At 44.5% G+C, this 144,179-nt stretch overlaps 3 protein-coding genes across 3 annotated transcripts; 2 read left to right on the top strand and 1 right to left on the bottom strand.

The window, feature by feature from the left end:
• Positions 1–2,548: 2,548 nt before the first annotated feature.
• Positions 2,549–14,028, bottom strand: RPS2 (ribosomal protein S2). The gene is made up of 8 exons (XM_082260554.1): positions 14,009–14,028; positions 9,372–9,509; positions 9,202–9,291; positions 6,892–6,999; positions 6,148–6,321; positions 5,679–5,838; positions 3,053–3,144; positions 2,549–2,673 (listed from the first exon to the last, which is right to left on the bottom strand). Exons 2-8 carry the CDS (start codon positions 9,504–9,506, stop codon positions 2,590–2,592), a joined length of 843 nt encoding a protein of 280 aa, XP_082116680.1. The 5' UTR covers positions 9,507–9,509; positions 14,009–14,028; the 3' UTR covers positions 2,549–2,589.
• Positions 14,029–24,473: 10,445 nt separating this feature from the next.
• Positions 24,474–41,981, top strand: RNF151 (ring finger protein 151; the record flags this gene model as incomplete). Its single annotated transcript, XM_082262213.1, has 4 exons — positions 24,474–24,521; positions 30,734–30,879; positions 39,938–40,034; positions 41,449–41,981. 4 exons carry the CDS (start codon positions 24,474–24,476, stop codon positions 41,839–41,841), a joined length of 684 nt encoding a protein of 227 aa, XP_082118339.1. The 3' UTR covers positions 41,842–41,981.
• Positions 41,982–50,560: 8,579 nt separating this feature from the next.
• TBL3 (transducin beta like 3) lies at positions 50,561–95,206 on the top strand. The gene is made up of 22 exons (XM_082261837.1): positions 50,561–50,690; positions 53,574–53,625; positions 53,748–53,843; positions 54,875–54,922; positions 58,768–58,909; positions 60,654–60,738; positions 61,390–61,560; positions 65,578–65,653; positions 67,350–67,446; positions 68,950–69,158; positions 72,108–72,249; positions 73,228–73,286; positions 76,168–76,274; positions 77,166–77,316; positions 78,758–78,988; positions 83,501–83,571; positions 84,063–84,219; positions 87,778–87,836; positions 87,924–88,027; positions 89,445–89,516; positions 91,358–91,516; positions 94,721–95,206. Exons 1-22 carry the CDS (start codon positions 50,659–50,661, stop codon positions 94,876–94,878), a joined length of 2,478 nt encoding a protein of 825 aa, XP_082117963.1. The 5' UTR covers positions 50,561–50,658; the 3' UTR covers positions 94,879–95,206.
• The last annotated feature ends 48,973 nt before the right edge of the window (positions 95,207–144,179 follow it).

The following is a 144,179-nucleotide window of genomic DNA, read 5'->3' on the forward strand; positions in this document are numbered from 1 at the left end:
AGTTTTCTTCCATCCAGTTTTTGGTAATGTCACTGTTGTGCCATATTTTCTCCATAATAACTGTCTTCCATGGTATATCCAATGCCTTGGACATTCTTTTGTACCCTTCTACTGACTGATACCTTTTAATAGTGAGATCCCTCTGACGCTTTGGAAGCTCTCAGCGGACCATGGCTTTTGCTGTAGAATGTGACTAAGAAAAGAAAGACCTACTAGAACAGATGAACCTTATTTGGGGCTAATCAGCACTTGATGGTAGATGTGTACTGACTCCTATTTAACATGAGTTTATTGGGATTGCCTAAATCATAACTCCACTTTTGTTGAAGAAAAAAAAAACATTCCCCTCTGGGTGATCTATGTACATTACAAGGATTTTAACAAACTTTGTTGCAGATTCCTTCCTTTTATTATGAAGTAATCATTGTTTGTTCCTCTGTGCTGAGAGAATCAAATGGGAGTGATTTCATAATTATGTGGCAGCTAGAGCTCTGAGGAAATCTTCTGGGCCTGCATCCCTTTAAGCGTGTTCCTATTGGGAGTATCTTACCAAAAATGACATATTTGTTGCAGGGGATGCCAGAAATCTGACTTGTATCATAGGGTCCTTTCACACGAACAATCCACCTGTCAGTTTTTTAGGCATACATGATCGGATCCTCTATGCATCCCTATGGGGCAGCGGAGACATGTCCGCTGACATCCGCATCCAATCATGTCTGTGAAATCCACACGGATGGAAACCCTATTTTCCATCTGTCCAGGGGATCAGATGAGAGCGGACATCATCTGATTCCTCCATAAAGATGCATGGGGCTCTGACACCTCCCTCTCCGCACACAGAGCGGAGAGGGAGATGTCACCTGCCTGCTCAGCAGGGATCTGGGTTTACAATCCCCTGCTGACCAGCACAGATCCGCCTACAGAAGCGGACTGTGTGAAAGAAGCCTTAGGCAGACTTCTAGGAAAATTGGTGAGCCAATCACAAGCAGGAAATGTTTCTGGGGTGTGGTCAGTATACATTCTGTGTACAGAACAGCTCCAGGTAGCCATATTGCATTGCTTTTTCAGAAACAGCTGCAGACTAAAAAGGAAAGGTCATTTTTAAGACCATTCAATTACAATAGGATTTGTGTAACAATTGTGTACACTATATTGTTTTTTTCTTTATTTGCTGACTTTTCTTCCCCCCATGAAAGCGGAGTTAACCTGTAATTCACAGCTACATTGCCAGTTATAAGAGGGTGTGCACATTTTTTTTTTATACCCCCCCCCCCCCCAGTGATTTTTTTAACATTATACTTGCCTCCTATCTAATTGTTTTGCACAGAGCAGCCCTGATTCTCCTCTTCTGGCTTCTCCCACTTTCAGAGTTTCCCTATGGCAAGCTGCAAAGTATAGTGCGCTCCTATAGCAGGGTAAAAAAACCTTCTGCCTTTAGAACCAACTCACTTTGCTGTCCCATGAGGCATTGCTCCTCACATTCACAAGTTCTCGGGCACTTACAGCTCAGTACACCATCCATACATGTCAATATGTATGCTGCACAGCGACATGTATGGAGACAGTGTGCTGCATTGTGTATTCTGACATGTATGGACGGTGTACTGAGCTGTATGTGTGCTGCACTGTGTATACTGACATGTATGGACGGTGTACTGAGCTGCACTGTGTATACTGACATGTATGGATGGTGTACTGAGCTGTATGTGTGCTGCACTGTGTATACTGACATGTATGGACGGTGTAATGAGCTGTATGTGTGCATCACTTTATTTCCTGATATGTAAACAAATAATGCATTCTGTATGCTGGCCAACTAATCAATTATGAAAATAGTTAACTATTTTCATAATCAATTGTTTCGGCCCTAGTTACATCCAGAAGCCACTGAAAGCTGTCACTTGTAAACACAGGATTCTGTGTGTTACAAATAACAGCTGGGAGAGAGCCACGGTGGTGAAACTGTCATTTGCCATGTTTCAGCTGCAAGACTGGATGGGAGAGTCAAGGCCCAGTGGGCCAGACTGTGCCCATAGGCTTCGTATTTGACATGCTCTAGAATAGAGCCGAGTACCACCAGTGGGTTAAGAAACTGACAGATTTGGGGGGGGGGGGACACCCCTTAGCAGAATACACTTATCAGGACTCAGTGTGCAAGCACCAATTGGATGCTGGTTTTCCAGCATGTCCATTCAACAAGTCCAAAAAGTCAGCCGGGTTCCTTTTAAACCAGCAGATTTCAGGCACTGTACCCAGCTTAACCACAACAAAGATGGCAACTCCCAGCAGTGTACAGCCTTTAGGCTATCTATACAAGAGGCTTCTACAGGTAAACTAGTATAACAAATCTTATAGGAAGATTTGAAATTAAAGTCTGGCGACTGGGTCTCTTAAGGCTAGGGGACGTAGACCGCTAGGGGATGTGTATGCATATTTTAATACAGCCAGCAAAGTCATCAGCTCTGAAACTCCACGGTGGGATGGGGGGTGCAAGTGGGTAGGCACGCAGCAGAACCCTGAATAATAAAAAGTCCACACAACTCTGAAAGGTGAAAGCCTTGGTCTTTAATATCTTTGACAGAATATTTAGGAGGTGGCAGGAACAGCAGCAGCCTGGGTCCTCTGTACAGACACTCTGGTGTGAGTCTTTGCAAGATGGTCAGTGTACTCCTAGAGAAGGAAGAAACCGATGAGTGCACAATTCATTCCACTATACAACCTAGGTGGTGAGCGACACTTCGCATTCATTTCAGTAAATCACATGCATAATCTATAATGACAGCATATGAAAGCTACCATTGCTAGCCACCTGAAAATTCAGGATGACTTCCTAGCTTCTACACCAACACAGATCTACAGCTATGCAACCCAGAAAAATCAGACCTCCTCTGCATACACACTGTTTTGCAGCCAAGCAAATAGTTTTCAGATGTCAGAAATGGCAGTCGCCGCACACAGGTGTGTTTAAGGAGAGCTACATAGTTTTGAATAATGCTTCACCTTAAATAGGCAAACGGGAACCTGTGAACTCAACAGACACACAATTTACCTGGTATGGGGACTTGACGAAGATGGTTTCCTTCCAGAGATCAGGAGTCAGATAGCTGTAAGTCTTTGAGATGGCATCAAAGGTGGCTTTAGCTGCATTGTGTGGAGAGAAAAAAAAAATGTTCATTTGTAGTATAGATATACAGATCTTACAGAGCAAACCAGCCCCAAATATTAACCAGTCTATGGTGTAAACAAAGGAAATGTCATTTTTCCAACAGGCAAATTACCACAAGCAAAAAAACATCTCTTTAAATACTTTCTGGCCTTGCTATAACCAAGAGTCAAACAATTCTGGGAGGGTGGCCATGGATGTCCTCCCAGAACTCCACCTCCTGCATGCCCCTTGGGGCACATATAAAGTGCACTGTGACAGCTCTGTCCACAGCAGATCACGGTAAAGGGAGAATCACAGCAGCCCTTTACCATGCACGATCAGCTGTAGCAAGTCACAGACTCGTCAGTTATTGGCATTCCAATGCCTTTAACCAGCAAACCTATCAGCACATTTACACTGATAATCAGGGCACGGATCGTCCACGCCAAAAAATTACTGTTCTGCAAAATTGAACAGAAACTAAGAAAGATTCTCAAAATTTTCAGCCTTGTTTAGCAAAAAATAAACCCCAGTGGTGATTAAATACCAGCAAAAGAAAGCTCCATTGGTCTCAAAAATGATCATTTCCTATGGGTACAGTGTTGCATGACCGCACAATAGTCAAAGTGCGACAGCACTGAAAACTGGCCTGGGCAGGAAGGGGGTGAAATTGCCTGCTATTGCAGTGGTTAAAGCAGAACCTCAACAAAGGTGGTAGATGCTGACATAAGGTATACAGTAAGGTATACAGTAAAATCTGTACAGACAAGAGTAAAGGAAGTTGTAAAGCGCTGCGTAAACTGTCAGCTCTATATAATAATGCAAAGCTTAACACTGCATTAGAGTTTTTAAAAGCCTAAACTCCATGTATAATGTTGGGTGGCAAGATCTAATCTTATTCCCTAAAGTTTCGATAACTGGATTTTTTATCTTCCTGTAATTCTGACGTCTATTACACATTTACTGGTCCCCAACTAGGAAAGAGCGTCTGTGCCACCGAAGTTTGGGAAAGACTGCCATTTTTACAAAACCCTTTAAAGATTTTTTTTTTTGTATCTTGCCTTCACTGTGATATTGTATAGTAGATATGGGTGTTTTTTTTTAATAGGTAGCTCACTGACGAAAGTTAAATGGAGCCTCAGTTCCCCACACCATCTACATGAGGTACTAGTTCTCCTGAACAGAAACTGGGACCAACAGGAATGGCTCAAAGAGCTCCTGGGGGAAAAAAAAATATATAAAAAATTTGCAAAACACAGTCTTGCTCAAAAAAAAAAAAATCCAATTTCTTAGAAAAATTTGCCTTCTCTGTACATTTACACCCCGGCTCCATTCTACGCATGCAGGGTACAATGTAGCTTCTTCCTGCCCAATCACTGAAGGGGATCACCGCAGGACCCTTAAAGCAGATCTCCATGTTGTTTTAGGTCACCCTAGTTTGTTTGGACCAAGCTGATCCAAACAAACTATTGGCTTCACCAAGTGCTGCAGTGTTTCCAAGTACTATATATGGACAGCCTGCACAGTAAACAGTGCTGGGTTCCAGCTGTGACTTCCCATCTCAAACCTGAACAAAAAAACAGTGAGCAGCACTCAGCCATTCATAGGCAGCTTTGTATTCTGAATACAAAGCTTCCTCTGATTGGCTGAGTAAGATGAACATGCTGACATCACACAGACTCAGCCAGAGGAAGCTTCTTATTCATTCACAAACAAAGCTGCCTATGAATGGCTGAGCACCTCTCAGCTACTTTTGTTCCAGGTGTGAGACAGGAACACAGCACTGTGGGAACAGAGACATTCAACACTCCTGCAGCAATATTCTGGATTTTTCCTTGTCTCTGAATCTCACAGACGAGCTGTGCAGTACCCTGGGTTCCTGTTCACAACTTGAGTCGGTCACTCCTCTACAGCAGCTTTTTTTGGCTTTACTGATCCGGTGTACTGTAGGTAGCTGAACTTGCATGCAATACCATAGAGTGCTTAGAGACACTGCAACACTTAGGCCCCTTTCACATTTATGCGACGCGATTTTACCGTGATTTTGAAAGCAATGGCTATGGCTCAAAACGCAATCAAATCGTGGAAAAGTAGTGCAGGAACTACTTTGAAGTCGGTGCGACTTCAAAACGCACTGATATGAATGGGGCTCATTGAAAATGGAACTCATTGAAAATGGAAAACGACTTGTCATGCGATTTTGCGGTCCAAAATCGCGGGACAAGTCGCACTTGTGTGAAAGGGGCCTTAGTGAAGAAAATAGTTGGTTTGGACCAGCTTGGTCCAAACTACTTAAGTGACGTGAAACATGGACACCAGCTTTAAGTAGCAGTAACCATGGCAAAAGGCAAAACAGTGACAGGTTCTTGGACCAATCACTGAAGGAGGTAGATGTGCAAGAATGCACCGCACAATTGTACTTTTTATAGGTCAGGGGCTCACCCACACCAACAAAAATGTTGTTTGGCTTAAAAGACTGTCTTTGTGACCAAAAATGTATTTATCCCAAAAGCACAAGCAGATTACTTACCAAAGTTGCCCAGAGTGGCTGTGCAGCCCCTAGCTGAGGTGTAGCAATCATCAATACCAGCCATCATCAGCAGCTTCTTGGGGACAGGAGCTGAGACAATGCCAGTACCTCTGGGAGCCGGGATCAGACGTACCAGTACAGAACCACAACGACCAGTTACCTGCAGAAAGATGCAAGTCATATTTGTAGGTTATTGAGTGATTACATACTTGAAGGACTAAACTAAGTGATCACTATACTACACATTATAATCACTTTGCACTAGCACTTTAGACACCACTAACAAATCACCGTTATTCATGTTGAGCTTCAATAGAGGAACAGATAGACCACTTAGAGGACAACCTGCCGTGCATTCAAAGTTCATTTGCTGTGTCTCTCTTAAAAAGCCAATTACACAACTCCGAAACGTGTAACTGAGCAGAGCTGAGAGACCATCATTGGACAAAATTGAAACATGGAACATTACCTTGCAAGGCACAGTGTGTGGCTTGCCGATCTTGTTACCCCAGTAGCCTCTGCGGACAGGTACGATGGACAGTTTAGCCAGAATGATGGCACCACGGATAGCAGTGGCAACTTCCTTGGAGCATTTCACACCCAGACCAACATGGCCGTTGTAGTCTCCAATGGCCACAAAAGCCTAAAAAAATAAATCAAAATAAAATTTCTCTCATCTGCAATTCATGTGCTTCCAAATACTTCAGCAAATTGTATTCCAGCTAAATTTTGATCTAAAGCCAAACCTTCACCAGGGACAATAAATGCATTGTGTAAGCACCAGTTTGCTTCTACAAGTCAGACTGGGAGCTCAACTTCTTTACACCATGCATGTGCTGTAGAAAGACCAATGTGTCTAGTTCTAGTAAAGTGTAGTGATAATTGCTACAGGAGATAACTGCTTTATTTTATTTTTATTATTTTAAAGGATTTATGTCATGCAAATAGTTTGCACGGCACCTTACAATATAAAGGAGACAGTTCAATTACAATACAGAAGGAACAGGAGTGCCCTGCTCATGGAGCTTACAGTCTAAAGCGACATTTTCCTCATTCTTCAAGTTTGGATAATCACACTAACCGGTCTCAACTAGCACCAGCTCCATGAAGGAAAGCGGACCAAAGCCTGCACTGGAAAAGCAGCCCTAATGTGGCTGGAGGCTACCAACAATTCCCTACTAAATGCACTGCAGCTGAGGAGCATCAAACCCACCTTGAACCTTGTCCGCTGTCCGGCACGGGTCTGTTTCTGCACAGGCATGATCTTCAAGACCTCATCTTTTAGAGAGGAGCCCAGGAAGAAGTCGATGATCTCAGACTCCTACAGAAGGAAAGAATCTTTAGACCCAAAAAGAAAAAAATTGGACTATTTTCCACCAGATCTAAAGACGTGTCTAATTTTAGGTAAAACCGGTTACAAGATTTCACGCTTCCTGAAATAGCCTCAATACTTTTCAAACTCCCTAGAATCAATGTCGGATTACCAACCAGATCATCATGTAGTGTCAAAACTGATTTTAAATGGTCTCCCATGTCATTATTTCAAAGCAAGTCTGTTAAAAACAGAGTTTTTCATTTTTTTGTTTATTAAAAGTCAGCAGCTACAAGTAGTGTAGCTGCTGACTTTAAAGTTACTCACCTGTCCCGCAATCCAGTGGTGCACACCGTGCACTCATCCCCAGCCGTTTTTTTACCCTGTCTCCATTGGCAGCGCTGGCATCTTCTCTATGGGCACCCGGTGGTAACGCTTACAGCTTCATAGCCGGGTTCCCACTGCGCATGTGACTTGTCCTGAAGTGTTCTGGGACCTGTCATGTGTCCCAGAGGACTTTGGGAAGTAGAACTTTCACTTCCGATTCCGATCACCTAAGAGCCCATTCACACTGCCGCGACTTGTCAGGCTACTTGTCAGCCTGACAAGTCGCGCTCCCTCGAGGTCCATTGACTGCTACAGGACCCGTTCTAATAGGAGCGACACAAGTCGCTCCGACTTAAGAAAAAGGGTCCTGTACTACTTTGGGGCGACCTGGGAGCGACTTGCATAGACGTCCATTATGTGAAGTCCCTGCAAGTCGCAGTGCACGCAACTTCACAGGTCACCCACCGAAGTCGTGTCGCCTCAGTGTGAACCGGCTCTAAGGCAACGGGAACAGAATTGGGAGTGGGTACCCGTCAAAGATCAGGTACCTGCTCCCCCTCCTCCCCAAGAGCTCAGTTTCACAAACAAGAGCAAGGGAGGAGGCCTTAAAGCGGAACTTCCCTTTTGGGTGAAGCTCTGCTTTAACTAGTAGGAAAGTGGAAAAAGGAGACCCAGCAATGGAAGCTCCCATTGTTCCCCTCCCCCTTGTCCCCATGTAACAGTTCCCAGGCCCATTGACTATGCACTTCAGAGAGTACTGTGAGCAGCTAGCAGGATGGAGGCCAGTAGAAGCCATGTCTAATGTCCTCCTCCATACTTTAAAGTACTTGGTTCTAGAGGATGGTAGACAATGTGCTATGGGGTGTGGAAGCAACTGGGCAGCTGTACAGTTGTCCAATCACTTTCATATTTACACACAATACATCATTGAGTGCGCGTTACCTAAACTGGAGTGCAAAATCTGGTGGAGTTCTGCATAAAAACCAATCAACTTCCAGGTTTTATTGTCAAGCTTAGTTGAACAAGCTGACGTTAGAAGCTGATTGGCTTCCATGTACAGCTACACCAGATTCCGCAAACTCCAGCTTTGGTAAATCAACCCCAGGTTAAATTTCCCTACACTGTACAGTAGTATTGCACAGAACAGCCGCGGACCTCCTTATCTTGAGTCCCCCGTGGGTTCTCTCTGCTGCTCCTTTTCCTATGAGAGAACACCTGGAGGCGCACTCCCAAGCCAGGCTGTGCGCATCTATAGCACAGCTCAGCCCTGCCCCCACTCACTCCAAGATTTGATTGACAGAGGCAGGAGACAATGGCTTCTGCTGCTGCCTCTAAGCAGAGAAAAGGCAGCCGCTGCAGATGGGCACAGCGCTGGATCGAGATAGGCCAACAATACAAATACTTTGTGACACTTCTTGCCTTAAAGCGATATTAAAAAGGTAGTTCTTTTTTAAAAAGAAAACATGTTACATCTGTTCTGTGAAGTGGTTTTGCAGAGCAGCCCCAATCCTCTTCTCCGGTCCCCCACTGGTCCTGCAGGCCCCTCCCTTCTGCCCCCAAGCAAGCAGCTTGCAATGAGGGCTCCCGAGTCCATTCACATACAACTGCAGCTCAGCCCCACCCCCTTTAATTGGCTCACTGGCTGTGAGTGACAGCAGCCAATGGCTCCTCCTGCAGTCTCAGCCAATGAGGGAGAGTCCCTGGAAAGCCGAGGCTCTCGGTTACATTGCTGGATCATGATGGGGCTCAGGTATCAGGGGTGCCACACAGAGGTGGTTGACCTTCATGCACAGAATGCATAAAGGTAAAAATCATTGAGCCTCTAGAACCACTTTAATGCAGGGAATGTCTTCACAACCACTTCAATTAAACTAGAACATTTACCTTAATAGGCAGGGAGAAGAGGTAGATCTCCTCCAGGGACTTGATCTTCATGTCTTTGACCAGGCGGCCGAGTTTGGTGACGGGAACCCACTGCACAACACAAGGACAGTTAAGATACAGTAATTAATGCCCCCCCAGAAAAAGCCAACCATTACCAGATCGCTACTCACTTCCTTGTCGTCGGCTTTTCCGCGGGCTCCACGTCCTCTTCCGCGTCCCCTACCTCTTCCACGTCCGCGACCCCGGCCTCCACTGCCGAAGCCCCCCCGGAAACCTCCCCTGTTACCACCGGCGTCGTCCGCCATTTGCTGCAATAAAAGACAATGCCAAGAGATTATTGCCTAGATTAGCCAAAACCCTCCCAATCATTTGCTGCACATCTTTTTGGTAGAGCAAGGAATGGTTAGACCATGTGAGAGTCTATAATGGGGAGATTCCTCGTTATGGGATTACATTTTGTAGATTGAGGAAGGGTTCCAAATTCTGACTCTGTGCTGGGGACACCCTCTCACCGTGTGTTTTCTGTACTGGTGTCACACGGACAGAAGCTAAGTCTCCCCATTTGAGGGTGTCCCAAACAAGTTCTTAACCACTTGCCGACCGCCGCAAGTACATATACTGCGGCGGCCAGCCCCTCACAGGCAAAGTGACGTATGGGTACGTCACTAGCCTGTGAGGCTCTGGGGAGCGAGCGCGCACCGCCGGAGGCGCGCTCCCGCACCCCCCCCGCGTGTGTGCCCGGCGGACCGGATGTCCGCCAGGCACGCACGATCGTCCGTGACAGCGGGAGAAAAAGTCAGGCGGCTAATGTAAACAAAGCCGCCTGTCATTCTCCCCTGTGTAGAAACAGTGATCATACGGTTCTACTATGTAGGACCGTTGATCACTGTTCCTACACCTCAAGCCACAGCCAATCACAGTTAGAATTACGCCCCTAGGGACACACACCACCCCTCCCTCTCAAAAAGAGAACCCCTTCACTGCCAGTGTATTTTTACAGTAACTGCATATGTATAGCACTGATTACTGCAGTAATGTCACTGGTAACCCCAAAAGTGTCAAAAATGTCAGTCAAGGGTCCGATCTGTCCGCTGCAATTTCGCAGTCCCGCAAAAATCGCAGATCGCCGCCATTACGCGTTTAAAAAAAAAAAATGACAAAAATCTTTCCCCTTTGTTAGTAAACGCGATAACTTTTGCGCAAACCAATCAAAATACGTTTTTTGTGATTTTTTTTAACCAAACATATGTAGCATAAAACAAATTGCCCGAAAATGTTAAAATTTTTTTGATTTTTACATTTTCTTTTTTGGGGAATTTCATATAAAAAAATGTGAAAAATATTGTTATTTTTGCAAAATTGTCGCTCTTTTGTTTATAGTGCATGATCAAAAAAAAAAAAAAAAAAAACGCACAGGTGATCAAATACCACCAAAAGAAAGCTCTGTTTGTAGGAAAAAAGGAAGTCAAATTCGTTTAGGTACAGCGTCGCACGACCGCGCAATTGTCCGTTAAAGTCACGAAAGCCGAAGCGCAAAATACCCCCTGGTCAGGAAGGGGGTAAAATCTTCCGGGGCTTTAGTGGTTAAAGGGGACCTTCCATCATTGGCCATTTTCTCTTTTCCCGCCTTCCTCTGTTACACATCGCCAAAGTATTTGCATGTTTGACATGTATACAGTTAAGCCCCGGTTCACACTTGTGCGGGGTTCGCATGTAATATCGGAGCGCACTGCTCCAACATTACATGCGATCGGCTGTGCGGTGCGGTCCAAACACGCACAGGACCCTTTTTTCTAGCCGCATCAGGATCGGATCGCACAGCGGTTCACACTTGTGCGATCCGATCCTGTGCGAGCTGCACGATCGCACTGCGATATGCGATCAAACTGGGGGTGTCGTTAAGATTACATTGACACCCCCAGCGTATCGCATATGGCAGTGTGAACTGCCGGGGTGCGTGTGCGATGCGGGAACAGGCTGCGAATTCGCAGCCTTCCCGCATCGCATATATGTGAACCGAGCCTTAATATGGCTGCTAAACCCTCCCCCCCCCCCCCCCCCCATCCAATTTAAGACATGGCATGTTTGGTATCCATTTACTCTACAATACCATATTACACAAAAATATGGTATTACTATATATTGAGTTTACGGTAAAATGTATTTTATTACATTTTTTCCCTAAAAATACAGATTTGATAATCAGCTGCACAATTATCGTGCAGCATATAAAATTTAAAAAAATTGCAACAGCCACCATTTTATTCTCTACAGTTTTTGCTTACCAAAATCAATGTTCTGGGGGTTTGCTACGTTCACATGTGGGCGTAGCAGATCGCGGGCAGAATCACTGCGATTCCGCCCGCGATCCGGAAATCATTGCAAATCGCGGGGAGCCTGTGCGTTGCCCGTGATTTGCAATGGCACCCCAAACGCTGTGCGATGTAGCCCCGATTTCCACCTGCCGAATCGCGGTAACATGGTGCAAACAAAATCGCGGGACGCATGACGCCCCAAAAAAGGTACAAGAGCTTCTTTGGGGCATCATGCATCCCGTGATTTTGTTTGCGTGATGTTACCGCGATTCAGCAGGCAGAAATCGCGGCAACATTGCACAGCGTTTGGGGTGCCATTGCAAATCACGGGCAACGCACAGGCGTCCCGCGATTTGCAATGATTTCCGGATCGCGGGCAGAATCGCGGTGATTCTGCCCTGATCCACTACGCCCACATGTGAACGTAGCCTTAAAGTAATTTTGTAGCCTAAAATGCGGATTTGTGTATAGGTTTAGGAAAAAAAATAAGTCAATTGCCATTGAGCCAAAGTAGCAAAAAAACCCCCAAAAAAACAAACGCTACTTTGCTAACCATAACAAGACAGTGTAATGGCTTTTCCACTGCAAGTACCGGCTCGGCCCTGCTTGGTCCGGTTTGCTTTTCCACTGTTGGTACCGCATGGTACGGTGTTGGAACGGTTCGGTATGGTTTGCTTTTCCACTAAAGTAGTACTAAAGTTAAGTGGGTGGGACAACAACGATTCTCTGACCAATCAGTGGCTAGTAGTGACTGCATGCAAAGGATTGTGGGATATGGTAACGGGTATGGTACCTCATGGAACCACAATCGAGGTGGTACTGTTTTAGAGAGCCGTACCGTTCGGTTCCATGCAGTGGAAAAGCGCCGCCGTACCGTACCGCACCGTTCCTACACCGTACCATGCGCTACCAGCAGTGGAAAAGCACAAAAGCGAGCCGAACCGTTCGGTTCCATGCAGTGGGAAAGCGCCATAAGTGTCGGGTCACACTTATGCGATGCGGGAAGGCTGTGAATTCGCAGCCTGTTCCCACATCGCAAACGCACCCCTGGCAGTTCACACTGCCATATGCGATACGCAGGGGGTGTCAATTAAATGTCGACACCCCCAGTTTGATCGCATATGCAGTTCGCACAGGATCGGATCGCACAGTGGTTCCGATCCTGATGCGGCTGAAAAAAAAAAGGGTCCTGTGCGTCTTTTGTGCGGGTGCAGTGCGAATTTCAGCCATACAAAGTATATGCTGAATTCGCGCCGCACAGCCGATCGCATGTAATGGAGCAGTGCGCTCCGATATTACATGCGATCGCCGCACACGCTATAGTGTGAACCGGCACTTAGGGTGGCCATCCATACACTGTGCGATAATGTGACCAATGCCTGAAATGACAAAACTAGAGATGCATTGAAATTTGGCCAAAATGGTATTAACGGCATTTTGCCGATAAAGGCGCCAAAAACACGCGATTTTGCCACGCTTATGTGTTTGCGATAGGTCATACGACTCCAAGCCTCCAAGCCGCATCAAAAATGTAACACGGGTGCTGTGATGCGTTCTTGCTGCGTTTTCAATGCATTTCAATGGGAAGTTGCGTTTCTGGTGTGGTCATTTCAACAAGATTTTTGACGCCACAACAGAAGCGCAGCAGACCGGTGTGAACGCCTGCATAGAATTTAAAGGGATGCATTTTTCTTGCACCAGAGGTGCCGATAATTTCATATTCATTTACATGCATTAAAAAATTCAAGATCATACAATTACATAAAAATATATATTTAAATAATAATTCTCGGTTTTCAGCCAAATGAATCTTGAATTTTCATTCGGTGCACCTCTAGACTAAAAGATCATTCTAATCATCGATCGCACAAGACAAACAGCGCAGGCGACTAATAGTTCTGACCGACCCGTGCTGATTGGTTGTGGTGGGGGAGGGTGAATAAAATGGAGGTTTTTCCACCCTTGTGGCACACAACAGATCTGCATGCAAAGGTGCAAAACCTCCCCTGATTGGCTCTTTACAAAGGATTTCATTCCCGCCTCAACCAATGAGGCTCAGCAGCACCATTTTCATCTCACGCCATCGTTCTGTGTGATTGGTCAGTTCTGACCCCCATTGGGTATAGGGAGTGGATGGGGGATGGTGGGTTAATAGGTGGACTGGCCATTTAATAATCCATCCAATCAGCACACACCTAACTAGGCCCTTCTCCTGGCTGGCAGTGAATAGTAGATGGTACAATCAGATCGGGCGATGAGCAGCCATGTCTGTACATTCCTATCCCCTCCATAGGACAGACGGAGCTCGGGCTCCTTCTCTCTCCCCTCCAACAAGTCATCCCTTCACCCGCTATGGCAAATACAGCCGCCATTCCTTCCCTCTGCCTCTCATCCACCAACACAACCCTCCGGCTGCCTTCCCAGCCGGCCACACTCCGCGGATGGCCCCCGATTCCTCCCCGGCCCTCCCTCCACCGGCCGCCATCACTTACGTGATTTCAATGGTATAGAAGGCCGAAAAAGGGCGGAAGAGGATTCATATACCCAGCCAAACCTCGCGAGAGTACGAATCAGGCGGGGCGAGGAGGCGGTAGACCAATAAGGAATTGAAAGTTGAGAGCGAGCGGGGTTAAGGAGGGTTACAACCAATGGGGGTGTAGGGGGTGCGCGAGCCCGGGCTCCTTGGCTATATAAGAAGGTGACTCGGGCGCGCGCGTTCTTTTTCTAATTCTTTCTAGACGGAGGTGAGCCAAGATGGGGGAGGAGTATGAATGAGGAGTGTGTATGGGTGTCTGTAATGGCTGTGGATGGGGGGGGGGCGCCCTTGTTACATGAGCCTGCTGGGAATTGGGGGGGACCCTTGTTACATGAGCCTGCTGGGAATTGGGGGGGACCCTTGTTACATGAGCCTGCTGGGAATTGGGGGGGACCCTTGTTACATGAGCCTGCTGGGAATTGGGGGGGACCCTTGTTACATGAGCCTGCTGGGAATTGGGGGGGACCCTTGTTACATGAGCCTGCTGGGAATTGGGGGGGACCCTTGTTACATGAGCCTGCTGGGAATTGGGGGGACCCTTGTTACATGAGCCTGCTGGGAATTGGGGGGACCCTTGTTACGTGAGCCTGCTGGGAATCGGGGGGACCCTTGTTACATGAGCCTGCTGGGAATTGGGGGGGACCCTTGTTACATGAGCCTGCTGGGAATTGGGGGGGACCCTTGTTACATGAGCCTGCTGGGAATTGGGGGGGACCCTTGTTACATGAGCCTGCTGGGAATTGGGGGGACCCTTGTTACATGAGCCTGCTGGGAATTGGGGGGACCCTTGTTACGTGAGCCTGCTGGGAATCGGGGGGACCCTTGTTACATGAGCCTGCTGGGAATTGGGGGGGACCCTTGTTACATGAGCCTGCTGGGAATTGGGGGACCCTTGTTACATGAGCCTGCTGGGAATTGGGGGACCCTTGTTACACGAGCCTGCTGGGAATAGGGGGACCCATGTTACACGAGCCTGCTGGGAATTGGGGGGACCCTTGTTACACGAGCTTGCTGGGAATTGGGGGGACCCTTGTTACATGAGCCTGCTGGGAATTGGGGGACCCTTGTTACATGAGCCTGCTGGGAATTGGGGGGGACCCTTGTTACATGAGCCTGCTGGGAATTGGGGGGGACCCTTGTTACATGAGCCTGCTGGGAATTGGGGGGGACCCTTGTTACATGAGCCTGCTGGGAATTGGGGGGGACCCTTGTTACATGAGCCTGCTGGGAATTGGGGCACCCTTGTTACATGAGCCTGCTGGGAATTGGGGGGGACCCTTGTTACATGAGCCTGCTGGGAATTGGGGGGGACCCTTGTTACATGAGCCTGCTGGGAATTGGGGGACCCTTGTTACATGAGCCTGCTGGGAATTGGGGGACCCTTGTTACACGAGCCTGCTGGGAATAGGGGGACCCTTGTTACACGAGCCTGCTGGGAATTGGGGGGACCCTTGTTACACGAGCTTGCTGGGAATTGGGGGGACCCTTGTTACATGAGCCTGCTGGGAATTGGGGGACCCTTGTTACATGAGCCTGCTGGGAATTGGGGGACCCTTGTTACACGAGCCTGCTGGGAATAGGGGGACCCTTGTTACATGAGCCTGCTGGGAATTGGGGGGGACCCTTGTTACATGAGCCTGCTGGGAATTGGGGGGGACCCTTGTTACATGAGCCTGCTGGGAATTGGGGGGGACCCTTGTTACATGAGCCTGCTGGGAATTGGGGGACCCTTGTTACATGAGCCTGCTGGGAATTGGGGGACCCTTGTTACACGAGCCTGCTGGGAATAGGGGGACCCTTGTTACACGAGCCTGCTGGGAATTGGGGGGACCCTTGTTACACGAGCTTGCTGGGAATTGGGGGGACCCTTGTTACATGAGCCTGCTGGGAATTGGGGGACCCTTGTTACACGAGCTTGCTGGGAATCGGGGGGACCCTTGTTACATGAGCCTGCTGGAAATTGGGGGGACCCTTGTTACATGATCTTGCTGGGAATTGGGGCGCCCTTGTTACATGAGCCTGCTGGAAATTGGGGGGACCCTTGTTACATGAGCCTGCTGGGAATAGGGGGACCCTTGTTACATGAGCCTGCTGGGAATCGGGGACCCTTGTTACATGAGCCTGCTGGGAATCGGGGGGACCCTTGTTACACGAGCTTGCTGGGAATAGGGGGACCCTTGTTACACGAGCCTGCTGGGAATTGGGGGGACCCTTGTTACATGAGCCTGCTGGGAATCGGGGACCCTTGTTACATGAGCCTGCTGGGAATCGGGGACCCTTGTTACATGAGCCTGCTGGGAATGGGGGACCCTTGTTACGTGAGCCTGCTGGGAATTGGGGGACCCTTGTTACGTGAGCCTGCTGGGAATTGGGGGGACCCTTGTTACATGAGCCTGCTGGGAATGGGGGACCCTTGTTACATGAGCCTGCTGGGAATGGGGGACCCTTGTTACATGAGCCTGCTGGGAAGGTAGGCCCATGCTGTGTAGTATTAGGACTTCTCCATACTGGCAGCGTTGGCTGTGATATCCTGGGGGGAGGGGTGTGCCTCCCTGCTGGTGATTGGGCCCTATTCACACTTCATGTTGCTATAGGGCTGCACTACACATGTGAAATGTGCCAAAGAAGCGCCTTCTGGAATTTCTTTGGGGGGAGGGGTGTGACCGGTGTCATGCGATTCTTGTTTGATTTTGCTGTATGATTATTGTGGATGTCATGTATTGGATTGCTTTGTATGTGTTCTTTCTCTCTGAGCACGCCTAGTCTTGCTCTTAAGATTTTTTTCTGTCTAAATCTGTACTAATGAGACGAAAATCGGACGTTGTTTTGACGGACGACAAAAATTATATAGCCTGCACATCAGGATTTTGTCAGCCGAAAAGTCTGAGCTGGCTGTCGAATGCACCATACTAACAATCTGAAGATCGGCAGATCGGTCGTCGGACGAATTTTCCCTTCAGATTTTCATATGGTGTGTACGGCCTTTAGGCTTATCATAGGCAAGTTACAGGGGAAGCTTTACTTCCTCTTTAACCACTTACCAACCCTCCCAATTCTGACGCTTCTCACATACATGTAAAAATTAACATTTTTTGCTAGAAAATTACTTAAACCCCCAAACATTCTATATTCTTTTTAGCCGAGGTCGTAGAGAATAAAGTTATGGGTTTTGCAATTTTCCGTTGCACAGCGGTTATTTAAACGCACTTTATTTTTGGAAACCGATCCACTTAAGTGAATTTTATCGGAGACCAGCACACTATAATACCTCATTTTTTGGTAAAATGTATAAGATGTTATGCCATAAATAGCTACCAAACCGGTCAGCCTTTAACCTGTAGCTGACCACGCTATAGCCCCAATGACGGTTACGGTGCCAGCGTGCTTTGTCATCGCCTAGTCCTCAGGTCTCTGCTGATCACAGATCGGGGGGGGGGGGGGATTCTATTCATTTTTTGATCAGCTGGCTGATAGAAAAAAAAATAAAAAATCTGTAGCCAGCTTTATGGTGTCTCCACTGGAGAAACATTGGGGACACCTTTTGGGACAGCAGAACTGACAATCTGAAGAGAGGGTACGGTTAGGCTGGGTACACACTAGTAACATTCTCTACCAAAAATTTGTAAGATATCTAAGAACATTCAAAAGTATTTTGCTTTTAACTTTGGAATTTGGAATTAATTGACTTTACCAAACCTAAACCGTTTACTGTTAGAAATTCATAGTCGAGAAATTTTTCATTCTGATCATTCACATTTTCACGTCACTGAACGTAATGTTGATTTGACCCCACTAATAATTTGAAAATGGAAGGTTCTGGGAACTATTAGAGCTCTTTCACACAGTCCGCTCCGTTGGGCGGACTCCGTTTATCTCAGCGGGGGATCGATCCACCGATCCCCCGCTGAGCAGGAGAATGACAGCTGTTCTCTGCACTGTGTGTGGAGACACAGCTGTCAGAGCCCCATACATCCGGTCCGTTCCCATCCGATCCGCTGGACAGATGGAAAATAGGGTTTCCATCCGTCCAGATTTGACGGATCGGATCGGGTGTCAGCGGACATGTCTCCTCTGACATCCGATGCCCCATAGAGATGCATGGGGGGACCGCTCAGATCCACCAAAAAAACTGCAGGCGCATCTGAACGGTCCGCCTGTGTGAAAGGGGCCTTATATACCCAGCTTTAGATGGACTAGCAGATTTAGATTTCTATGTAACTTGCTAATTGAAGCTGCACTCCAGCTTACTCTCTTTAAAGTGAAACTTCACTCCCCCTATTAACATTGGCTGTTTGTAATCCTTATATTGCTAGCATTAGTAAATAGGAAAGTCTATCATATGTACTTAAACTTTTTTTTTTTTTTTTTTTACACGTTTCCGTTTCTGCAGTTACTTCCTGGTTTCTTGCCTAGGCAAATTATGTCCTATTCCAAGGAGTGGCGGAGGTTTTCTTAGCTAAGCACGCTCCCTGCTTGCATGCCTGAGCTAAGGGCGAATGGATTCCAGGAAGTGAATGCTACATGAATCATCTGCCCTTTAAAGAAGTTGTAAAGTCAGGTTTTTTTATCCTAATGCGTTTTTTGCATTAAGATAAAAAGCCTTCTGTGTGCAGCAGCCCCCCTACTGCTTACCTGAGCCCCCTCTCGATCCAGCAATGTCCACGACTGTCTCAGGTGTCTGGATCTCCCCTCCACATTGGCTAATGGGCCATACACACTATAAGATTTTCTGAAGACTTTTTCCTTTAGACTTCCCAAAACCAGATAATATGAGGTCAAACCTAAACACTTTCAATTTGTATGCAGTCTGTCAGGCCCTTGCACTACATAGAAAAGGTAAATCTGAAGGAAATCTAACCACAAAAGTTGGATAGTGTGTATCCAGCTTAAAGCGGAGTTCCACCCTGGATTTTTTTTTTTTTTTAATACCCCCGGGACAGTCAGGGCTAGTGCATTCCACAATGGCTAGCCTCTGATCTGTCCCGGGTTGCACTTACCTGTTAGGACAAATACTTACCTTGCAAACGTCTTGTCCAGCGCTGCCATCTCAGATGTGGGCAGCTTGAAGCCAGCGCGTCCTCTTCGGCGTCTTCTTCCGCCTTCTTTGGTCCCACGATGCTCTGCGCCGGCCCCAACGTCACTTCCGGGTCGCGCGCGTCATCCCTCTACAGCTTCTGGGCATGCCCAGAAGCTGTTTAGAAGGGGATGACGCGCGCGACCCGGAACTGACGTCGGGGCCGGTGCAGGCGCAATGATTCCTGGGAGCGATGACGTTCAGCTCCCAGGAATCATTGCAGAGCCAGGAAGTGACGACGGGCCGCGGCCGAGGAAGGAGGAAGAAGGAAGTAAGGTAAGTATATTTTCTTCGCTACGAGGTAAGTAAAAAAAAAAAAAATATGCGATTATCCATTTCTTTTTCAGGTGACCCGGAGCGAGAAGATGGAGGTAAGTATAAAAATAGGGTGGAACTCCACTTTAAGACACAGCAAAGGCGCCATTGGCTCCCGCGGCTGTCAATCAGCTAATGAGGAGAGGGGGTGGGGACGAACAGCAGCTCCATGTCTGAATGGTTACACAGAGCTGTGCCTTGGCTCGGGTGCCCCCATAGCAAGCTGGTTGCTGTGGGGACACTCAAAGAGAGGGAGGGGCCAGGGGAACCGAAGATGTACCTGAGAAAAGGCGGATCCAGGCTGCTCTGTGCAAAACCAACTGCACAGAGGTGGGAAGTATAACATGTTCCTTTTATTGAAAAAAACAAGACTTTACAATCACTTTTTAGATGGCCACTGCCAGAAAATGTTTTTTTTTTTAAATGATTTCTCAACAAAAAAGCATGGAGACATGGATTAGGGGAGTTTTCTTTAAATATTAGAAATTAAATAGTGTTTTTGGTTTGCAGTGCTCAGATGCAGTGACGATCTGCTTTAAAGAGGTTGTAAACTCGTATAATGTTTTTTTTTTTTTTTTACACCCTGCAAAAGAAAGACATAATGAGCTAGTATGCATCGCATATTAGCTCATTATGCAATACTTACCTCAGAACGAGCCCCCGCCGTGCCGCTCACTCACCTCTATGACGGGCGACATGTCTAGTCGCCCGTCTTCCGGGATCGCGGCATCCGGCCATCTGATTGGCCGGAGCCGCGGTGACGTCACTCCCGCGCACGCGCGCGGGAGCCGACAGTCACGGCACGGGGCTCTGAAGGAACGGCACGATCGGCCGTTCCTTCAGAGCGCATGCGCCAGTGACGTCACTGGCGACATGTAAGGTAAATATCTCCTAAACGGTACATGTTTAGGAGATATTTACAGTACCTATAGGTAAGCCTTATCATAGGCTTACCTATAGGTACAAGTTGTAGAGGAGGGTTTACTTCCTCTTTAAGCAGTTACAGAAAGTTTTTTTTTTTGTGCTGAATGTTTTATTTCAACACATCCGGTGTGAATGAGTGCGACTTGCCTGAAGTGATTGAGACTAAACAAGTAGATGTGACGTGTGTTTGGGGGGAAGTTGTCTGTTTTGTTTTATATTGGATAAAATACAGGGGAATGGTTTAATCGTGGCATGGAGGGAAATTGCCATTGGTCTATCCTGTAGCCAATTGGTAAGATCACTGTGCCTATATAAATATTGGAGTATCAAAGCTCATTACCCATAACCTTGTGTGTGCATAATGAGACCCGTACTCCAACATATCAGCATGCCCCCCCATGGTTTTATTGCAGTCTGTGCCCCCATAGGGAAGTGTCATTCATTTGGTATTTGTCCTGGTAACTCTTATCCCCAAGAGTGAAAGAATCCTAAATTTGTGGATTTCATCAGAAAAGGAATAAAGTTAAAGGGTAAATCTCCCCAATAGGGCCCAGATGGCAAAAAGTTGTAACCCTCCCTTTACGCAAATGAAAAAAAAAAACATTTTGCCTTTAGTTCTGCATTAAATGTGAGCCTGGGGGTGGCTTGGCTTGAAAAATTCAAGGACTGAGTTGTACAGAGCTTATTGTAAAGTGTTGATCATAAAATATTTGCATTGTCCTTACAGTTAATTTCTTGTTTTAGGTCCTACACTGTGATCCAGACGTCTGGAAGAGGATGATGTGGAATAGTATGCAGACATGGTCAAGAAGCTCAGTTCTTTTTGAGCAAATATCAGCATGGGGAAGACACACGATCTAAGGGACTTCGACAGTAGAAGGATTGTTGGTGCGAGATGTTTGCAGCATTACTAAAACTTAGCTCCTGGGGTTCTTACACAGCAGTCTCTGGGGTTTACAGAGTGATTTCAGAAACAATAATACCTCCAGTAAGCGGCAGTTCTGTATCCCCTGGTTAATGAGGCGTGAGGACAATGCCCAGTCTTAAGGCTAACAGGAAGTGCAAACTGCCCAGATAACCCCCCTTAAAGTGGTTGTAAACCCACCTTTATAATTTGTACCTATAGGTAAGCCTATAATAAGACTTACCTATAGGTACTGTAAATATCTCCTAAACTTGCACTGTTTAGGAGATATTTACATTCAATGCAGCCGGAGACGTCATCGGCGCATGCGCTCTGAAGAAATGGCTGCCTGCGCCGTTTCTTCAGAGCCCTGTGCCGTGACTGAAGGCTCCTGTGCACTTGTGCGGGAGTGACGTCACACGGCTCTGGCCAGTAATACAGCCAGAGTCCGCAGATCTGAAAGGAAGATGGGCGCGGTCACCAGTGGGAACAACGCGGGCTTCGTTTGCAGGTGTCATATGTGCTAGTATGCAATGCATACCAGCACATTATGCATTTACTTTGCAGGGAAGAAAAAAAAATGGAAGACTTTACTTTCCTCTTAAAGAGGAAGTAAAGTCACTAAAAAAAAAAAGAGAGAGAAAAAAGGCCCTGTAAAGAGAAAGGCATAATAGCTCATTAATGAAGTACTTACCTTAAAACGGCCAGCCGTCCTGCTTCCGGGTTTGCGTCTTCCGGCCATCTGATTGGCTGGAGGCGCGATTACATCACTCCCGCGCATGCGCACGGGAGCCACCGTTCACGGCATAGGACTCTGAAGGAACGGCACGGGTGGCCGTTCCTTCAGAGCGCATGCGCCGATGACATCATCGGCAGTATGCACTGTAAATATCTCCTAAACGGTGCAAGTTTAGGAGATATTTATAGCACCTATAGGTAAGCCTTAATATAGGCATACCCATAGGTAAAAGTTTGTGAAGTGGGTTTATAACCTCTTTAAAAGGATAAGATTTGAGAGACTGATAACTTATCAACTGACAGACCTCAGACTAACCAGGCCTTCAGAATTATGCCAGAATCTGAATGTTTGGGTATTCAGGCACATTAACCACAAGCAGTCGGTTTCCAGTTCAGCAGCTCAGAGGGACTGAGGTTTGTATGACTAAAGCTTGGGGACTAATCCCTGCCTCTAATGTTTCCCTTTTGGACACTGAAGTTGCTCATCGGCCTAATAGGCCAAAAGTTGCAGAACTGACCAACTTATGGGCACTTGCAACATTTAGCTTTGATGTGCAATTTATACTTAGATTTACTATTCTAATACAGGGCATGCAAAATATTTGGTCTTGTAGTGAAGTCTGAGGACTGCTGTGGGACTAGTAGTAGGTTGCCCCTGAGACTAAGGTAGCCTCTATTAAAGGATTCTCTGGCATTCATGCAAGACTTTTTACCCCTGTACTCTGGGGTTGGGGGTTAGATTCACTTGATTGGATGACTAAACTGTAGAGAATACTGGAAAGTGATGACTTATTCCACTTACCAGTTGGGTGGTTATTATAGCCCTCAGATGTTAGCCAAGACTCCAAAGGATGCATGCCTTGGGTGCTGGGATGAACAAACTCCTGTTTACATGGTGTGAGTGAAGACTTTATGGACTGGCCAGTCAAGGTGGCTGAAGGGTGCTGAACCCAGAAAAGGGGGAAGATGTTGGCAATGATGGTCATTGCTAGTAAGGGTAAATTCAATGGGCATTAGTTCAGCTTGAAGATGACTTCCAATATAAAAGGCCCTTAAAGCGAGTCTTTACCACATCTGAGCACCACAAACTATTTGATGAATTTTTAATATTTAAAGCAAATTCCCCAGTCCATCCATGTCTGTTTTATTTTGTTAAGAAATGACTTTGGAAAACACCCCCTAGCATTTCTGGCCGTGGCCATTTTGAGTAAGGGCAGATGATTCATGCAGCATTTAGTTTTTGAAATCCATCTGCCCTTAGCAGAGGCATGCAGGAAGGAAGGTGTGCTAAGCTGAGATAACTTCTCCCCTCCTGAAGACTCCTGGGATGTAGGATATAATTTGACTAGGAAATAACTGAAGAAATGTAAAATTAAAAGTTTAAATCAAATATATACTTTCCTATCTATTTACTAATGCTAGCAGCATGAGGATTACAAATGATGTTGATAAGGGAGAGTGAAGTTCCACTTTAATCTAAAATGAGCAGCCCTTACTATAGGATGGCAGGAGTGATGCTGTTTAGGTTTTAAAGGCATTGCTTTCTCTGGTAACCAGTTTCTCCATAAGGCTGATACAGGGTATCACCTTGGATGGGCTCATTTGGATAATAACTGAAGGTCTTAAATGCCGGTTCACACTATTGCGATGCAGGAACGCTGCGAATATACAGCGTGTTCCTGCATCGCATTCGCAGCACAGGCAGTTCACACTGCCATATGCGAATCACTGGGGGTGTCAATTCAAAGTTAACGACACCCCCAGATCAGCTCGCATATCGCAGTGTGAACTGACAGTTCGCACATGATTCGGATCGCACTGGTGTGAACCACCATGCGATCCGATTCTGCTGCAGACCAAAAAAAAGGGTCCTGTGCATGTTTAATGCGATTCAGATGCAAATTCAGCCATACAATCTGTATGGCTGAATTTGCACCGCACAGACATCGCATGTGATTTTAGGAGCAGTGCGCTCCGAATTAAATGCGATGTCTGTGATCGCACAAATGTGAACCGGGACTAAATCACTGTACAGATCTCTGGGTGAAGTAGGAAGGTATGGGGTGGAGTTGCACCTTAGGGCTTTCATTCTGATAATTTTGTTTTGTAAATTGCCTTTTATGATTTTCAATATTTCGGTTTTAAATGTAAAGTCCTTGATCACTTTTGTTTTCTTTTGCAATTTCAATAAAGTTCTATCAAAGTAGTTCCGTTGTCTCCTTTGCACTGACTGCACTGTAAGAGTAATTCATGGCACTGAGCCATCTGGAAACAATCGTTCACCTGGTGCTGAGCTGACTGCCCACAGTCCAGTGTGTTTGGCTCCATAACAATACACTGCCATATAGCCAATAAGCAGGCTGGCCTGAGCTCCGGCAGTTGTGGAATAGCTGCTGACCAGCTGGAATAGTGTGGAATGGGAGCTGTCAGGGGTTGGTGGTCAGTCTGCACATGATCTGTAATGACATGGATCTAGAAAGAGCAGAGCAGCAGATGGCTGTAGAAGAGGCAATGGTGAGTTAGTCTGTGGGATCTGTTCATTTCTCTTACTTGTACAACTTATTTATGTTTAGAGCTGTAAAACCTTAAAGCAGAGCAATAGTCTCCTAAGCAATTTTTTGATAAAAGCGCACCTGGGATTCCTAGTACTTGTACTATATTATTTGGATATTAGTATAACTGTCATACTTGTAAATCTGTAATCTCTTGATCTGGGAAGCCGGCAGTGGCCATCAAGGATAATGGGCATCTGAAGCCCGCTCCTGTGTATTCCTGGGATTCCGTGCAGCTGGCTACCCAGCATGCACCTCCCACCTGCGCAGTGAAGCTAATTTTATTTTTATTACAAAGAAATCAATGTATTGCCATTTATTATTACATTCAGGATGGGCATGGCAGTGATTGGACTTTCAAAAAACAGGTGGAACTCCGCTTTAGGTGGTGGTAGCTTATACATATCAGTAACTAAATCTAAATGGCAGTTTTTAAATGTTTACTCTAACTTACAATGCCAGAGTTGCTAAGAACTGAAACGCCTGCTATATGTGACAGCGGCTGCCACTCCAACATCTGAAAATGCTAGCTGCCTGGCTGTTAATTCTGACCCCCTCTTAGGCTCCGTTCACACCTGAGTGTTCGGATCCAGAATTTCGGTGGAACGCTTGGAATGCCACGATTTCCTGATGTCACCCCAAAAGCTGGGTTGTTTTACTGCGATTGTCGAAATGAGTGTCAAAATGTGCTAAAATTGCAACACCAAACGCTCCTGGCTTTGTGGCAAGATTTGGTACATGAGCTTCTTTGGAGCGGAGGGAGGCCCATTCAAATGAATGGTGGTGTTCCAAAAATGCGCTGGAGCAGCTATTGCTGATCTATGTTTAGGTGTGAATAGAGCTTGGATACACACTATACAACTTTTGTTGTTAAATTTCCTTTAGATTTACTTTCAACTATGTAGTGGAAGAGCCTGTCTGATTGCATACAAATTAAGTGTTTAGATTTGACCTAATATTATATGGTTTTGGTAAATCTAAAGGACAAAATCTGAAGACAATTGTATAGTGTGTATGGCCTATTAGTGAACACTTGAGTCACAGGCCCAGTTTCTAGCCTTAAGGCCCCTTTCACACATATGGTCCATTCAGTTCAGTCACGTCAAAATATATCTGGTTTTCTGTCAGTTTTTTCGTCCGTTTTACATCCACTACCAGTGCAAAAATTGATGAAAAACGGACCGTTTGTCCGTTTACATCCGTTTTTCGTCCCATCCGTTTTTTTGATGGATGAAAAATAGGACATTCATCCGTTAAAAAAAACGGACATTGACAGAAGCGGATGAAAACGGATGATCATCCGTTGTCATCCATTTTTACATAGAGATGCATTGATGTCCGTTTTTCATCCGTCAACGGATGGATGAAAAAAGGGACAAACGAACCGTATGTGTGAAAGGGGCGAAGGCTAGCCATACATTGTACAATTTTCTTGAAATTTACCTTCAACTATGTAGTACAAAGGCCTACCTAATTGGATACAAGTGAAAGTGTTTAGTTTTGACCTCATATTATGTGGTTTGTGGTAAATCTTACAGAAAATTGAACATGTATGACTGTTCCTGATTTGCATATTCAGGTCAAAGCTTCAGTATGATACAAGTGGTTCAGCTGGGTGTTGAATATTTTCACTGGGACTCAAATGGTAGAGCCGCAGTAGGCAGCCTTGGTACCCTAGCTGTTAAACTACAAGTCCCATGAGGCATTGCAAGACTTAGAGCTGCAGGCATGATTGGATTTGTGCTGAGGTTGCCTACTACTAGATTCCTCTGGAAAGCAGATATAGTGGAGCTTCACCCTCCGATAACCCCTTTCTTTTTGGAGTGGGATAAGTTCCTGTTCCTCATATTCACAAAATCAGCGTGGAGTGCTCATTTAATATGCTGTGGGATTGCTCGCACCCAATGGTGATTTGAATGTCGCATTTGTTTTGAATGGCACTCAGGTGCGCACACCCGTGCTGCAGTGCATCACATCACATTGCTCAATGTGTGCTTCAAGGGTGAATCTTTTTTTTTTTAAAGAGTGAGCTGGAAGGCTGCCTTCATGTAATATGCCTCAATGTACACAAAAGTGCCTTGGCACACTTGTGTGAGGAGCCTTTTACCATCTGCCAACTGGGCCAATTCTGACACTTCTCACATACATGTAAAAATCTACATTTTTTGCTAGAAAATTACCCCCAAAACATATATTTCTCTTTTGTTCATTGACAGAGCCTCAGCTGCACAGAATGAATGGACAGGAGGAGCTCTGTAAAGAGCTTCCCGTTCATTCACAAACATAGTAAATACAATGTACTATGCTAAAGTTATAAATGAGCAGAATTGGTGATCAGTACCGTATTTATTAAAGTATAACTAAATTCTTAACTTTTTTAGTTTTGTATAGAGTGCAGAGAGATTACAATGCCTTTAATTTTTTTTGGTGTCTGTGCCTCAGTGAGATTCACCCTCTATTCATCTGGTTTACCATTCTCATTAAAAGTAAAAGAAAAAAAATCCCACATTTTGGGTGTCCCCAGAAAAAAAAAGAGGGAAAATCTTTCAACGGGGACCCTAGTTTTGGTGACCTGGGGCTTCCCAATAAATTCCCTTAACCACTTAAGCCCCGGAGGATTTGGCTGCTAAAGGACCAGGGTTTTTTTTGCGATTTTTTACTGCGTGACTTTAACGGACAATTGCGCGGTCGTGCGACGCTGTACCTAAACGAATTTGACGTCCTTTTTTTCCCACAAACAGAGCTTTCTTTTGGTGGTATTTGATCACCTGTGCGATTTTTTGATCACGCGCTATAAACAAAAAAAGAGCGTAAATTTTGCAAAAATAACAATATTTTTCACATTTTTTTATATGAAATTCCCCAAAAAAAAAAGTAAAAATCAAAATTTTTTAACATTTTTCGGCCAATTTGTTTTATGCTACCTATGTTTGGTAAAAAAAATCGCAAAAAGCGTATTTTGATTGGTTTGCGCAAAAGTTATCGCGTTTACTAACAAAGAGAAAGATTTTTGTCATTTTTGGTGTTTTTTTTTTAACGCATAATGGCGGCGATCTGCGATTTTTTTTTCGGTACTGCGACATTGCGGCGGACAGATCGGACCCTTGACTGACATTTTTGACACTTTTGGGGTTACCAGTGACATTACTGCAGTAATCAGTGCTATACATATGCACTGTTACTGCAAAAATGACACTGGCAGGGAAGGGGTTAACTTTATTGGACAGGGAGGGGTTAAGTGTGTCCTAGGGGCGTGCTTTCTACTGTGTAGGGACATGGCTATTGGTGTAAAAGCAAAGATCAACCGTTCTACATAGTAGAACGGTCAGATCTTCACTTTTACACAGGGAGAACTGACAGGCAGCTTGTTTACACAAGCTGCTCTGTCTTTCTCCCTTCACAGGAGCGATCGTAGTGTGGCCGGCGGACATCGAGTCCGCCGGTCACACGCACTGACTTGCCTGTGAACGAGCCGCGGCGGGCGCGCGCCTCGGCGGGCGCGCGCCCGCCCGCGATAGGCTCGCAAGTCAGTGACAGGCGAGTGACGTACCGATACGTCACTCTGCCTGGCCGGGGCTGACCGCCGCAGTATATAGTCGTGCGGCGGTCGGCAACCGGTTAATATCTATGTATTTCCTCTCACTTCCTGTTGTCTATGGCCTTGGTCCTCAACCCTGGTCCTCAGGGCCCACTAACAGGCCAGGTTTGCAAGATAACTGAAATACATCCCAGGTGATATAATTTGCTGCTCAGTGATTGCAGTATTCTAGTCTGCATCTCCCCAAGGTAATACTTAAAATCTGGCCTGTTAGTGGGCCCTGAGGACCGGAGTTGAGGACTACTGGTCTATGGGACAGGGAGTGAAGGGAAATCTACTCAATGGGACACAGATGGTGAAAAAAAAAAAAAAATCTGATAGGGGTTTTAATCCTCCCTTGCGCTATCCAAAATTAAAAAAAAAAAAAGTTTCTCTATCGTTCATTGACGGACGCAGTTCTCTGATCCATATCAGTAGGGTTATACTTCCCCCTACAAGAGTAGGACACGAGGCAGGAAAAAAGTTCTGGCTACGCCTATGGGCAGTCCCGGAGGGTACACCCTCTCACATTCCTGCATAGGATGTCAGTTTTAGTCTGCCTAGTCAGGAGTAAAGACCTAGTTCCTTGCTGGGATCTTTGGTCCTGGCATAAAAGTATTTGCTGTGAAGGCGGGTGGGAGTGCCTGGAGGCATTCTTTTTATGGGAGGAGCCCTTCCCTTCTCCCCAGGCAGCTTCCTGGCTTACTTCCTCTCATTGAGCCACCGCTGAGAACCTCCTAACTTGATTGCTTGTATGGGGACAGTGAGTCATAAGGGTAGTCTCTCTGTGGGGATGCATTAGCACGTGCCTGACCTCCGGGGGGGGGGGGCGCTGTGGGCCCGCTTCCTTTCAAAAAGAAAATGTAGTTTTTTGCAAATTTTTCTGGCGGGTTCCGCAGGTTCAGTATGGAACCTGCAGGCCATGTGTCCCCACCTGACCCCCTCATGGCCGCAGGGCCTTCTGGATCTTCACTGCCCATCAATGCATTTTTTCGGCGGTTCGGTTAGGGTCTGTTTGTACACAGGTGAGGGCACTGGGGGAGCAGGGGTCAGAGCTGATGCATCTACATGGAGAGATGAAGAGTCTAGCTGTCGTGGGGGAAGGGCTAAGAGGTGGCTGCAGAAATAATCTGTAAGAGAAGGGTGCAGATGTGAGCTATGAATGGGGGGGGGCAGAAGTGTCCTCTGTGCATAGCAAACCTCTGAACTCTGCACTCTATGCCTAACATCCTCATGTATTGTTATGTAGTCCTGCTCCCAGTGCTCTGTGTCTCTGTATTCTGCAGTCCTGTGCCCAGCGCTCTGTATATTATGTAGTCCTGTTCCCAGGGCTCTGTGTATTATGTAGTCCTGTGCCCAGCGCTCTGTATATTATGTAGTCCTGTTCCCAGGGCTCTGTGTATCATGTAGTTCTGTGCCCAGCACTGTGTATTATGTAGTCCTTTGCCCAGCGCTCTATGTATTATGTAATCCTGAACCCAGTGCTCTGTGTATTATGTAGTCCTTTGCCCAGCGCTCTATGTATTATGTAACCCTGAACCCAGCGCTCTGTGTATTATGTAGTCCTGTGCCCAGCACTCTGTATATTATGTAGTCCTGTTCCCAGGGCTCTGTGTATTATGTAGTCCTGTTCCCAGGGCTCTGTGTATTATGTAGTCCTTTGCCCAGGGCTCTGTGTATTATGTAATCCTGAAGCCAGCGCTCTGTGTATTATGTAGTCCTGTGCCCAGTGCTCTGTGTATTATGTAGTCCTGTGCCCAGCGCTCTATGTATTATGTAATCCTGAACCCAGTGCTCTGTGTATTATGTAGTCCTGTACCCAGCGCTCTGTGTATTGTGTAGTCCTGAACCCAGCGCTCTGTGTATTGTGTAGTCCTGAACCCAGCGCTCTGTGTATTATGTAGTCCTGTGCCCAGTGCTCTGTGTATTATGTAGTCTTGTGCCCAGCGCTCTATGTATTATGTAATCCTGAACCCAGTGCTCTGTGTATTATGTAGTCCTGTACCCAGCGCTCTGTGTATTGTGTAGTCCTGAACCCAGCGCTCTGTGTATTGTGTAGTCCTGAACCCAGCGCTCTGTGTATTATGTAGTCCTGTGCCCAGTGCTCTGTGTATTATGTAGTCTTGTGCCCAGCGCTCTATGTATTATGTAATCCTGAACCCAGTGCTCTGTGTATTATGTAGTCCTGTACCCAGCGCTCTGTGTATTATGTAGTCCTGTACCCAGCGCTCTGTGTATTGTGTAGTCCTGAACCCAGCGCTCTGTGTATTGTGTAGTCCTGTACCCAGCGCTCTGTGTATTATGTAGTCCTGTGCCCAGTGCTCTGTGAATTGTGTAGTCCTGTGCCCAGTGCTCTGTGTATTGTGCAGTCCTGTGCCCAGCGCTCTGTGTATTGTGCAGTCCTGTGCCATTTGCAAATAAAAAAAAAATATGTCCCCAGATTTAATTTTAAAAATCTGGTCACCTTATCCTGACCTTAACTTTAACTCTGAAGAATGTCCACATTCTTTCAGTCATATAGTGAACATGAATTGGCTGAATTTCTTTTCATTTGCAATTGTAAAGTCATGTACCTAAAGACTTCAATGTGTTTTTAGGGTGGTGGATACGATTTAGAAATCTTTGCTGACAATCCAGACGATGATCTCCTCTGCTCAATATGCCATGGAGTGCTGCGGTGTCCGGTCATGGTGTCCTGTGGTCACATCTTCTGCAGGAAATGTATCTTACAATGGCTGAAGAGGTAAGCTGTTTATTGATCTCGTGCTTCAAGTTCTTCACACACGTCTGCCCTCTGCAGAGCCCGGAAAATGATTCCACTCTTTCCTAGGTCATCTGCTAGCTCATAGAGGACACAATACTCAGATTGGTGGTGAGAGGCAAAAAAAGAAGCCGTACAGCTGAGCCAAGAAAAAACAGTGCCACGTTTCTGACTATGCAGTGGTCAGAATCCTTTTGGAAGATCAAACTACTTCCATATACACTATATTACCAAAAGTATTGGGACACCTGCCTTTACATACACATGAACTTTAATGGCATCCCAGTCATAGTCCGTAGGATTCAATATTGAGTTGGCCCACCCTAGAACAGCTTCAACTCTTCTGGGAAGGCTGTCCACAAGGTTTAGGAGTGTGTCTATGGGAATGTTTGACCATTCTTCCAGAAGCACATTTGTAAAGGTCAGGAACTGATGTAGCTCGCAGTCTCTGCTCTAATTCATCCCAAAGGTCTTCTATTGGGTTGAGGTCAGGACTCTGTGCGCAGGCCAGTCAAGTTCCTCCACCCCAAACTCACTCATCCATGTCTTTATGGACCTTGCTTTGTGCACTGGTGTGCAGTCATGTTGGAACAGGAAGGGCCATCCCCAAACTCTTCCCACAAAGTTGGGAGCCAAAAATTGTCCAAAATGTCTTGGTATGCTGACGGCTTAGGAGTTCCCTTCACTTTAACTAAGGGGCCAAGCCCGACCACTGAAAAAAAAAAAATCCCCCCTCCACCAAATGATTTGGACCAGTGCACAAAGCAAGGTCCATAAAGACATGGATGAGCGAGTTTGGGGTGGAGGATCTTGACTGGCCTGGTCCTGACCTCAACCCGACAGAACACCTTTGGGTTGAATTAAAGCGGAAACTGTGAGCCAGGGCTTCTCTCCAACATCAGTTCCTGACCTCACAAATGCGCTTCTGGAAGAATGGTCAAACATTCCCATAGACACACTCCTAAACCTTGTGGACAGCCTTCCCAGAGGAGTTGAAGCTGTTATAGCTGCAAAGAGTGGGCCAACTAAAACTTGAAGCCTACGGACTATGCAGGGCCGGTGCTAGACTATTTTACGCCCTAGGCAAGACCAGCTACTTGCGCCCCCCCCAAAAAAGAAAAAAAAGGAAGGGGTTAAAAACTCCTCTATGTCATACCCAGTGACCCTGATCTGATGCTTCCTCCATGTTATGATCTCATACCTAGTGACCCCCATATTCCTCCATGTCACACCCGGGGATCCTGATGTCCCTCCATGTCACACACAGGGACCCTGATGTTTTTCCATGTCACACCCTGGTACCCCAATATTCCTCCATGTCATGCTGTGATACCCACTGACCCCAATGTTCCTCCATGTCACACCCAGGGACCCACACCGCACTGCGCAAGACACCTGGCATCTTCCACTGCCCCTTCTTCCTCCCCCACGGCCGCCCCTCCCCTCAGCTCACAAGGATCATTCATGATGGAGAGAGAGTGCCGACTCATGGCTGCGCCCCTAGGTGGCAATGCGCCCTAGGCGGCTGCCTAGTTTGCCTAGTGGAAGCACCGGCCCTGGGACTATGACTGGGATGCCATTAAAGTTCATGTGCATGTAAAGGCAGGCGTCCCAATACTTTTGGTAATATAGTTATGTAATTTATCTTCAACCAAAAAGTGCAGTTCCGTTTGTTTGCATGCTCCCTCTCCACTGCCATATTTGGCACTTTTTAGGGGGGAGCGGGTTCCTGAGCAGGAGGTAAGGAAAAAGCAGTGATTAGCTGTACACAGGGGGTCATGACCATTGGAGAGCAGGCTGAAAACTGGCCAAAATGGGAGAAGGATGTTCTTTTATGCTTAGCGTGGTCAGTTTGAAATAGGAAAGCAGGGAGACTAACAGGAACACCAGGGGAGCAATACAAAGAACAGGACTCTTTTTGACACAAGTACATGAGACAACAGACACATATCAGAAATGAAATGCTGAGGTCACAGACACTTTAAATACATAACACAAAGGGATAAAATTCTACAAATCCTGTTGATATGTTGTTTTCAACAGGAAAATCACATGGGAACATCTCCCTGTGCAATATGAAGAGCATGGTATTTTTTTCTAAGAGGGGAGAAAAAAGTCCTTTCTCTTTTGTTCATTGACGGACACAGCTCCTTATCTTCTTGACCATTTGGTTATACTGCCCCCTACAGGAGTAGGACACTAGGCAGGAAAAAGCTTGACTACGCCTGTGGGGCAGTCCCAGGGGGTATACTCCTGCTCTCAGCTATAGGCACTCAGTTTTTTTCTGCCTAGTCAGGAGTAAGGACCCAGTTCCTTGCTGGGATCTCTGGTCCTGGCAATTTTTTTCCCTTTAAATGGAACTTTTTTCCTATCTTTGTTATTTTGTTCCTGTGAGAATCTACAATCAACTGCCGAACTGGGCGGCAAACTGGATAATCTAGATCTAGAGGGTCCCCCCAGTCTGGCCAGCAAGTGTGCGAAGACCTCAGCTCCGTGCCATAGCCCCACTGGACAGGGGCTGGTCTGCGAGTTAAACATCCCGCGAGGGCGCATACGACTCTCCTCCTGGCCGACAGCCCCCCCCCCATTCCGATGGAGCGGTGGAGCTGGCCCTGTGGTGCCGCCAGCATGGTGGGAGTGTCCTTAGCAGTGTTACACACTTTTTTTGTGTGGGTCCCCCCTCTTCACTAATGGAGTCTCTGGCACATTTCCCCACCTGATCCCTTCGCAGAGACTGCCGGGCCCTCCGGGTCCCAACAATTCCTGACTGCACTGACGTCGGTCCTGGAGTCCTTGGTGTCCAAGGTGGATTTGGTCCTAGAAAAACAGGCTAGCAAAAAGCGTCCCCCGCCTTCACCTGCTCCATCTGGCTCATCAGATCCTGGATCTGATTTGGCCGCTGCGGATGCAAGTTAGCCTTCTGGGTCTGTGTCCACACACCCTGCATGCTCAAATAGTGAGTATGATTCCTCTGCTCCTTCAGCCGCGCATGAAAAGGCGCTGGTGGATGCACTGATTGTGTCAGTGCGTGAAACTTTAAAGATGGAGGATGCAGCTGATGCTGCGTTGGACACGCCGGTCCCTTTTGGCACCCACAGGTCCTCCAAGGCGGCGAGAGTGTTCCCTTTTCCCGCTTACTTTGATAAAAATTGTCTCTAAACAGTGCGGTTGTCCAAAACTCACTTTTGCGGTCCCTAAGCGTTTTGCGATGCGGTGTCCTTATGGGGATTCCCTGCTTAAAAAGTGGACGGTCCCACCTGTAGTGCACTTGCCGGTTTCCAGGTTAAATAAAGCCACCTTAATTCCGGTTGAGGAGTCCCCTGCCCTTAAAGATCAGGCTGATAGGAGGTCGAATGTTCACTGCAGCTGGTTCGGTACCTAGGCCAGTATTTACTATTGCCCTGATGTCGCAAACTCTGACCGAGTGGGCTAAACTTTTACGCCGGGACCTGGAGGGGGAACAGCTTCCCTCTGCCTTTGTGGAGCTGGCGGATCAGTTAGTCCAGGGGCTACAGTATGTCTGTGATGCCTCTTTGGATGCGGCTCCTTTGATTTCTAGACTGTCTGTCTCAGCAGGGGTCCTTTGGCGTATTATCTGGCTAAAATGCTGGTCTGCAGACCAGACTTCTAAGAAGGCCTTATCTGATCTCCCATTTGTGGGGGATCGCATGTTTGGAGCTTCTTTGAATGACATCATTAAGGGCCTCACAGGGGTCAGAGTACTCTCCTTCCGCAGGCTTCAAAGGGCAAGAAGCCCGTGGTAGACGGGGGCCATTCTTCTCGGCTCATAAGAGCCCTTTTTGTCCCTCAGGGTCTCAAGACATGGGATCTAAGCCCCTTAGGGCTTCCACCGGAGGCTCCAAGAGGAACTGGTCTGGCAAGAAACGACCGGGCTCTTCAAGACCTGCGGACAAGGCTTCCTCTGCATGAAGGGGCACCCTCACTCATATCTGGGGTGGGGGTACATCTTCGCTGGTTTCCGGATCTGTGGACCTCCCTGGTACAGGACAAGTGGTTCCACAATGTCATTGAGTCCAGGTACAAGATCGATTTTCAGGCTTATCCTCCCTAAAGGTTCTTCCCTTCCAACCTGCGCTTGTGCTAAGATCGCTTACGGAGTCTCTTTGGGGCAGTGCAAGAATTGTTACTTCAAGGGGTGATTGTCCCAGCTCTGACTTTGGACAGTTTTCAGGGGTTTTACTCAAACCTGTTTACAGTTCCAAAAAGGAAGGCAAGGTACGTCCAAATCTGGACCTTAAAGTACTAAACTGCCTTGTGCGGATACAGAAGTTCTGAATGAAGTCCACTTACATGGTAGTGGCGTCCCTACATCAGGGGGATTTTCTTGCTTCTATCGACATCAAGGACTCCTACCTTCACATTCCAATATGTGCCAGTCAGCAGCACTTCCTCTGCTTTGCCGTGGACGAGGAGCATTATCAGTTTGTGACGTTACCCTTTGGTCTCGCCTCCAGTCCTTGGGCCTTCACAAAAGTGTTAGCCCTGGTACTAGCATTGTTGCGTCAGTGGGGGATCGCGGTACAGGGGTACCTAGATGATCTTCTGTGAGCGGAATCTCTGACTGCTTTGATGGACAACTTGGAGATTACTCTGCGAACTCTGAGGGAGTTCGGTTGGATTCTGAACTTTCAGAAGTCTGCTCTGGTTCCGTCCACACGACTGGACTATCTGGGTCTGACTCCAGACTCGGCCTCAACCAGAGTGTTTCTTCCTCTGGAAAAACTCCAGAAATTGCAGGAGGCAATTCAGCTTCTGTTGTCCAGCAGAAGGTAATCTCTCCGGGCTTGCATGTGGGTGCTGGGCCTGATGGTGTCTACCTTCGAGGGGGTTTCGTTTGCACAGTTCCATACAAGATCTCTGCAAAAAGAGATCCTGGTAAAATGGGACAAGAATTCTTAGTCTCTAGACAATCTGATCTTGTTGAGCCGGGGTACGAGAGGGTCCCTGATCTTATGGCTTTGTTCTCCGGCACTTCGACAGGGAATATCCTTTCTGGACGGTTGCCACCACGGATGCCAGTCTGTCCGGGTGGGGAGGCGTCCTCGGCACAGATTGTGATCAGGGGGTCTGGACTCCCTTCCAGAGTCCAGACTGCCGATCAGTGCCCCGGTGGCTCCAGAAGTAGCCGGTATTCTAAGGTGGGTTCCAGCCCTCTCTTATGTACATATTCCAGGGGTGGAAAACTGGCAGGTTATCTGTCGACAGGGGTTGGACCAGGGGGAATGGTCGCTTCATCTGGAGGTGTTTCATCAGTTGTGACTCCGGTGGGGTACTTCCGAGATTGACCTGTCGGCCTCTCGTCTCAACATAAGGGTACAGAGGTTTGTGGCACGGTCTCGGGATCCTCTAGCCGATGCCACAGATGCCTTAGTGGCCCCTTGGAGTCAGTATCGTCTGATTTACGCCTTCCCCCACCTCTGAATTGTCTGCCCAAACTCCTGTGCAGGATCGAGGCGGAAGGGATTCCGGTCATTCTGGTGGCTCCAGACTGGCCTTGCGGGTCTTGGTACGCCGATCTGGTACAGCTGGTCGCCGATGCTCCTTGGAGACTTCCTCTCAGGGCCAATCTTCCATCCTGCTTTACAGTCGCTGGCTTTAAAGGCTTGGCTGTTGAAAGCCAGGTGCTGAAGGATAGAGGTTTGTCTGAATCAGTGAATCCTGCGCTGTTAAAGGCTATAAAATCTACCTCTAGGAAGATCATCTACCTTTGTACTTGGAAGACGTACATTGCGTGGTGTGAGTCTCTTGGGGTTCACCGTTGCTCCTTTTCGGTGGCTTAGATATTGGCTTTCCTCCAACGGGGGGTTGAGCAGCACCTGGCCCTGAGTACCATCAAGGGCCAGGTTTCGGCCTTAACAGTTTTCTTTCAATGTCCATTGGCCACACATTCCTTGGTGTGTACCTTTCTCCATGGAGTTCGACACTTGGCTCCTCCAGTGCGGTCTCCGTTGCTGCCATGGGACCTCAATTTGGTGCTGTCAGTACTTCATAAACTCCTTTTGAAAGTCTTAGGGGGGTTCCCCTGCTTACGTTGTCCCAGAACGTAGCCTTTTTGATGGCTATTACTTCTGCACGCAGGGTGTTGGAGCTGGCGGCGTTGTCTTGTCCACCTTACCTGGTGGTTCACAGAGATAAGGTTGTTCTTCGTCCCTGCCCGTCGTTCCTTCCAAAGGTCGTCTCTGATTTCCATTTGAATGAAGACATTGTGTTGCCTTCCCTATGTCCCAGGCCTAAACATCCTAAGTAAATTTCCTTGCATTCCCGGGATGTGGTTCGGGCAATCAGAGTTTTTTGGGAAGTCAGATTTACTATTTGTACTCACAGATGGACCTCCAAAAGGGTTGGCTGCTTCTGCTGCAACCATTTCCCGATGGATCAGACAGTGATTCAGGCCTATTCAATTAAAGGTCCTCCTTTCCCTGTTAAGGGGCACGCTACTCGGGCATTTAGTGCTTCCTGGGCCTACCGTCATCAGGAGTCAGTGATGCAGGTTTGCAAGGCAGCCACCTGGTCGTCTGTGCACACTTTCACAAAGTTTTATAAGTTGGATGTGTTAGCGTCTGCGGATGCTACTTTTGACGGCAAGGTTTTGCAGGCTGCTGTTTAGATGACCTGGTCCTCTTTGAGGGTGTATTGTTTTTTTTTTTTTTTCAGGTGAGCTCCATTTGTTTATGGTTAAGCTCCATGCTACCTGGTTGGCTACGGTTTAGCCTTGGGATTTTTTTTTTCTTGCTGTTCCAGTCCCTCATGTTTGACACTGCTTTGGGATGTCCCAATGCTCAAGAAGAATAGGAGCTGTGTCTGTCAATTAACAAAATAGAAAATGGGATTTTTGACTTACTGTAAAATTAATTTCGCTGATGTTCATTGAGGAACACAGCACCCACACCACTGTGGAGTTGGCTTTCTTCTGACACTGCTTGTAACAAAACTGAGTGCCTATAGCTGAGCTTGGGAGTATACCCCCTGGGACTGCCCATAGGCATATTCAAGTTTTTTCCTGCCTAGTGTCCTACTCCTGTAGGGGGCAGTATAACCCAATGGTCAAAAGATAAGGAGCTGTATCCGTCAATGAACATCAGAGAAATGGATTTTACGGTAAGTCGAAAATCCCAATATTATTGCATGCAAAGTGTAAGACTACATTCACACGGACGATTTGCCACAGTGCGAACAGCAATAACAACAATCTACTGATTTGTAGCAGTTTTTGACAGGTGTGAGCGGCAACTTGCGCCCACCCAACTTGTACACTCCAATGACATTTTGTCGGTGGCCACAGCTATTTGTGGCTGTTCACACAGGCGGAAATTACCCTGCAATGATTGCTGCCAAATGCACTTTGTGTGGCAAAATGCCTGTGCGAATGATGTGTGATAAAGATGTGTTTTATACAAATTGTGTGATATCTGTGATCCTCCTCCTTCCATTGGCCTTGAAAGCCCCATCCTTTTCTCTTTTTTGGAATTATTTATAGTCAGGGGTATGGGCCAAATATCACGGTAATTTACTATCTATTTTTAATCCAACTTCAATATTAATTTTTATTCCAAGTTTAATTAAAGATTCAAACCTCTTTACCTATAATCGTGTAAGAAGATTTGTGATTAATTTTTCCTTGGTTGTTTTTTTTCCTCTCCATAAAAATGCTGCTTCTTGCCCTCACACTGCTGTGCTTTATTTTTAATTTATTATTACAGGGTCTTATATAGCGCTTTCAATTTATGCAGCGCTTTACACATATATATTGTACATTCACATCAGTCTCTGCCCTCAAGGAGCTTACAATCTAAGGTTCCTAACTCACATTCATACATACACATACTAGGGCAACTTTAGACAGAAGCTAATAAACCTACCAGCATGTCTTTGGAGTGTGGGAGGAAAGCAGAGTAAGCAGAGGAAACCCATGCAGGCACAGGGGGAACATGCAAACTCTAGGCAAGTATTGCCGTGGTTGGGATATGAACCGATGATCCTAGTGCTGCTAGGTGGAAGGTCTAGCCACTGTGCTGCCCATGATGGCAGAATTTAGTAACAACCACGCTCCACAGTACAAGTGTCTCCTAATGCAGAAAAGGAGAAGGGGCCTGTTAAACCAGTTCTGAAAAAGAGAGCAGATTACAGAGTGCGCTGGATCTTTCTCTGGTGCCTACTAGGCAGCACATTTATATTTATTGCACAACTGCTGTAACAGGAAAATGCAGGTTGACAGTACAATGTCTATACTGTATTTCCGTGACTTCAGTAGAACTATAGGCAAAACTTTTTTTTTTTTTTTTTTCATTTTGGATAAAGCAGGTAAGGGTTATTACCCTTGTCAGATTTTTTTTCGTCATCTGTGTCCCATTGCAGAAATTTCCCTTCACTTCCTGTCCCATAGCCAAACAGGAAGTGAGAGGAAATCCCTGCAAATGACAGGAATTCCTTGGGGACCCCCAGATCATCAGAACTAGTGTCTCCATTGGAAGATTTCCACTCTATTACTTTTCTGAGGACAACCCAAAATCTGGGTTTTCTTTTACTTTCACTTTCGCAATTTTAAACCGTAACATGTTGGGTATCTATTTACTCGGCGTGACATCATCTTTCACAATATACAAAAAAAATGGGCTAACTTTACTGTTTAGTATTTTTTAAATGCAGTGAGATGTGACTTTTCACATTTTTTCCAAAAAAATGGCGTTTTAAAGACCGCTGCGCAAATACCGCGTGACAAAAAATTTTGCAATGACCGACATTTTATTCTCCAGAGTCTTTGCTAAAAAATATATATATATAATGTTTGGGGTTTCTAAGTAGTTTTCTAGGAAAAAATACTGGTTTTAACTTGTGAACAAAAAGTGTCCGAAATAGGGCTGGGGCTTAAGTGGGTAATGAGCCACGTTTAAAGGAGAACTCCAGGAAAAGCTCATTCAGTCTTGACTATACAGAGTGTTAGGCAATTATGTGTCTGCTTTCTGCTTCTCTCCTGCTGTTTGGTGGCATCTTGCAAAACTCTGGTCTTTTCTAATTCCAGGCAGCAGACCTGTCCCTGCTGTAGAACAGAGGTGAAGGGCAAATTATTTGTGCAGATGCACAAGCTAAAGAAGAGAATCAATCGCCTGCAAGTCAAGGTAAGGCCGTAGTCTGACCAATCACTTCTGTGCATCGTCCGGGTTTACACTTCCTGTGCCCTTCAGCAGGACAACTGTCTTGTGTTACCCCATCCTACTCCATATTCTACTCACCTGGCTGGACTTAAAGCAGAAATTTACCCATTACAACTTGATAAAAAATTATGTTCCTTAACCAGGAACATGAATTCCACATTAAAGCGGAGCTCTACCCAAAAGGGGAAGTTCCACTTGGAGCTTTTGGGGAGGAGGGGGTACCTGATTTTGACAGGCTCCCACTCCTTCCCCCCTCCCTCCTGAAGTCTTCTGGGACACATGGCAGGTCCCAGAAGACTTCCGGACCAGTCACAGAGCGCAGCACTGCTCGCGCATGCGCAGTGGGCAACCAGCTGTGAAGCCACAAGCTGAAGATGCCAAAGAGGAAGGGCACAGGGAGATCACGACAGGGGTGAGCACACAACTGGATTGTGGGACAGGTGAGTGGCTGTTTTTTTAAAAGTCAGCAGCTACAGATGCCTTTACATGCATATGAACTTTAATGGCATCCCAGTCTTAGTCCATAGGGTTCAATATTGAGTTGGCCCAACCTTTGCAGCTATAACAGCTTCAACTCTTCTGGGAAGGCTGTCCACAAGATTTGGAGTGTGTCTATGGGAAAGTTTGACCATTCTTCCAGAAGCGCATTTGTGAGGTCAGGCACCGATGTTGGACAAGAAGGCTTGGCTCGCAGTCTCTGCCCAAAGGTATTCTATCGGGTTTAAGACAGGACTCTGTGCAGGCCAGTCAAGTTCCTCCACCCCAAACTCATCAAACCATGTCTTTATAAACCTTGCTTTGTGCACTTGTGCTCAGTCATGTTGGAACAGGAAGGGGTCATCCCCAAACTGTTCCCACAAAGTTGGGAGCATGAAATTGTCCAAAATGGCATGATGACGCCTTAAGAGTTCCCTTCACTGGAACTAAGGGGCCAAGCCCAACCCCTGAAAAACAACCCCCCACCATAATCCCCCCTCCACCAAATGATTTGGACCAGCGCACAAAGCAAGGTCCATAAAGACATGGATGCGTGAGTTTGTGGTGGAGGAACTTGACTGGCCTGCACAGATTCTTGACCTCAACCCAATAGAACCCCTATGGGATGAATTAGAGCGGAGACTGCAAGCCAGGCCTTCTTGTTCAAAATCAGTGCCTGACCTCACAAATGCGCTTCTGGAAGAAGGGTCAAACATTCCCATAGAAACACTCCTAAACCTTGTGGACAGCCTTCCTAGAAGAGTTGAAGCTGTTATAGCTGTAATGTTCATGTGCGTGTAAGGGCAGGTGTCCCAATACTTTTGACAATATAGTGTATGTGTGTGTATATATATATATATATGTGCGTGTGTTTCATTTGTTTTTTCTTTTTTATTAATAGTGCCCTAATGAAGCACAAGGATGTCCTGCCATCTTTCCTCTGTTGCGGACTGAAGAGCATGCCGAGAGTTGCGCCTTTGGGCTGCTTTGTTGCTCCAACGAGGGCTGCCCCGCTGAGGTCCTGCGGAAGGACATTTGCGAGCACAGCCAGTCCTGCCAGTTTTGGCGCGATGTGTGTCACATGGGCTGTGGAACCTTGCTGACGCCTGAAAACCGAGATGAGCATAACTGCTACATGGAGCTGAAGGAGATGTACAACAAACAGCTGCACAAGCTGCGCCAGAAAGCCAGACGGATAGAGAGTCTGACGTCCCAGATGAGCCGACAGATACAGCTGCTCAGCGAGGGGCTGGAGGGAGCACAAGCTGCCACCTCTACACAAGAACCACAATAGACCAGGCTGGCCTGGCTACACAGAGTAGATATGTTGCCGGTGACAGAATGTCTAAAACTTACATTATCCTACTGAGTTGAACTCTTAGTGCCCGGAACAGAGATATTTTACTACTACCAATAATGCAAATTGCAACAGTAATCCTGCCACTAGTACAGGTGCATCTTATAAAATTAGAATATCTTCAAAAATTTAATTTATTTCAGTGATTCAATGTGATATATTTGAGTGATATATTTCAAGCATTTCTTTCTTTTAATTTTGATGATTATGACTTATAACTAGTGACAACCCAAAATTCAGTATCTCAGAAAATAGGAATATTACATAGGACTTATAAAAAAAAAGGATTTTTGATAAAGAAATGTTGGCTTACTGAAAAGTATGTCCATGTACAGTATAGTATGCACTCAATACTTGGTCGGGCTCCCTTTGCATGAATTACTCCATCAATGCGGTGTGGCATGGAGGCGATCAGCCTGTGGCACTGATGAGGTGTTCGTGGACAAACACCAGCAGATGACGTGGCTCCCCAAATCATCACAGACTGTGGAAACTTCACACTGGACCCCATGCAACTTGGATTCTGTGCCTCTCCACTACTCCTCCACACTCTGGGACCTTGATTTCCAAATGAAATGCAACATTTTCCACAGTCAGTGATGATTTTGGGGAGCCGTGTCATCTGCTGGTGTTGGTCCACTGTGTTTTATCAAGTCCAAAGTCAGCGCAGTCCTCTACCAGGAAATTCTAGAGCACTTCATGCTTCCCTCTGCTGACCAGCTTTATGGAGATGCTGATTTCATTTTCCAGCAGGACTTGGCACCTGCCCACACTGCCAAAAGTACCAATACCTGGTCACATGATCATGGTATCACTTTGCTTGATTGGCCAGCAAACTCACCCAACTTAAACCCCATAGAGAATCTGTGGGGTATTGTCAAGAGGAAGATGAGAGACACCAGACCCAATAATGCAGAGGAGCTGAAGGCTGCTATCAAAGCAACCTGGGCTTCCATAACACCTCAGCAGTGCCACCGGCTGATCGCCTCCATGTCATGCTGTATTGATGCAGTCATTCATGCAAAAGGAGCCCCAACCAAGTATTGAGTGCATATTATACTGTACATGGACATACTTTTAGGTAAGCCAACATTTCTGTATTAAAGCAGAGTTCCACCCTGGGACATTTTTTTTAATAAAAATACCCCCGGGACAGTCAGGGTTAGTACATTCCACAATGGCTAGCCTCTGATCTGTCCCCCGGGTCGCACTTACCTGCAAGAAGAAATACTTACCTTGAAAATGTATTGTCCAGCGCTGCCATCTCAGGTGTGGGCAGCTTGAAGCCAGCGCGATCCTCTTCTGTGTCCTCTTCCGTCTTCTTCGGTCCCACGATGCACTGCACCGATCCCGCTGTCACTTCCGGTGCCGCAGCGTCATCCCTGCACAGCTTCTGGGCATGCCCAGAAGCTGTTTAGCAAGGTATGACGGCGCCTGCACCGAAACTGACATCGGGGCCGGTGCAGGCGCATTGACTCCTGGGAGAAATGATGTTCAGCTCCCAGGAATCATTACAAAGCCAGGAAGTGAAGAATCGCCATGGCCGCCGAGGGGAGGAAGAGGAAGTAAGGTAAGTATATTTTCTTCTAAACCAGGTAAGTAAAAAAAAAAAAAAAAAAATTGCGATTATCCATTTGTTTTTCAGGTGACCCGGTGCGAGAAGATGGAGGTAAGTATAATTTTAGGGTGGAACTCCGCTTTAAATACCCCTTTTTTTTATTGGTCTTATGTAATATTCTAATTTTCTGAGATACTGAATTTTGGGTTTTCACTAGCTGTAAGCCATAATCATCAAAATGAAAAGAAAGAAATGCTTGAAATATAGATGTGTGTGGGTAACGCATCTATATAAAATACGAGTTTCACTTTTTGAATTGAATTACTGAAATAAAATAACTTTTTGATAATATTCTAATTTTATGAGATGCACCCGTAGAGTTGATGTCAAAACAGTCTGATATGGCCCTTAAAGAGAACCTGTTGCTTTGTCCATTCAAAACAAAATATTACGTTTTATTGAAAGGCCACCCATTTATGGATACTTTACTTATATGGACCCCCTAGGTCTTCATTGGGGCCCTGAATCTAATCACTGTGTATGTTCTTTGTTGGTCTGAGTCAGAGCTTACACAGAGTAATGACCTTCTCTCCTCCCTCATGTGATACTGTTGGGGTCTGGCAATTGGCATCTTCAAGCCAAGTTCTGCATCCGGGTAGTAAGAGGAGAAGGTTACGTGTTCCCCCATGCCCAGAAGTATAGGTATTACCAAGCAATAGTGGGGCGGTAGGGCAGCACTGGGAAAATAACTTCTCAGTGGTGTTGGGGTCCTGTCAATGGAACATGTCACTTTACCAAGAATGGGCAAAGACATGCCAGGCGCATGGAATCTTATTGCTAAATCTCAATTCAGATTTAATATAAAGTGCTGTAATCACACGACCAGTTCTAGTGTTGTAAAAAGATGAAACCAGCAACGTCAGCACCCCTAAAAAATGCACTGTAAATGCATGTTAATGCACACGTGGAATTGCATGAAAAATGCAGTTTCTGGTCTGAATTAGGCTCTTTATTTTGGATCCATTTGGTGAGTTTTTTGTATTGCATGTGTTTGCTTACTGCATTGACATGCATTTCATTGTGTGTTGACGCACATATTTGCATTTGGAGTGGATAAGGTTTAACAGAAAATGACGGAGACGTGGTAATACCTGTTGTCTATGCTTCAAAATGCATGTACCACCACTAAACCCCTATGGGCCACCCTACGCACTAAAATGCAGAAACAAACAGACACAATTCTTATTATAGAGAAGTTAGACACATGCGTTTTCAGCACATTACAGGGTAAATGGGAAATTAACCATCAAGAGATCTGAGCAGGGCACAAAATAATAAGCTGGTTGGTATAAACAAAACCTCTACCTATTTTATTTTAATCTTGCTTTACTACATTAGCCCCCGAGTTATTAAAGCTGAATTTCAGGTATGCATGTTTTTGCATCATTACATTGGTCCAGCTTGAAGCAATGTAAGTACCGGTTTCCCCCAGAAATAAGACCTACCCCGAAAATAAGACCTAACGTGATTTTCTAGGAAGGCTGCAATATAAGCCCTACCCCGAAAAGAAGCCCTAGTTGAATCATGTAATCTGCGCTGTAAAATGATTATATAATGTCTAGTGTGTGTCTTTATGTAACATTATTCTGGAAAATACCTTTTTTACAGCGCCACTGGGCGCTCACATGACCCGCCAGAGCTCTGCTCCTGTCCTCCCGCTGACGTCAGTGGCCCCTCCCTCTGCAGTGCTCAGAGCGGGGCTAACATCAGCGGGGATCTCGGCCCCTCCCTCTGCAATACTCGGAGCAGGGAAGAAGACTCCGGCGAGTCACGTGAGCGCCCAGCGTCACTGTAAATAAGATATTTTCCAAAATAATGATGCACAAAGACACACACTGGACATTATATAATCTTTCCACAGAGCAAATTACATGATTTTACAAGGACTTTACCTAGGGTTTATGTTTGAGATTACAGGACTTTTATAATGCTGACTCCTGAGCTGGCAGAGAGGGAGGGGGAGAGGGGAGAGAAGACAGGGGACACAGGAACTTTTTTACATACTGTTATTACATACAGTATTATGTACATACCGTAAATAATTAAGACACCTTCTGATAAATAAGCCCTAATGTGTTTTTTGTAGCCAAAATTAATATAAGACCCGGTCTTATTTTCAGGGAAACACGGTATGTATGCGCCATACCTCTGGGATCCCCATAAAAGCTGGAAATCACTGTAGTAGGCAAATGCAAATGTTCGGTGACTGGAGGAGGTGGAGAGGCGCGTGGTGACATCACAATCTCCACCTGGTCCAACCAGATAAAACGTAAAATTAATTGAGGTAATGCAAAATGTTCTCTGGATGGTGCCCGTGCTGAGTAAGTGACCCTCTATGTTCAGTAAGTACAAATATAAAGATACATGTACCTCCAGGGGTGTAAATAAACACTGACCACTTATTTTATAAACAATTTTTCATGTCTTTAGTTAAAGTATTACACAATGTTTTTAAAACAAACCTCTTTTAAGATAAAATGCCACACTGGTTGTCCAGGATAATATTGTCCTGGTCTTGTAATCCGATTTTTTGTAACTAACGCGTTTCGCAGGCTGACCTGCTTCATCAGGGCCTCAGGTCTTGTTAGGGACTGTAATAATGTACAAAAAAAAATCATAAATGAAGCAATCAATATTTGACAGTAAATCTTGTACGTTATTTCCAGTCTCAAAAACACTTTCGCAACTAATAGAATTTTTCAAGATATTGTTTGTAAAGTTCACAAGAAGGGGTGAGGGTCAGGTATAATTCATTAATTATACAATATATTTAACTTTAATTATTGTGTGTTCGATTTAAAGTGTTTTGGAGACTGGACATAACAAACGTGATTTGCTGTCCAATGATTGCTTCATTTATGATTTTTCTTTGTACCTTATTACAGTATTTAACAAGATCTGAGACCCTGAGGAAGCAGGTCAGCCCGCGAAACACGTTGGCTACAAGAAATCGAATCAGAAGACCCGGACAATATTATCCTGGACAACCAGTGTGACATTTTGTTTTTAAAACAAACCTCTTTTAAGATATTGTGTAACACTTTGAATAAAGACATGCAAAATTGTTTTTAAAACAGGTGGCCAGTGTTTATTACACCCCTGAAGGTACATATAAAGTCCCAAACAATTATGTATCTTTATATTGGTTCTTTGAGGGATGGCACCTCCTGAGGGTAAGAATTGATTCTTACTCTACCCCCACACACGACATTATGTTCAGTAAGCAGCATAGCAGCTGCTCACCATGGAACCTAAAAGCTAGTGGAGATCACTGGACAAGTGGTGCAAAGCACAGTGATATCAAGGGAATCCCATACATATGGCACATACATTCTTACATGCTAACATAAAGAAGAAGAAATATCCATACCCGGAATTTGGCTTCAATAACATCTGGTATGCAAGAAAGCTGATGTTTATGGCAGCCAATCAGGTTCTAGCATTCATAGCGCAGGATAGCGAGTGACAGCAGGCATTCGATCAGCTACTGTTTCCTCCAGTACTTGTAGGGCTCATTCACATCAGAAGGTAGCGATATCTCTACCCACTGAGGGCTGCACTATTGAACAACTCAGTAGAAGTTGAAGTTATTTTTTATTACTTTTTAATACAGAATCCTGTGTACTGTGCTGAGATGTAAGCCTTGTTTGGAGTGCAGAAAGAAGAAAAGGCAAAAATATTATTAAATATTTTATCATACAGAATGAAAAGCATTACCTTTGTGAGAAACTATGGTGCAGCATGAGCATTTGTAATAAAAATATCCATCATCCTCATTGCATTCCGTCTGCTTAATTGTTCAGTTTATGCCTAATAAATTAATGTATAAATGGAGTCCACACATACACTGAACATGGTGTGTCCTCTCCATGATCTGCTGCACGGGGGGCACCACCAACAAATCCCTATACTTAGGTCTCATGTACTGAGAGGGGGGCATGCCATTGCAGGATTCCTTCTGAAAATACCAACTGCCTGTCTGTCTCTGATAACAATACTTTCTGAGCCACTGATGTGGAATAAGCATGTCACAACTAAAGTCAAAGCCTGGTGGGTTAGTGATCAGTAAAGTTCTAAAGCCATTGGATCAGAATGACAGCCAAGCAAGCAGCATTTTCAAAAGGAAAGGCTAGCAATGGCAGCTCACACCGCAATTGGACTGATGCCTCGTACACACATGCAGATTGTCGGCCGAACGATCGGCCGTCTTTTGTCCAGGGCTGTCGTGTCTGTTGAAAACTGCAAAAGACTGCACACGAATATTGTCGGCCAACAACAGCCGACTGCAGAAGTGATGTCATGTGTTGTTTAACTTTCCTTGTCTTTTTTCTTTTCTGAGCATGCCCAGTCTTGCAAATCTGCTGTCTGTCGGCCGAAATCTGTACTGACTGGCGAACAATCGGCCGTTCTGGTATCGGCATACAAAAATTTTAATGCTTGCACAACAGATTCTGTTTGGCCGAAAGTGCGCTGTCGGCTGTCGGAAGCATCATACTAACAAGCCTACAATCGGCCGATCGGATTCGGCCGACAATCTGCACGTGTGTACGGGGCATGAGAGCTGGAGAATTTGGAAGCCAAATCAACACCTGAAACTCAATGTTGTGTTTCTCAAAGCATTATTGGACCATTTTTGCAGTGTAGCAGGGTTCATTATCCTGCTGAAAAAGTTTACTGCCATCAAGAAATATTATTTCAATGAAGGGGTGTACTTGGTCAGCAACAATGTTTAGGTAGGTGGTCCAGTAACATCCATATGAATGTCAGGAGCCAAGGTTTCCCAGCAGAACATTACCCAAAGCATCGCACTGCCTCCGCCGGCTTGTCTTCTGCCCATACTGCATCCTGCTGTCATCTCTTCCCCGGGTCACCGACACACACCCAGCCATCCACATGATGTGACAGAACATGTAATTCATCAGACCAGGCCACCTTCTTCCATGGCTCAGTGGTCCAGTTCTGATGCTCACGTACCCATTGTAGATGCTTTTGGCTGTGGACACGGGTCAGCATGGACACCCTGACCCCTCTGCGGCTACGCAGCCCCATACACAACAAACTGCGATGTCCATTTTTTCCTGATTTTAGCATCAACTTCAGGGACAACATGTTTACTTAATGTCCATTATATCTCACTGACTTTCAGGTGTCATTAGGACTAGATAATTCATGTTATTCTCTTAACCACTTGCCGACAGCTTACTGTATATTAACGTTGGCAGAGTGGCACCTACAGGCAGAATCACTTTAATAAACATCATCTGCCTGGGAGGAGCTAGGGGGCGAGCGTGCGCCGCCGCCGGTGCGCCCCCCCCCCCCCCCCCCGATCGTCAGCAGTGAAGCTGGCGCGTGTGTCAGGCGGCTGAGCGGCTCTGATTGCTGCCTGACACTCTTGTTCTCTCCCCGCTGAGAGAAAAGGACGGACGGCTGATGTAAACACAGCCATCCGTCCTCCCTGCAATGATCACAGAGCTCATATAATCCTTCTATATAGGATCACATGTCTCTATGATCATTTCAAAAGCCCCCCCCCCCCCCAGTTAGAATCACTCCCTAGGCTTACATTTAACCCCTTGATCACCAACAGTATTAACCTCTTCCCTGCCAGTGTCATTATTACAGTTAGGGCTCTTTCACACGGTCCACCTCCGTAGGCGGATCCGTGCTGCTCAGCGAGGATCGATCCGCGATCCCCGCTGAGCCGGCGGATGACAGCTCCGTCTCCGCTTGCAGTGCGGAGAGGGAGGTGTCTCAGCCCCCGCTGCTCTCTATGGGGAATCGGATGAGAGCGGACCGCCTGTCCGCTCTCATCCGATCCCATCCCCAGGACGGATGGAAAATAGGATTTCCATCCGTCCAGGTTTCACGGACAGGATCGGATGCAGATGGCAGCGGGTGTCCGCTGACATCCGCTGCTCCATAGGGCTGAATGGGGCATCCGATCAGATCCGCCTAAAAAACTGACAGGCGAATCTGATCGGACCGCCCGTGTGAAAGAGCCCTAACAGTGCATATATATAGCATTGATTACTGTAGTAATGTCACTGGCCCCCCCAAAAATGTCAAGTCAGGGGTCCTATCTGTCCGCCGCAATGTCGCAGTCCCGCAAAAAAATCGCAGATCGCCGCCATTACTATTAAAAAAAAAAACAATAAAAATGACATAAATCTTTCCCATAGTTAGTAAACGCAATAACTTTTGCTCAAACCAATCAAAATACACTTATTGCGATTTCTTTTACCAAAAATATGTAGCAGAAAACAAATTGGCCTAAAATGTTAAAAAATTTTAATTTTTAAATTTTCTTTTTTTGGGAATGTCACATAGCAGGATGTGAAAAATATTGTTTTTTTTTTTTTTTTTCAAAATTGTCGCTCTTTTTTTTTTTTTATAGCGCAAAAAAATAAAAATCGCAGAGGTGATCAAATACCACCAAAAGAAAGCTCTATTTGTGGGGAAAAAAGGACGTTGATTTTATTTAGGTACAGCGTCGCATGACCGTGCAATTGTCCATTAAAGTAAAGCAGTGCCGAATTGCAAATAGGGCCTGGTCATTAAGGGGGTAAAATCTTCCGGTCCAGAAGTGGTTAAGCTGTCAGTGGACATAAAGTTATGGCTGATCAGTGTGTGTCAGGAAAGCTGAGGTTTGGAAGGTATTGAATATTCTATTTGTTGATGCCTCCATTACACCATACAGATGTGATTCTACGCTAACATATTCCAGGAAACCAAATGTAAGTTATATATTGAATAACTGTTCCTTTAGTCCATTTCAGACTAAATATATCACAAAAAAACACGTTTTCTCAAATAATTATAAGTTTTACAACTCTGGGCGGGTGTAGCAAAACGGTGTGCCTCCACGCGACTGTATACCTCACGCGCATGCGCAGTTTGCGAGCTTCCCGTTTCGCTATCACTAGGTGTTGAGGGTGTAGCAATATGGCGCCTCCACTGCTCTCATCCCAGAGTGACCCCTGCTGGTGTAGCAAGATGGTGTCACAAAGTCGTCACAAACATGACATAGAATAGCAGCGCCGGAAGTCCTGTGCTGCTGTATGGAAGCCATGTGTGTTGCTGGTCGCATGTACCGGGAGTGAATGAGGCAGAGCCCGGAGAGACGGGGGTAGAAGAATATGGAGACCCCCACTGTACAGTTTAAGAGCAAGTAAGAAAATCTGAGAGGGACTTACCTGTACTGCACCTAAAATACCGCTAGAGGGCCCAATATTCTTTTGACAGGATGGGAGAACAGTACATTGGCTGTACGCTGGGTAGGATGCACCTGGCCGTACATGCTGGTTACGCTGCACCTGGCCGTACATGCTGGTTACGCTGCACCTGGCCGTACGCTGGTTACGCTGCACCTGGCCGCACGCTGGGTACGCTGCACCTGGCCGCACGCTGGGTACGCTGCACCTGGCCGCACGCTGGGTACGCTGCACCTGGCTGCACGCTAGTTACGTTGCACCTGGCTGCACGCTAGTTACGTTGCACCTGGGCGCACGCTGGGTAGGCTGCACCTGGCCGCATGCTGGGTAGGCTGCACCTGGCCGCACGCTGGGTAGGCTGCACCTGAACGCACGCTGGGTAGGCTGCACCTGAACGCACGCTGGTTACGCTGCAGCTGGCCGTACGCTGGTTACGCTGCAGCTGGCCGTACACGCTGGGCACGCTGCGCCTGGCCGTACACGCTGGGCACGCTGCTCCTGGCCGTACACGCTGGGCACGCTGCTCCTGGCCGTACACGCTGGGCACGCTGCGCCTGGCCCGTACTCGCTGGGCACGCTGCGCCTGGCCTGTACTCGCTGGGCACGCTGCGCCTGGCCCGTACTCGCTGGGCACGCTGCGCCTGGCCCGTACAAGCTGGTTACGCTGCACCTGACCACACGCTGGTTACGCTGCACCTGACCACACGCTGGTTACGCTGCACCTGACCACACGCTGGTTACGCTGCTCCTGGCCGTACACGCTGGGCACGCTGCTCCTGGCCGTACATGCTGGGCACGCTGCTCCTGGCTGGGCACGCTGCACCTGGCCGTACTCGCTGGGCACGCTGCGCCTGGCCCGTACAAGCTGGGCACGCTGCGCCTGGCCCGTACAAGCTGGGCACGCTGCGCCTGGCCCGTACAAGCTGGGCACGCTGCGCCTGACCGTACGCTGGTTACGCTGCACCTGGCCGTACACGCTGGGCACGCTGCTCCTGGCCGTACACGCTGGGCACGCTGCTCCTGGCTGGGCACGCTGCACCTGGCCGTACACGCTGGGCACGCTGCGCCTGGCCGTACATGCTGTGCATTGGGAATGATGTAATAAACAAAAACCCCACAGGGGGTACATCGCTGTTCAAGCAATTAATAAATACAGTGTCAAGAACATATAAACAAAAATGGTATCATAATGTCCAACACAATAAAGTGCTCAGTGCTTCTACTATTCCCAAATAAAAATGTATGACGTATTTTCTGTCTGCTTTTCTTCCATAACAACAATTGCTCAATGTCCACAATGCACAGCAGTGCCAATTTCCTCTGAAGAAATGCTGTCATACTTTTCTATTGTAACAGCTGGAGCTGTGCATGTGAGATGGAGTGGGATCCAGTAACTGAAGGGTGTTGTGTGTTTACTAATGCAGGGGAGAAAGAGCCGGGATCTATGGAGGAGAGAGAGCGCAGCCAAAAGCCGATACACAGACGCAGCCGGCAATATCAGCTCATTACACACTCCAGAGCTGAAGGGGGGGGGGGTTGGGTTGGACAGAATCAGCACTCGATATACACTGAGCTGTCAAAGTGATAAAAAACATCGGCAACATGTTTCTGGACTCCTGGCCCCTTTCTCCAGCTTCTCCATCTCACATGCAGAACTTCAGCTTCAACAGAAATATGTGACAACATTTCTTCAGAGGAAATTGGCATTGCTGCGTATTGTGGGCATGGAACAATTCTTAAAAATTGTTATCACATTTTTTTGTATAACTAGTGTAGAACTAACTATATAACTGTATAACTAGTGTAGAACTAATTGCTAGCAGCTTTATACCATTAAGCGCTGACACCATTTTGTTTTCATATCGATCTATTCTTGTTATGGCAGAATAGCAGACAGAAGATACATCACACATTATTATGTGGAAACCACGCACTTTATTTCTTTGGACTGCACTATATCATTTAGTTGGACATTATGATTCAATTTTTGTTTATATGTTGTTGACACTGTATTTATTAATCGCTTCAACAGCTCTTCATCCCCTGTGGGGGTTTTGTTTATTTAGTCTTTCAAGGTGCTGGTGGCCCCCATGTGGCAGCAGCTGGGTTTATTTGTTGTAGTTTTCAAGTAGCACAGGATTTAATTGGGAATGGTGTACCTGGCTGTACATACCAGGCAATGGGAATGTTGTACCAGGCAGTACATGTTGGGTTTTGGGAATGATGTACCTGGCAGTACATGTTTGGTACTGGGAATGATGTACCTGGCAGTACATGCTGGCTATTGGGAATGATGTACCTGGCAGTACATGGTGGGTATTGGGAATGATGTACCTGGCAGTACATGCTGGCTATTGGGAATGATGTACCTGGCAGTACATGCTGGCTATTGGGAATGATGCACCTGGCAGTACATGGTGGCTATTGGGAATGATGTACCTGGCAGTAAATGCTGGCTATTGGGAATGATGTACCTGGCAGTACATGCTGGCTATTGGGAATGATGCACCTGGCAGTACATGCTGGCTATTGGGAATGATGCACCTGGCAGTACATGCTGGCTATTGGCAATGATGCACCTGGCAGTACATGCTGGCTATAGGGAATGATGCACCTGGCAGTACATGCTGGCTATTGGGAATGATGTACCTGGCAGTACATGCTGGCTATTGGGAATGATGTACCTGGCAGTACATGGTGGCTATTGGGAATGATGTACCTGGCAGTACATGCTGGCTATTGGGAATTATGTCTTTTTTTCCTCCTAGGGGCATTGCTCCCTTCACACAGCTATAAGAAAGAATTGTGCATTTTTTGATCAATGCGTTTCCTTTTTTCAGTTATGCAGTGGAGAGAAAGATTGAAGCTTTTTACAAAGGTGGAAGAGTCCAGGTAATGAGTCCGTCTGTTTCTCTGTGCTGGGACATTCAGTTTTGAGCTTTGTGCTGTTCTGAGTTTACTGGGTGTTTAGCTGACACATTTTTTTTTTCTCTTCTTGTCTTTTTTCTTTCCAGATCAATAAAGACGGGACTCACCTGTTTTGTACTTGTGGAAATAAAGTTAATATTCTAGAAATTGCTACAGGTGTTATTGTACGCTCTATAGAACAGGTAATGCATGGGAATAATCACAATGCTGGGGAAGGGACCTATCTGTAGTGCATTACAGCAGGAAAGAAAGGTCAGGTCACTAACCTGGCTGTGCTGTGTGAATATCAGAACTGGCTGGAGAGATGTGAGCGCACTCCCAGCACAAACAAGTGGCACCGGCTGTATACCTGTATGTGGCACCGGCTGTATACCTGTATGTGGCACCTTGGTGTTAAAGCCCACCACCATGCTGCCATGTATATGTGTATTTGGAGTGGTGTATTGATGGCGTTAGAAGTTGCGGTAAACAGAGCTTTGGTGTTTGATTTTGATTTTGTCACAACTGTATCAATGATGAGTCACTGGGACAACAAGGTGAGATGTGGGCTACTTCCCTACACTGAAGAACTGTCACAGAAACCTCCAGGCAATATTTTCAATGTTTAGAATCTACAAACTAAAGTACCACACTAAAATTTTAGAGTTCAAAAAGTGGGTTTTATTCCAAACTTATATTCTATTAATGAGCCAACGCGTTTCAGGGGCCACACATCTCCCCCCTTCATCAGGGCATTGAGAACGCTGATAAGGAGTCTAAGTGATGATACGTACTGTGAATCTACAGAAGACTTGGTAACATAGAACAGCTGGTTGGGGCTATCAATCCGCTGCCAAATGTGACCGAATCCACTGTAGATTCACAGTACTTATTTATAATTGCTCAGAACCCTTATCACCATTCCCAAAGCCGTGATGAAGGGAGAGTTGTGTGGCCCCAGAAACGCGTTGGCTCATTCGTGCGATATAGGTTTGGAATAAAATCCCACATTTTAAACTCCAAAATTTTCGTGTGATGCTTCGATTTTTAGATTCTAAACATGTATATGCATACAGCTGGCATTAGGGGTTAAAAAAAAATAAAAAAAAAAATATATATATATATATATATATATATATATATATATATATATATATATATATATATATACACACACACACAAAATAATATATATATTTTCTTTGAATAGTGACCATGTATTTCTCTTTCTCAGGATGATCAGGAGGATATCACATGCTTTGCACTTAGCCCAGATGACGAGGTAGGTGTTTTGCTCTAGGAAGTCACCAGATCCACAAGTCTAAAGTGTACCTGTTGTGTATTATTGACTGATTAGTGTGAACAGTGCGGTTCTGTCTCCTAGATACATGGCAAGGCCGTGGACAAATAGATGGCTTGAGCGGCCTCTAAGAATCCTTGTAGCTACAGTGGATATAAACAATTTACACAAGCCTGGAAAAATGTCAGGTTTCTGTGATGTGATGTAAAAAAAGGAGACAAAGATAAATCCTTTTTAGAACTTTTTCCACCTTTTAAGGTGACCGATAAACTGTACAACTCAATTAAAAAACAAACTGATTATCTTTTGGGGGGGTAGTAAAAAACTAAAATAATGCGGTTGCATAATTGTGCACACCCTCTTAGAACTGGGGATGTAGCTGTGTTCAGAATTAAGCAATCACATTCAAACTCATGTTAAATAGAAGTCATTACTATCATTTAAAGTGCCTCTGATTAACCCCAAATAAAGGTTTAGCTGTTCTAGTAGGTCTTTCCTGACATTTTCTTAGTTGCATCCTACAGCAAAAGCCATGATCCTCAGTGAGCTTATAAAGCTTTAGAGGGTTCTCATTGTTAAAAGGTATCAGTCAGGAGCAAGGTACAGAAGAATGTCCAGGGCATTAGATATACCGTGGAACACAGTGACGACAGTCATTATCAAGTGGAGAAAATATGGCATAACAGTGTCATTACCCAGAACTGGACTTCCTTCCAAAATTGATGAAAAGACGAGAAGAAAACTGGTCAGAGAGGCTGCCAAGAGGCCTACAGCAACATTAAAGGAGCTGCAGGAAGATCTGGCAAGTACTGGCTGTGTGGTACATGTGACAACAATCTCCTGTATTCTTCATATGTCTGGGCTATGGGGTAATGGGGGAAAAACATCCAAGCCTGGATACATTTTACAAAAACACATCTAAAATCTTTGGCCATAATTCCAAAAGATATGTTTGCTGCAAAAACTACACTGCACATCACCAAAAGCACACCATACCCACAGTGAAGCATGGTGGTGGCAGCATCATGCTTTGGGGCGTTTTTTTTTCAGCTGGAACAGGGGCCTTAGTCAAGGTAGAGGGAATTATGAACAGTTCCCAATACCAGTCAATATTGGCACAAAACCTTCAGGCTTCTGCTAGAAATCTGAACATGAAGAGGAACTTCATCTTTCAGCATGACAACAACCCAAATCATACATCCAAATCCAAAAAGGAATGGCTTCACCAGAAGAAGATTAAAGTGGAGTTCCACCCTAAAGTGGAACTCCCACTTTAAGTTCTCCTGACCCCCTCCTATGCCACATTTGGCGTATCATATTTTTGGGGCGGAACGGGTACCTAGATCCGCTCCCACTTGCACTCAGGCCACCTAGGCAGCTCGAGCAGAAGTTCTCCTCTCCCCCTCTCTCCCTGCAATCTTCTGGGACATGTCAGAGGTCCCAGAAGATTGCCTGGCCATTCACAACGTGCAGCACGACTGCAAGCTGTCACAGCCGGGTGCCCACACTAGTGATTCAGGCGCCACCTTGAGGAGAGGGAGGGGGGCGATGCTTCAGGCGGCCGCATCACTGGATCGTGGGACAGGTGAGTGTTTTAGCAGTTACACTTTTTGGAAAGGCCCAGCTAGAGCCCAGATCTGAATCCGATTCAAAATCTGCGGGGTGATCTGAAGCGGGCTGTGCACAGGAGATGTCCTTACAATCTTGACAGATTTGGAGTGTTTTTGCAACAAAGAGTGGGCAAATATTGCCAAGTCAAAATGTGCCATGCTGATAGACTCATACCTAAAAAGACTGAAGGCTGTAAAAAAATAAATCAAAAGGTGCTTTAAAAAAGTATTAGTTTAAGGGTGTGCACATTTATGCAACCATATTATTTTATTTTTACTTTCCTCCATCTAAAATATTTCAGTTTTGTTGTTCAACTGAGTTGTAGAGTTTATAGGTCACATTAAAGGTGGAAAAAGTTCTGATATGATTTATCTTTGTCTCATTTTTAACATCACAGAAACCTGACATTTTAACAGGGGTGTGTAGAGTTTTTATATGCACTGTATATATGTCTAAATTATATTTCTGGACAATAGCTGTATGGGAAAAATAACATTACCGCTTCTAAATCTACTGAGGAAGTGTACAGTATATAAACACTGCAGGCAAAATGTATCTAAAACCAAACATTTAAGTCCCCATTCACACTAGCGCGACTTGTCAGGCGACTTGGTCGCCTGACAAGTCACGGTGGGTCGCCTGCCATTGATTAGCACAGGACCCGTTCTAATAGTCGCTCCGACTTAGAAAAAGGGTCCTGTACTACTTTGGGGCGACCAGGAGGCGACCTGCATTGACTTCAATGATATGAAGTCCGTGCTTTCGCGCCGAGGTCGCCCCAACAAGTAACGTCGCCCCTGTGTGAACGGGGTCTAAACCAAATACTCTATACAAGAGGTCTCCAAACTTTCTAAACAAAGGGCCGGTTTATTGTCCTTCCGACTTTAAGGGGGCAGGGCTGTGGCCAGTGGAAATGGAAATTTTCCTGGCATACAGTATGTGGGAGTAAACATCACTACATGTGGTGTCAGTGGGAGGAATAGTGCCTCATTATTGGTATCATTGGGAGGAATAGTGCCCCATCATTGGTATCATTTGGGAGGAATAGTGCCTCATCATTGGTATCATTGGGAGGAATAGTGCCCCATCGTTGGTATCATTTGGGAGGAATAGTGCCCCATCCTTGGTATCATTTGGGAGGAATAGTGCCCCATCCTTGGTATCATTGGGAGGAATAGTGCCCCATCATTGGTATCATTGGGAGGAATAGTGCCCCATCGTTGGTATCATTTGGGAGGAATAGTGCCCCATCCTTGGTATCATTGGGAGGAATAGTGCCCCATCCTTGGTGTCAGTTGGCAGAATAGTGTCTTGTATCAGTGGGAGAATTGGTGCTCCAAGGGCCAGATAAAGGCAAGAAAAGGGCCGCATGTGGCCCCCAGGCCCCAGCTTGGAGACCACTGCTCTATTTTATTGCGAATGTTCCAGTAATGACCAAAAAGTTACATTTTTTTTTTTTTTTAATATGTTATGCTTTCAGTTAAATCCATAGCAGCAAGGTGTATTTACAGATACACACCTTCTGTCCTGGGGTGACAACTTTTATTTCAGCTTATATGTTGTCACTATTTTCTGTGCAAAATGAGTGCTTTGGTAAGTTCTGGCCTTACTATAGCCACATGATAAGCCTCAGTGTTTTATTATGGTAGCTTTTTAGATCATTAGCGCACTGTGAAAGCATCCCCCCCCCCCCAAAGATGAAAGTATCAGTGCAAATTAAGTACATTGCTGTGGATGCCATATTCCATGCAACAGGCTGTCTCAAAGCTTTTTGCAGACCTCTGGGAAGGTCAGGGAGCCATTTACAGAAGCAGAAAAATGAGAGAAGAGGAGAAGTGAAGTGTAATAGAATACAACCAGACCCTGACCACTCCTTCATTGTGCATCTTTTTTAATTTTAAAATGTGTCTTTTCAGTGCTAAATCTGTTGCAGACCTTTGCATATCTGTCTCAGTTGGTTGCCCAGGATTTCGTGCTCTGGGGTCACAAACACACAACAATACTTTAGTAAATGAGAGGCTGCCTATATTGCATCAAATTTGTTGCTAATATGTTTAATAAATTCACCCCATTGTGTCAGCTGTTAACAAAATGTATCCTTCATTTAAGAATAAATGCAATTATATACACTTCTTAATTCTGCAAAGGTTACAAGGATGATTTCCCCTCTGCCCTTCTTCATCTTCCACTCATCGGTGGCTTTTTTTTTTCTGCAGATCTTGGTGACAGGCAGCCGTGCCTTGCTTCTAAAGCAGTGGTGTTGGGAAGATGGCACCTGCTCCCGCACCTGGAAGGCTATTCATACGGCACCAGTGGCTAGTATGACCTTTGACCCCACATCCACTTTGCTGGTTACAGGTGAGTTCTTTGCTTTTTCTTATCATGTTCCCCTGATGCTCATATTCTCTTTTGGGAGTCCAGTACATCCAGGTACGGAGGAACATGTGACCTCCTCCCAGGAAACTTTGCTTGGCCCTGAGCGGCCAATCTCTACTTCCTAAAACTGTCACCACACAGTTAGGATAAAGACCATTAACAGTGCAGAACTTGATCCCTAAGCAGTATGTGAAAAGCACTGTTTATGGCTACTCAATAGCTGTGACCGTGTTAGAACCAGAAAGAAATTAGGATTTATCTATGGTCCCATCATTGGCATATCATAGCAGCATAGATCAGAATAGGGAACAGAAAAAAGCCCCACAGGGGGTTTTGATTATTGGATTTTAAGCTGGCCATAAACTGTTTGAATCTCGGCTGGTTCAGCGGGGACCAGCTAAGATTCAAACCATGTGTGAGCAGGCTGAATGTACCCAAGTTGATCAGTCGATCATGATTATGCTAGCTGCTATTATAGCTGCTAGCAGTAATCACTGTGTTCTTCCTGTGGGGATAGCTCCACCTTCCTGGAGAAAACAATGGCTCCACGGAAGGAACTCTCCCATCAACACTGACTGTGTTATTGGGGGAATCAAGTGATTTTCTTTCCTGCAACCCGTGGTTGCAAGAAAGAAAATCATTCTATTTATGACTGGCTTTACCTTATAATTTAGCTGTGATCATTCAGTTTTGCAGGTAAGCATAGACACAGCACTCCACTCATTGACTGCAAATCTGATAGCAGAATGGGCACAGGCAAGGAATTATTCAGGAGTATGTGATAGAGTGGTCCTTCGATCCTATGTGGCCTTCTGTAAAAAAGTGACTGAAAATTTGGTAGCCACCAGTCAATGGATTTTTTCCTTTCATTTGTTGACCTCTTCAAAGGTAGAAACCAGTTGGTTGGGTAAACACAGAGACTTTCAAGTAGTTGGGATCAGTAATATCATTAGATTACTTGCAGAAAAAACATTTAAGTCTGGGGTTTCTAAATCTGTAAATGATATTGTAACGACACCCCGGGTATGAAAGGGGTTACAGTCATTTAGGACATTTCATTCCAGAACACAAAGGCAGCTACCGGACACTCCACTCAGCCGAACAAGAAACCCATACGAATAATCCCCCCCCCCCCCCAAAGTACGAGACGAGGCTCTGTTTTGAGGGTCAAGCAGGAATCAGACAGTTTATTGAAAAGGAATACACGCTTTATATACACGTTAGAAGTAATGCAGTCACTACATGAACAATGACCCAAATCCAGCCCCCAACATCACACAATGGTTACATAACGAGCCCCCAATACACATTACTCTGAGTATCAATACATCCCTTAGCAGACAACAGAAGAGTTCATTAGCACACTTAACAATAGGTGAATGGAAAGCCACCTCAGACAAGAATATCACAATTTACTTATCCAGATAAAAGCAACATCGTTAGACAGTTGGTCTCAACATTAAACTTCCTGGAATGCCCATATTAGGAGTTGTACTTCCTGGTCATAGACCTCACAATGTACAGGGAATAAAATCTTCATATTTCAAGAGAGACCTCATTCCTGAATATCACTGTCCCATTTGGAGCAATCCAAACCATATCCCCAGTGTCCCCCCAGTTTCCTGGTCACCCCGCGCCCAAAGTGACTCCCGTCACAGATATTTTCGATTTTAGGATTCCTTTTACTGATGTCTGAAGAGTTCATATTTTGTCTTTGTACCTACAGGAGGATGTGACAGCACCATCAAGATTTGGGATGTCCTCAAGCAGTATTGCACCCATAACTTGAAGGGGTCATCTGGAGTTGTCCAGTAGGTTTTTTTTTTTTTTTTGAGGTTGTGGAAAAATGTACCTCCGGAAACAGACAAAATTAGTTTTTCTTTAGACACATTGGGGAAAAGAGTCTCTTGATGTGCTGGGGCTTTATTTTAAGAAGCACATGGCAGTCCTGATTTTCATAATTTATAGATAGTTTAGTAAATCACTCTTATAACTGTTTTGCTTGAAACTTGTCAATCTCTACCTAAACATGGTGGCCTGTCTTGTTAATGGCTGGTTTTCTACCTAAAATCAAAAAACTGAATGTTCAGATCATCTTTGCAAGAGTTAGTAGAACTGATGTATACATTTTCAGATTATCTTTTAATCTAAAAAAATATAATGCAAAAAAATATTAAAAAAGCACTGCACTAACTGATTAAAATCACCAAAAGCTGCTAGCACTACAATTTCCAGTATTTTTCCTTCAGCACGTTTGGAAAATTTGCACTTATTTTTTTATTTTTTTACACTTTAACGCTGCGGACTGGTTTATGATTTTTTTTTTCTTCACCACTATATGCACATGCATAATATATTTATACAGATTTTTAGCACTGCACTTATATATTCTATCTTTTAATTTAGTAAATTATGTTTTGATATTGCTCCTGATTGCATGTCCTGCCCTCTTGTTCTTGCAGTTTGGTCCAATTCCATCCTGACATTTCCCGGTTGCAGCTATTCTCCTCTAGCATGGATTATAAGATCCGCATCTGGGATCTAAAATCCAGCAAGTGTGTGTCTATACTGGAGGCCCACTACAGCGCTGTCACCTCCCTCTGCTTCTTCCCTGATGGGGACACCATGATCAGGTAAGATACTTCCAATTGTACTTTTATTGTCAGACCTTATGATTATTTAAAGTGTTACTAAACCCAGGAGCCTGCATTCACTATATCTTGCCTCCCACAGTACACAGAAAATGAAAATTCAATTAATTTAGTAAATATAAACGGCTGAATATCTTTTCTCATTAGCAGTCTTGTGACTTCTATCAATGTCTGGTTAGAGCTTGTAGGAGGAGTTTTCATTCTATTCTTACTGTCCTTTGAGGCTGCATGACCCCTGACCCTCTGTCTGGACAGTGCAGATTGGCCCTGTGCCGATCACATGCATTCTCCCAAGAAAAAAATAAAAATCTAGCTGTGCACACCAAACTGAGCATGTGCAGAGTGCCCACATGGCCCTGTTCTATCAGCAGATGAATTGGGGGCTGTGGAAAAAGGGGAAGATCAGAGAAGGCAGAATCAAACAGCCTTTTTACACAATGCAAAGGATTAACCCCTTAGGTTTCACAGTAAGTAAAACACGCATTCTTCACTTCATATACAGACTGATTTTCATGTTCTGGGTTTAGTAACACTTTAGAGTCCTTTCCCACTGAGGTGTTTAAAAAGTGCACTTCAAACTCGGAGCATTTTTTTCTGCGCTTTTCAGGCGTTATCGGGGCCCTTTTTTATAGACGCGTGACTCAAAAGCTGCTTCAAGAACCATTTTGAGGCGCTTCCTATTCATTTCAATGAAGAGGGGTGTTTTTGAGGCGCTTTTTCTTAGTGCTCCAAAGATGCTGCATGATTTCTTTCACCGCACCACCCAAGTGTGAAAGCATTCATTGATTTCCAGAGTAGGTTTTCTTGAGCTTTTCAGGCGCTTTTTTTTTTTTTTTTAACACCAAAGCACCTCAGTGTGAGAGGGCTCTTAATGACTAACTTCAGCTTCTTTAAATTTTTTTAAAGTCAGTACCTCAAAATCAGGTACTTAGACCAATAAAAATAAACCATAGACCACCTGTGGTAGTCCCCTACCCTTACCTTTTGAGGAGGTTAAATGTGGAATACAGGGCATCCTCCTCAACGAAAAGCTTACTGTGATTTTGGAGGACAAGCATGTTACATTTCTTGCCGTCTAGCAGCCCAGGCTCGATTACCAACCAGTCTCCCTTTTTACTATGCTGTTGCTCTACTTGTGATCCGAGAACTTATTCTTGTAGCCCCCCCCCCCCCCATTTTGTCCTTTCTTTTGGGAACAAAGCCTGTTGTCCCCCATGGCAAGGTCCCTCCCCTCTCCCCCCCCCCCCAGTCCTTTCTCTCTTGACTCTAGGGGTTCCTTCCCCACTCCCCCTCTTGCTTGAGGGTCACTATTTCTCCCCCCTTTTTTCTACTGCTAACTTTAAGCCACTGGGCCCCTTCCCCCTGTTAAAAAAAAAAACAACTGGTAGTCAACTGTATACCTTGCCTGTTTGGTCGACCACAATGGTACATTGCTGTAGGTTTTTCTACGGTATATGTCTGCCTTAATTTTCTGATGATCAGGTCTCTCCTATATTCTCCTTTTTTAAAAGTAGTACATGCTTATTATTATTATTATATATATATATATATATATATATATATATATATATATATAATTTTTTTTTTTTTTTTGTTTACTATCTGTTTTAGAATGAACAGAACAAAAAAGTATAAAAATGGGTTACAGTGTGCAATATTTGAACAGTACATCATTTGTACAAAATTTTTCTCTTACGGGAACAAAACTTAACGATTTTCGTTTAATGTGTAAGGTGTTATGTTTTTCGTACGATTTTTGTACAAGAAAAATCAGAAAAGAAAGCCTGGGCATGATCCGAAACAATAAACAACAAAGAAAGCCTTTGTCGTATGAGAATTTTCGTACGAATTTTCGTTCATTGGTTCCGATTTGCTGTAAACAAAGAGGAAAATCGGACGTTAGTGTGTACCCCACTTAAGACCAGGAAAAACGTTTGTGCAGAGAGTCCCAAATGTCCATGGTGAAGATGGTAAGAAGTGAAGTCATGGGAGCCATTGCTTTTGAGGTGCAGGGTATCCATGGAATATTTGACAAATCAGCCCCAGTTAGAGTAGATTCAAGTTGTACCCAAAGTTTAGCATTGCCCGCACATTTCCAATCAAATATCCTAGAAAGTGCTAACACGCTCATTTGTTTTGAAATATTCTTATTCACCCCTGCGTGGGTGTGTTATGTCTGACTTTTGACCATCCATTGACTTCATGGGTATGCTATGTGTATGGTTTCACTCATGTACGTGTCACATTGTTTTCCTTCCAATAACATTTTTGGTCAAGAGAAATCAGGTACTTACGTGCCTGGGTTCCAGCGCTGTTTTCCGGTAGCTGGTTTTCCTTACTGCTGTAGGACCCTGGTGAGGCCATATTGATTGCAGGAGTTGGCTGTGGCTTCCATAGGAACCACAGCTGGCTTCTGAGCTTGCGTAGTGCTTTGTGAATGATCCTGCAGCCTCCTGGGACTTGTGACATGTCCAAGAAGGCTGCAGGAGGGGGCGGGGAAATGGATGTCATGCTCACCTAGACTAGGATTGCAGAAGTTGAAGCGAGTACTGATTAAAGAAAAAAAACCTGCAACTCCGTTACAGACTGGGGGGAGGGAGTGAACCAGCAGGCTTCACTTTTTGAGTGAAGTTCGTTTTTTAAGTACCAAGAACAATACTGGAAAAAATAGGGGGTGGTTTTGGCTTCCCTCTACTTAAATTATTAATATGTATTCTCTTGTCTGTTCCTATAAAAAGCTCTGATAATATTAATGGTGATGATATAATAACAATATTGTCTATAAAAATAAATACTATTCTCCGTGCCGGTTCACACTGTTCCAACTTGTCAGACGACTTGGTTGCCTGACAAGTAGGGGTCCATGCTGTGCAATGGGACCGTTCTAATAGGAGCGACTCAGAAAAAGGTTCCTGCACCCTTTTTTTGCAAAGTCGGAGCGACTTGCATTGACTTCAAGTTATGTGAAGTCTTTGCAAGCCGCGCCGAAGTCGCGGTGCACGGGCGACAGCATTAGTCACCCGAAGACGGGTCGGATCAGTGTGAACCGACACTCAAGGAAGCAAAGGTTTTGTTTTTTTTACAAAAAAAAGTAGAACACTAACTTAAAATCTAAGGATAGTAATGCAGAGAATGTAAAACCAAAGAGCAGAGATGATGCATTACGCAAGTCTTTCCTCAGGGTTCTGTATGTTGGCTGGGCTCCATGAGAAAGGGGGGGCTTTCATCGTTGGCCCTCACATTTTAAAGCACTCACAGACATAACCCACACAAACACCCTCTGCCCGCCCCTGTAGTCCTCTGTCCAGTAAGCTACGATCTGTATGGTATTACCCCGAACATCCTCCAGGAAGTAAGTTGCTGTCTTCCACAAGGGGCAGTGTTATTCTGTGAAGAACTGCCTTGACCCCAGGTCAACATTCCAGTCCACATTTGGTCCCTTTGTTCTGGTTGAAAGCAAGACAATTTAGACACTGTAATCTTCACATTACCAGGAGGTCTGAGCTCATGCTCTCTTATTCTCATACCCCACCACACCACAAGGGGGTATGCATGAATCCTCTCCCAGATGAAGACCTGATATGCACCCTTCTGCTATACACACCCTGCTGAGTAATCTTGCTCTGCTGGCTACCCCCAGGCGTATCCAGATGGCTTAGGTATAACCCAGTTTTAACAGTCCAGAAATATCTGATATTAAAATTATGTTGCGCTTTCCAACAAATACTGTGTGGTAAACTGGAGCAACTGATCAGCAGCAACCATATAAAAAAAACTAATTGAGTGCGTACAGTGGTGTTTGGATGAAACTGGATGATTTTTGCCAAATATTACAAAGGTTTTTTCTTTAAGTATTCATATAAAACTGTTGTAGAGGAATGTAATTGAAAGTGTATGAAAGCCCTTACAATGAACATCTTTTAACTCCTCCATGATGCTTCATAACTAAGCAGAGGTCATTCATCTGTAATCTGTAATTTTGATTTTTTTTTTTTTCAGTTCTGGAAGAGATAAAATTTGTACGGTGTGGGATCTAGAGACCAAAACCTCGAAAAGGACAGTGGCCGTATATGAGGTAAGTCAGGCTTGTATACATTTAGTGCTGGCAACTGGTACAGAGGGCATAAGCTGTTGTTGAATATTCTGGAAGGTATCAAGGAGTTTTATTTCCTTAGCATTGGATATTGTTTGTCACAAAAACATTTCTTGTATTCGATATATGATAAATAGGTAGTTAGGGTCTCTTCCCTTAGGGACCGTACCCTGGCAAAAGGCACTGGCACTCTTGTTAACCTTCAAAGTAGAGTGCAGGAGCATTGATATTAGGAAAGGTGGTGACTGGATAAGAATTGCAATATTTTATGTTATATAAGCGAAGGTATCTCTAGCATTGTGTGCACATCTAACAGGATGTCAGAGAATCTTTCTTAGATTTATCTCCACTTGGAGAGGTTTCTATGTTTGGAGATGACTTTATTTAAAAAAATAATTTATACTGCCAGACTTGTAATTATGTCAGTAGCGCTCAAAAGAAACTGCTGACAAGGTGAAAGGTTATAGTAGTTTGTTTTTTGTTTGTTTGGATGTATTTTAATGGCTTGGGTGCTTTAGTTATAAAGACTAAACTTTTTTTTTTTACCATAAGCGGAACTATAATTCTGCAGTTGTTCACTGTGAACAGGCGTGTTTTTTTCATTGCAGAAGAGACATGCAATGTTACTTTTGCAATAAAATACACCTACCTACCTGTTCGTAGCATCCTCTGCCATATAAACTAAGCCCCACATGCGCAGCTCAGCTTACAGTGGCAAGACCGATCCCTGTGTGCTGAAATGATGGCCTCATGCACATGTGCTTATGTAATAAGAAAGGACAGGCGCCACTCAGTAATGCAACCACGATTTATTAAACAACAACATAGCACACTTACATGTGGGTAATGTATGGGCTTCTCCTGTTATTCTCTCAACCCCGTGGCACATGTAAGTGTGCTATGTTGTTGTTTAATAAATCTTGGTTGCATTACTGATTGGCGCCTGTCCTTTCTTATTACATATGTGCCAGCGGGATTCCGGCTTCTGCCTGCTCACAGTGCTGCCTTCAGGAACCAACATCGGATTTTGCCACATTAGGATCAACATCCCTCCATTCCAACTACAGTTCAGTGCGGGTCCTATCCATCGGCACAAGCGCCCAACACATCACTTGTCTCCTGCACATGTGCTGGAGTAACATCATCCCGTGCAAACCAATAAAGATGGCTGATAACTGGCAGAAGAAGATGCTGGCGAGGTACAGGGACTGTCCGAGGAAAGGTGAGTATTAATCTTGTTCCTTCCACTTTGATGCATTCTCTGCATAACGGAAAAAGCCCCACTATGCTACTGCGCCAGCTCTACTATAGGCTCCTGCTGCCTACAGTTAATCCCACTGTGTGTCTATAGACACACACTGCTGATAAGCCACACCTGCAGTGTGGCTTTTAACAGCGTTGTGTTTCTATAGGTGCACACAGCCTGGTTCAGGACCCAGTGGGAGCCTGCACGCATGGTTGCTTCCATAGCACCTGACTTGCTACAGAAGGCCCCCCCTAAGAATAGCAAACAGCCCCAGTGGGGACTGCTAGAAGAGAAGGCAAGGGACCTTCAAGTGCAATATTTTTGTACACAGCAGGTAAGTATAACATCTTTAAAAAAAGAAAAATTGCCTTTTTGTTCATCTTTTTTCTTTTACATTTATTGCAAAGAAAATGTATATGTTGTGTTTTCCAGAGTGTGGAGGTGGTATTGCTTCTTCCAGATTCCTCAGATGTGATTGGCAGAGAAGATAATGCAGAGTCCCCCCTCTTTGTTACAGCGGGCAGTAAAGGTGAGCTGCACTACTAAACAAGAAACACAGCATATATGGGTAGGGAGCAAATGGGATTTCGTCCACATATACAACTAAAGATGTTACATAGAAAATGACATATGTTGATGAGGTCATTTACACTGTGGTGATCACATATATACCGCTTTCTCTTTGCCACTTATACAGGTTCTCTTTAAAGCCTAATTTGTAGTTGTAGGTAAAGTATGTAAACGTGTAGAGAAAAGCTACATTGGGAATACCTTATTATTTTAGGATGATTCCCAGCAGCAGCCTAAACATCCCTCCCCTGATAGTCAGCTACAGAAAGTACCGCTGCTCTTTGTGTAAATGCAGCGGTGACACACCCCCTGTGAGTCAGACCTATAGCTCTGCATTTAGCAGAACTCATGGTCCCAACTGATTTGCACAGCTCTAGTTCTAACATGGGTGGGGGTATGTTGGACCGATGTAGAGAGACCATTGATTCCACCCAGAGAGCAACAGTCCTCTGCAGCTGAATGTCAGAGGAGTGGACTGCTGCAGGGACGATATTAAAGAACTAGGAACAGTAAGAAATGTATAATTCTTTTTTCTCTTGCATGTTCATTTTAACAGTTTTTACGAAGGAGCTAAGAATCTGTACTCTATAAACTGTGTGATTATTAACTTCAATTATCTATTCATGTGAAAAGCAAATTCTTGTTTGCTTTAAATATTGGATCATGGGCATACGAAATAATTAAACCGGAATTTACACATGGCTGAATAATTGATGTATAAAATTCACACGTTAGTATGCAAAGGCTAACTCCTTTAGTAAATCCACCACGATGCATCTTCATACTTTAAAGCAAAATATGATCTTACACATTCAATATCTATCCACCTCCATCCCTATATAGATAGATAGATAGATAGATATAGATATATCTCTCTCTCTCTCTCTCTCTCTCTCTCTCTCTCTCTCTCTCTCTCTCTCTCTCTATCTCTCTATATATATATATATATATAACAATAGTTTTGGGACTTTAAATGAGGTCATTAAATTATTAAATATCACAAGGGATATAAGATGCAATCTTATTGTACATTCCTTGATTATTGATGATGCATAAAAATACAAATATAATGCATATGTACAGAGAACTGACATATGACAATTCATATGTTGTTACACTTCATAATAATAAATAATAAATAATTATTATTTTTTATGAATTGTAACAACATATGAATTGTCATATGTCAGTTCTCTGTACATATGCATTATATTTGTATTTTTATGCATCATCAATAATCAAGGAATGTACAATAAGATTGCATCTTATATCCCTTGTGATATTTAATAATTTAATGACCTCATTTAAAGTCCCAAAACTATTGTTTTTTGTTATCTTCATACTATACCTAAAAGCCTCACTTGGACTTACTTAGGCACAATTAACATTTGTAGACATTCCCTATAACACAGCAGATCTTCACTTCCAATCACCTTCAATGTCACCCATTGTTCAATGACAGGTATCTTGCGGGTGTGGGATGCGACCACTTCTAGGTGTGTGTACAGTCAGAGCTTGCCTCACACCAGCAAGAAAGTGTCAGAGGAAGAAGGGGATGAGCACAGCCTGATTCATTGCCTGCTTCTGCCCAATCAGAGGGAGGTTGTCACTGTCACAGCGGAACACAATATCCTCATTTATGATCTTCAGGACCTCCAGCTAAAGAAACAGGTACAGTCATCTCCTTTTATAGCAGGAATAGTTCATCAATGTCTTCTTATAAATAGACATTTTTTAGCAAGGTTTTAAAGAACTTCACAAAATGCTATTTTTAATCATATATCTTTAGAAGCTAACTTTTATTATCTTAATCCTCCTCAAATAAATTATAATATATTCCAGTTTACTTAAAGTGCTCACCTTTTCATAAAAAATGAGAAAAAACTAACACCATACACCTCTCCTCCTTGTCACACTCCCTGCAACGCTTATCTTCATGGATGATTAGCTTTCACAGGCCACGCAGGGGTCTGATTATTTGAAGGCGGCAGTCGTCTTCTGGGATGGATCGGAGTGATTCTGATTGGTCACATGCTGGCACGGGACCACTTGAACTATTCAGATTTGCTCTAATCCATCCCAACATCCCTAAGGTAAGAAGACCGCTGCTTTCAAATCCCCGACCCCTGCACAAGCTCAACAGTGAAAGGTAATTGTTTATGGAGGTAAGTGCAGCGGGGAATGAGGAGGGTATACAGTGTTCATCTTCATTTTTTTTTTTTTTTTTTTAAAAAGGTGTGAACTTACACTTTAGATTTGTGGCTGCTTTCGTTTTCATTTTTTTTTTTTTTTTAATTCCATGTAGTGATGCTGTCATTAACACACTGGGGCTTGATTTACTAAAGGCAAAAATACTGAGCATTGCAAGTGCTGTTGCTCTAGAGCTTAGTAAATGCAAAGAATACCCAAACACATGCAAGGGAAAAAAAAAAAAAAACAGCATTTTTGCTTGCACATGATTGGTGATAGAAATCAGCAGAGTCCCCTTTTTCCAGAGAGTCCCCTCGAATCTAGAGCAACTACACTTGCAGTGCACAGTATGTTTGTCTTTAATAAATCAACCTCACTGCCTGTCCTAGGATGACAATGCTCACTCACTGTATTGTATCTCTGGAGCAGTGTTTTCATTGTAGGATGGGACTACAGAACACCTCTCCCTCATCTCTTCGCTATAGAATAGGGGGAAGTTGTTTTTTGTTGCTGGCAACTTGCTGTGCACTCTGCATGTGCTGACTGTTATCACTTTGCATTGTTCCAGGTTTTTTCTTTGCTTCAGATACACTTTTTACCTGCCCTTCTCTTCCAGAGAAAAATTTTATTGTTGGACTACAGTGGATTTTTCCGGGTCAGCTTTGGGTGCACACTTGCAGTTTTACCAGGCTTTCTGTGTTTATTTTCTGGCTCCCTTAGGCTGCATTCACACTTGAGCGTAGTGTTTTACCGCGATTTTTACCGCAATTTTTACAGCAATTTTCAGGCGTTTTTTTTCAGGCGTTTTTGGAGGCAGGCAATGACATCTATCAAAAACGCTGGTAATCAGCCCAAAAAGAAGCTCATGTACTTTTTTCAGCTACAGGCGTTTTGCAAAACACTCATATGTGAACAGGGGCCATTTAAATGAATGGGGTTTTACTTGTTGGGCGTTTTGGAACATTTTTTTTTAGCGTTTTTGGAGCTGTAAAACACTCAAAAATGCCCAGGTGTGAATGGAGCCTTAGTGTCTTCTACTTTCTTGAATTTAGACTCATCTCCGGCCCACCTTCTACACCGAACTGTTCTGTTATTAAACCCTCTTATAGCCATTGACATACACTATATTCCGAAAAGTATTGGGACGCCTGCCTTTACACGCACATGAACTTTAATGGCATCCCAGTCTTAGTCCATAGGGTTCAATAATGAGTTGGCCCACCTTTTGCAGCTATAACAGCTTCAACTCTTCTGGGAAGGCTGTCCACAAGGTTTAGGAGTGTGTCTATGTGAATGTTTGACTATCCTTTTAGAAGTGCATTTGTGAGGTCAGGCACTGATGTTGAACGAGAAGGCCTGACTCGCTGTCTCCACTCTAATTCATCCCAAAGATGTTGAGGTCATGACTCTGTGCAGGCCAGTCTTTATGGACCTTGCTTTGTGTACTGGTCCAAATCATTTGGTGGAGGGGGGATTATGGTGTGGGTTTTTCTTTTTTATACAGGAGCTGGGCTTTTGCCCCTTAGTTCCAGTGAAGGGAACTCTTGAGGCGTCAGCATACAAAGACGTTAGGACACTTTCATGCTCCCAACTTTGTGGGAACAGTTTGGGGATGGCCCCTTCCTGCTCCAACATCACTGCGCACAGTGCACAAAGCAAGGTCCATAAAGACATGGATGAGCGAGTTTGGGCTGGAGGAAATTGACTGGCCTGCACAGAGTCCTGACTTCAACCCGATAGAATACCTTTGGGATGAATTAGAGTTGAGACTGCGAGCCAGGCCTTCTCATCCACATCAGTGCCTGACCTCACAAATGTGCTTCTGGAAGAATGGTGAAACATTCCCATAGACACACTCCTAAACCTTGTGGACAGCCTTCCCAGAAGAGTTGAAGCTGTTATAGCTGCAAAGGGTGGGACAACTCAATATTGAACCCTACGGGCTGAGATTGGGATGCCATAAAAGTTAATGTGCGTAATAAAGGCAGGCGTCCCAATACTTTTGTAATATAATACTAGATGTAGTGTTGGATTGCTGCTGTGATTAACCCCTAGGGGTGAGAACTGGAAACTTTGTGCAATATTTAGATATTACATTAACAGCGCATATCTTGGAGCAAGGTGGTATACCGGGTGTCAATACCAACACACCTGGTATCACCAATCTACACACTATTCAATCTAGCAATTTTTCCTATACCACCTTGCTCCAGGATATGCTGTTGATATTGCACAAAGTTTCCACTTTTGTAATATAGTTCATATTATGACGAAGGCCCTCTAGGGCTGAAACATGTCAACTTTCTCTGTGCATTGTCCTCCCCTGTTGTCTTGATGGATTTAAAATGCAGAAATAATTTTGTACCTACAAGGTATACCGTGTTGCTGACCACCTTTATTTATATTCTAAATTAACCTGTTCTAATCCAGTTTGCAGGCTACAATGATGAAGTCCTGGATGTGAAATTCCTGGGCCCATCTGATTCTCATGTCGTGGTCGCTACAAACAGCCCCCAAATTAAAGTGTTTGAACTGGCAACATCCAACTGCCAAATCCTGTATGGCCACACAGGTAAGAGCTGGTATTTTTCTGGAAGATTTACTATGCATTAGGAAATGTGCATTTTTACTTGAATCTTAGTTTCCTGTTTCTTGTATATCCTAATAAATATTCAGCAGTGTTTGAAGCACCCAAACCATTAAAGAGATGCTGTCACCTGACAATTCATTTTACAACAATCTTCCCATAATATTATGTGTGCATTGAAGATATTATAGGGATGTTCTTTATCTGTAAAAAGCCTCCCTTATGTAGGCCTATAAGAGTCCTAAGACTGCTGCTGGCCGCTGTCATCTTGGATGTGATGTCAGCAGCCTCGGAGCAGTCACCCAAATATCTCACTTTATTCCCCTTTACACCGCCCCTGGCAGCTACATGAAAGTTTATATGAGGCTGGAGAAGACTAGCTGGGCCAGCATGGACAGTGATTAGACACTCTCAGAAGAGGCGAGGGCTGTACTAAGGATTTGACTCTTTCTGGAGTAGTCAAGTTTGCTACCAAGTTCCGAGGCACAATTGTTCAAGGGACAGAAAAACACTGTAAGTAAGCATTTGAAATACTTTCTTTACCTGCAAACTAAAAGCCCCGCTTTTAAAAATTGTGAACAGGCAAGCTCTTTATTGTAGAAGAGACATGCAATGTCTCTTCTGCAATACAAGAAACCTACTTGCCTGCTCGCAGTCTGCTTTGGAATGTCAGCTCAGCACCTGTGTGCCGAGGTGACTGCACTCTTCCATGATGTCCAGTGAAGACTTCCACAATCCGGCACCTGACGGAAGCCAGGTAGAAGGTGCTGACGCTGCGAGAGACTTTAGACCATTGAACAATAGGTAAGTATCACAGAGTTTAGCTCCACTTTAAGTTGGTGATTGGGTCCCTTGAAATTACAGCAGGAGAGTACATTACGAATACAGCTGCAAAAATAGTGCATTAAATATTGTATATTTTAAGGTTTGCTTATTACACTCATTGATGATTATGTTTTCTAGAAACTGTTCTGGCAATTGACGTGTTTAAAAAAGGGCTCCTGTTTGTTAGCTGTGCAAAGGTAAGGTCCCAAAACTCAGTAGGAATTACAGACAATATTGTGTATAATTTTGATTGTAAAGGGAATATGCAAATAATGAGGTCTGATAATAATACTGCTAGCTTTAAAGAGGACCTGTACTGTGGAAGCTGTGCCCAAAACAAAGAGTAAAGGGCTAGTCACCAGAATTGTATGTAGGCTCCCTGCAGCTAATCTTTTCCCCAATGCTGACTTAGCATGTCTCGTTCTGAGCCAGGTCTCTGTGAAGTAGCAGCAATCTTGGCAGAGGCAGAGCTTTGCTTCCTCATGTCAGAGCTGCCCCCTTGATGATTGGTGGGGTAATGATCTAGAAGTAGCAGGAGTGGTGGAAAATACATAGATCCACAGAATGATGGAAGAAAAGAGATCCTTGCACTGCACATCCTGAGGTACAGCTTTCCTGTCCAGCAAGGGGACAAGTGGGCCGCGCAGTAGTGGCATCAATAGATCTCACTTCGAATCTAGAACTCAGGGGGAGCAGTGCTTTAGATCAGTGTTTCTCAACTCCGGTCCTCAGGGCACACTAACAGGCCAGGTTTGCAAGAAAACTGAAATACATCACAGGTGATCTCATTTTCTGCTCAATGATTGCAGTATTCAAGTCTGCATCTCCCCAAGGTAATACCTAAAATCTGGCATGTTAGTGTGCCCCGAGGACCGGAGTTGAGAAACACTGCTTTAGATGATCTCACACTGCAGATATACAGCAATGAGGCTGAAGAATCAAAAGTTCATTGCAAGTTTTAGCAAAGTCAAACCTTTTTAGACTTTTGGATGCATGAACGTTGCAAGTCAGTGACTCGCTAGGAAATGAAAACAGGATCTGAATGAAAGCCCCAGCGATGGCAGCTCCTATATCACCCTCCTTACAGGTTTACATTAGTATGCAGCTCTATAGGAGTGGTGATTTCTTGCAGAAGGAACTGCTTTATAGGGTTAATTTAGTTTGTTCCACCTTCAGGTCTTCTCCATTGTTTTAGCACATAGTGCTTGGGAGAAGACTAGTTTTTTCCTTCCTATGCAGAATAGTCCTTTGGAATTAGAACTGGTTTCTCACCAAGGAGAAAATATGTGGCAGTTAATCTATGTTTTGGTTTTGGTTGGACATTAAGGAAGTTTTATTTAAATTTTTTCAGTTGTAGGCGGTAGTGTCTTTTGACTGTACCAGTCGATCAGGTTGCCTATCATATGCTGGTGATAACAGCTGGGGACAGCACACAGTTTTCTTTGTTCTTTTTTTAAAATAAAGTGGTTGTAAACCCTCACATATAGCCAGGGAAGTGACTGGTCTCATGTGATATACAGAGATGAAACAAAGCCTCCTACATCAATTGTACCTGTTTATCTACAGCAGTCTTTCCCCTACATTCATTCAAAGTGCAGAATTTACACAGGATCTCTCATACCTGAAAAGTAGGGGGCGGAAAGCTGAAGTTAGATCAGTTAGGAGAGCTCTGAGATCTGATTAGAGGGAAGGGACACCCCGCCCCTTCACACAGGAACAGAGCTGAGGCTGTCAATCTCCTGGCGCTCCCTCCCCTGTCACCATTTTTTTTTTAATTCCTTTATTTAATAAGACGTTGCAATACAAACAGAGTTAAGGCACATCGGGTAAAAATGAAACAGTGCAATCTGACAACAGCATCATAAACATCGTTTCGTCAAAGGTTACAGTAGCTGTAGGGTGAACATGGTCAACTGGACCAGAAAGGTGAGGCAAACCCCTCCCGGATGTGCATAGTAACTGACATATCAAATTAAACAAAGATTGGCGGGTTTGGGGACAAGTAAACAACCTCAGTTATACAAAACTTGTGATTGTCGGGTACCAAGGTAGTACCGACAGAAAGGCTCCTGTACAGAACAGGAGCAAGAAACCACGACTCCTAACAATGGAGTCAGTCAGGGAATGAACAAGCAGTTCAGATATAAGCTACAGAAGACCCCAGACTTGGGGAGAAAGTGTGGCTACATACAGAGGGGAGAGTAGGGGGAAGGTGGCAGGAACCACAGGGTGAAGAGGAGAAAAGCACAAGAGGGAAGGGAGGGAGGAAGCTGAAGGGGCTGGCGAGACCATGTCCCCAGGCCCATACCCCCCCAGCCCTAGCCGGAGACAGAGAGCTCTTGCAGGTAGGCGTCTGTACAGGTGAAGTAGTCCCACGGTCCCCATTTGTCCCGAAAAGCCTGTTCCCGATTATACAGAGTAGCCGACAAGTCCTCCATGTCCTGAAGCTCCTTCACCTTCGAAAACCATAAAGACCTCGTGGGTGCATCAGGCGATCTCCCCCTGTCACCATTTTTTTCTTGGTGTCAGGAAAACTTGTCAGAAGTGATTCATGCTTATTCCAGAGAAAGGAGGCAGCAGACAGAAGTGACACTTAGTGCTCTGGAATGAGACAACGGTCCACACTATAGAGGGATATGCGTTATTCATATTTCATGTCTGAGGTTTACAACCACTTTAAGTCCCCTAATAAAAAAAATAAAACTCTTCTTGAGGAAAACCTGTGCCATAGTGGTCATCATTAAAGTTCTCTCTTCCTGATAATGATTAGTTGCTTGCTGTCGTGCTGATTTCTTCAATACTTCCTAAGTCCCTGGGCTGGAACAAGTATGCTTTTACTTTGCCATGACTTCACCTAATGTCTCAGAAAGCGCTAAAGTCAAAGAAGTAGGCATGACTGTCAAACAATTGGAATTTTTAGAAGTCGCTCAGTAATTTAGGTCCGTCTTTTACTTCCTGCTCTTACAGAGAACTTTAAAGCTACAGTTATTGTTTAGAGATATCGAGCAATAAGTGTAAAGTAAAGATTTGGAGCAACACCAGTTTTTATATTTCCTATCGCTGCTTCCTTTAATTTAGGACAAAACTGTCAGAGTTTGGAAGATGGCAAAGTCTAATGGAAAGGTGACTTGTGTAGCCATGGGTGGAGGTCATGCTAACGGTGTTGGAGCAATCTCCTGTTCAAGGTAGGAATCAACAGTCTGTGAATTTTCTATATCAAATACTCCCAGTGGGGTTATGTAAGGGAGAGTAGACAGGATTGGGAAAGCATGGACTCAATACCCTCTGTTCTCATAGATAAAACACATCATATGCCCTAGACAAAAGAAACTATAAGTGGACTGTGTGGTCACAAAGAACCAAGATGAGTGGGTAGTCGAGTACTAAACCATGGGTGCTCCACCTGTGGCCCTCCAGCTGTCACAGAACTACAAGTCTCATCATGCCTCTGCCTGGGAGTCGTACTGTAACTGCCAGCCTTGCAATGCCTCATGGGACTTGTAGTTCCGCAATAGCTGGACGGTAATGGGTTGGCACCCATGTCCTGGACAAATACCGTTTGCAGCACCTAGGTGGACACTGCAGCCTTTAGACCTGGAGGGGGCGCTTCCTCTAGAATGCACACAAATGGAGGAAAAGGACAGCCAGAAGGGCCACCATAGTGTTGTAGCTAAAAGTAACAATTTATTGAATGTAAATAAGTTGCAGTCTCAGAAGTAGAGAGAGGCAGGGCAGGATAGTAAAGCGCCACAACACTGTGCTCAGCAGCCAAGGGTGGAGGAGAGCCGGCATCTGACACAGCCAGGGAGATGGTGGCGGGTGCTGGGTATAGCTGTGCTAAGTCTGAGAGACATCCATCCAATCAGAGGGCAGCAGCGATGACAGGAGACGCCTATTTATGTCCACTAATACAGGAGGTGTATTACTGGCCAGAGCCCCAGGTGATAACAGAGGCAAAAAAGCCAAAAAAATAAAACTAATGCAGCCACCACATCTCATTGGTACGCTGCAATATATAACATTTTTGGTTTTGGGTTCATACCGCTTTAACGCACCTATTTCTTCTATTTTATCAGATTGAAGGAGTCCTTTATAGTGAGTGGAAGTCAGGATCTAACCTTAAAGATATGGAAGCTCCCAGAATCCATTATGTCCAAGCAAGTTAAAGGCCAGTTACCTGGGATGCAAAGCTTACATGCAGCTTGTACGGAGAAGGCACATGATAAGGTGAGATGTCTGTATGGTTTGGGGATTTTTTTTTATACATATTCAGAAATAAATTGTGACTTTATTAAATTTTATTAAACGCATTGGACATAATTTACTAACACTGGAGAGTGCAAAATATGTTGCAGCTGTGCATAGTAGCCAATCAGCTTCTAAATGCATGTTGTTCAGTTAAGTTTTGACAAAAAAGAAAATGGAAGCTGATTGGTTTCTAAGCAGAGCAGCACCATAGTTTGCACTCTCCAGTTGTAGTAAATCTATCCCTTTGTTTATTTTCTTGCTGCATATGTAGATGGGGAAAGCCATTTATACTCATTATAAATGCAGGCTGTGCAGTTTGGTTGGTGCTGCACATTGTCTGTGCTTTATCCCTGCTTTGATCAGTTTTCTCAGTCGGCTCCAGCAGAAACGACTTATCCTCAAACTGATTTAAATCCTGACTCCGGCCTCTGGGTCTTAACCCCATCCCCCTTTTCCCCTCCCAAATCAACCTGCCCTAGAGCACCTGATGGTATTTTATGCGGTTACTTTTTTTTTTTTTTTTTGAAAATTAAATGCATACATTTATCTGATGTCTTCAGTTGAGTCCTGTGACAAAGCAGGGTCATCTTCCTCTTCCCTCTTTGTGAGGGATCCTCATTGATGCAAACATCAGATGTGAGATGATTACAGCCACACACACCTACACAGGTTGAACTGGATGGACTATTGTCTTTATTCAACCTCACCTACTATGTAAATAGTGCTGATGTGGTGAAGTTGGTGCCTCTCTGTGCATTATTACACTGGAAGTGCAGGATGCTGTGGTGACGCCTACTTAAGGCTGGTCCTTGATGCCCTGCTGCACCCACAGTATGTCCTCTGGGCTGAATGACACAGGAAGGGTGAGGATTTCTAGTGCTAGAATTTAAGTACTGCATGACACATCACTGAGCAGGAGTTGAATGCTGCAGCCTGCACTGTATTTATTTTAAAACACCTAGGGGCTTTTAGTTGAAGAAAAAAAATTACCTGGAGTTGGGTTTAAACTCTGGCATCAGGAAAGATGACAAATGCACCGATATTGAGTTAGGGAACATCTACAAGGTGTATATGACATTGCATAGTAACATAACATAGCTCAGCAAGCATGGGCAATTTACAAAATGAAAAACGCAGTTCAATACAGTCTGATATGCTGCTTCCATAGATCATCAGTATAACTAGAGACATTGCAGTGTGACTTATAACCAGCAGGTGGCGCAGTGTATTGAACTTCCAGCGATGGTTCCACATAATACTGACCAGATGTAGGAGGAGGTACCCATTTTATTTCGAGGTTAGAAGCAGATGGGGAAATCCATTTATACTGGAATTAAATATTTGAGATTGTTCCTGGGTAAATGTTATATTGCGTGCATAATAAAAAATAAAAGTATTCATTTTTGTTCCATCTTCGCAGGATATTAACAGCATTGCTGTATCTCCCAATGACAAGCTGGTTGTCTCCGGCTCTCAAGACAAAACAGCCAAGCTGTGGTCAGCAGCAGACCTGTCCTTAGTGGGTGTCTTCAGAGGACACAAGAGGGGCATCTGGTGTGTTCAGTTTTCGCCAGCAGACCAAGTTGTAGCCACAGCATCTGCAGACGGATCCCTGAAACTGTGGGGGCTGCAAGACTTCAGTTGTTTGAAGGTGATGATGATTTGTTTATGGATACTGTGCAGATAAAGGAAGGTGGGGGGCTCAGGGGCTCACCCTTCTCTCCTTCTAGTGTTTAATCACAAAATGTTATTGTGCCTATTGATAATTTCCCTGAACATAAGTGCCCAGAGGTGTCTGCTGCCTACCTTAAAGGTTATGCTCACCTTTTGGAACATGTTATTTAGGGTGGAACATGTAACATGGTCCAGCAGCTGCATCCATCCCCCCAAACATCAAATAATTACCGCAATATCTGTGTGCCTAACTACCCACTCTCAGAACCCACCAGTTCTTAAAAATGTGCTTTTATTTAAACTGCATTAAAGGGTTCCACAAATAGCAATAAAAATAAAAGTACAGTAGGTCCCCTTCTTACGAACGTGTTCCATTCTGGGAGCACGTTTGTAACTCTGCTTTGTTCGTAAGTCCAACAAAGTGAGGTTTATAATGCCTTTCACACAAATAATGCATAAAAGAACAAACAAACACAAAAAATACTATAAAGAAAACATTTTTAATCTTACAGTACCCTGAAATGTACTGTATAACAGCTGGCATACAGGTGCTTGCATGGAGTAAACAGTTAAGAAGAGTTACTGACTGGAGGAGAAAGGGGAGGTGGGAGATGGAGGAGTTGAAGGATCATTCGAAATAGGACAAGATGCTATTTCACTCATGCCTGATGTTGATGGCACAGGTTCTGGTTCCTTGTTGGATTCAATTCTATCTACCCTATTAAAAAAAAAATGGTCCAGTGATGTCTGGGTAGTAGCTCTTTTTTTCTCATCATAGATGACACTGTAACACTGGATGGCATTCTGAACCGCTGCTGCAGCCTTTGTGTACCGTTCTACTTTTGGGTCCAGTGCCTCCTCAAATAAAGAAAATCCCCTTGCCATTTCCTTTGTCCTAAATCTCTTTGGCTCTTCAGTTATTTCTTCCTCTTGGCTCTCTTCATCCTTTTGGTGGGCCTCCAATTCCATCAAGTCTTCCTTTGTAAGATCCTTGTGTTGCACAGCAAGGAGTTCAGTGAAGTCATCCTTTTTTACAGATCTAGCTCCAGCTTCTCGCTGAAGGTCACTAATGCCTCGTTTCCACTGAGCGGAATAGTTCGGGTCAGTACAGTTTGGAAGGGTTAGAATGGTCCTGCCTATTCAGGTAAGCATTTCCACTGCAAGTGGGACCGCCAGGGGCCATGCAGGGTTCACACCAAACGTGGTGTTTGTTTTGTGCTTTCGTTTGACGTGAGCATTGACGTTTTCCTGTCCACCAATCAGTGGAATGTATCGTGTGACGCCAGTAGCTCCGCCCTAACCGTACCGTACCATTTCCTATGGCCTTACATCTGAAGGAGGACCAGGAATGGTGCGGTTTGGTTCGGTTGTATGGGCCACTTTCATAATGGAAACACTCAAAATAGCGTACCATACCGAACTGACCCGAACCGATCGGCTCAGTGGAAACGAGGCATTAAGTTGCCAAAGACCTCTTTGGACTCCTCACCCACCTCAAATCAAGGAACATCCTAAACTGCGGGCAAAGGGTCTTCCAAACCCCATTCATATTGACAGTTGTAATCTCACACCAAGCAAAGTCCATGTTTTTTTTATGGCCTTGTGGATGTTATAGTCCTTTCAAAATTGTCACAAGGTTGTTTCTGATTCATCAGTCTCCTTTACTGCCTGATGAAAATTGTGACTTAAATAATATTTCTTGAATATTGCAATAACTCCCTGGTCCATAGATTGGATAAGTGCCGTAGTATTCGGTGGCAGATGCACTATGAAGTTGGGATGAAAGTCATCCATGAATAGGGGTGGCCCGTAGCATTGTCAAACAGCAAAAGAATGTTAAATGGGACATCTTTCTCCAATTAGTATTTCTCTATCACTAGGATAAAGTGCTGGAAAAACCAGTAACCCACAGTGGCGACTCTAGGAACAATATATAAGGGGGAGGGAGGGCACATAAGATACCACAGTCAAAACTGGAGGGGGGGGGGGGAATACGGGAGTAATGCAGTATGCAATGATACCTTTTTATTGTGCTAACCTAACACTTAAAAGACAAGCTTTCAAGAGTTTTCCTTTCTTCCACAGGTATTGCTTCAGACCTGAGAAAGAGGAAAACTCTTAAAAGCTTTTCTTTATAGTTTAAAGCAATTTCAGAAAACAGTTTATGCAGTAATAACCCCTAGTATTGGTGCCAGTTTACGCAGTAATAACCCCTAGTATTGGTGCCAGTTTATGCAGTAATAGCCCCTAGTATTGGTGCCATTTTTTTCTGCAGTAATAGCCCCTAGTATTGGTGCCACTTTACGCGGTAATAACCCCTAGTATTGGTGCAAATTTATGCAGTAATAGCTCCTAGTATTTGTGCAAGTTTATGCAGTAATACCCCTTAGTATTGGTGCCAGTTTATGCAGTAATAGCCCCCAGTATTGGTGCCAGTTTACGCAGTAATAGCCCCCAGTATTGGTGCCAGTTTACGCAGTAATAGCCCCCAGTATTGGTGCCAGTTTACGCAGTAATAGCCCCTAGTTTTGGTACCAGTTTACGCAGTAATAGTCCCTAGTATTGGTGCCAGTTTACGCAGTAATAACCCCTAGTTTTGGTGCAGTTTACGCAGTAATAAAGCCTAATATTGGTGCCAGTGTGTGCAGTAATAAAGCCTAGTATTGATGCCAGTTTAGGCAGTAATAAAGCCTAATATTGGTGCTAGGTTTTGCAGTAATAAAGCCCAATATTGGTGCCAGTTTACGCAGTAATAACCCCTAGTATTGGTGCAGTTTACGCAGTAATAAAGCCTAGTATTGATGCCATGCTCTAAGTGCGGAGGAGGTAGGGAAGAAGAGTGAGACCTGCCAAACACAGTGATAAGTGTTAAGGCCAGCCGCGACAGTCTTCACACTTGTATCAACTTCATGGGAGATATTTGATTTCCCCGCGGGCCTCCTGATGCGATACAATACAGTGCACCTGTCCATGCGGGACTCCTTCCCTCCGCCACACACCGTGGCAAAACTAAGGGGGAGTGCTGCTACAGCGCACCTCTTAATCTGGGACTCATACCCAGCAGGGATGCCCAACCTTTTGAGGAGCGAGGGCCACTTTAGTGACTTGGTAATCGGTTGCGGGCCACAATGAGCGGAGCGGGCAGATGACAGATCCGTGTCCACTCAGCATATGCAGAGCAGACATGGACACAGCTCGCTTTGCTCTATGGGCTCTCCGATCCGATCCCCCCAGACAGAAGAGGACAGATCCCTTCTTGTTTTTTTTAAGTGGATAGGAGCTTCCTATGAATATGTCTTATTGGAGGAAACGCGTCAGCAACGTCGCTATTGCCATCAGTTTCTGTATTTACTGCATATGTCTACTGGATGCTTGTAAGTGTGTCTTTGACTTTTTATGAATAAAAGTTTTTAAGCAGTTTTACACTGTCGGCTTTGTCTGGCCTGTTCCTCCATGTATTACTGTGAGAGACCTGCGAGTTCCTTTATGAGACGCTCTGGCCACCTCTTCATAACATCGGGTGTTTGGAAATTACAGCAATTACCAGCTTGTATGGCCCATGTACTATAAAGTATTTTTGGGTCCATACCCTCCGGTGAGCGCATTCACTGTCTCTTTCGGTGTGTGGGGATTCCTATCGCGGTTTACCATCACCTATGAGTTTGGATGTACACGCTTTTATTTTTATTTTCACTTGGGACTTCATGAACTTTTCATTCCACTTATATGTGTATATGCATTTGTTCATTTATGTAGCGCTGCACTTTATTTTATATTTTGTGTTAGAGTAGGAGAGAGGTGAAGCCGACATTAAATGATACATACGCTGTAGAGCACCGTAATAGTTCATTGATTTCTTCCTGTCAGTGTATCTGCCTGCCCATATGGGATCATGTATGGGTACACAGATATACTGACCGATCTGAAGGAGACCTGCAGATCGCTGGATCAATGCTTTACAGGCTCCAAAAGAGAAAAATAATACATGCAATTTTGTTACCTGCAAAAAAAATGTGCATTTAATATTTTTTCTAAAAGGTGAACTTGTCCTTGTAATCTACATGTAATATCTCTCCTTCATTGTGTTTGGCTGGTTAGTGGGCATGGAGGGAGGTAGGGGGCTGTAATTTACCACTGTGTATACACCCACATGTGTGATTATATAGTCACATGGGCTGCTCAGATGTGATAGGGAGGAAATGCTCAGCATAGAAACACACTGATAACTGAGCATGTGTAGAGCTGCCAACACTGCTCTGCGAAATCCCTAACTGCAGTGGGGATATAAACTGAAGGAGGGGATAGAGAGCAGCAGGATCAACCAGATTTTTGCAGAATACAGAAAAAAAATCTCATGATGACTGTGTGAGTATGAACAGCATGTTATACACCATTTATTGATAGTTTTTAATGATTTGGGTTTAATGGCACTTTAATAGTTCAGATATTACATATACATTTCTGACTTTGTGTTTTTCATTGTTTTCAGACATTTGAAGGTCATGATGCCTCAGTGCTGAAGGTTATGTTTGTGAGTCGTGGCACACAGCTGGTTACAAGGTAAATGTCAGATTCTCCCTTCTTGAGCGATGATTGCTTTTCCCAAATATAGCATAAGGATGCAACACGACCTGAAGCAGATTTGTTGGTTTTACGTAGACTGGGTCTTTGATTACTTGGAAGCACCAGCATAGCCCTTAGAGGCTCAGCTGGGCTTTTCAGCAAGTAAGTTATCGCTATTCCTCTATGTAAAATAAACTGAGGTGCACATGATGCAGAATTTCTGTGGATTCTCTATAGGAATATATCGAGAATGTTTACTTTTTTTTTTTTTTTAGTTCAGTGACAGCAGCAGCTTGGCTGAAAAGTCATCTTCAACCTGTCACAGCTGTGCTGGCCACAGGGGTCCTAAACATTCACAGAAATTGTTAGCGAAACCATCCCTTCCTTCACTGAAGTCAAAACTGAGAATTTTTTTGTGCGAAATTGCCTTTTAAAGAGAATCTGTGTCTTTGCCCATACTAATGGCATTACTTTGTTCCTGTCCTCAGTGGCTCCGATGGCCTGTTGAAGCTCTGGACCATTAAGACAAATGAGTGTGTCAAGACATTGGATTCCCACGAGGACAAAGTGTGGGGACTGCACAGCAGCAAACTGGACAACGCCCTAGTGACTGGATCAGCAGACTCGAGCATTGTTCTTTGGAAGGTGGGAGAGTTGACAGATTGTGTTACTGATTATGTATTGGATGTATGCAAGGGTTATTAAAGTCCAACTGAACATTCAGCCTAAATCATTCACAGGAGGTTTGTAAAGTCTTACTGTTTGCTTTCTTTAGAAAGCAGTCACAGCCTGAAAAAAAAAGCCTGTCCCCTGCCAGCATGTGTGTTCTTCCACACAGACCCTTACTCTGTGTGAAAGAACTAGTGTCTCTGCAGAGGTCCAGTGCACCTTCTATGGGTCAGCGTTAAAGCACTGCAATCAGCAGGAAGCATGAGCTTTGGTAATTGCAGCTCTGACTCTGCAGGGAGTGTGTAAAGAAATCTCCTCTTAAAAACAAAAGAAAAATGGCATATTGGCATATTTTATATATATATATATATATATATATATATATATATATATATATATATATACTTTAAGCTCATGGACAATAGTGACGGGTCCATCAGTTTGTGCAAATATCAGTTTACTCTAATTTGGCGGACCCCTTGTAGACATATCCTACTTTGTAAAAAGCCCTAGTGTCATGTGAACAATGAAAATAACCTGTTGTGGCCGGCAGCCGAGGCACATGGAAGCTTGCTGACTGAGCTCCAATACAACAGAACCCCCTGAGCGACTCCCAGTGCAACTACATAAGCCTTGAGACCTCAGATGAGCTCCAAAAGTGGTGGGGACCCAAATACTATGACCGGGAAACAGAAATCCAGGGAGCCTCCTATGAAACTGGGTGATTTTAATAGCCCAGCAGGGAGACACAGGATCCAAGATGGAGCTGGCTCCTCACAGCACAACACAGTGCCCCAAGCAGCTAACACAGGAGAAAATGAGGAGAATCACAGTGAGCTACAGATTTCAAAAGAAACTCCCAGCCAAGCTGAAGTTATGAGCCCGGTAAAGCAAAGGAGAAGAATATCCTCTACTGAGGGTAATGTAAATAATCCTGTAAATGATTACAATTGTATACTTGAAAATAACCCTTATGATAAAAAAACTGAATGCTATACCCACATCAGGGCAGCCTATTCTGGATTCCACAATTAAAGATATGATGATGCCATCAAGAGGTGATATGATAAATTTCATGCATAAATCCAAAATGGAAATAGATGCAATTCGAGGGGGGGACACTTGACCCCCCCCCCTTGCGGATGCTCTTGCGCATAGACTCCCTAAACCTGCTCACATCCTTGAAAAACTTCAGAGAGATGTAATTGCCAGAATACATTACTACATCATAAAAGATCAACTAATGCCGACACTCACCTCTGCCAGACTCCTATGCGGGAATCATCCTATACTCTGACCTATTACAAGCTACAATTCTAGCTTGCAAAAATCTGAATTCCATCACCAAAATCCTCAGGATTTCCAGCAAAGATACTAGTGGATTACAATGGCTCCTCATACTCCATTTCTTCCTTAGAACAAGGTTTGGAAATTCTACGCTCATGGAAACTTCTGCCCAATAATGATGAAACCCTCCCGGATAAAAGCATACCTGGAAAAATTCCTCAGCAATGGCACACGAGTCATGGGTAAATTCCTATACCCTAATCAGGAAAATCCCTTCTGAATATATTACTATGCCGAGGCAACACAATGGAATTATATAGGAATATTCACTGTTTCTCAGGATTCATTTACTCTGGGATTCTGAAGTTTGGACTTTCACCTGTTACCCTTCCTTCTAACCCCTGATAAATAGTACAAAGTTATTGTACACTGGAGGTCCTATGCAACTGCTTATTTCTTATTCTTTTTTTGGTTAAACCAGTTTTATGTTTAACTTTTCTTTTTGAGCAAATACGAGGAGATAGCTGCCCTCTAATGGAGAAAACGTATTATTACATCATAAGTCTCAATACAGTAACAAGAAGACATTGTTTTACAGCAAGTACCGTACATACACCAGCAACATGACTCTTAAACTACTATCATTAAATGTTAAAGGTCTGAACCGCCCATACAAGAGGAAAACACTTTGTTCTGAAGCCCTAAAACTCGGCAGTGACATTATTTGCATTCAAGAAACCCACTTTGCAAAAGTTAACCCACCAAAATTCAGTCACCCAAAATTTCCTTCAATTTTTGCCTCTAACAATTGAAAAAAGAAGCAGGGAGTTATTGTAATTAAAGACACCGTATCATTTCAACTAATAGAACAAAAAAAAAAGGGCAATTAAGGAAGATATATCATTCTTGTTGCATCTATTGACAACACAGCCTACACAATCATTAATATGTACGCTCCCAACAAAAACCCTCATCAATTTCTTCGGAAGATCATAACGAAAACTAAGGAAATCCAGAAGGGACACCTCATCTTATGTGGGGACTTTAACGCACCACCGGATCCTATTATGGATACTTCCAAGAATGGTCACTCATCTCGGACTGGATTAAACACCATCTTCTCCACAGAAGATCTTTATGATCCCTGGAGATGCCTCCATACTACAGAAAGGGACTATACATTTTTCTCGCACGTTCACAAATCTTATTCTAGAATCAATTATTTCATCAGACAATTCTCTACTCCAAAAAATTGTAAATACATAATATGGTCTGATCAAGTGCCCAATCACAACTGAAATCAATATTAGTAGAAAATTAGAAGTAGATCTAAAACAAGAATTCTCCTGGAGTCAATGGCAGAAGGCTATACAGATTGCAAGTAAAGCTTCCTCTTGCATTGAACACTGGGACAAAACCCAGAAGATTATAAGTAGATGGTACTTAGCACCTTACAGGCTATCTAAAATATACCCTTCCACTTCACCCTTATGCTGGAGATGCTCCATACCTTATGGAGCTGCAGAAACTTGCATAGTTTTTGGAAATCCGTATCCTTCTTTTATAGCTTCTAGTATGGGTAACTTAACTAAACTTACTCCTGATATGGCATTACTGGGTATAAATCTTGACATCTATCCCTTAGCATTTAGGACAATCATGGCCCATATACTAATAGCGGCCAGATTAACCATAACCAGTCTATGGAAATCCTCTGAATCACCAAACCTCTCGACCGTAATTTCTAGATTAAATACAAGCACAATACGAACTAATGTTAGTGTAGAAAAATGATTCAACTAATATCTTTAAAAAATAAATGGCTTCAGTGGCTGTCCCAACCTAGAGCTTCTAATTATTTAAAAAAAAAAAAAATGTAACCTTTAACTGTTACCCCAACCCTTTTATACCTAGGTATCTCAATTCAGATTTTGATCTAACTCATTTTCCCTAACGTTTCTAACAATGTTCCTTGTTGTACATTTTATTATTTTGGTTATGGCCTGCTTACAGTCTGATCCCTTCTGGGGTAAGCGGGTTATGACCAAGAAGTACCATACCTATAACTGTTCCCTTCCTTTATTTTATTTTGTTATTACTTTACTTGCTTGACTGCCCCTTTACATTATATCTTAAGTATTGACTTAACTTGATTTTCCTCTGTATTGTTACGCATTATACTTTAATAAAAATGTTTTGTTTAAAAAAATAAATAAAAATGAAAACAACCTGTTAATTTATTCGCAGGATGTCACAGAGACGGAGCTGGCTGAAGAAGTAGCCAAAAAGGAGGATGAGATCTTAAAGTAAGTGCGCTCCTGACTTTAATGGCATCTTTCAGACTTCTTCCTAATTACTCATATTGTAGCATGCCCTCTGTTTCTCTTCTGCAGAAAGCAAGAGCTGTCAAACCTTTTACATGAGAAGAGGTTCCTGAAGGCCCTGGGGTTGGCCATTACCCTGGACCAGCCGCACACCGCCCTGATCGTTATAAAAGGTGAGCCGCCAGGGAAGTTTTGAACTTAGTATAACTTTTGGAAAGAGGAATACAGTATTTGAAAGCATCTTCATTTCTTTTTAAAAATGTTACCCTTGTAGATTTACCGGTCTCCTCTTGACCAGTAAAGATGTCAATTCATACAATATTCAGGTTTTGATGCTATTATCCATTCATTGTTGGGACCTTTTTATGTAATTCTGTGCTGGGCCAGGCAGCCAGAGTTCAGCATCTCACAGGCTATTTTTCTTCAAAAATATGGGGTCCCTATATTACATTACCACTTGAACGGATATACAGCAGACTTTTTTTTTAAACTGAAGAGAAAAAAAATGGGACCGAGGTGCAGCTTTCTTTGATTCCAGTGTATTGGAGAAGGATGGGCCCCACTGAGCTGGACACTGACCTCTGCAATACTTACTACTGACCCCAGGACTACTGTCCTCTGCATGCTGTGACCAATGCAGTCTGCATTACTACTGACCCCTGCACTCTGCATTAGGTACTACAGGCCCCTGCACGCTGTGACCCCTGTACTCTGCATTACTGCTGACCCCTGCAATCTGCGCTACATACTACTGTCCTCTGCACGCTGTGACCCCTGCAGTCTGCATTACTACTGACCCCTGCACTCTTCATTAGTTACTACAGGCCCCTGCAGTCTGCATTACTACTGACCCCTGCACTCTGCATTAGTTACAGGCCCCTGCACGCTGTGACCCCTGCACTCTGCATTACTGCTGACCCCTGCAATCTGCGCTACATACTACTGGCCTCTGAAAAATGTGTTGCTACTGATTTTGTAATCTGCATTACATACTACTGACACAATTTGTGTTACATATTTCTGAGCTCTGAATTCTGTGTTACTATGGATTCTGCACTCGCTGATAAATCCATTTTACAGTGACACTTGTATTATTGTATTTCTCTAAGTTTTCTTCGAGCCATCATTACTATTAAATGGAGTGTTGCTAGGTAGGTTATCACCTCAAAAAAAAAAAAGAGCTATTCCCTGTGATCTTTGATCTCCTTCATGCTGTTCGGATAGATCTCTCCTCAGGGTTGCCTTCACCTGCTTTAGTACATCTCATTCTATCAGTCACAAAATGTAACCTAAGGTAAATCTAGATGGTACAATGGGGGATGATTCCAATGTTGCAGATAACAATGTAAACCTTTTTTTATTTTGTACTCCGTTATGTCTTTATAGCGTGTATGTTATATTGTGGGAGTTATGGTAGTTTGTATGAAAATTATATAGTATAGGAAGAACCCTAGACAAAATAGTTTAAAAGTTTAGCTACCGACTCCTTGCAGGAAGATCAGGTCTTTTCCTCTGCCTGACATAGAAGCATTGTTGAAGGCCCAGGAACGTTCTAATCTTTCTGTTTCTGCTTAATCTGTTACATTTTAGCCATCCTTCAGGAACCTCAGGGGAAGGATGATCTGGAGAAAAACCTGCTGAGGTTACGCAATGACCAGAAAGGTAAGGGAGAGCATAATAGTCTTTATAGAAGCTCCATGCCTCTAATAGTTGGAGACTTGCGATGGGCTCGGGCGTGTTCCGATTGAACCCGCCAGGAAGCCGGCACTGCACACCGCCAATCATAGGCAGCGTGTTTATGTGCAACTGTCGGTCGGGAAATGCCTCACTGTGTATTGACGGTGTGCAGTAAGGACTTCCTGGGGGTCTCGTTCCGAACACGCTCGAGCCCATCACTATTGGACACCTGTTAAACGATTTAACCACTTCTGGGACCGGAAGGTTTTACCTCAATGACCAGGCCATTTTTTGTAATACAGCACTGCGTTAGTTTAACTAACAATTGCGCGTTCGTGCGACGCTGTACCCAAGTAAAATTTATGTCCTTTTTTTTCCCACAAAAAGAGCAATAAGTGTATATTGATTGGTTTCCGCAAAAGTTATCGCGTCTACAAACTAACAGAACACCGGTCTGCTGTGTTTACCACAAGGAGCAATCGCGGGTGCCCTGCAGCAATCGCGGCCGCCGGACCTGCTGATTGGCTCCCCCTGTCGCCAATCGGCACGTGCTCCCACTAGCGGTCTCTCGAAGCAACGTACATGTACAATGTTTCGTGGGACAGAGCCAACCTGCCACAGTAAAACTACGAGGGCTGGTTGGGAAGTGGTTAAACAGGAGCTGTATTTATCATGTTTTTATCTGCAGTGTGTTGTAGCAGTAAATGGGGTGCAGAGGCACAAACACAATATGACTTTCAGAAATAAGACACCGCTGACAGCAAGGTCATTTGCACACAAGAAAAAAGGGCTTCCATGAGATGCAAAGTAATTCAGCAGCATAGTTGCAGACCTTGGCCTTTTTGTGTTAACTCCTCTCCCATCTGCTGAAGTGCCCCAAGGCGACAGCTTTATCTATGAACCCCTCGACCCGGCACTTCTGACATCTCTATAGTTGAAGGTGTATGTGTGTTTTAGGGCACAAGGGAAATGACAGGTTTACTTTGAAGTTGTCAGCACTATGAAATAGGATTGACAGAACTTTCTTGTACTCTTCCTTTGTGTTTGACAACATACCTCCTGGTGTATTATTGGAAGACAGTGAAGTGTACCTTCCAGGGTTTAATGTGCTTAGATACTCCAGATATTAGAGGATTCTAGTCAATTCCCTTCAATATTGGCACAATCTGGCTGTGTGTCTGCTGTACATTGTCCTTTTCAGACGTTACCTTGCAGTGCCATCTTAAGAGCATTAAAGGCCCCCTGGGCAGTGCAGTGCACTGGGGCCCTGCCTACACAGTCACCCACCAGAATAAAAATGCAAATTATCGATAAGGCAATATTTATTGGTACAGCAGTGCAAGGCTAATGACCGCTTCCAAGTTCGGCGGCTGGGTCCAGTGAACACACACACATACTGTGTGTGCCTGTTCCCATGGAGGCAGACAGGCATTCCTGCAGTTGTGGGCTCCCCTCCATGGCCCAAGTGGCCTGACAGCAGCGCAGGGCCGACAGGCGCTTGCCACCTGCTAAGTTCGGCGGGGGGATGCACACGGGAATTGGGACTAATGCTTGGCTGGGGCTGGGTTGCTGGGCGGGTAGGTCACCCTGGGCAAGTGGGGCCCCTGGGCAACTGCCCAGCGTGCCCATTCGGTAAGATGGCCCTGTTACCTTGGCAATTACACTGAATGTAATATAAGAATATTAGGGAGTTGACAAGATAATAGAAACACCACATTGGTATAAAATGCATATTATTTATATACAGTATACAGAGCGTATGGGAACTGCCGCTTTTGTGTGTGTAATGATTTAAGCCTCATATACTTCTTATCCCGCATTGTCAGAAGCCATCCTGAGATACTGCACCATCTGGAACACAAATTCTCGGAACTGTCACGAGGCGCAGTGTGTGCTGAACATCCTCCTCACCCGTGTACCGCCCGACACTCTGCTCCAGTACAGCGGCATCCGAGGTACCGTGGAAGCACTGATCCCCTACACAGGTGAGAACTCGATTATATGTCACATTAGTGAAGTTGTCTTTTAAATATACACCCCCCAACCTCCTGGTGAGTATCCTACATACTAAAATACTTCCCTTTATTCTCAGTCCTGAGTTCTCTACTGTGCAGCCCTGCTGGTGCCACACAGCTTTTGCAAGAAAAACATCTTGGCTGGTGTCCGGGTCCTGTGCCTAGGGACATATGTGCTGCAACTCCAATCATTCCTATAGACAAGGGGTTCTTAACCTGGAGTCCATGGACCCATAACTGCTCCATGGATGGGTTTCAGGGAGTTTTAGGGTCCGATAAAAATGATTTACATTCACTATACAGTCCCCCCTCCCATTGTCCCAGTTAATGGTTTTCCATTGAAAGAAATGAAAGAAAACACACTCTGCCACCGCCTATTATGCCAACTGCTAAGCGTCTCTTTACTCAGTAATGGTCCATCTTTACCATTTAAATTTGTACCATTGTTCTCTGCACAGCCGTTATCTTATGCCACTCCATAAGATGACGTACCAATTCTCATTTTCTAGTAGCAGTAGTTATGGGCAGAATTAAAATAATTTTTTAATTTGCACAAGAGATTGTATTTCATTTTTGTGATGAATGGCCATTACCTTTTGCATGAAAAGCAGTGAGTTTTTTGTTAAAGCGGTGTTTCGCGCCCCCCCAAAAAAAAATGAAACACATACTGTAGCTGCTGACTTTAAATATTAGGACACTTGCCTGTCCTGGAGTCCAGCGATGTCGACACCTCAGCCAATGTTTCCATTGGCTGTCGGATGCTGCCACCGCCATTGCCTTGCAGCTTCATGACCGGGTCCCTACTGCGCATGCGCAAAGCGCGCTGCGCTCTTACTGGCCTATAAGCAGAGGAGGGGGCCAATCTTCTGATGTACCTCGCCACGGCAAGGTCCGACGGAAGTGGGGACAGGGTACCTGTCAAAAACAGGTACCTGCTCCCCCCCGAAAAGGTGCCAAATGTGGCATCAACAGGGGGGAGGAGACAGATGAGCGGAAGTTCCATTTTTAAGTGGAACTCTGCTTTAAGATTGTTTACTTTATTCAATCTTTGTACGGGGCAATCAAAATTCAATAAAATAAAGTACATATATTCAGTGCATAGCTTTCAGCAGATTCTTAAAGGGTTCTCTGACTCAAAAAAGTTAAAGGATAAGTTCACCTTTCCAAAATAAATCAATGCACATCTTTTTGCAGGTAAAAAAATGTGTATTTATTATTTTTTTTATTGGGAGCCTGCAAAGCATTGCAGCAATGATCTACGCAGGGCTCTTGCAGACTATGTGTGTAAGCTGTGTGCTTAGAACCACTGCCACTGCTTAGAACCACTGCTATAGATGGTCCATACTCTACTGCATGTCTGAGGGGCGGGGGGGGGGGGGGGCGCATCATGAATATGTACTATCTGTAGGTATGAATGGAGCCACAGTGTGTTTTCCGTACTACTCCCAGGATCCTAGGCCTAGGGATTTTTTTTTTTTTTCTTCAAAAGCCTTTGTTGTGGCTGGCACACAGTCAAATAATCAGGAGTGGTATTAAAGGTAAAAAATTTTTATTGTTTGGTCTACACAGCGGGTCAAAAAATAGGGTTGTATCTAAAGGAAATCTTGACTTGGAGTCTGATTTAAAGGGTCACTCCACCCAAGTATAACATTTCAAATACCGATAGAGTCTGCTGGTTCGAGGCATATACTGCCTTTTTGGATGTCTTTTAGGGACTCCAGTGGTGACATGCCTGTTAGTAATGAGCAAATCCTTTAGGATTTGCTGCAACAGTCATGGGCTTATTGGGACGCCTGTCTTTACACACAAATTAACTTTAATGGCATCCCAGTCTTACTCCGTAGGGTTCAATGTTGAGTTGGCCCACCCTTTGCAGCTATAACCGCTTCAACTTTTCTGAGAAGGTTGTCCACAAGGTTTAGGAGTGTGTCTATGGGAATGTTTGACCATTCTTCCAGAAGTGCATTTGTGAGGTCAGGCACTGATGTCGGGTTGAGGTCAGGACTCTGTGCAGTTCCTCCACCCCGAAATCGCTCACCCACGTCTTTATGGATCTTGCATTGTGCACTGGTCAAAATCATTTGGTAGAAGGGGGATTATGGTGTGAGGTTGTTTTTCAGGGTTGGGCTTGGCCACTTAGTTCCGGTGAAGGGAAATCTTAAGCCGTCATCATACCAAGACATTTTGGACAATTTCATGCTCCCAACTTTGTGAGAACAATTTGGGGATGGCCCCTTCCTGTTCCAACATGACTGTGCACCAATATAGACAATACAGTATAGTGTATTTTGATACCAAGGAACTCCTTTTTATCTTTTGACTATTAAAATAAACAATTTTGGGAAACAACGGGACTGCTATTGTTGAATTATTAAGTTGGGCATACACTAGTATGATTTCATTCAAAATTATTTAAGAAATTTGTAAAAACGTTCATTCGTCTTTCTAATCGTTAGTGGAGTCACACTGATGTTCATTTACGATGGTTATGACAAGAAAATACGAAGGAGCAGAATGGAAAATTTTTATCGGATGTACAAGTTTCCATCAGTGTATGTAGTTTTTGTTTGGTACACAGGCAGACAGTTACTGACAGAGCAGGAAGAATCAATGAACTACAAGCTGTCTGCATTTCCAGATGGGACTTGTGGTTCATTAATTTACAGAACTCTGTGAATGAATTACATGGCTGTGTGTGGGGAGCCCTACACAGCCACCGCTAGTTGTAGAATGTGACCGCAGATGTGGGGAGAGGAACCCCTGTCCGCTATCAAAGGTTGGGGGGAATTTGCCGGACTGCTCCAAAGTAACATGTTACACCCTAAATACGAGTGTAACATGTTGCAAAAGGTGAACTTATCCTTTAACTACTTTCCAACAACATTAAAATGTACTGACAATTTTCATACAAATTTACATTCAAAATTCTACTAGTGTATACTTGGCCTAAAAATAATAGTTGCCTGACTGCTGTGCTTTTAGTATTTTTAGTCACTGAGCCAGAACAAGCATGCAGCAAGTAAAGTGAATTGAGACCAGAACTCCTAATCTGAGAGATTGTTCATTTAGGCATAGAAAATATTAAATCTATAGGATCTGCAGATAGGCCAGGTGAAGAGGGTGTAGTAAATCAGAAAACTTCTAATGTTTCTGACTTCTCCTTTCATCCCACAGAGCGACACATGCAGAGGATGTCCAGACTTCTGCAGGCTTCCATGTTTGTGGACTTTATGTGGCAACACATGAGACTGACTGATTTGCCAGAGGAGGAGCAGGAGAATACAAGTATACCCGTTACCAGCCGCCCTGTGCGAGAGGATGCCAGAGCATGACAAAGTCACAAAGCTAGATGACAACCAAGTCCTCGGCCATCTGCAGTGCATACTGCATATAGACAATGCTGAACAGGCTGTGGGGCTTCTGTACCAAGGATGTCAAAGAAGCTGCTTTTCCTCTACTGCTGGTGACCAATTTTGTTGGCCTTTTTTGTTGTGGATGGGAGCCTGTGTCCCTGGCTCTATGAAAGTGCCTTCCTGGAATAGACTGTGCGGTTCCAGAATTTCACATTTGTTGGCCCTGGTAACCTTGGATCAGAGCACAAGAGACAGTTGCTGTCTTTGATGATTGGCTTTTCTGTTTGTTGAACATCTTTTAGAGAGAAGCTTATCTTTTCCTTTTTATATAATAAACCATCTTTCCCACACTTTGGCTACATGGTGGAATAATAGCTTAACTGACTGTTTATCAAATAGAAGCCTTTATGCCAATACAGCCTTAATACAAACCAATGTATACTTTTCTGTGGGAAGGTTAATGTTCTGTCTGTGTGTGTGAGGAACATCTACAATATATATATATATATATATATATGTATGAAATCCCTCATAAATTAATTTTTGTGCAATCAGAAAAATAAATTTTTTTTGTTTTATTCTACCATAGTTACCTTCAGCCATTTTTTATTTTTTTGGAAGTTCCTGTTGACCAACTAAAGGTTAAAGTGGTTGTAAACCTCAGACATGAAATATGAACAAAGCATATCCTTCTATAGTGTGTACTTGTCTCGATTAACTTCTTTACATCTGCGCTATAGCCGAAGTACGGCTACAGCGCGGACTCGAATTTCCGGGAGGCTGTCTTTATACGGCCTCCCAGTGACACGCTCCCCGCGCGCTCCCGCGAGCGCGCATCGGGGAAATCTGTGTCGGCCGTGTCCCTTGGACACAGCCAATCACAGATCGTGGTAAATGGCAAATCACAGCGGCCATTTACCACGTGATCGGCCCATCCAATGAGAGATGATCTCATATGTAAACATATGAGATCATCTCTCATCGCCAGCGCTCCTTCCTCACACAGAGACTGCAGTGTGAGGAAGGAGGAGAGCCGATCAGCCGTCGGGGACACAGAGGAACGTAATCAGGGCACTGACCACCAGTGCCCTGATTACACAAGGTACATTAAACACACTAAGTGCCCACCATCAGTGCCTACAATCAGTGCCCATAGTGCTGCCAGTCAGTGCCCATCAGTGCCTGCTCATCTAGGCACTGATGAGCACTGACTGGCAGCACTATGGGCACTGAGTGTGGGCACTGATGGTGCCGCCCGTCAGTGTCCATCAGTGCCACCCGTCAGTGCTGCCTCTCTGTGCCCAGCACTGCCACCTCTGTGCCCAGCACTGCCACCTCTGTGCCCAGCACTGCCACCTCTGTGCCCAGCACTGCCACCTCTGTGCCCAGCACTGCCACCTCTCAGTGCTCATCAGTGCCGCCTATCAGTGCGGCATATTAGTACCTCCTCATCAGTGCCACCTCATCAGTGCCCATAAGTGCCACCTTATCAGTGCCCATCAGTGCAGCCTATCAGTGCCCATCAGTGCTGCCTCATCAGCGCACATCAGTGAAGGAGAAAAATGTATTTATTTTCAAAATTTACTCACAGAAAATAAGAAAAACTTTTTTTTTTTTTTTCAAAATCTTCTGTCTTTTTTCTTTTTTTTTTTGTAAAAAATAAAAAACCCAGAGATGATTAAATACCACCAAAAGAAAGCTCTATTTGTGTGAAAAAAGGACAAAAAATTCATATGGGTTCAGTGTTGCATGACCAAGCAATTGTAATTCAAAATGTGAGAGCGCTGAAAGCTAAAAATTGGTCTGGATGGGAAGGGGGTTTAAGTGCGCAGAAGGCAAGTGGTTAAGAGCACTAAGTGTCATCTGACTAGTTTTCCTGGCACCAAGCAAAAAACAGTGACCGAAGAGGGACCTCCTGCTGATAGCCTCAGCTCTGTTACTGTGAGCTGTTGGGGGGTCCCCCCATGTCCCCGTGTCCCCTCGGTGAGCTCTGCAGTGTCATTTTAGCTCTCTGCCCCTTTTTGTTCTGATAACTCAGACAAGCTTTATAAATTCTGGCTTTAATAGATGTTGAGAAGCTCACAGATAAACAGGTTCAACTTATATAGGAGGATTTGCTTCTTCACCTAAAGCCAGTCACTTTACTGGGTGGTCGTAAACCCTTACATATCTAGCCTCAGGTGATACACAGAGATTCAACAAATCCTCTTACATAAGATGTACCTGTTTTATCTGTAGTCTTCTCTTCTCTACATCAGTTCAAAGTGCATAATTTATAAAGCTTGTCTGAGGTGTCAGAAAACGGGGCAGAGCTGCAGAGCTCAGTGAGGAGAGCTGATTGGAGGGAGGGGACACCCCCTCCCCCCCTTCACACAGTAACAAAGCTGAGGCTGTCAATCAGCTGGAGCTCCCTCCCCTGTCACCATTTTTCTTTTGGTGTCAGTAAAACCTGTCAGAAGTGATTCATGCTGATAGCAGAGGAACGAAGCAGCAGACAGAAATGACACCCAGTGCTTCTAATGGAGACAAGTACACATTATAGAGGCAAAATGCTTTGTTGATATTTCATGTGTGAGGTGTACAAACATTTTAAAATTGGGTATGGCAGGTGCTCACTGACAGTTGATAGGCAAAATGCAGAACCTGGGTGGGGTCAGAGCAGTGATGGTGAACCTTGGCACCCCAGATGTTTTGGAACTACATTTCTCATGATGCTCAACTACACTGCAGAGTGCATGAGCACCATGGGAAATGTAGTTCCAAAACATCTGGGGTGCCAAGGTTCACCATCACTGGGTTAGAGGAATGGCACCCAAGGAGCATGGGAACATTGTTGATGATCAATTGCAGCAAATAGGGCAATCGGTGAGGCCTCCAACTCAGTGTTTTCATACTTTAATTTTAAGGCTGCAATGGGTTTAAAGGTGCATAAGTCACCCTGTAAAGGTTTGTAATTCCATCTGTGTTACATAGGCTCCTTGGTCAAGTGATCACGTTTGTTGGCTGCCACAACGATCACATGATCAGTAGCCCATCATACTGTCTTCAGGATGTAAACTGTGACAGGGGGCTGTGGTTCAGATGACTGAACTTCCTGCAAATACAAGGCACACCATATATAAGGTAGCTCATTCGTAAAGCCCACTGCTGCACTGCCATATATGAGCACACAGCTGGCATTAGGGGTTAAAGTGAGACTCTCATCTTGTAGCAAAGTAACAGTGTTTTTGCAAACAGGCCTTTCCCCACCCACTAAACCTCACCTTACCAGCACTCCTTGACTGCTTCTTCTTTATTGCAGCCTGTGTTAGGACCCGCTGCTTCCAGGTAAGGGAGAACATGTGACGTCCTCCGTATAACAATGTTTAGATCTAACAGCCAATCACTAGATGGAGGTATTGACATCACCACTCTCCCTAGTGTCTGACACTGAGGATTTTAGTGCTTGCTGTAACAGAGGAGGGAGCACTGGCAAGATGAGTATCAAGGGTGCCCTTTTGCAAATACACAGTTACTTTATATACACTGCATCTCTTCAAAGCCCAATAAAAATATAAAAAAAAATAAAAAATTGGCCTAGTCATTAAGGGGGGTAAAACCTTCCGGGGCTGAAGTGGTTAATGAAGAGTAAGATGTAGAACCACTTTAATGATTTATTACTAAATACAGCGCTGTGTTTGTTGTTGCTATCTGTCAGGAGTATTTAAGTGATTGTAAAGTCTTTTTTTTTTCTTTTTAAATAACAAACATGTTATACTTGCCTCCTCTGTGCAGTTAGTTTTGCACAGAGCAGCCCCAATCCTTCTCTTCTCGGGTCCCTTTTTGCTGCCCCTGGCCCCTCCCTCCTGTCGAATGCCCCCCACAGCAAGCAGCTTGCTATGGGGCACCCATGCCTAGCTGCAGCTCCATGTGTCCATTTAGACACGGGGCTGCTGTTTAGCCTTGCCCCTTCTCTCTTCTGATTGGCTAAATGACTTTGACAGCAGCGGGAGCCAGTGGCGCCGCTGCAGTGTCTCAGCCAATCAGAAGGGAGAGTCCCGGATGGCTGAGGGACTCGTGGACATCGCTGGATAGAAAGGGGGCTCAGGTAAGCATTAGGGGGTGCTGTGGCATCAAGATAAAAAAAAAATGTCTGCCTTTACAACTCCTTTAACGTAGATAGTACACAAGAATATATTTGTGGGTTATCACTGATCAAGAAGACCTTTTGGTTCAACCAAGTGGGCAAAAATAAAACTCACTGCAGAGAAATGTCTCCCTTTATTGAAAAAAATGTACATGCCTACCCACCAAGACAAGGTAGACCTTAAAACTCCACTAACCTAACCTACCCCATGCTAGTCCTTTTGGATGTGTGTTTGCATTGTACAAACACACATATGTATTCCAAGCGCTAAAGCCAGAGTCCCACAGGTACATCTGGATAAATTATTGGGGAGTTGCCCCTGGCTGCTGTCACGGAGACAATTAAGTGTTAAACAGTTTGTACAGTCAAAACAGCGCTCAGGACTCTCAATGCAAGTAATTAGTTTGTGATATTATTTACCAGTGATAAAGAGTTAAAGTGATACTAAAGCCTTTTTTTTTTTTTTAAATAATACAAAAAAAAAAAAAAAGCATGTTATACTTACCTGGTCTGTGCAGTGCTTTTGCACAGAGCAGCCTTGATCCTTCACTTCTCAGGTCCCAAGCTGGTGCTCCTCCCTCCTGCCAGGTGCCCCCACAGCAAGCAGCTTGCTCTGGGCAGCATCAAAGCAGGCTCCCTCCCGACCCACGGCTCTGTGTGTCTTTCCGTCTCCTGATTGGCTCCCTGGCTGTGATTGACAGCAGTAGTAGTCAATGTCTCCCGCTGCTGCTAAAAGCCAATCAGGAGTGCGAGTCCCCAAAGAGGCAAGGCTCTCGTGGACATCGGTGGTTTGAGATGGGGCTCAGGCAAGTAATAGGGGGGTATGGGGGGCTCCTGCACACAAGGTTTTTTACCTTTTTATGTATATAGAATGCATAAAGGTAAAAAACCTTGTGCCTCTACAACCACTTTAATCTTGGATGTGATAAGAGACTTTCCAGTAAATGAACAGTTAATGTCATTTATTCCAAAACTTGAAAGCCACAGGACATATAAATCAATGAGAAAAATGTATTACATTAAAGCAAGCAGTACCCAATGCTACTGTTTCTGGGCTTGATGAGATCTCGCCGTACTCGCGTCCTGGTGGGGAGGTCAGTGGGAGGTGGGCTTGTGGTCCAATACGGCTCCAGGTGCAGTCTACTTTCTTCCAGTGGCTGATTCCTGAGTCATCTGCTGCGTGCCCAGCCCGGACATATCATCTCACAGCGAGTGTAAAGGCCGGGGTCCAGTTTAGGAACTACAATTCCCATCATGCCAATTCATGTCTGTGAATGTCAGAGTTTTGCAGTGCCTCATGTGATATGTAGTTCCACAGCTGGATGGCGTAGTTTGGAGATCCCTGGTATAGACTGACACCTCACCTCCCACTGGCCTCCCTGCCGGAATGTGAGTGCAAGAACTCACCAAGCCTGGAAACTGTGGTATTGGGTACTGCTTGCTTTTATTTGATTTATTTTTCTCATTCACTGGAAAGTCTGTTTTCTCTTTCGTTCATTGATGGACACAGCTCCTGATATTCATAACCACTGGGTTATACTGCCCCCTACAGGAGTAGGACACTAGGCAGAAAAGAATTCTGGCTACACCCATGGGCAGTCCCAGGGGGTATTCTCCATTTCTCTTCTATAGCCACTCAGTTTTTTTTTTTCTGCCTAGTCAGGAGTAAGGACCTAGTTCCTTGCTGGGATCTTTGGTCCTGGCAACATTTTTTAGATAAACTTTTTCCTACTGGTTTTTTTCCATCCTGCTTTACAATCACTGGCTTTGGCAGCTTGGCTGTTAAACGCCAGGTGCAGAAAGATAGGGGTTTATCTGAGTCAGTGAGTCCTACACTGTTGAAAGCTAGGAAATGTACTTGTATGAAAATCTACTATCGTACCTGGAAGACCTACATTGCGTGGTGTAAGTCTCTTGGGGTTCATCCTCACTCCTTCTCGGTGGCTTGGATCTTAACCTTCCTTCAATGGGGGTTGAACAGAAATCGGCCTTGAGTACTGTCAAGGGCCAGGTATCGGCTTTGGCGGTCTTCCAACAACCTTTGGCCACACACTCCTTGGTGTGTACCTTTCTCCAGGGTGTGTGACATTTTTTTCCTCCAGTGCGGGCTCCGTTGCAGTCTTGGGCTCTTAATTGGGTATGTAGTGTAAAATCGCTGCGCTATATTCATACAATATATGGCAAACAGTATAAACCTTAGTGTGAAAAGCAGCTGACACAAAAAGACAGTAAACCTTATCTTCAATGAAATAGTACAAAATGGTGTCGCGCTAATCAACATAAAATAATATTGACTGATGATAAGGAGCAAACAAGTCCCAGGTGCAAAAAAAGTCCAATCCACATATATCCCAAAGGAAAGGGGGTGCAAGCAGGAGAGTCCACCACCAATCAGAATAACAAGGTACTCTTACCAGCTTTAAAAGACCCCGCAGGGTCAACCACGCTCTAATGTGAATGAACCGATGGAAAAGGGAAACCAAACACTTCAGTACCTCTCCTCCTAAAACGACCAGATCTGACTCCCAATTTTTCTTTCAATTGCTCAGGGGACATAAAAAGATACTACTCATGGTGTAGTACCATCAATAAATTTATTAAATAAGAGAGCAGCTTACATTTGCGTAGATGTCATCCAGCATGTAGCATGTAAAAATTTGTGTGGGTATCCCACCAGCAAGATGGCCGCCGCGTCGGCCATCTTGCTGGTGGGATACCCACACAAATTTTTACATGCTGGATGACATCTACGCAAATGTAAGCTGCTCTCTTATCATTTAATAAATTTACATCCTAAACATCCAAAGAAAACTGCCTTGGATGTGGTCTGGGGTTTTAGGGTGTACCAGGCAGCTATGGAGTCTTTCAGGAAATCAGACTCTCTATGTCAGTGGTTCTTAACCTTGTTGGAGGTACTGAACCCCACCAGTTTCATATGCGCATTCACCGAACCCTTCTTAATTGGAAAAATTAAAATATGATTTTTTCAAATTCAAAACATAGGTATATATTTAAGTATATATTTATACATAGGTGCAAAAAATGAACAAAAAAAACATTAAAGAACAAAACCATTCTTTAACACAGCTGGTTTTATGAGTGTTTCACCAATGGTGTGTGGTTTGCCCTGCTTTGCGATCAGGTAAGCGACTTCGTACGATGCTATGAGGATCAGTTTGTTGATGGGTACAAAGCCGAGAACAGGCAGACTAGCCTTTTCATCAAATCTGGCTCTCCTCACCTTGAATTCAGCGAGCGTTGTGTTCTTGTATTTTCCATCTCCATGCAGCTTAAGGAAGTGTTCTCTTAGTTTTGCCGGTGCTAGACTAGAATTGCTCAACTTGGCATTGCAAATCATGCAGTTAGGATGCTGACTCCCATCACGTTCCGTTATATATGTGAATCCATATTGTACATATTCGTCCGACCACTTTATTTTTTTGCTTGACATAGTTAGTATGAAGGGATTAATATTAAAGTGGAGTTCCACCCTATTTTTATACTTACCTCCATCTTCTCGCTCCGGGTCACCTGAAAAAGAAATGGATAATCGCATATTTTTTTTTTTTTTTACTTACCTCGTAGCGAAGAAAAAATACTTACCTTACTTCCTTCTTCCTCCTTCCTCGGCCGCGGCCCATCGTCACTTCCTGGCTCTGCAATGATTCCTGGGAGCTGAACGTCATAGCTCCCAGGAATCATTGCGCCTGCACCGGCCCCGACGTCAGTTCCGGGTCGCGCGCGCATGCCCAGAAGCTGTAGAGGGATGACGCGCGCGACCCGGAAGTGACGTCGGGGCCGGCGCAGAGCATCGTGGGACCAAAGAAGGCGGAAGAAGACGCCGAAGGGGATCTCGCTGGCTTCAAGCTGCCCACATCTGAGATGGCAGCGCTGGACAAGACGTTTGCAAGGTAAGTATTTGTCCTAACAGGTAAGTGCAACCCCGGACAGATCAGAGGCTAGCCATTGTGGAATGTACTAGCCCTGACTGTCCCGGGGGTATTAAAAAAAAAAAAATAAAAAATCCAGGGTGGAACTCCGCTTTAAGAAAGAAATCACACGACGTACCATCACAACAGTTACAATTCGACTACTGGGCACACCAAATTCCCTGCAGCACAGATAGGCCAAGCGATGTTGCGTGATCACCTGCAGCCAATGAGCGGGGCGTGTCATCACGAATCATTTGAGTCGGGTGTGTGTCTTGACCTCCGCCGAACCCACGAGACTGACTCACCGAACCCCTGGGGTTCGATCGAACCCAGGTTAAGAACCACTGCTCTATGTGCTTAGAGATGGACCTCAAAAAGGGTTGTCTGCTTCCTCTGTTACCATTTCCAGATGGATCAGGTGGTTCAGGCCTGTTTCATCAGAGATCAGGTTCCTCCTTTTCTTGTCAAGGCGCACTCTACTAGAGCACTTAGTGCCTCCTGGGCTCTCTGTCATCGGGTGTCAGTGACGCAGGTTTGCAAGGTGGCCACCTGGTTGTCGGTGAACACTTTTACAAAGTTTTATAAAGTTCATGTGTTGGCATCTGTGGATGCCTCTTTTGGCAGCAAGGTTTTGCAGGCTGCTGTTTAAGAGGACCTGATCCTCTTGAGGGTGTATTGTGTTTTTCAGGTGCACTCCAGTTGATTGGTTGAGTTCCTGTTGCCTGGTTGGGTAATGTTTAGCCTTGGGAATTTTTTTTGTTGTTCCCATCCCTCATGCTTAACACTGTTTTCGGACATGCCAATGGTTAAGAATATCAGGAGCTGTGTCCGTCAATGAACGAAAGAGAAAGTGTGATTTTTGACTTACCATAATATCCACTTCTCTGATGTTCATAGGACGGACACAGCACCCCCTCTGTGGAGTTAATAATATTCTCATGACACTGCTTGTAACAAAAATGAGTGGCTATAGCAGAGAGAGGGAGTATACCCCCCCCCCCCCCCCGGGGACTGCCCAGGGGTGTAGCCAGAATTATTTTCTGCCTAGTGTCCTACTCCTGTAGGGGGCAGTATAACCCAAAGGAGCTGTGTCCTATGATTAACATCAGAGAAATGGATTTTGTGGCAAGTCAAAATCCCATCATCACATCCAAGATTAACTCTATATCTGTTTTTCAGACGGGCCCGACTAGGCCCTCCATTCTCCCTTATGGGTAGCCGGCTGTAAATTGACTTGTGTCCGTATACTCCCGGCTACCTCCGATCCTGCAGAAACAAATGGAAGGGGGAATCTCCGTTCCCACTGTCTGATCAGATCAGATGTCGGTTGGGAGTAAATGGACAGCCGTTCTATTTGGATTAAATTGCCTATAGAGGAGAGTGGGTATGTCCACAGATGTCATCCGGCAGCTCCTGTCAGCTCAGCAGGGGATCAGCGGACCAGATCCAGCCCGTGTGAAAGGGGCCTAACAGGAAGTCCCTTGTGCTGATTTCAGTTTTAAATTTAGCTAAACATAGGCTTTATGTATTGAATTAAAGTGGAACTAAACTGTATCTGAGCACCACAAACTGAAAATGCTATTTAATTAATTTTTAGTATTGAAAGCAAACTCCCCTATCCATCCACCCATCCATCCATCTCTCCATGCTTTATTTTAATGAGAAATAACTTTGAAAAACACTCTCCTAGCATTTATAGCTGCGGCCATCTTGAGTAAGAGAAGATGAATTATGTAGCACTTCCTGGAAGACAGGTGTGCTTAGCTGAGAACCTGAGAATTATGCAAATATAAAGACTCTTGATTGGAGGGTGTCAGTCTGGAGGGGTGGGCGTTCCCAGGTGGGATATATTTGCATACAAACCCCCCTAGGTAACACCCACATGTGATGCTCTGCCTCCATAACTGAAATCAAATGAATAAAAGGGGGCGGGCCAAAGACAGTCAGGCTGAGGAGGAAAGGGCTAGATATTGCTGGACGTCCGCCAGCCAGGAAATAAAGCAGGCTCTATATAACTTCCAATACACATTGTGAAACGCTCACAGACCCATTTCAGTCCAGGAGAGGAGCCGTACAACTGTGCAGCACTGAAGGGAAGGCTGGAGGTTTAGCTTTATAGTGATTGTAAACGTTTGATTATAAAAAAAAACACACAACCATGTCATACTTGCCTGCTCTGTGTAATAGTTTTGCACAGAGCAGCCCTGATCCTCCTCTTCTGGGGTCCCCCACCAGAGCTCAAGGCCCCCCCCCCCCTCTTTATTGGGTGTCCCCATGGAAATCCGCTTTCCCTGGGTGCACTTATATGTGCTCGCTCCCGAGTCCCTCTGCGTCCATTGACACAGATGGAAGGACTCGGCCCCGCCCTGTCACCAGTTGTAATTGACGGCAGTGGGAGCCAATGGCTCCTGCTGCTATTAATCTGTCCAATGAGGAGAGAGACAGCGGCGGGAGTCACTGCGCTCGTGCACATTGCTGGATCGGATCGGGTTCAGGTAAGGAAAAGGGGGGTTCTGGGGTGGGGGAGGTGCAGCACAGAAGGGTTTAAGGCTTTACAAGCACTTTAAATGACCCCTCTGCTGCTCGGCCCTAAAAAAGGGCACCTGAAGGCCTCATACATAGGGCGGCGGGTGCAGGAATTAATCCGGCGCCATAGTTGTTTTGTCCTCCGTTGCCCTCACACTGCTGTCCCTTCCTGCCATTGAAATGAATAGGCCAGTGCAAGGTAATGTGGTGCCCACTGAATGGCAGTATATCTATGGATGTGTCAGGTGGTGGCCTGCCAACCAATCAGGTTTAATCAATTTAAATGCATTTGAGAAGTGCCCCCTTTGTGGGGCCTGTGTGTGTATAAAGCCTTGCTTGTCAGTAAAGTTGTGGTAATTTGAAAACATTTCTATATATAAATAGGAGGTGTTCCTGTATGTGAGCTGCTCCTGCGGTCCCTCCTCACCTCTTACATATAGAGGCGTCATCACAGGTGCCCCTCACAGCCTCATCCGCGGTGTCACTATCCCCGGACATGTCTACTCAGCCTCCGCCTCTCACCACAACACTCCGCACCTTGGTGACCTTCTACAGCCTCACACTCCATTGGCAGGCTGGTTTCCATAGCGAGCGCTCCCATTGGTCTTGTCTTCCACCATATCCCCGTTCACCTCATGTCATGCAATATTAGATACGCAGCCTAGAGGGCAGTGATGGCGGCGGCCATATTTAGTGAGGGAAAGCAAAAATGCAGTCACATTCTGTGGAGCTGTTATTTACGTTTAAAAAAAAAAAAAAAAGGACACCAGTTGATATTAATAAAGAGAAGAAAACTCGCACAATGTCAGGTGGTGTACTGCTCACTGCACTAACATGACACTACTTACTGTCCTGCTAGTTTATACTGCCCTGCACCGTTTCCATCTATTGCCCTAATAAAATGAAAATGTTCTCTTCATCTCTGGAAGGTTCTCCCCCTTCCTGACCACGCCATTTTATGTGATACGCCACTGTATTGTTTTAACCACTTAAGGACCAGGCCTATTTCTGACACTTGTTTACAAGTTATTATCAGTATTTTTTGCTAGAAAATGACCTAAAACCCCCAAACATTGTATATAAATCCGCCGCTGGGACCTCCCTTATCTGAAAGAGGACCGCCTGCCGTTTCGAAAAAGACCAGGGTTTTGGCAGCTGTCTGCTGCCATAACCCCGGTATTTAGCGTCAAAGTACCGATGTAAATCGTCAGTGCACGGTTGGTAGGTGGTTAAAATTGCACACGTTCATGGAATTGCGACAAACTTTGGCACTTAAAAAATCTCCAAAAGCGACATTTTAAACAAACATTTGTACAGGTTACCAGTTTAGAGTTACAGAGGAAGTCTAGTGCAAGAATTATTGCTCTCACTCTAACGATCGCAGCGATACCTCACATGTGTGGTTTGAACACCGTTTACATATATGGGCGCGACTTGTGTATGCGTTCGCTTCTGCGTGCAAGCTCGAAGGGATGGGGTGCTTTAAATTTTTATTTTTTTTTATTTTTACTTTTTATTTTTACACTGTACCTTTAAAAAAAAAAAAAGTTTTGATCACTTTTTTTCCTACTACAAGGAATGTAAACATCCCTTGTAATCAGGGCTTTTTTTCCTCAGAAAATAGGTGCAGGAACTCCCCCTTCTGAGTCCCCTCTTGCCTCGGTGCCTTACCCACCTCTTAGCACTGTCCCTTGGTTCCACCCCTACCCACCTCTCAGTACTGCCCCAAGAATCATTTTGTGGTGCTAAATAATTTGTATAGAAATTGTTCTTGTTTAATAACAAGAAAAGCAGTCAAATAGATCCCCTGGAGCCAGCAACAAAAGAACCCTCACACAACAACAGACCCCCCCAGCAACAATAGACCCCACCCCAACAACAATAGGTCCCCCCAAGCAACAATGGACCACCCACAACAAAATACCACCCTCCAGCAACATTAGACCCCCCAGCAGCAACAGATTTCCCAGCAACCAGCTATTATAGACCTTTCCCTCAATAGTAGATCCCTACCAGCAACAAAAGACCCCCCAGCACAATAGTTCCCCCACCATCAACAATGGACCTTCACACAAAAACAGATCCCCACCAGTGACAATAGACTCCCCCAGCAGCCAGCATCAATAGACCCTCCAGTACATCCCTTGATATTACATACATTCAGTGCTGGAGGTACTGGAAGTTCCCCCGCATTCCTGCTGAAAAAAAGCCCTGCTTGTAATAGAAATAAGCAGGACAGATCCTCTTTAATGTGACATCTGGGGTCATAAAAACCTCAGATATAACATTTACACCTAAAAGCAATATCAAATAAAAAGTAAAAAAAAAAAAAATTGTCCCTTTAAGGAAATTGGGTGGAAATGATGTTTGATGTCACTCCGGTCCTCCAAGGGCATAGAGATGACCGAGAAGCGGCAGGTGGGGGGTGGGCACCTCTCCTGACTACCATAAAAGAGATTCTGTGGTGAATCCGGATCTGGGACCACTTTTATGTTAAAGCGGACCGCCTACTATGTAAAAAAATACCAGAGTTATGGCAGTTATCTGCTGCCTAAATGCCGGTATTTAACAGCAAAGTAGAGATGTAAAAACACAGTGGGCAGCCTGGAAGTGGTTAAGAAAAAATGTCAGTTATTTTTTTCTGAGTACAAGAAGATTTAAAAAAAAAAAAATCAATTCTCTAAGTGTATTGCATCTGTATACTGAGTGTACAGCCAGAATTAAAAAAGCTAACAAAGAAAAAAACATCATTTTTTTCCTTGCTGAGTACCAGGAGATAAAAAAAAAACAAGAAAAAACGAACTTCTGCTAGCGTATTGGATCTGTATACTGAATGTACAGGCAGAACTCACAAAGCTCACAAACAAGGACAGGGTCCCTTTAAGAAAAAAAAAGTCAGTTATTTTTAGCTGAGTCATGGCTGGGAGGAGCCATGGCTGGGAGGAGCCTGGGAGGAGCCTATATAAGGCAGTTCCTGGAAGGATCCTGGCAGAAACAGAGCGCTCACTGTACCTGTACAGACCTGTTTCTACTCTGGGCAATTGTGTTATTGCGATTCCATTCTAGCAATTTCATTCACATTGATTTCTTTGCGATTTCATTGTGACTCGCTCAGAGCGTTCATTATTCTACATAATGAAGTTATTTCAGCGCAAACGACCTGTTTATCATATGAACACCAATGATAAACAGACACATATGGAAGGGGAGATCATTGAACAGCTGGCAGATCCCCCAACCAAGATGCCCACAAAACTGAAGAGTTTTCGGGCTTTCCTACGCGGCTGCATTAGAGCGGCTGCTGGATGTTTTTACGGATTTGGACCAAATCAGACAGAAGACTCTATGGGTAAGTATTGTGGATATTTATAGATACATGGCGGCTGAAACCCTTTCATGGTATCCTTTGTTCTCATGTATGACGGGTCACATTCAGGCAGAATTCACAAAGCTAACAAACCAACACAGGGTCCCTTTGGGAAAAAATGTCAGTTATTTTTTACTGAGTACAAGGAGATTTAAAAAAAAAAAATGCTGTTATTGTATAAGATCTGTATACAGATTGTACAGGCAGAATTTACAAAGCTAACAAACCAGGACAGGTTCCTTTATAACAAAATGTCAGTTATTTTATAACAAAATGTCAGTTATTTTTTGCTGAGGAAGATTAAAAAAAAAAAAAAAAGAAAACGTTCTTTAACTGTATTGGATCTGTATACTGAGTGTACTAAAAGACAGAAAACAATCAGCGCAGACAGATGAACCTAATGACTAAAACTGCAAGCTGGACACCAAAGATAAATCTCTCTTATCTCATACAGAACCATTAATATATATAGTGCAGCGCAATCAGCAGATCATTTTATGAGGGAATAGTCCATAATAAAAGCCAGAAGTCCCAGAACAGTCCATATGGTGCAGGAAAAATGGAAACCGATCGATCCCCTCCCCCTGTGATTACACCGCGCTCACCTGAAATATAAAAATCAGCGCTTTCCCTGAAAGGGTTAAACCAGAGGCCGATTCCTCCCACCCACCGCTTTATACAGGGAACTGGTTAAATCCGGACTGATTCCACTCACCGATAATCACAACATGAAATAAAAAGGCAATCTAAGTGCTCTCCGTATTGAACTGTTTATTTAAAACATAAAAGACAGGAGCGCACTTCCATAGAGAAAAGCAGATGATAACATAACAGCTCTAAACAGTGAGAGCGGCTCCACCTCCCGTACATGTATCGTCCAATGAGGGAATTCATCACCCTCTTTCTTAAATAGCATCAAGTGTCAGTCTATGGCTGGGTCACAAAAGGCCTCACACTGCCATCTACTGGTAAATTTAAAAATGACAACAAATGAGAAAATGCTTTTCTAACACAGATAACCAAACCTACTACAGATTCAAATAACCTCCCTGGCGGTATGATTGTTTCCGATTTTAGGTGTTAAAAGCGGTACCATTATTTTGAATGTAATTCTTAAGGACGAGCAGCCGAAACCAACTATTTACATATGATTTTTTTTTACTGTGCGTATATATATATATATATACACACACACATATATATATATATATATATATATATATATATATATATAGTACAGTAAAATTGCAGGCAAGGGCACTGGGGGGCAAACTAATGTCAATTTATTTTATTTAGTAATGTAATCCAATAGGATTATAATATATCAGTGTGTTTGTGTGTTTTACTTTTCAAATTTGCCGCTGGTTCCACTCCCCTGCGACGTGACGCTCGCAGGGAACAGAAGCCGGGGCACAGAGCATCAGGCAGAAGATCCGGCCGCCGTATTCTGCAGGGACACATCGCAGGATCCCGGGACAAGGTAAGTAACCCCTCTTCCAGGATCCAGCGATGCTCCCTGGCGGTACCCCGAGTGTGGCTCAGGGTTACCGCTAATGGCACTGAAATTCCACCCCGAGCCACACTTGGGAATACCGCTAAGGAGGTTAACATAATCACTCACCGCCATCACTACTGATCCTACACCCACAAAAAGAGAGAAACATAAAATACATATAATAAATACATAAAAACAAAGAAAATAAAACCATAAAATATTAAACCCCTCAAGATTATCTGTCAGAGATGAAGCAGTTGAGGTCAAACTCCACGTTCAACCCCAATGGGAACAACACCCCTGTTTCAAAAATCAAAAAAGATTTGCGCTGACTAAGCCGTCTGATAAAATGATCTCCTCTCCAGTGCTTCTTAACACGTTCAATGGCCCAGAATTTTAGTTCTCTGGGATCTCTATTATGATGGATACGGAAGTGCTTGGACACACTATGTGTGACTTTTCCTTTCTTAATGTTACCGATATGTTCAGCAACTCTCACATGTAGGGCTCTCGATGTCCTGCCTACATATTGGAAGCCGCAGTTGCATTCCAACATATATACCACACCTTCCGTATTGCATGTAATGAGGTCCCTGATGTTATATTGTTTCCCTGTGCTATAAGCGATAAATTCCTTACGTTTTTTTATGTTATGTTTGGCATGTTTGCATGCAGAACATCTCAAACAAAAGGAAAGAAAAAAGCTTATTCTCCTTTAAAACAGGGGGATCAACCACCCCTTGGGCAATTTTATCCCTCAAAGTGCGGGCCCGCCAATAGATAAACTGTGGGCGTGGGGGCAGGACTGGATTCAATATCTGATCCCTAAGGAGAATTCCCCAGTATTTGGAGATGATCTTCTCAACTTTTTTATAATGAACATTGTAGTCAAGGATGATTTTGAATTCCTGTTTACCTTTCACTGTCTCTTTTGTGGAATCACCTATAAGGACACTCCTATCTACGTTCCTGACCTTCTCCATTTCAACCTCCAGATTACTCTTATTATAACCTTTTTGCACAAACCTTTTGGTCAAAATCTGGGATTGAGAGATGAAATCAGCCTCCATTGAGCAATTCCTTCTCAGGCGAATATATTGGCCCTGAGGGATATTGCACAACCAGGAGGCATGATGACAACTCTCCAATGGGATACACCCATTTCTGTCAGTAGGTTGGAAGTAATTGCGTGTACGGAAGGTCCTCCCCTCTTTAAAAATTAATAAATCTATACTCCACCCTCCACCTCTATGCCCCCGATCACACTGAATGCGGCACGGTTTCAAATCTGTGCGACTTTATGCACAGATGTCTATGGAAATCGCACCTAAAATCAACAAAAATAGTGCAGGAACTTTCTTGCAAATCAGGCGTCGCACCGATTTGAACAGTTCCATTGCCGAAGAGAGTCTGAGACTTGTCAAGTGATTTGGACCTGTCAAATCACATGACAAGTCGCACCAAAGTGAACCGGGGCTGAGGGCTCTTTCACATGAGTAGCCAAGGGAGCGGCTGAGTTGTGGTTTTACCGCACCCTGCCTACACACCCAAATCCTAACAATCTGGTCACAGTTGTGGCATTTTTAACTCAGGCTGTACCATCTGTCAAATTCACCCATTGACTTCAATGCCTGGCCCTGCAACGTAAAATTGCCATTAAGCAAAAAAGAAACAAAAAAACAGGCACCAGGAGGCAGCGGTAGCAGCTCCTGAATACCTGTCAGCTGCTGCTGTACCACCCTCTGAAAGGAAATCCTCCAGATCGCTACCGCAAATGTGAAAGAAACCTAAATGCAGACACACATCATCCATTTCACACTCACCACTACCCAGAACACCACTTCCCATGTTACCCCCTCCAACTTATATCACTGACCAACCATTTCCCAACCCACAGATATCATTCATCAGCCAATTCCCACCCCCCAGCATACATACATACCACAGGCCTCTCCATACCTTCTGCTGACAGGCATTACTCCTAGCTACTTCCTACCCCCAGCTGACAGACATTATTCTATAGGCTCCTTTCACACTGACGTTCCGATCTGCTCCGCTGTTTTTCACGTGAACCCAATATGAACCTCCATTCTTCTCTATGGAGCGGCGGGTGTAAACGGATGGGGATCCAGTCACACTTTCTGAGCAGCATTGCCAGTTAACAAAGCCCTTGCATTTGTATTCAAATATATTTGTCATTTATGTTAGCCAAGCTGATGATTCACAAACCCCTGCCACAATGCACAACCAAGGAGGTGACACCATTACTTCCTGATGCAACTTTGCAATTTCCTTTGTGATTGGCCCACTCATTTAACAATGAAAGGTCATTGTCACACTTCTGAAAATACTTGTTGGCGGATTCTTGACTCTCTGACTTTGAGAAACTATCACAATCAGTGGATTGGGATAAGTGCCAGGCAAACCAGCGTTTTATTAGGAAGGATAACAATAGCTGCCCCTGTGATGATCAAAATATATGGAGTAGCGCTGAATCTGTTTCAATGTGTAACCAAAATAGGGTGCTCAAATATACATATAGAAATGAATATACATATAACAATGGAATAGCTGCCCCTATGTCCCTGTCGTGTCAGGTTTATTTCTTGTCCCTGGCACTGGCGTTTTCAACTTATCTCTCTATAATTTGTTGTTGTATAAATAAAAATAGATCAATTGAAGATTAAGGTGCTAAATCCAATTCCTCTTTTTTATTGCAGATATGTACGGAATTTACCACAGACCCAGCTCACACGGCAGGCTTGCCGCAGTGATCGAGACTGAGTGTAAACTCCCCATCGAGACTTCACCCACATGTGATGTTCACATTGAGCATTCACCAGAAAGTGGGATTGGGATATCAGCCACAAGTGATATTCCCATTGAGATTTTACATTGTGACATTGAGATTGAGACTTCACCAAAACGTGACATTGAGATTGAGACTTCACCAAAAAGTGACATTGAGATTGAGACACCCCTCAGCACTGGGGAGATTGTCCCAATCACATTGGATGGCTTCAGATTCCATCGCTTCCTCGGAGCCGGTAGTTTTGGAAAGGTAAGTGGTCAGATCTTTTCCCTGATTTAAAATGTTCAGATAGAGTGGAGCAGGATTAGAACCCCTGTCGGGTTTTATCACTGTCTGGGGCTCTGTTGGAGAAATTTCCCCTCACTTCCTGTCCTGCTGATGCTGATTTCACCAGATAGGAAGAAATTGTGAATCTGAAATAAGGGTACAGACAGAAATCCCCTCCCCCTACTCCACTGCAGAAAAGTATTTTAATTTCTGTGTATGTGGCTGCTGCAGACCTGGGCTTACACTTTAGTCCCGGATCAGACTATAGCGATGACAGACATCGCATATGATTCGGAGCGCACTGCTCTGAAAATCACATGAGATGTCTGTGCGATGTGAATTCAGCCATACAGATTGTATGGATGAATTTGCATCTGATTCAGACACAACACGCACAGGACCCTTTTTTGGGTCCGCAGTAGAATCAGATCGCATGGTGGTTCAAACCAATGCGATCCGATTCATGTCCGAACCGACAGTGCGCACTGATCTGGGGGTGTCGTTAACTTTTTATTGACTCCCCCAGCAATTCACATATGGCAGTGTGAACTGCCTGCAATTTAAATGCGATGCGGGAACACGTAATGGATTTGCAGGGTTCCTGCATCGCATATGTGTGAACCGGCACTAAAAGCCCAATTCATATTTTTATTTAACTCTAAAGCCCCGTACACACGTACCGATCGTCGGCATACAAACGTCGGTGGACGAAGGATCTGCCGATTGTACGCATGTTAGTATGGTGCCTCCGACAGATGTCTGCGCACAATCCGCGGACAAAAGTCTTTCTTGCAAACATGAAAATTTTTGTATGCCGACACCAGAACGGACGATTGTTCGCCTGTCAGTACACAATTCGGCCGACAGACCGCAGATTTGCAAGACTGGGCATGCTCAGAAAATAGAAAACACAGGGAAAGTTAACCATTACATGACATCACTTCTGCAGTCGGCGGACAAAATTCTTGTGCTGTCCTTGTGCTGTCTTTGCACTTTTCAGCAGACACCGACATCCCGGGGAGAAAAGAGGAACATTTGTATGCCGACCATCGGTACGTGTGTACGGGGCTTTACTCTAAACACATTCCTGGTGCATCAAAATAAAAGGTTTTACAGTTACTTTTTTATAAAGCAGCTAAAGCCAAAGTAGAAAAGCCTGTCCTCTGCTAACATGCTGCAGAGTGGGGTATTTGCTCTCTGTTGGGAAGCAGTGATCTCTCTACAGTGGTTTAACACGCCCCCTGATAAGTCCAGGCTAGAGTTCTCCAATCAGCAAAGCTCATGTTCCATACTGGGGGGGGGGGGGGTACACCCATAGATGAAATATTAACCACTTAAGCCCTGGAGGATTTGGCTGCTCAAAGACCATGCCCTATTTTGTGATTCAGCACTGCGTGAATTTGACGGACAATTGCACGGTTGTGCGCCGCTGTGCCCAAATCCTTTTTTTCCCCACAAACAAAGCTTTCTTTTGGTGGTATTTGATCACCTGTGCGATTTTTTATTTTTTGCGCTATAAACGAAAAAAGAGCGACAATTTTGAAAAAAATAACAATATTTTTCACATTTTTTTATATGAAATTCTCAAAAAAAAAATTTAAAAATCAAATTTTTTTAACATTTTAGGGCAATTTGTTTTCTGCTACATATTTATGGTAAAAAAAAAATCGCAATAAGCGTATTTTGATTGGTTTGCGCAAAAGTTATTGCGTTTACTAACTACGGGAAAGATTTATGTCATTTTTGATTTTTTTTTTTTTTTAACTAGTAATGGCGGCGATCTGAGATTTTTTTTGCGGGACTGCGACATTATGGCGTACAGATCGGACCCCTGACTGACATTTTTGACACTTTTGGGGGTACATTACTACGGTAATCAGTGCTAAAAATATGCACCATTACTGTAAAAAGGACACTGGCAGGGAAGGGGTTAACTTTATTACTGATCAAGGGGTTAAGTGTGTCCCTGGGGGAGTGATTCTAACTGTTAGGGGGCGTGGCTAGTAAATTAGTCACAGAGACATACGATCACATAACAGGATCGCATAGCCTCTGTCATTACTTCAGGGAGAATGACAGACGGCTGTGTTTACATCAGCCCTCTGTCTTTCTCCCTCTCCTGTGGGAGATTGCGAGTGGCCAGCGGACATCGTATCCACCGGTCACACGCGCTGGCTAGGCAGGGAACAAGAGGGGGCAGGAGCGCGCCACCGGCGACGTGCGTTTGCCCCCTACAGGCTCATGGGCGAGCGTCGTAGCACTATGTCACTTTGCCCAGGAGAGTCTGACTGCCGCAGTAAATAGTCGTGTGGCAGTCGGCAAGTGATTAAACAATGTGAATGAACTTCTGTAATTGTCAGCTATAATTCTCTCTCCTTCTGTCTCCTCCAGGTGGTTTTGGCATCACACACCTCCACCGATGAACTGCTGGCTCTCAAAATCATGACCAAGGACAAATATTACGTCAATGAGATCCTCAATGAGAGCCGAATTCTGCAGGAAGTTCATACCAGCCAATTCTGCATCAATGTATATGGTGCCTTCCAGACAGAGGTAAGTGACTCAGCCTTCTACTTATTTTGTGGGAGAGGTCGGTGTGAAATAGTTAGCCTCTCAAAATACTGCTACTGGACACCTACCTTTCTCACAACCTACCCAAGATTGCAGAGGGATTCCATAGAAACTCATTTTTAACCTTGATATTTCTTTCTTCTGTGCAGGACAATGTATTCTTCGCCATGGAATACCTGAGCGGTGGAGACCTGATGGGATTCTTATCGGAAAGAGCACCACTAGATATCGCAACAACAAGGTAAGACAATGGATACCATAATAACAGGGATGGAGGTAGAACATGGTACTCTGGAAAGATCACATTAGTGTAGGCTTGTCCTAGATATGAAATAGATAAGATAATGGGGTACCATGATAACAGGGATGAAGGTAGAACATAGTACTAGAGATAGATCAAATCAACGTGTAGGCTTTTCCTAGATATGAGATAAGTAAGACAATAGGGTACCATGATAATAGGGATGGAGGTAGAACATAGTACTTTACATAGATCACATTAAAGTGTAGGCTTGTCCTAGATATGAGATCGCAGAGAGAAGGTAGAAGATAGGTCTAACAGGTCCTTGCATAACATAATTTTTGTTAAAGTTAGTTTGTAAATGTAAAACATTTTTTGTAATTTTGGATGGAGCGGGAAAGCTTTTTTGTATTGCTTCCTGTTTTGGCCTTACATAAGCTGGCCATAGATGGATTACAATTCAGCCAGTTGAGCAGGGAACAGCTGAATTTCCATCCATCTTTGGGCAGGCTGGTTGTACTGAAGTTGAATGACTCCTGTACAACCAGCCTGTCTGGTTTTTTCATGCTATAGTCAGCGGCAGGGATCATTGTATTCTGACTGCTGGGAAACCTCCCGCTGTCAAAATACAGAAGCTCCACAGAAGGAATTCATCAACACTGACTGTGCTGATGAGGGAATTGGGAATTTTTTTCCCCTACAAAATTGCTTAATGTATGGCCGGCTATACAAGTTAAAAGAAACTGTACAATCACATTCAATCATATTTGGACATTTTTACTATCACAAAAAACACTTTGCGAGAATTTACCACGTGTATTTCCTACAAATTTATCAGTGATTTTAAATATTCATATAAACCACTTCTGTGTAGTGTGCTAAATTCTGCTGTTACTGGCAGAATTTCAACATGATTTGGTTATAGCACGCATACATGACTATTACTGATAATTGAAGCGTTAGGGTCAATTTTTTGTTATTTTTTGGCTTAGATTACCATACATAATGCTTACCATCAATCTTTTCTGTCTCCCTATCAGATTCCTCACTGCAGAGATCATTTGTGGCCTGCAGTTCCTTCATGGCCGTGGGATTGTACACCGCGATCTCAAACCAGATAACATTCTGATGGATAGCGTTGGACACGTGAGAATCGGCGACTTTGGCTTATCAGCAATAGGTGTGAGCCCTATTTACAAGGCCCTTTATGACTCGGTCGGCACTCCAAGGTACAGGGCACCAGAGGTAAGTATTGATTGGATCGTTTTGGTTTTTCTTTCTTTTTATCAGTAAAATAATCACTAATCACTTGCCGACCAGCTGCTGCAGTTATACAGCGGCAGGTCAGTAGGTTTCCACATATGACCGTAAGGTGGTCTGCGGGAGCCATCGTGGGTGCCCACTCCCCAGTGGGGAAGCCGATCCATGGGGCCAGGGACCACTATTGCCACCGGGCACCCGTAATCGCTCCCCGTAAAGAGAGAACAGCGGTCTGCTCTTGTAAACACAGCAGACCGTTGTTCTCTCTGGTATCAATGCAGAGCTCCTGTGTTCCTCCTATTTAGGAACACAGGTCTCTGTATTGATTTTATTAACCCATCCACCCCCACAGGTAGAAAACACCCACTAGGCTCACACTTAACCCTTTGATTGCCCCTGGGTTAACCCCTTCCCTGCCAGTGTCATTATTACAGTAACAATGCATATTTTTTGCACTGATTACTGTAGTAATGCCACTGGTCCCTCCAAAAGTGTAAGAAATGTCAGTTAGGCGTCTGATCTGTCCTCCGCAGTGTCACAGTCCCGCTAAAAATCGCTGATCACGGCCATTACTAGTAAAAAAATAAAATCAAATAAATAAAAATTACAAAAATCTTTTCTCTAGTTTGTAGACGCGATAACCTTTGCGCAATACAATCAAAATACGTTTATTGGGATTTTTTTTTTAGCAAAAATTTGTAACAGAATACAAGTTGGCCTAAAATTATGAAAAATTAGATTTTTACATTTTTTTGGGAATGTTATATAGCAGAATGTGAAAAATATAATTTTTTTTTCAGAATTGTCGCTCTTCTTTTGTTTATAGCGCATAAAAAATAATCGTGCAGAAGAAAGCTCTATTTGTGGGAAAAAAAGGACATCAATTTTATTTAGGTACAGCGGCGCATGACCGCGCAATTTTCCATTAAAAATATACCGCAGTGCCGAATCGCAAAAATGGCCTGGTTATTAACCACTTTAGCCCCGAAATATTTGGCTGCTCAAAGACCAGGCCCTATTTTGCGATTCGGCACTGCCTGATTTAACGGGCAATTGCGCGATCGTGCGACGCTGTACCCAAACAAAATTGACGACCTTTTTTTCCAACAAACAGAGCTTTCTTTTGGTGGTATTTGTACACCTGTGCAATTTTTATTTTTTGCGCTATAAACAAAAAAAGAGCGACAATTTTGAAAAAATATTAATATTTTTCACATTTTTTTATATGAAATTCTAAAAAAAAAAAAAGAAATTCTTTTTTTTAATTTAAAAAATCTAAATTTTTTAACGTTTTAGGCCAATTTGTTTTCTGCTACATATTTTTGGTAAAAAGAAAATCACAATAAGCTTATGTTGATTGGTTTGCGCAAAAGTTATTGCGTTTACTAACTACGGGAAAGATTTATTTCATTTTTATTGTTTTTTTTTAACTAGTAATGGCGGCGATCTGCGTTTTTTTTTGCGGGATTGCGACATTGCGGCAAACAGATCGGACCCCTGACTGACATTTTTGACACTTTTGGGAGTACCAGTGACATTACTACAGTAATCAGTGCTATAAATATGCACTGTTACTGTAAAAATGACACTGGTAGGGAAGGGGTTAACTTTTCTGGGGATCAAGGGGTTAAGTGTGACCATAGGGGAGTGATTCCAACTGTGGGGGGGCGTGGCTTGTGATGTAATCACAAGAGACATGCGATCCTACATAGCAGGAACGCATAGCCTCTGTGATTACTTTAGTGAGAATGACAGACGGCTGTGTTTACTTCAGCCATCTGTCCTTCTCCCACTGCAGAGGAAGATCGCGAGTGTCTGGCAGGCATCGGAGCCGCCAGGCACACGTGCTGGCTCCCCAGCCAACGAGCAGGGGCGGGAGCGCGCCTCCGGCAGCACGCAATCGCCCCCTAGCTCCTTCCAGGCTAGCGCCGTACATGTACGGCACTTTGCCTGGGAGCACCAGACTGCCGCTGTACAACTGCGGCGGGCGGTCGGCAAACAGTTAAGGGGGAAAATCTTCCGGTCCAGAAGTGGTTATTAACCGTTCTATTCTTTTTGATATTTCCACAGATCTATTTGGAGCAGCCATATGGCTATCCCGCTGACTATTTCTCCCTGGGAGTTATAGTCTATATGATGGCGACTGGAAATTACCCATTTATGGGCTTAGACAAGAACATGCTTGCATGCTCCATCCTCAACAATCGTCCACATTTCCCTGAAGATTTTGATATGGATCTCAAGAACCTCATAGGCAACATAGTAAGTAAACGTCATCTGTAGCCAGCAAAAAAATTGCTATTCCATTATTATTTTAAAAACAGAATTACAGAGTTATTGTCTATTTACCATTTTACCATTAATAACCTATTTTTTTTTGTTGTTGTTACAGCTCCTATGCGAATGGCAAGCTATGAGAGCAATGCTTTGTGAAAATCTGCGAAGCCACCCATTCTTTATGACCATAGACTGGGTGGAACTGGAGGCTGGGGAAATTAGCCCGCCATTTACTATGAAGATGGTAAGTATAGGAACCACATATGGGTCCTTGGCAGTGCACTGTCCAATGTTCTGCATTTTATATTCTCCCAGCACCTGAGTGTGCATAACCATTTCAAATAGAAGGGCCATCATTGTACATATTCCAATACTAATGTTTCTTCTCTTCACAGTGCCCACCAATTGACCTAAAAACCGAGATGGAAATGGAGGGAATCATTTCTCCTCCCAAAGAAGAAAATGAGCCTGAACTTACAGAAGAAGATCAGGAGCTTTATTGTGGGTTCTCTTTCACCAACAGCAAGTGGGGGGAAGTACAAAGGCCACAGGTGTCATCATCTTTACTTTACTGAAGGAGTTTCATCACCGCCTGTCTCCAAGAGAGCAATGCCACAGATCTGCATTAGAGGATCTCTTTGTAAAATCATCACTGGAGCATCCTCTACATCTTTACTTTACTGAAGGAGTCTCATCAGCACCTGTCTCCAAGAGAGCAATGCCACAAGCTCTCTTCTAACAGGATTGTCACAATTTATTTTCTGCAGGTGTGCGTTGGACCGGCTATAAAGGGGAGGTTGGAGGCCGGTAGACCTTTTTTTCCCGCAGGTGTGTGTTGGACCAGCTATAAGGGGAGGATGGAGGCTGGTAGACTTTTCTTTACCCACAGGTGTGTGTTGGACCGGCTATAAGGGGAGGTTGGAGGCCGGTAGACCTTTTTTCCCGCAGGTGTGTGTTGGACCGGCTATAAGGGGAGGTTGGAGGCCGGTAGACCTTTTTTTCCCGCAGGTGTGTGTTGGACCGGCTATAAGGGGAGGTTGGAGGCCGGTAGACCTTTTTTCCCCGCAGGTGTGTGTTGGACCGGCTATAAGGGGAGGTTGGAGGCCGGTAGACTTTTCTTTCCCATAGGTGTGTGTTAGACCGGCTATAAGGGGAGGTTGGAGGCTGGTGGACCTTTTTTCCCCACAGATGTGTGTTGGATCAGCTATAAGGGGTGGTTGGAGGCAAGTTTTTTTTTTTTTTTTGGCTATCTGGCACTAGATGTGTGTGGAACCAGCAAAAAAACACTGACTTGAATATTGTTCCAAGTTGGGAGCGCTATGTGGCTTTACATGCGATTGCAAATATATGAAACCAAAACCTCTGGTTTTTTTTAACAAATGTTTAAAAATAGTTTAGACTTTCAGTTTATTTGTTGCTTAGTCACAATTTAGAAACAATGTTAGAGTAGAGTTAGGGACCGCACTTTGCAGAGGGGCCTTGACGTGGCAGTGCGGCTTCACATATATTTGAAAATTTGCACAACGTTAACCTAACACAAATTTTGGAAACAGTTTAGACTTTTTCCTTATTTTGCTGGCTAGCTGGTAAGTATGCTGGAGGATTTTATGTATTGGATTGTTCTGTAAACTGCCCTGCCCATGTCCACCTTACTTTAAAGGATAAATCCAGGCAAAACCTAACGCTAAACCTGCTCTGTGCCACATTCTAACCCTAAACTATCTAACCCTGTAAAGCAAAAATCACTGTACTTATCTATTCTGCACCCAATCCGGTCCGGTCTCCAGCAACGGAAGCTGTGTGCAGGAGAGGATTGACAACGGCTGTGAAATTAATGGTAAGTGACGTCACCCATAGACTTACTATGGGGCTTCCGTTGTCGAGTACCTTCTCCTGCACCCGCCTCCACGCTGAAACCGCCGCTGACAGTTCAGCATGGGACCGGACCGACTTGGTTGCAGTTGCAGAATAGGTAAGTAAATTGATATTTGCTTTACAGGGTTAGATAGATTAGGTTTAGAACGTGGCACAGAGAGCAGGTTTAGCGTTAGTTAGGTTTTGCCTGTACTTATCCTTTAAGCACCCAATCACACTTTTGTGCTTTACTGCAACGTAGGCTGACACAAGTTACATGCGTTAGCGTGTTGCAGTGCCCTCCATTGTCATTGGTACCCCAACACACTTCTGCCACATATGCATTGTGGCATACCACATTGCACATCCATTGTGCTGAGTCAGAAGAAATGGTGCGTGTCTAATTTTTTGTCTATTCTGGTTTGTTGGCAGCCCATTCAATTTAATACAATGCACAAGAAGAAGCAGTTCCAAATCCAGTCTTGTAGCTAGTAATAAATTGTTCAGAGGTGCAACTCTTAGGTTACAGAAGACATTCATTCACAGTGACTGGAGTGACAGGAGAGTGAAAAGGAAGATAAGTCGACAGGTTGTTTTGCCCTACATGGTGAAGTCACAGAAAAACACTAAAGAAAATTGTATGGGATTTTTCATTTTTCCCCATTTAAACTTACCTAGGTGGATGCAGCATCTGTCCCCCAGCACCTTCACAATTAGAAACGAGCGATCAAACACCACCGATCGCTCGGTTCTGACAGCTCCCCAAGCAGAGAGCTGCTGACTGTCAGTCAGCAGCACTCTGCTCTGCCCTCTCCTCGCTCATTGGAGGGCTGGGCTGTGAAGAGGCAGGGAGCGGCTGGCTCAGGCTCTCAGCGGCATCACTGAGAGGCTGACCTGGGTGTCAGTCCAGGCACCTGGCATTCCATGCATTAAGATGAAAAGCCTTCTCTGTACAGCAGCCCCCGCAATACTTACCTGAGCCCCACCTCGATCCAGTGATGTTGCACGAGAACTTCGGCTGCCCAACAACATTTTCGGCTTCTGTGTCTCAGCCAATCCCTCCTGATTGGCTGAGACACAGCAGCCGGTGCAATTGGCTCCCATTGCTGTCCATCAAAGTCAGTGAGCATATGAGGAGAGAAAGGAGGCGGAGTTGAGCCATGGCTCCATGTCTGAATGGGCACACAGAGCTGCGGCTGGGCTCGGGTGCCGCCATAGCAAACTGGTTGCTGTGGGGGGACTCGGAAGAGGGAGGGGCCAGGAGCGCTGGTGAGAAACCCAAGAAGAGGAGGCTCTGGGCTGCTCTGTGCAAAACCACTGCATTGAGCAGGTAAGTATGACATGTTTGTTATTTAATTAAAAAAAAACAAGACTTTAACCACTTAAAGACCAGTCGCCGCAGATATACTGCGGCAGGCTGGCTCTCCTGTGCAAACCAACGTATGGGTACGTCAGCTCGCAGGAACGGGTCTCATGCGTGCGTGCCTCTGCCGGTACGATCGCCCACCTGCTCTCTAGCCCTGCAGTGAAGCAACGGGTCCAGTGGCCACGATGTCCACCGGGAACCCGGCGATCGCTGCAGGGACTGACAGAAGGTGGTGTGCCGTTGTATAAACGGCACACCGCTCATCTGTCACTGATTGAAACAGGGCTCCTGTGTTCCTGTTATTTCCATCCACCAAGTCTGGCCCCCACACAGTTAGAATCACCCGCTAGGTACACAATTAACCCTTTGATCGCCCCTGGTGTTAATCCCTTCCCTGCCAGTGTCATTATTGTAGTAACAGTGCATATTTTTAGAACTGATTTCTGTAGTAATGTCACTGGTCCCCCCCAAAAGTGTCAAAAATGTCAGTTAGGGGGCCGATCTGTCCACCGCAATGTTGCTGCCATTACTAGTAAAAATAAATAAATAAATAAATAAAAATGACATAAATCATTCCCCTAGTTTGTAAATGTGCAAACCAATAAAAATACACTTATTGGGATTTTTTTTTTACAAAAAACTAGGTGTCAAAACACACATTAGTCAAAAATGATGAAAAAATTAGATTTCAATTTTTTTTATTGTGAATGTTATATAGCAGAAAGTGAAAAATTGTTTTTTTTTTCAAAATCATCGCTCTTTTTTTGTTAATAGCGCATAATCAAAAAACCGCGGATGTGATCAAATACCACCAAAAGAAAGTCATTAGTGGGTAAAAAAAGGACGTCAATTTTATTTTGGTACAGCGTCGCACGACCGCGCAGTTATCAGTTAAAGTAACGCTGTGCCGAATCGCAAAAAATGGCCTGGTCATTAAGGGGGCAAATCCTTCCAGTCCAGAAGTGGTTAATATCTCTTTAAGGGTACGTTCACATTGGAGGCGGGTTTGAATTCATGCGTGTTCAGCTGAACTCGCACAATTTCAAACCTGCTTTTAATTGTGAGTTTGGTGGGTGATTTGAAAGACGTCTGCACAGTGGTGTCTATTGAAATCGCCCCCGAAGTCGCCAAAAGTACTGCAAGAACTACTTTTGGAAACCGATTCGGACGATTCAAACTGATTCGGACGGTGCCATTGCTGGGAATAGGCTACGATTTGACATGTCAAATCACCCCGATGTGAACGGGAGCTAATACTTCAATGCAGGCCCGAATGCAAGTGCATAGGAAAACAATCGTTTTATATTCACCCTGTTCACACCACAATGCTGTGTTGAGGTGGGTTGTGATTCGATGCATAAAAATGTAGCATGCATGCAGTTTTTACACAGAACAACTCATTGCACGGCTTGTTACTGCACCACTGAATGTCACGTCGTGCTAGACATAAATAAAGTGTCATTTTTTGTCCCTTCAATAAAGTCAAAAAAGTAAACATTGCGATGCATTGTAACAACACATCACACCATCCCTAGGCTTTGTATTATTTTTTTGTACTGTCTGCATTGGAGCAGACGTTTCCATCTGTAAGGCTGTCCTCTCTTCTGCCTGAGCTCAACTCTGATGACAGAAACTCATATAACAAAGTTTCTGTCACAATTACAAGAAATAAAATTACAGCCTTTGTTTTTTTTGTTTCAAAATTCTTTATTGGGTTTTATTCCAGCATGGTTTATACAATGAATGGGTATGTGACCAAAATATGGTCAAAGAGTCAAAATGATACAAACAAATGCAAACAAAAAAAACCAAAAACATAAGTTAGCCGGCTCGCAGGCCTGGTGAACCATATGAAAACAAATATCAGGCCCTGAAAGAAAATCGCATGTGCGATGTGGTGTTTGTAGAATGCAAGGTGATATTCTAGGAGCGCCCATCCCTACGAGGGGGAGTGAGGCCTGACAAAGGAGTACATCTAGGCTTAGTTACAACATCAGGGGAAACAAGTGTAGCAGTACTCCCATGGGAGCTGCTGAGTGTGGGTTCCCCTGGGTTACCATTAGCAACAGTAGGACATTTATGCATATTTCCAAGTGTGATTACCTCAGACAAGAACCAGTCCAGTTTCTTTGGTTTTTAGGGTTTATTGAGAACTTGGGTAGGAGAAGGGATGAGCGGGATACTCCAACAACTGAACTATGCACAAAATAGGCAGGGACTATATAGAATTGATGATTGACGCTGGTTAGCGCTGACGGACGCTGATTAACGCTGACTGACGTTGGTCACGACTATGCCGCTTACTTTAGCTTCATCTTTGACTGTGAAAAGTCCTTTAAGCTCCCTAAGGTACTCTTTCCTGAGGTAGCTGACTTGTACTGCTGAGACACTTCAGGGCCCTTCCTGGCACCCTCTTTATTCCCTATTTTTCAGGGTTTCACAACTTGGCACCCCTTTTATTGCAACATCTTGGGTTAGCTGGCCCTCTGATCCCCTTGACCTCTCTGGGGTGGTCCCCTCTCTTAGGCAGACCCCTGGGCAGATCTTGAGTACTCACAACACTGGTTTTCCAGAAGAATCCTGCACCACAGCTCCACTTGGTAAGCACACACTGGATCCTCCACAGCACAGCTCATCTCCTGGTCCCTAGGCCGACTGCCTGGACCACCTTCCTCTGCAACAGGAGGAGAGACAGCCATCACTCTCCTCCTGGGACCCAGCTTCCCGCCCAAAGACACTCTGTCACATGCTCCCCTCCTATTTATGTGCAATCCCAGGATGCATTGCAGGAATGCCCTCCCACTGGAACTGACATAAAACAGAGTGTGTCACTGACTAGGTTTCCTCCACTGTCCAATGAGCTCCCTCATTGGCTGCAGTGGGGACACTCCCTCAGACCCAGTGAATCACACTTGGAAACGAGACAGGTTCAACTAACAGATCAGACCCTCCTGATAAGCAGAACAGGGCCATAACTACGCTTTACCTACCACCTACCTAGGAGGGTGCTACACAAGCTAACCAACATCAGGCGATTTACAAGCTGTAGGTCTGATAGGGCCTGGTAAGTGTATGGGACCCCAGGAGAAAAACAAATGACTCTGTAGTGATGGATCCCATGAACATAGTAATAAGAAGTTAGAATTTAGACGAGTCTAGTACGGCTCGTCCCTCTGGCATCTAAGGTAACAAAACAGGTATTAATTGAGCAGGCAGCCAGGTGCCCGCTCTTGCCAAGTTAGTGGTGCGTGTATCATCACTTCGAGGTCAGTTTAGGGAGTGCCCGTGTAGATGTGGCGGGGAGGAGTGCAATTAGAAGGGTAAGTGAGAGTAAGATACTAAAACCTGAGAGTGTTGGAGGTCCGGGGTAGGACAGATTAAGGCGGGGGGGGGGGCATTGCCTCCATCATACCGTGACCTTATGACCTGCACACAACCCAGTACCCCCCAGATCACTCAGGGTGCAAGGTAGAGGATATAGAATGCAGCGGCTGGTCAATAGGGGGCGCAGGCTAGTCACTGTGTAAAATCAGGATAAAAAAAAAAAAAAATGTACCTTTAATATGGCAGCGGGGCGCTGGACACATTGCTGGCTATGGGAGGGGTGGGGGCTTTGGCATCATGTGACTCTTTACTTGTAAGGTGATTGGCGGCCTTTTAGAGTGTCCTCTGGGGGCACAGCGATGCGCCTCGAACACTCCCACTCTCCGTCTGCCATCTTGTGATTGGTCCAGCCTGGCAGCATAGCACCAGGCTGGACCGAGAAATGCTGCATCCAAGTAGTGTGTAGCCTGCAGGTCGGTTCCCATTCAGCAGATAGTGGGGCTTGACAGCTGCTCGATCCCGCCCACCCCTGACATCCCCCCAGAGGTTTGACAGCTGGTCTATCTCCCTGCAAGCAGTTACATTACATGACAGTGTCACACACACTAAGCTCCCTCATTGCCCCCCTCTTGCAAGCCTCACTATCTGCTGAATGTGAAACTCCCCCTCTCCCCTGTTAGTGTCCATAAGTGGTGCCTATCAGTGCCACCTATCAGTGCCCAGTAGTGCCACCTATCAGTGTCCAGTAGTGCCCACTAGTGCCACCTCATCAGTGCCCATCAGTACCACCTATCAGTGCCCACCAGTGCCACCTCATCAGTGCCCATCAGTACCACCTATGAGTGCCCACCAGTGCTGCCTCATCAGTGCCCATCAGTACCACCTATCAGTGCCCACCAGTGCCTCCTCATCAATGCCCATCAATACCACCTATCAGTGCCCACCAGTGCCACCTCATCAGTGCCCATCAGTACCACCTATCAGTGCCCACCAGTGCCCCCTCATCAGTGCCCATCAGTACCACCTATCAGTGCCCATCAGTACCACCTAACAGTGCCCACCAGTGCCACCTCATCAGTGCCCACCAGTGTCACCTCATCAGTGCCCATCAGTGACACCTGTCAGTGTCCATCAGTGCTGCCTATCAGTGCCACCAATCAGTGCCCACCAATGCTGCCTATTAGTGCCCAGGAGGGCTGCCAATCAGTGCCCAGTGGTGCTGCCAATCAGTGCTGCCTATCGGTGCCGCCTATCAGTACTCATCAATGCCACCTATCAGTGCTGCCAATTAGTGCCCATCAGTGCTGCCAATAACTGCCCATCAGTGCCAATCAGTGTTGCCAAGCAGTGCCCATCAGTGCTGCCTGTCAGTCCCTATCAGTGCTGCCACTCAGTGCCCAACAGTGCTGCCTATCAATGCCCATGAGTGCACTGAGTGCAGGGATGGGGAGATTAACTCAGTAACCAGGCACATTGTCCATGGGGGGGGGGGCTGGCCTGGTTGGGCACAACTGAAATCTGTTGATGTGTATTAATGCCACATGCCGATCTTTAGTATGATAGGTAATCATCACACTACTATTTACAATAAACTACTGGTAAAATAAAAAATGTCAGTAAAAGGCTTTCTGCTAAGCACTGTTAGGTGTTCCACACCACAAAAAAAAAAAAAAAAAGTGCAGAGCTAACTCACTAATGGTGGAACCCTCTAATGTATGGAAATCGTAATAGAGTTAAATATTACCACAATGCCTGTCTCTGTAATATGTAACTGCACATAAAACACGCATCAAACTGAAAACAAGACATAAACATGAAGGTAGAAACTCCTCTTATAGATATTTGCCATACAGATTAACTTCAAGTGCAATAATTCCAGAGATATGAGATTTCACATGTAATACACATCAAAAGGAAAATAAGGCATTTATCTTTTTCAAAACTTAGCAGGGATGGTGGAACCCCTCTACAGATATTTGTCATACAATTTAAGCAGGGCTTTTGTTTCTCAGAGAATAGGTACAGGAACTGTCACCTTCTGAGTCACCCTTCGTCTTTGCCCCCTACCCACCTTTGAGCAGGGTCCCTAGGTTTCACCCCCTACCAACCTTCCAGTACAGCCCCTTTTAGAGAATGCAGAACAAAGTATCATTTGTGCTACTAAGTATTTTGCTACTAAGTATTTTCGCTGGGGCCTCCCTGCAAGTGTTGGCGACTGTATCTCACATAGTAATGTAATAAGAATTTTCCTCAAAAGTTCCAAGGAAATATGCCCCCTGGAATACCCTAGCCCCGTATCCAAATGGAGAAGAACAAAAAAATTACAAAAACAAATATTTCAAGGGAGACATGATGGAGCATTTAATGCAAATACACATCCTGCTTTGAGTTGAAACAATACGTACACAGGGAAGTCTCTGGTCACATTTAAAAGAAAAATCCAAGCCTGTGTATTTAGTGAGAATGGTGATCACTGACTGATTGCATTTCATTTGAAAAATATGCACCTGGAGGTGGGTAGTAGGTATGTGAGTGCTTCCAACCAGCCCCTGTAGCAGCTACCCCCTTTCTGATGTCCATATAGAGGAGTGTGACTACGAGATATTCAGTATCCAGAGGAGATATCCCCTTAAGTCTACAGGTTGACAAGTGATACCTGAAACGCTCTTGAGAGTATTAATGGAGGTGAGCGGCCATTACACCTATTTGTTTGGAATTTCAGCTCACTAAAGAGTTGCACTGGGAATCACCGGAATTATTTGATTTTTTTCACCTGTTATGAACTTGAATTTTTTCTATTTGCACTGATTTTCATCTGGACTGGGACTTTTGATTCATGATTGATTATTCATCAGAGTTATCTCAGTGCATGATTCACTTTATGATATTATTATTCACCACGTCACTTTTTTGATTTTGATATTTTGTCTTTCTGAAGAGCTGACAGTGGTTTGCCCTTCAGAGGGCTTTTTTTCATTCAGTGATTTTTTCACTCTTTTACGAAGAGCGACAACAGTTCACTCTTCATAGGGCACTTTAGTTAATTTTATTTTTTGACCAGATTTCTTTGGATAATATTATTATTTTTCAACACTTTCTTTACGTCTATGTAGGACACTGTTTGTGTTCATCCAGCGATTATAATCATTACTATTTGAGCACTTTTTGAGGACATCCACACTTATTATTTGAAGAATTTTTCATCTTCTTTTTTTGCAATTATTACTGTTACCTTCATCTCTTTCTCACCCTTGATTTTGGGTTCACAGATTGTAGATCTTTACACGCATCACTGCACTTTATAGTTATTTCTATATATTTATCTATTATCACTTTGGCACCTTTTAGCACTTCATAGATTGTACATTTTATTATCAAGTGATCTTTATGCATTATTAAGTGATTATTTTTATATTGATGGTTCACCAAGTTTAGAGTACCTGCGCTGATTTTACTGCTTTTACTATTGTTTTACTGTATGTGGTGACACTACATTATTGGCTGTAGGTCTCTGGTGCTCCATTCTTCTATTATTACCTCCTCCTAGTTATCCGTCTCCTTTTCTCTTTTGGTAGCGCACAGGTTCACTTTTACTTGTATGGAATTTGATAGACCCCACCCCAGCAACAATAGACCCCCTCCAGCAACAATAGACCCTCCTGCAGCAATAGACCCCCCACAACAAAATACCACCCTAGCAACAATAGACCCCCATCATCAACAACAGATCTCGCAGTAGCTAGCATCAATAGACCCTCCAGCAGCCAGCAACAATAAACCTCTCCCAGCAACAATTTACCCCCTAGCAAAATAAGACCCCCCACCAGCCACAATAGACATACCTGGCAACAGTAGACCCCTACACAAAGATAGATCCCCACCAGCGACAACCCCCAGCAGCCAGCATCTATAGACCTTCAGGCACACCCCAGCACTCCTTGCTATAAAATACATTCAGTGCTAGAGGTGCCGGAACTGTGTTCCCCTGCGTTCCCGCTGAAAAAAAGCCCTGAATTTAAGTGCAAAAACTTTTTAGTTGGAAGGTTCACACCAGTAGAGAACTTTAGAATTTTTATTTTTTAGATTGTTACACTTCATTTTATATGTTTTAGTTACTATTATAATGTAAATGATTGCACTTGAAGTTAATTTTCCACCACCCATACTAAGTCCTGTCTTTATGTACCTTGCTTTTTGCACTGGTGCGCGTCATGTTGGAACAGGAAGGGACCATCCCCATACTCTTCCCACAAAGTTGGGAGCATGAAACTGTCCAAAATGTCTTGGTATGCTGACGCCCTAAGAGTTCCCTTCACTGGAACTAAGGGGCCAAGCCCAACCCCTGAAAAACAACCCCACACTATAATCCCCCCTCCACTAAATGATTTGGACCAGTGCACAAAGCTAGGTCCATAAAGACATGGATGAGCGAGTTTGTGCAGGCCAGTCAAGTTCCTCCACCTCAGAGTCCTGACATCAACCCGATAGAACCCCTTTGAGATGAATTAGAGCGAAGACTGACCTCACTAATACGCTTCTGGAAGAATGGTGAAACATTCCCATAGACACACTCCTAAACCTTGTGGACAGCCTTCCCAGAAGAGTTGATGCTGGTGTAGCTGCAAAGGGTGGGCCACATTTAAATTGAACCCTATGGACTAAGACTGGGATGTCATTAAAGTTCTTGTGTCCCAATACTTTTGACAATATTGTGTGTATATATATATATATATATATATATATATATATATATATATATATATATTCAGTGCATTGCGAAAGTATTTGGCCCCATTGAACTTTTCGACCTTTTGCCACATTTCAGGCTTCAAACATAAAGATATAAAACTGTAATTTTTTTTGAAGAATCAACAACAAGTGGGACACAATCATGAAGTGGAACAAAATTTATTGGATATTTCAAACTTTTTTAACAAATAAAAAACTGAAAAATTGGGAGTGCAAAATTATTCAGCCCCTTTACTTTCAGTGCAGCAAACTCTCTCCAGAAGTTCAGTGAGGATCTCTGAATGATCCAATGTTGACCTAGATGACAAATGATGATAAATAGAATCCACCTGTGTGTAATCAAGTCTCTATATAAATGCACCTGCACTGTGATAGTCTCAGAGGTCCGTTTAAAGCGCAGAGAGAATCATGAAGAACAAGGAACACACCAGGCAGGTCCGAGATACTGTTGGAGTAGTTTAAAGCTGGATTTGGATACAAAAAGATTTCCCAAGCTTTAAACATCCCAGGGAGCACTGTGCAAGCGATAATATTGAAATGGAAGGAGTATCAGACCACTGCAAATCTACGAAGACCTGGCCGTCCCTCTAAACTTTCAGCTCACACAAGGAGAAGACTGATCAGAGATGCAGCCAAGAGGCCCATGATCACTCTGGATGAACTGCAGAGATCTACAGCTGAGGTGGGAGACTCTGTCCATAGGACAACAATCAGTCGTATACTGCACAAATCTGGCCTTTATGGAAGAGTGGCAAGAAGAAAGCCATTTCTTAAAGATATCCATAAAAAGTGTTGTTTAAAGTTTGCCACAAGCCACCGGGGAGACACCAAACATGTGGAAGAAGGTGCTCTGGTCAGATGAAACCAAAATCGAACTTTTTGGCAACAATGCAAAATGTTATGTTTGGCGTAAAAGCAACACAGCTCATCACCCTGAACACACCATCGCCACTGTCAAACATGGTGGTGGCAGCATCATGGTTTGGGCCTGCTTTTCTTCAGCAGGGAAGATGGTTAAAATTGATGAGAAGATGGATGGAGCCAAATACAGAACCATTCTGGAAGAAAACCTGATGGAGTCTGCAAAAGACCTGAGACTGGGACGGAGATTTGTCTTCCAACAAGACAATGATCCAAAACATAAAGCAAAATCTACAATGGAATGGTTCACAAATAAACATATCCAGGTGTTAGAATGGCCAAGTCAAAGTCCAGACCTGAATCCAATCGAGAATCTGTGGAAAGAACTGAAAACTGCTGTTCACAAACGCTCTCCATCCAACCTCACTGAGCTCAAGCTGTTTTCCAAGGAGGAATGGGCAAAAATTTCAGTCTCTCGCTGTGCAAAACTGATAGAGACATACCCCAAGCGACTTACAGCTGTAATCGCAGCAAAAGGTGGCGCTACAAAGTATTAACTTAAGGGGGCTGAATAATTTTGCACGCCCAATTTTTCAGTTTTTTATTTGTTAAAAAAGTTTGAAACATCCAATAAATTTCGTTCCACTTCATGATTGTGTCCCACTTGTTGTTGATTCTTTAAAAAAAATTACAGTTTTATATCTTTATGTTTGATGCCTGAAATGTGGCAAAAGGTCGAAAAGTTCAAGAGGGTCGAATACTTTCGCAATGCACTGTATATCTATATCTATTTTCCTTCCAATCTCCATACTCCCTTATCTTCATATAAATCACAACCCCCCCCATATCTATACATCCCTCATCTCCATATGCATTAGCTCCCTTACTACTTTACCCTCAATGGGGGGGGGGGGTACACTGGGGACTGACCAGGATCAGTATGGGGGGGGGGGGGGGGACACTGCCCAGAATCAGCCATTCATCATTTTCCTTCCACTTCACAATTATGTGCCGGTCTATCACATAAAATACATTTACGTTTTTGGTTGTAAGTTAACATGACAAAATTTGGTTTATTTCGAGGGGTGACTATGAATACCTTTTCAAGGCACTGTACCTTGATTACTCTAGGCCCCTTTCACACTTGTGTGACCTCAAAGTCACGCAATTTTTTACAGCGTTTTTTCCCACGAAGCAATGCCTATTACATTTTTTTGTTTGCGCCCCCCCAAAAATTTTGAGCACCAGCTGCCACTGGTTTCCGGTAACAATGGCAGACCCACCTCAGGCCCAAGGCCTGGAAATATTCATACATATATAATATTCAGGGCCGGACTGGGAATAAAATTCAGCCCTGGAAATAATTTCATACCAGCCCCATAGCATTATCATACCGGTAAAACCGCATAGCGCCATTATTTTCTTCTCATAAAAGGGAAAACCATGCATTTTAAAGCACATTTGAAGAGTGTATTATATATAGATAAGACAGATATGAAAGTGCATAGGGCTTTACATACAGTATATATATGTATATATATATAATAGAAAATATAAATGCAAATTCGTGTTAAAAGTGGTAAAAGTGTGGACATGGTACGGGAGGTGGTCATAGGCTGTGTGGGCATGGTGCAGGAGATGCAGGGGCTGCGGACATGGTACAGGAGATACAGGGACTGGGGACATGGTACAGGAGATACAGGGGCTGCGGACATGGTACAGGAGATTCAGGGACTGGGGACATGGTACAGGAGATACAGGGGCTCTGGACATGGTGCAGGAGGTACAGGGGCTCTGGACATGGTACAGGAGATTCAGGGGCTGTGGGCATGGTGCAGGGACTGCGGACATGGTACAGGAGATGCAGGGGCTGCAGGCATGGTACAGGAGATGCAGTGCGCAGGCATGGTACAGGAGAATCTCCTAAGGAGATGCAGGGGCTACGGCGGTGGCTCACTTACCTTTTGGTGAGGCGCCTTACATTTAAAAATGGTGCCGTCCGACGCCAACTCAACGAACGTGTACGGGCTTTCCCGGGCAGCGGCGGCGCATGCGCAGTCCACATGTCAGGCTGGCCACGGACATTTTTTTTTACAGAATGAATAGATAATGCAGCGCCAAAGTGCCAAAAATTATTTCAGTATGCAAACGGTGAAAAGATGATAGAAAAAAATGTAATATCACATAAATAATTCCTCAATAATGTGACCTTAAAAATTAGTAATGATATCACACCTCAAATAAATAGTGCAGTAGAAATGTGCATCAAAATACAGTGCATATAATGTGTACCACAAATGATGAATAAATCCCAATACACAAATACTTCATATACTGTGCTCAAAGAACTAGGTGCTCCAAACAAAAGTCCCCAAATATACAGTCCAATCGTGCTGTGCATACACAGACTTGGTGCAGGCTCCACTCCTTCAGTGCTCAGTGCAAGGTATTATTAGCAGCTCACCTCAATCATAGACTCAAAAAGAGTCTCACACACATGGGTTAATACTGGGCTGATAGGGATGGAGCAGGACCTCCCCTCCTTCTGGGGCTCCAGATAGCGGGTGCAGAGTGCCACAGACACGTAGACAAAAGGGCAGAGAAAAGGACATCTAATGCTCTCTGATTTAAAACTTTTAATGAAAGATAAATGACAGCGTAATGACTCACATTAAGAAGCACTTCAGCAGTGCGGGATGCGCCGGCTCATCAACTGGGGATACCTCCGGCCGCCCTAGAAGTGATATACCCGAGTAGGCTCCTCCCCCTGTATGCGTTACACAGTGATCGACTTAGTTAGCAGGGGTGGAGCCTAAACCGAGCGTTAAACTTTTGTATCACAGGAGTGGAAGTCACCGCCCGTCTCCTGGAGGAAGCTAATACTATCAAAGACTGCCAGCACTGCAGACTCCGGAAACGGAACCTCCTAATCTCAGTATCTGGGTAATAAAACGGTCTTAACAGCCCCAGGGCAGGGGGAATTTGCCGGCCTACCTGGAAATTTCCCGGTATCCCGGTAGGCCAGTCCGGCCCTGATGATAATATTTTATACATTTTTCATTTAATAAAGTTATCACAGTTTTTTTTCTTTTTTTTTCTTCTTTTCTTTTGTCCCTATACCCCACAAAGCAGCCCCTTGACCCTCCCCAACCCCCACAATTCAGCCCCTAAAAATTCTGTATATACTATAGACAAGGTGCAGTTAGTTGCATGTAAATCTTACTTCCTGATAAATGTAATTTTAGTTTTAATTATCATGATATAAAATAATGGATGTGGGGGGATTTTGGCAGGCATGATTTTTTTTTTTTTGGGGGGGGCAGCATTTCATTCTTGGACCCAGGCAACACAATGTCTTGGGCCAGCCCTGAGGCTGAGTGCTGCTCAGCCATTCAAAAGCAGCTTTGTATTCTATTCTAGTCGAAGATTGTGACATCATCCGCCTGCCTCAGCCAATCAGAGAAAGTTTTGTATTCATTCAGAAAACACAAAGCTCCCTGTGAGTAGCAGTAGTAGTGCTCAACCCGCTACCGCTCTGGCCATCCGGAACAGCAACCGGAGCGTTCTTTGAAGTGTTTGATTACATATCACCTTTGTGAGTACCCCGCATATAGTGGCATTATTTTAATAAAGTTCCAGTTACTGCACTTAGAGTGGCGCCTGTGTTTCTTTCCAGGCCAGAGAGCGCACAGAGGCAAGTCAATGGGAACCGAATAAAAAGAAGTTGATTTTGTGTCTGATGTATCCGTTTTATCATGCACTAGGGGAGATTTAGTAAAACTGGTGTACACAGAATCTGGTAAAGCTGTGCATAATAACCAATCAGCTTCTAGTTGTTCTCAAAGCTTATTTGAATGAGCTGAAGTTTAAAAGCTGATTGGTTACTATGCAGAGCTGCAGCAGAAATAGTTGCCAACATTTGAAAACAATTTCCAGGGACACTTTGCAGCACAGCTATCAATTACTTACCACACCCACTTTCCTGAAGCTCCGCCCACCCCACATAATTAGTCTACACCTACTTGTCATCAGATTACAGGGTCTACTCAATAAAGAGAGAATTGCAGGAAATTGAAAAGGGAGGTGCACATATAATGAATTATATCATAAGTGACACATGCTCATTGAAAACACTTTGGTTACATTTGCCCTCCCTAAGGCTGAAATTGTAATTTACCTTACCTTGTCACTAGAGCTGCCTAAGGAGTGCACATTGGAATTTTGTTTATGGACTGTACCACATATGGACTGTCTTATGGACTATGTCATATATGGACTTTTTTATATCAAATTGATTGTCCTTCTTTTAGTTCATCAGTGTGTGTCCAGTTTCATTGGTATAGTCTTTGGTGATACTGTCTCTCCCCGTGGTGCGCCAGTTGCTTATTGTTATTTTTGCGCTCTCTGGCCTGCCTGACGAAATACTGAATGTAGGGATCTTTCCTATAGCCAACACTCACTGCAAACCTGCATAGATAAAAAACAAATGTAAAGGGTGAGTTCATCTTCATGGCTTTAAGATGAATCTGTTCAGCAATGAAACCTACAATAGATCCCAATCCAATCAGCATGTGTAAAGTCATTTTTCTTAAAAACTGGCTTACCCCCTTATTCAGATATAATGCTTATCATAGTTGTATTTCTCCTCCCTCTCCTCCCTCTATGTGAGCTCCCCCTCTCCTCCCCCTATGTGAGCGCACCCTCTCCTCCCCCTATGTGAGCACACCCTCTCCTCCCTCTATGTGAGCGCACCCTCTCCTCCCCCTATGTGAGCGCAACCTCTCCTCCCCCTATGTGAGCGCACCTTCTCCTCCCCCTATGTGAGCACACCCTCTCCTCCCTCTATGTGAGGGCACCCTCTCCTCCCCCTATGTGAGCGCACCCTCTCCTCCCCCTATGTGAGCACACCCTCTCCTCCCCCTATGTGAGCGCACCCTCTCCTCCCCCTATGTGAGCGCACCCTCTCCTACCTCTATGTGAGCGCACCCTCTCCTCCCCCTATGTGAGCACACCCTCTCCTCCCCCTATGTGAGCGCACCCTCTCCTCCCCCTATGTGAGCACACCCTATACTCTTTTAGCCACTTCCATGAACATAAGAACAATTGTGGAGCTGCTGTTTCGCTCATCCTTATGCATAACTCCCAACTGTCCCTGATTTCGAGGGACTGTCCCTGATTTGGAACAAGGGCCCTCTGTCCCTCGTGGTCTCACCTATATAGTTGGATATAAAATGTACTATTTATCTTTCAAAAACTGTTTCCCAGTAATAAATCTTTCATCCAATTTATAAATTGCTTCATTTACAAGTTTTAAAAGCCAATATAAAGGAATAATATTGGTAAAAAAAAAAGCATATGTATAATTCTCCTTTAAGGGGGTGTGTCCTATGCCTACATACTTTTGCTAATAGATGTCCCTCATTTCCATCTGAGAAAGTTGGGAGGTTTGCTTATGTGCAGTGGCTCCTTAGATGCTCCTCATTTATCTTTCAATGGAATACATTCACTCATATCTTGGCTGCAGAGAAATGAGCAGCACTTCCCCTCTACTCCCTGGGCATACTGTCATTACATTGTGGGACATGTAGTTTGATCACTGGGCTCTGAACTGCAGTGTCAGATAAGGTGGACAAATCATAAAATACAACTATGATAAGCATTATATCTGAATAAGGGGGTAAGCCAGTTCACGCATGCAATGCAATTCTGGAAGAAATGTAAAACATTTCCATAGACACACTCCTAAACCTTGTGGACAGCCTTCCCAGAAGAGTTGAAGCTGTTATAGCTGCAAAGTGTGGGCCAACTCAAAATGTAACCCTACGGACTAAGACTGGGATGCCATTAAAGTTCATGTGGGTGTAACGGCAGGTGTCCCAATACTTTTGACAATATAGTGTATTTTATCTAAGGGAAAAACCCAAAGCATGGCCTGTTAGGGGTACTTGAAGAATGAAGTTGGGAAACACTGTTGTAGGCCAACCAGGTTTTGAAAATATTGCGTTTATTGCGATTGTAGGGGGATGGTACGTTTAGCATCTCAGAGAAATTATGTTATCAAGTCACATGACTGGGCCATTGACTGCCAGCAGTCGCCACACACCCTCTCCTCCCCCTATGTGAATACACCCTCTCCCCCCCCCCCATGTGAGCGCACCCTCTCTTCCCGCTATGTGCGCTCACCCTCTCCTCCCCCTATGTGCGCTCACCCTCTCCTCCGCCTATGTGAGCGCACTCTCTCCTCCCCCCTTGTGAGTTCACCCTCTCCTCCCCCCCATGTGAGCTCACCCTCTCCTCCCCCTATGTGAGCACACCCTCTATTCCCTCTATGTGAGCGCACCCTCTCCTCCCTCTATGTGTGCTAAGCGTACCATCCCCCTACAATCGCAATAAACGCAATATTTCCAAAACCTGGTTGGCCTACAACACTGTTTCCCAACTTCATTCTTCAAGTACCCCTAACAGGCCATGCTTTGGGTTTTTCCCTTAGATAAAATACACTATATTGTCAAAAGTATTGGGACACCTGCCGTTTCACCCACATGAACTTTGATGGCATCCCAGTCTTAGTCCGTAGAGTTACATTTTGAGTTGGCCCACACTTTGCAGCTATAACAGCTTCAACTCTTATAGGAAGGCTGTCCACAAGGTTTAGGAGTGTGTCTATGGAAATGTTTTACATTTCTTCCAGAATTGCATTGCATGCGTGAGGTCAGGCACTGATGTTGGATGAGAAAGCTTGGCTCACAGTCTCCGCTCTTATTCATCCCAAAGGTGTTCTATTGGGTTGTGGTCAGGACTCACCCCAAACTCGCTCATCCATGTCTTTATGGACCTTGCTTTGTGCACTGGTCAAAATACTTTGGTGGAGGGGGGATTATGGTGTGGGGTTGTTTTTCAGGGTTTGGGCTTAACCCCTTAGTGCCAGTAAAGGGATCTCTTAAGGTGTCAGCATACCGAGACATTTTGGACAATTTAATGCTCCCAACTTTGTGGGAACAGTTTGGGATGGCCTCTTCTTGTTCTAACAGGACTGCACACCAGTGCACAAAGCAAGGTCCATAAGGACATGGAAGAGCAAGTTTTGGTTGGAGGAATTTGACTGGCCTGCACCTCAACCCGACACAACACTGCGAGCCTGGCCTTCTCGTACAACATCAGTGCCTGACCTCACAAATGCGCTTCTGGAAGAATGATCAAACATTTCTATAGATACACTCTTAAACCTTGTGGACAGCCTTCCCAGAAGAGTTGAAGCTGTTATACCTGAAAAAGGTGGGCCAATTCAATATTAAACCCTACTGACTAAGACTGGGATGCCATTAAAGTTCATGTGCGTGTAAAGGCAGGCGTCCCAATACTTTTGACAATATAGTGTAGCAGGTTTACCAGGCATTGGGCCTGATGTGGGTCTGCCATTGTTACTGGTGATACCTTCAGCCCATTTAAGCTGAATACCAGAGTGTGAGATTGGAGACAATGACCATTCCGGCATCTATGGTTTTTTTTTTTTTATTTTATATTGGGGATGGGAGAAGGGAATGAGTGGGATACTCCTCTGGCTCAACTAGGTAAAACTGGGACACTTTGTAGAAAAATGCCTGTTAGCACTGTCTTGACGCCAGCTGGATGCCGACCAACGCTTACTGACCCTTGAAAATTGCTTTTTTACTAAACTGTGCTAGAACTTGACTTATAATCCTCTGGTTAACTTAAAAGATCCTGGACTGTAGTGAAACTTGACTCTTGACAATCTATTAAGTTCAAAAGTCCTGTGAACAGCTCCCTCCAGCCCTTCACTGACTGAGGTAGCTCCTTGTAACTGCTTGTGCTGCTGCAATTCTCAACACTGTACACTGCACGCTGTACACATTAACTCTTCAGGGCCCAACCACTGGCACCCCCTTTACACTTTCAGGGTCCTCTACCAGGCACCCCCTTTGCACTTCAGGGTCCTCTCACTAGGCACCCCCTCTGACACTTCAGGGTCCTTTCACTAGGCACCCCCTTTACCGCTAACTAGCTCCGGGATCCCTTGGACCTTCACCGGAGCGGTCCCCTCTCTGCTAGGCAGACCCCCAGGGGTAGTTACAGTACTCACAAACTGGGAATGCTTTCCTGAAACTGGGCCCCCTCAACTCCGCTGGTCCTCGGCACACCGGATCCTCTCTGCAGCTCAGCTCAGCTCTGCTCTCTGGACTCTCAGGCAGCCACCCGGACACCCGATCCTTCTGACAGGAGGAGAGACAGCCGTACTCTGCCTCCTGGGACTGTGCTTCCCGCCAAAGATGCTGTGTCATGCGCTCCCTTCAAACTTATACCCACTCCCAGAATCTTGTGCGGCAGAATCTGCCTTTCTGGGGTAGATACAGGCCTTAATGTGCCACTGATTGGGTTTCCTCCACTGCCCAATGAGAACCCTTCTCATGGAGCCAGTGGGGAGACTTCCCAGTCTCAATAGCAACACCTGGAAGACATGACAGCCCAGCTGAAAATCATGGCCCTGCTGTTAGGCAGCCGAGGCACACTATACTTTACCTAGCTTCTACCTTGTAGGGTGCGACATCGTGTAGTTCTCATGAATACCGAGCCATTGACAATGATTTAAAGCCCAATTCCAGGCATAAAAGAAAAAAAAAAGATTCCCATGCGGTGGGGCTGTGCCCGCACTGTACAGGTCAACACCTTGTCTAGGGGTGAATTGTCTAGGGGTGAGGAGAAAATTTATACTCACCAGATCCTTCATTCCACCGAAAAACGGCACTCCCCCATGGTTCAGCAGTGGACTGTTCCGGGTCTGTGGAGCCCGCTCTGGGCGTAATGACGTCAGAAACAGTCCACAACTCAAAAGCACTGGAGTGTGGGGGTGCTGGACCGGTCGTGTGCTGGGAGGATCGGAGGATCAGGTTGGTATATCTCCGCTCTCCTCTCCCCTAGACAAAAATGAGCAGTTAACCTGTGTGGTGAAAGCACGGCTCCACTGCATGGGGAAAACTTTTTTTTTGCCCGGATTTGGGCTTTAAAGCACCTGTACCAAGTGAAGGAAATCCAGGAAACATGGCCTGCTGGGGGTGTTTGAGGACAGGGGGATGGGAAGCCCTGCTCTCCAGGTATGTAGTGTGAGGGAAGCTGAATCTCTCTGCACTGCACAATCATTTCTAACCCTCTGGGGCTCCTAGACTGCTGTGTAATCTTTATTATAAAGGTGAACCACCCCTGTATAATGCAGGTAGGTGCTCATAGGACGCATGGATGTGAAGTGCATTTAGCAAACAGCTTTTCTATACCATGCAGGCGGGATCATCATGGGGGGGCTGGCAGGGTGCTGTACATAAAATATCACAGCCCCCCCCCCACCTCAGTACTCCTCTTAGGAACCCTCAGCCCTGATGAAAGCAGTGGGCTGGCTCTTGGGAGGAGTTATGCAAATATAAAGACTCTTCATTGGAGGGTGTCAGTCTGGAGGGGTGGGCGTTCCCAGGTGGGATATATTTGCATACAAACCCCCCTAGATAACACCCACATGTGATGCTCTGCCTCCATAACTGAAATCAAATGAATAAAAGGGGGCGGGGCAAAGACAGTCAGGCTGAGGAGGAAAGGGCTAGATATTGCTGGACGTCCGCCAGCCAAGTAATAAAGCAGGCTCTATATAACTTCCAATACACATTGTGACAAGCTCACAGACCCATTTCAGTCCAGGAGAGGAGCCGTACAACTGTGCAGCACTGAAGGGAAGGCTGGAGGTTTAGCTTTAAAGTGGTTGTAAACGTTTGATTAAAAAATAACACAACCATGTCATACTTGCCTGCTCTGTGTAATAGTTTTGCACAGAGCAGCCCCGATCCTCCTCTTCTGGGGTCCCCCACCAGAGTTCAAGGCCCCCCCCTATTTATTGGGTGTCCCCATGGAAAGCCGCTTTCCCTGGGTGCACTTATGTGTGCTCGCTCCCGAGTCCCTCTGCGTCCATTGACACAGATGGCAGGACTCGGCCCCGCCCTGTCACCAGTTGTGATTGACGGCAGTGGGAGCCAATGGCTCCTGCTGCTATTAATCTGTCCAATGAGGAGAGAGACAGCGGTGGGAGTCACTGCACTCGTGCACATTGCTGGATCGGATCGGGTTCAGGTAAGGAAAAGTGGGGTTCTGGGGTGGGGGAGGTGCAGCACAGAAGGATTTAAGGCTTTACAAGCACTTTAAATGACCCCTCTGCTGCTCGGCCCTAAAAAAGGGCACCTGAAGACCTCATACATAGGGCAGAGGGTGCAGAAAATGATCCGGTGCCATAGTTGTTTTGTCCTCCGTTGCCCCACACTGCTGTCCCTTCCTGCCATTGAAATGAATAGGCCAGTGCAAGGTAATGTGGTGCCCACTGAATGGCAGTATATCTATGGATGTGTCAGGTGGTGGCCTGCCAACCAATCAGGTTTAATCAATTTAAATGCATTTGCCAAGTGCCCCCTTTGTGAGGCCTGTGTGTGTATAAAGCCTTGCTTGTCAGTAAAGTTGTGGTAATTTGAAAACATTTCTATATATAAATAGGAGGTGTTCCTGTATGGGAGCTGCTCCTGCGGTCCCTCCTCACCTCTTACATATAGAGGCGTCATCACAGGCGCCCCTCACAGCCTCATCCGTGGTGTCACAATCCCCGGACATGTCTACTCAGCCACCGCCTCTCACCACAACACTCCGCACCTTGGTGACCTTCTACAGCCTCACACGCCATTGGCAGGCTGGTTTCCATAGCGAGCGCTCCCATTGGTCTTGTCTTCCACCACACCCCCGTTCACCTCATGTCATGCAATAATATTGGATACGCAGCCTAGAGGGCAGTGATGGTGGCAGCCATATTTAGTGAGGGAAAGCAAAAATGCAGTCACATTCTGTGGAGCTGTTATTTACATTTAAAAAAAAAAAAAAAAGGACACCAATTGATATTAATAAAGAGAAGAAAACTCGCACAATGTCAGGTGGTGTACTGCTCACTGCACTAACATGACACTACTTACTGTCCTGCTAGTTTATACTGCCCTGCACCATTTCCATATATTGTCCTTATAAAATAAAAACTGTCACTTCATCTCCGGAAGGTTCTCCCCCTTCCTGACCACGCCATTTTATGTGATATGCCACTGTGTTGTTTTAACCACTTAAGGACCAGGCCTATTTCTGACACTTGTTTACAAGTTAATATCAGTATTTTTTGCTAGAAAATGACCTAAAACCCCCAAACATTGTATATGAATCCGCCGCTGGGACCACCGTTATCTGAAAGAGGACCGCCTGCCGTTTCGAAAAAGACCGGAGTTTTGGCAGTTATCTGCTGCCATAACCCCGGTATTTAGCGTCAAAGTACCGATGTAAATCGTCAGCGCACGGTTGGTAGGTGGTTAAAATTGCACATGTTCATGGAATTGCGACAAACTTTGGCACTTAAAAATCTTTAAAATCTCCAAAAGCGACGCTTTAAACAAACATTTTTACAGGTTACCAGTTTAGAGTTAGAGAGGAAGTCTAGTGCAAGAATTATTGCTCTCACTCTAACGATCGCAGCGATACCTCACATGTGTGGTTTGAACACCGTTTACATATATGGGCGCGACTTGTGTATGCGTTCGCTTCTGCGCGCAAGCTCGAAGGGATGGGGTGCTTTAAATTTTTATTTTTTTTTATTTTTACTTTTTATTTTTACACTGTAGCTTTAACCACTTTACCACTAGAGGATTTTGCTGTCTTATGTCTGGGCCACTTTTTGCGATTCGGCGCTGTGCGACTTTAACTGACAATTGCGCGGTCGTGCGACGCCAGACCCAAACGAAATTTTTTTTCCCACAAACAGAGCTTTCTTTTGGTGGTATTTGATCACCTGTGCGATTTTTACTTTTTGCGCTATAAACAAAAAAAGAGCGTTTATTTTGAAAAAATAACAATATTTCTTAACATTTTTTTATATGAAATTCCCCCCCAAAAAAATGTAAAAATCTAATTTTTAAAAAATTTTTGGCCAATTTGTTTTATGCTACCTATGTTTGGTAAAAAAAAATCACAATAAGTGTATTTTGGTTGGTTTGCGCAAAAGTTATTGCGTTTACTAACAAAGGGAAAGATAGGAATGTAAACATCCCAATAGAAATAAGCAGGACAGATCCTCTTTAATGTGAGATCTGGGGTCATAAAAACCTCAGATATAACATTTACACCTAAAAGCAATATCAAATAAAAAGTTAAAAAAAAAATTGGCCCTTTAAGGAA

The sequence above is a fragment of the Pelophylax lessonae genome (genome assembly GCF_965119305.1).
Source record: "Pelophylax lessonae genome assembly, chromosome: 6".
In the NCBI taxonomy this organism is placed as follows: Eukaryota; Metazoa; Chordata; class Amphibia; order Anura; family Ranidae; genus Pelophylax; species Pelophylax lessonae.

Excerpts from the sequence above, each read along its gene's own strand:
- RPS2 (XM_082260554.1), bottom strand. The coding sequence starts at position 9,506 with ATGGCGGACGACGCCGGTGGTAACAGGGGAGGTTTCCGGGGGGGCTTC. Across the intron at positions 9,292-9,371 it reads GAAAAGCCGACGACAAGGAA|TGGGTTCCCGTCACCAAACT; the intron begins GTGAGTAGCGAT and ends TGTGTTGTGCAG. Across the intron at positions 3,145-5,678 it reads AGCCACTCTGGGCAACTTTG|CTAAAGCCACCTTTGATGCC; the intron begins GTAAGTAATCTG and ends CACACAATGCAG.
- TBL3 (XM_082261837.1), top strand. The coding sequence starts at position 50,659 with ATGGAGACCCCCACTGTACAGTTTAAGAGCAA. Across the intron at positions 53,844-54,874 it reads TTGTACGCTCTATAGAACAG|GATGATCAGGAGGATATCAC; the intron begins GTAATGCATGGG and ends TCTCTTTCTCAG. Across the intron at positions 61,561-65,577 it reads GATGGGGACACCATGATCAG|TTCTGGAAGAGATAAAATTT; the intron begins GTAAGATACTTC and ends TTTTTTTTTCAG.